Source organism: Acinonyx jubatus, chromosome D3, assembly GCF_027475565.1.
Source record: "Acinonyx jubatus isolate Ajub_Pintada_27869175 chromosome D3, VMU_Ajub_asm_v1.0, whole genome shotgun sequence".
Classification (NCBI taxonomy): domain Eukaryota; kingdom Metazoa; phylum Chordata; class Mammalia; order Carnivora; family Felidae; genus Acinonyx; species Acinonyx jubatus.
In genome coordinates, this window is record NC_069392.1 from 85984962 (window position 1) to 86129140 (window position 144179).

A 144179-nucleotide genomic window follows, 5' to 3' on the forward strand; every position below is an offset into this window, starting at 1 on the left:
CTTTGATAACTGTTGTGATGAAAAGAAAGAGTGCTCTCTCATCTGTTTTAAAGGATGTGCCTTCTGTTTGGTTCCTGTCCTGTCATAGATGGCATCTTCTCCCTAGGAGTGTATCATTACCTTTAAAAGGAAAATTTTGGGGCCACCTGGGTGGCTCTTTCGGTTGGGCGTCTGACTTCGACTCAGGTCATGATCTCGTGGTTTGGGAGTTCAAGCCCCATGTCAGGCTCTGTGCTGACAGCTCAAAGCCTGGAGCCTGATTCAGAGTCTGTGTTTCTCTCTCTCTGACCGTCCTCCACTCCTGTTCTCTCACTGTCTCTCAAAAAAATGAATAAACGTTAAAAAAAATTTTAAAAAAAGCAAAGTTTTGTTTCAGATCTTTTGTTATTAATGTATGTCCCTCAGGGTCCCATTTTTGTGCTATTTGTTTGTTTTTATATTTTTGGTTTCTAAGTATATGTATTTATAATTTATATATAAATTTATACATATAATCTTATACAAAGCACAATATGATCTGGTGCATCTGAAAATTCCTAGACTAACTTTGTGCCCTTCCTCCACATGTTCCATCCACTCTGAACTTACTCCCACAACCACACCAAAACTTGCTTTCGCTTGAGGGCACTTGCCCTTGCTTTCTCTCTACCAGAAATCATCTGTCCTGGATCTCGTAAGCTTTCCGGTGGAGGCTTTTCCTCATCCTTCCATGGGTAAGGCTATCTTTCCAACACATCCCCCTATTCTAACATTCTGCACGTCATTTCCCTGTTGCTTTCTACTCCTGTATTTAGTGTCTGTGACTCTACACCCAAAAGCAGGCTCCTTGAGAGAAGGACGAGTCACGTCTGTTTCTTCCAGAGCCACATCCTATGACCCCAGAACAGAGGGAGCATTTTTATCTGGATACAGCAAACATTCCCTCAGAAAATGGAAAACCGAATGGATACAAGTATGGGGAAATAAACACATATTAGCCTAGGGGACCTTACGACTCAACCCCCAGACAAGGACACTGTAGAAAATGAGATGGATGCATTATTTAATAATTACACCGTGTGAAGAGACAGACACCAGGGACTGTCATACACTAACCCTACAGTTCTGGAAAATGTAAATATGATCGTCCCACTTGTCAGCTCTAGAATCCTGAGTAGTGTATAAGACATTAAGTTCAGTCTTAAGCATATGATAAAAAATGGATGATTGTTTAAAGGGTTCGTCGTTTGTATTCAGAGATAGTTTTTTTTTTATTTTTTTACCTGAATTAATGCAAAACAAAACAAAACAAAACAAAAACATTTCAAGATGTCCAACCCAACAGGGCTATCAGTTCAGGAATGACACACAGAGATTTAACAAACTAGATGTCATACATACGCATGGACAATTTTGTGGTTAAACTTTGTACTCATTCAGATGCCTTTATGTCAGATAATTTTATAGCTCAGACAGTATCGCACAGTTCTAAATTCAGACTTTTAAAAGGAGCCTGGAGTTAATTTCACTGATATTATGACCTGAGAGGAAGATTGGAGACAAGTAATGAATACTCTCTTTGGACGTTCTTCAACACCATCTTCAATACAAAGCCTCAACTGGAATTGAGATTTAGTTTAAAAAAAAAAAAAAAGAAAAAGAAATGATAGCAGGTAATTTACTGCCAGGGTACTCTGATATCAAAAGAAAAAAAAAAGAGGGAAAAAAGGAAAGAAACCTGAAGATATTTGTATCTATAGAAGCTGGATTGACAGCATATGCTTCTGGTATTTGCTCATCACAGACGTACAGGCCAAAATTGGAAACACAATTGGTATTGATAGGTGCTGGTAGTGGAAGGCAATTGTGTTGCTTGCAATAAATGAGGAAGAAATTAAGGGCTCTGCCCTAAAAGTGTTACCGCATCACCCTGTATAGTGCTATACAGTTTTACAGGAGTTACCCTTGGACTTCACGCAGTTCAGGACCTTTCACATCTGCTGAATGGAAGGAACGGATGTCATATTTTCCACTGAAGAGTCTCATGGTGTGCACAAATTTCAGAGAAAAAATATCCAGAAATATGACTCAGCTGATAGACTACTTCTAAGCTACAAGGAATTTTAATGATGCCAACGAGACAAATGAAGTCATAGTGAGTGATAAGGGAGTGGTTTCAAGACTTCCATCTTTGAAGGACTTAAGACCAGAGGCATGAGCTTACCCACCGCGGCAGAGCAAGTGAGGTCCCCCCATTCTCACAGGCAAACAGGGTCTCTCCAGGGCCCGGGCTAGAGAGGTTTACTGGGGGTCAGGAACCAGATGTTGATTGGGCCCTGAAAAGAGATATACATACTGGTAAATAAACAAAACCTGCAAACAACGCCCTGTGTGCAAATAGGGGAAGCAGAAAATAAGCAAATCGTTAAAATAGAAAGTGTGCCCCAGATTGTGAGTGTTGTGGAGGCAGATAAAACAAGGAATGGAAATAAGATGTTATGTTGAGGGGAAATGTGTAGGCTCAGGCAGTACACATATTAAAAATAGTGGTCAGGAATGTCCTCACTCAAAAGAGACAATGAAAGCAAAATCCTCAACCAAAGGGGTAGAGAAATCAGCCAAACAGAGAGCTAAGGAAGTGCTTTCCAGGAAAAGGGAACATGTAGAAAGATCCAGATGACTGGATGTAACAGGTGGGGTCAACATGTTTTTCCTCAGCTGGAGAGGAAGGGAAGAACAAACACAGATTAAGCTTCCTTCTAGAATTTTTGACCTTAGCTAACACTGGTGAGTGAAGAAATACAATTTCCTTGGTTAAAGAGAGATAAGTCATGAAAAGCACCACATCATATAAGTTGAAAGGCTATAATGTCTAATAGACTTTCAAACATCTTTATTGAGATATAATTTTCATACAACAAACTGTATGTATATAAAGTGTACTGTGTGATAAGTTTTGAAACACGTACAAATCCCTAAAGCTCTTACCACATCAAAAATGAACACATCCATCATCCCCATAAATTTTCCTTGTTTCTTTAAAAAATAATCCATGCTCCCAACCACCACCTCTCCCACAACATCCCAGGAACCACTGGTTAAGTGTTGGACTCCTGGTTTTGGCTCAAGTCATGATCTCATGATTTGTGGGTCCGAGCCTCACATCAGGCTCCACAGTGACAGCACGGAGTCTCCTTGGGATTCTTTCTCACCCTCTCTCTGACCCTCCTCTGCTCACACAGGCGCGCTCTCTCTCTCTCTCTCTCTCTCAAAATAAATAAAGTTAAAAAAATAGAATCCTGCAGTATACACTATTTGGTGAAGGGGGTCTGGCCTCTTCATTTCATAGTATAATTATTTTGGAGTTTACGAGTATTTTATTATTTATCAATTATTTATTCTTATGGCTGAGTAGTATTCCATTGTGTAAATACAGCACAGGTTGATTTGCCATTCATCTGGACAGGAATATGGGTTGTTTCAAGGTTTTGGGCTACTATAAATACATCAGCAATCAGTTTTATGTGTAAGTCTTTATATAGACACATGTCTTTTCTCTTTGGTAAATATCTCGAAGTGGAAAGGCTAGGTGATAGGTTAGGTGTATGATTAACTTTTCAAGCAATCGGTAAGCTGTTTTCCAAACTAAATTTACAGTTTTGGTTTCTGTGAAGTTTGCTACTTCTTTTTCTCTACCAACACTCCTATGGTTGGTATTTTTACTTTTAGCCATTTTGCTAGGGTTGTATTTGTATTATATTGTGTCTATTTGAATTTCTCTTATAATGAATAATGTCAAACAGCAAATTATGTGCTTCTCTGCCACCCCTTTATCTTTGTTAAAGCATCTGTCCAAATATTTTGCCTATATTAGATTGGATTTTGTTATCTTGTTGATTTTTGAGGGGTATACATATATGTATTTTTTCATATATATTTTTCTTTATGTCTTTTAACTCACAGGGTCTTTCATGAGGCAGAAGTTTTCAGTTCTGGAAAAATCCAGCGCATTAGTGTGTTAATTATTGCCATATCAAATAAGTATTTGGCTAATCCAAATACTTAGGAACTTCCCCTATGTTATCTACTAGAAGTTCTATAGTTGTAGGTGTTTCATTTAAGTCTATGATCCATTTCAACTTAATTTTTGTATATAGTCTGCCATGGTTTGAATGTGCTCACCCCTGCACCCAAATTCATATGTTGAAATCCCAGTGTCCAAGGTGATAGCATTAAAAGCTGAAGTATTTGGGAGGTGACTGGGTCGTAAGGGTGGACTTCTAATGAAAGGGGTTATGCTGTGATGAAAGGGACCTCACAGAGTTCCCTAGCCCCTTTGCTCTTTGAGGATACATGGAGAAAATGACAGTCTGCAAACCTGAAGAGGCCCCTCAGAACAGAAGTGTGGGAAATACATTTCTGCTGTTTAAAAGCCATCTGTTTTATGCTATTTTGTTATAGCAGCCCAAATGTGCTAAGACGTGGGCCCAGGTATAAAGTGAAGATCATTTTTAATGTACCTGAACACTCCGTTGTCCTAGCAACATCCTTAAAAAGAGAGCCTTACTCCACGGCACTTTTGTCAAAATCAGTTATCCATATTAAGTGTTAGCCTATTCCTGAATTTCCTGTTCTGTTCCATTGAACTAAACGTGTATTTTGATATCAGTTTCTTACTGTCATGATTAATACAGGATTATACATCTTGAAGTCAGGTAGTATTCTTCTTCAATTATTATTTTTTAATTTTTGAACTCCTTAAAAAACTTATTTTTGCCAATCTTGATCCTTTGCATTCTCATACAGATCTTTAGAATCAGTTAGTCAATACCTACTAAGACAAAAAACAAACAAACAAAAAACACCCTGCTGATTTTTATTGCATTGAAGTGCAGGTTAATGTGGAAAAGATTGACATCTTTATAATAGTGAAAATTATAAACCATATAATATCAGTTCTTCTTTAATTTCAGCAATCATACAGGCCTCCAAATCGAGGGGGGATTTACCTTTATTTCCATATTTTTTATGCTATGCTGAATGCTAACTTTATTTTAATCTTCGGTTGAGTGTTGCTAATACATGGAAATATAATCACTCTCCTATATTCACCGAATCTTGTCAAACACATTTATCACTTACAGTAGTTTTTTTTGTAAATGCCATCATATTTTTGATATCTATGAACTGGTTATCAGTGAACCAAAACTTTCTTCTCACTCAGCTCCTTACTTATTGTTTGGCAACACAATGTTGAATAGCAGTGATCGCTGTGGACATCTGGACCTTGTTCTTGACTTCAAGTGAATAGCACTATGTCCTTAAGCATTAGGTGTGATTTACCTGTAGGGTTTTTACAGATACCCTTTATCAGTTGGAGGAAGACTCCATCTATACCTACTTTTCTTAAAGCTTTTAGTAAGGATTAATATTGGAGTTATTCATTTTTTTGTTTTTTCTAAGTTGACATCAGATGGAATATGTGTAAGGTGATGAGGGTTTGGAATTGTCTATTATAGCAGAATAATCCAGCCTATATGGACTAATGTAGCAGATATTTTATGTATTTATCATTTCAAAAATATTGCTCATAAATGTTTTGCTCTACCAGGTTCAGTGTATATCCCCTTTCTTGCCCTGTGGATTAAAACTCAGTTAATACTGGTCTGTGTATGCCATTACAGTGTTTTCTCTCTTAAGCCAAGTTGTTTTTTTAAAGTATGTTTCTTCTACTCTGCCTGTTAATTATGTTTAAACACGAAGCCATACTGTAATAGACACTATTTATTTTTCTTTATATCCTTAGTATTATAGTTTTCAGGTTTGAAGAAGCTGAGGAAAATATCCAAATAATGTTAGTAATCAATATAATACTAGCAGTTATAACAAACCTGAAATGTACCAAGTCAAAATGTACCGTCTGTTTACTTTGGCTGAATCTGCTAATAATTCCTAGACAATGAGGGACATATAGTTAAGTTTTTCCCTGCTAGTAAGAAGGATAATTCAGTACAGTATTATTCTATAGACTTTAAATAAAGCTATAAAAGTTGAATTTAAATGCACAAAAGTCACCAAATCTATTGATGACATAAGGTAGTAAAAATGAATTGTATTGATGCTATCAGTTTTCAAGATTATGGATCATGAACCCTTAGAAAGAAAGAAACATTGACTTTTTAAAAGATACCCCCAGTCTGATTGAAAAAGAAATAGCAGCTTTTTGTGTGATGCTGTATTGGTACCAACTTATCATTCCCTAAGGCTCCTGCTTCTCCAGGAAAAGAAAATGATAAGAAAAGATTGTTACTTTGGGGCCTTCTGAAAATTGCAGATAAAGGTCAGAGAGTTCATTGTACTGTCCAATCAGACCCATCGGATATACGTGCAGAGACTATGCTTTCCCCCCCATCTGTCCCCTTTATCAGAAGCAAACAGACCTGGAGATAAGAACCCACCACCACCTATTAGGTGTCTATGAACAACCAATCACATCTTGTTAACATAATGTAAAATATTTGGTCTTTTAGTCAGAAGTGACACTGTTTTAATAGCATCACTATTTGCTCCAGACGCTTTGGTCTTTCAGTAATAAGACATTGTAAAAGACGATAGTGAGTTAACTCTCTGTCTTTGGGAAATTGAGTGAAAAGCAGTTCACAGCTGCACTCTTCTGCATAAAGACTCAGAGAAAGCAAAAGAGTTCACATACAACCTCATTAAATAAGACAGCAAGTCTAAGTGGCATCCAAAGCTATTAAACAAACTAGATTGGTACATAATAATAAGAAACATATTTCACATCTGTTGCACAGCACAGGGCTTTTAACAAGTAATAGGCATAACATGCTGGAAAATAGTTGCTATTCCCCATCAGTATATCATTGTCAATGGTAGTGCTGTCTCAAAAGGAGCACTTATCTCCTACACGTTATTGCTTGATAGCTTGCTGATTGCTTCTACAAAGCAATAAATTGATGGCCTGATTCAGTACTGACATTAGGTTATGTTCATTTTCAGTGATTGATGTCTTGAATTAGAACTCTCGTATTCTTCTCTGTTTAGGAATATGAAATTCTAAACGGGCTTGTCTGATGTCACAAATAAAGCAGTATAACTGATGCCAAATGAGCTATGTTTATTCATTTAAATAACTAAATGGTTTCTCCCTTTAATAAAATTTTCATAATTTATGTTTTAATGTCCCTATTTCCAATTAAATTGTCTAGCCAAATTAAAAAAAAAAGATACTTGAAAAAATAAGGTGTTTTTTTTTTTAAATTTGCAGTTTCAAAGCAGATGCAGGAAAGCATACAGAATCAGACTATATGAGTTATTAGTATAAGTACCTCAGGCTAACTGATCGTGCCACTAGAGGTCCAATTATTAGTAAATCAATTAGAAAAAATTAGTAATCTACTTTTCTACAAATTTTTAAAAAACCTATTATTTTCTATTAACTGGGGTTATTTGATTTTGTAGCTTTAAAATAACAATGAAACTAGAAAATTAAAAAATAAGTAATACCGTGGAAAAGCAAAGTTATTGTTTCTGTTTTATATAATTTCTACTTTTTTGGAAAATTCAGTATGGCAACCTTGATTAAAATGATGTTAATATTAATCATATTCCTATAGATACTAGCAAATTTAGCAAATTCAGTGTTAAGACTTGTAATAGTTTAAGAAAATCAAATAAGTGTATTTTCAACCCACTATATCAAATGGCAAGCAATCTGATACATAATTAAGTAATCTCTCTAAGCCAGTGCTTCTCAATTTGACATGATCTTATTACCCCCAGGGAACATTTAGAAACATTTGGAGACATATTTGATTGTCACAACTGGGTCATTACTACCGACATTTAGTGGGTATTGACTAGGGATGCTACCACAATGCAGAGGACATTCCCTACAACAAAGAATTGTCAGGTTGTTCTAGATTCTTTAAGGGAGCAAGGATATATATTGTGGGACTCCTTGTTCATCAGTTCCTTATCCTGTTAAAATAAAATACCTCAACATGATAGATATACATTGTCTGTCTAGCTGTGCTCTAGCCTGTATATCTCAACGCTTCGTGCCTTTAATGGAATAGAACTATGGCCTCTGACCATGGATATATAACAGGTAGGGGGAATAGGAAATGCATCAAAGGGAATGGTCTCAGTCATGTTAAATCTGGCAAATTAATATTGCTTAGCTGCAAAATGGAATCAGATAAGTAAAAAAAAAAAAGATGGTTACTGGGAGTAAATGAAGAGTTCTAACAATGCCAATTTGATGATGAGGACTGGGCTATGTGGACAAGAGGAACTATCTTATTCTCTAGACAAAGCTTTTAAGTCCATAATAAATGTATGTTTCCCTGGAACTAATTGCAAAAGCGCTAACTATAATGCCATCTTCAAAAATTGTTATTGTATTATTTTTATTTCTTTATGCTAGTATGGGTATAAAGCAAGTTCCGTATATGAGTGTGTGTGAGAGAGGGAGAGAAAGAGAGAGAATGTGGCCAGACATATAGCATTATTTGTGCTGGATTTATGTCTATTTTATTATTTATGGAGGTAGAACGTAGAAGAGAACTAAAAATTGAACTAACATGGGGTTGCTAATAAGGCAAAGTCAAATAACATTTTCTTTTAAATAAGGACTGAAATAACAACTCAGTGGACACACAGTGGAGATGATGAGGTCTTTATTACATATATGTGGCAGGGGATTTAGATCACATAACAAGACGCAGCAAAATTCTGAAAGAAAAACATGCTCAGCCATGGCAAATTTAACAATGAAAGCTACCTTTGACATGTCTAATATTTTTGCTTAGATTCTCTTTATTTGCATGGTTCTTAATTCTAACCACATAGGTATTTTATGTGCATATGCACACATTTTTGCAGAATAAATTCTGAGGAACTGAGCTGAGAAAAAAATAGGACACTTAAATTATTAATAAAAAACCACTAAAATACCTTCTCCAAATCCATTTTCATTCTTACTCCTTGCAACTACATTTATATTGATAATATTTCAGGGTAGGTGATGAGCTGATTAGTTAATAAAAAGTCATTGATTGTTTAACAATTATTCACTTTTATTCCTTTCAATTTGCTAAGTTATATAGTTTTTCACATTAAGATGTTAAAAGGCCAGATAATGAAGTGGTTTTTTTCTTCTTGCTTATCTTATCTCATTCTTCCAACATCTGGAAAAAGTGGGTGTTCCATGAAATATACCGTAGTTAAGGGTTAAGGAGGATATGTGTTTGTATGACTACATTGTGATAGTGTAGAATACTGAGCAGAGAATGTTTTGTAGAGAAAATAAAACCAGAGGGGCATTATCAATGGTTTGACGTTTGTAGTTTTTATGAAAATGTTATGTATATTTTCTGAATCAAAGTGCGTAAATATTAATACTAAAACATTTTACATGCAGGGATTCTGAACAAAACAAAATTCTGAACGCATATTCTTGGGGGTCAGGTTTACCTTACAGGAAGCTACCCCGTAGTGATTGAACATCCAGCCTCCAGCTAAGTTTCCTTTGAAACAAGTAGTTTAACTTAGACACAGACCGGTGGCAACATCATTTTGAAACTGGCGCTTAGGCAGCTCTGTTCCCAGGGGTAGCAGAATCACTCCATTGAGGCATTCTCTGTGGCATGCACCACAAAACAAACGCCATATAAATTATGCAAATAAACGAGAGAAAACTCCACCGAGTGGGCATGAAAAGAGGCCGTGGAGTTACAGGCACACCGACCTGGGCAGAGAAGAAAGTGAGAGCCCCAGGTGGCAGGGAACCCACCGCCTTTGCGCCTGCGCGCACCCCATCTGCAGGCTGTGAGCCTCGTGCCTGCCCCACACAGCCCATCAATACTGCACCTGACCTTCAACATCGGCCCTCACACAGCTGCCTCCGAGGATGTGCAAGACGGGGGCTGACTGTTCAGGTCTCTAAATGCTCTTATCACTTCCATCTCTCTTGTGTCACATACCACATCAGTCTCACGGTTGCTTTGTACGTTTGGCTATCATCTTGCTTAGATTGCTGTCTCTAGGAGGGTGGCCTTTGGATTTTTCATCCTTTTCTTATTCCCTCAGTCCTTGGCGGGGCACTTTGGCCACCGTGGGTTCTGAAACGGCACTGGTTGAATAAGCGAATGATAAGGAAGAATTGAGTAGATAGGATTTGCTCATGAACCATTTTCAATGCGAGAAGAAGCTGGGATGTTTGCTTTAAAGTCTTTGACATTATACGTGATGTGATAGGCCGCTTCCATTCCTCATCCCTCCTAGAGCTATTGCTTAACTCCACGTGGTGAGGAGATTACGAATTAGGTTTCCAAACGCTTTTAAAAAATTAATGTCAATAACAGGGAAATACTGTATCTTGACTTGTGGGCACGGTATACATTTGAACCCAGTTTTTTATAGGCGGATAAATAAGAAACACAATCGGGTGAAGGAAGTTGACAGGTCGACTGGTAGTCTTTGAACCTCTCTATTCGGTCAGATTTATGACGCTATTAGCATGATGTTAATGCATCTTAAAAATATTTCATTGCTGTTCCATAATCCCACATCTATTTAAGTTTTAAATAAAGATCTGTAACAGTCAAGAAAAATACTGTAACATCGTTGTGTTGTATTATTATGTGTAATATATGGAATGCACCAGGTTTATAAAAGTTTGATGGGTATGCTACAAATGTATGGAGAACATGCTGCAAACATTCTGATATTAAAAAAGCCAGTGTCAAGTGTGCATGAGAGCAAAACGGAACTGATTCTAGAAAGATCAGAGGTGGCGTGTAAAATGCAAAGATGTATCTCTTTATGAAATCTTAACATGGTCACTTGAACTTATTTTAGTCAGCAGATATTTGGAAAACATTACAAGTTACTCTGTGTAATCACATTTGTCAAATTATTAGTAAATACAATGAAACATGAAGGAATGGGCTTCCGCGTTTTTCTTAGGGAATGACAACTGTTTAGTCTATTTTTTAGGAATAACACTTTGTAACTCATGAGTGGATATTTATTACTAGCTCAAAGCTAGCATAAAGAGGAAATACATTTTTTTCCACAAAGAAAGAGCACTTTCTTTGTCTGAGTTCACCCCTATATATGCACATTTTATGTTAATAATATGAGATTTAGTCTTAAAATCATTAGTAAGTCACATATCAAATTAAGTCAACAGAATAAATCCAAAAAGGTACAAGTTTTTTGGCATAAATTGTTAGAAAATGCTTACATCAAATGAAAAGCACGTGCTACTTAGATAGCTCTTTAATGAAGTTTCTATTTCAGTGTCCTCAATGAACAAAATTTTAAAAGGGAAGAGAAATCAGAGAAAATGTGACAAAAATTGAAATTTCCAGAGAATGTGACACAAAAATATGGAAATGGCCCCATATTTTATAAGATTGGTAGTGTTTCTCATTATGGAACCCACAATAAGAACAATATCCAATAAATTCACTCAGCTCTTCATAAATATTTGTGCTCCTGTTATTCTGTTAGTTTTGAAAGTTTATTCAGGTGTCCATTAATTATTGTAAAAGTTTTATTCATTTATTTTGAGAGAGGGAGTGGGGGAGGGGCAGAGAGAGACTCCCAAGCAGATTTCACACTGCCAGCACAGAGCCGGATGTGGGGCTCAAGCTCACAAACCATCATATCATGACCTGAGCTGAAACCAAGAGTCCGATGCTTAACCAACTGAGCTACCCAGGCGGCCCCAAGTTTCTATTAATTTTTGACACCCAATCTTCCTCCTTCAAACTCAGGTCCTGTCCCTTTGAGTTTTAACCTCTTAGTTCGCTTCTGACCATTCATTTGTTCTCTTAAGGATAAAAGACAAGCTATCTTTGAGTTTATTTTTCATATTTTGGGTTCAGTGCTTTTGTTTCAGTATATGTTTGACTACACACATATAAATAAATGCTTTCCATTTTATAACTCATTTAGAAGTGGGTTTTGGGATACATCTACTCTGTCTATTTTTTACTGTTTAATAAATTATTGAATAAGTAAAGGACATTTTGAGTTATTTCCATAATTAGGAAGAATGCTAATCTTATTTCTTAAGTCCCTTTATGTTCCTCTGTCTTAACTTGTCTCTTTCTACAAAACATACATGTGTGTGCGTGCACGTGCACACGTGCACGCACACACACACACACACAACATAAAAAAAGTTAGCATTTAAGGGCTTATGTAAACAGTCCTCTATGTCAGACTGAAGGGTGAGAGACTGAATCATGCATTTGTCCCTGAAGCCACAGTAAAAATAATTAAAGAAGTAGAAAGCATGCAAAGATTTAGGGAAGATATTGTGACTCAGTTAGGAAGTGGCTTTTCCCAGTTTAGAAGAAACTTTTTCCAAATTTAAAAGAAATGTTCATTTCCATTGGGCTTTGGGCTGAGCAGCAAGAGATTTTTTCTTACACCTGTTATTCAATATTTTTCAGAAAGTCAATAAGACAAAAGTAAATTATATGTTTTTATTTTCCTTTTTTCAGAATTGCCTCTGAGCTTAAAGGAAAATCATCATCAGATGTCTAAAATGATTTACATAAAATCACTGAACAAAAATCTATAGTAAGCTCTGGCAATAATAAGACAGAATGTATCGTCGCGCAAAAAAAGTTCTCAAACTATCACCAAAATTATTTTTATATTTTTAATACTGAATTATAATAATTTTTTTGAACTTCTGGAAAAAGTGTGAATACATTTAACATGTACAACTCTAAAACCCATCTTATCTTTGTAAATGTTAAATAATGAAATATCTATTGCAGATATGAGTGACTAAATTACTTTCTCTTTTGGACTTAAAATAATGGTATATATGCTGGATTCATCTAAAAAGGAAATAATGTATACCAAACAAAATAAACTTCAAAATCAAGAAATTTTTCTTTTTAATTTTTTTAATGTTTGTTATTTTTGAGAGCGAGAGAGAGACAGAACATGAGCAGGCGAGGGGCAGAGAGAGTGAGGGAGACACAGAATCCGAAGCAGGATCCAGGCTCCGAGCTGTCAGCACAGAGTCTGACGTGGGGCTCGAACTCACGGACTGTGAGATCATGACCTGAGCCGAAGTCTGATGCTTAACTGCTTGAGCCACCCAGGCGCCCCGAGAAATTTTGGTCTTTTTAAAATAAATTTTGTCCAATAATTTTCTGAGACCTAATATGGCAAGCTCTTTGATGTTTAAGGCTCCAGTCATTGAGTTGGTTTTAAAGGGATAACAGCCAAGAGAGCCCCCTAATATCCGAGGTGGGAACACGAGGTACTGAAAAAGTTAGTTGTCCTTCCTCCATTTTCCCTTTTAGGGCCGACTTCATCACAAGTAGCCTAAGAGAACCAGGCATGAGAGGGGTGGGTCGTTTCTGTTGTTCAGTAGACTTGTCCAAACCAAAGATAGGGCTTTTCCTATATTCTCACAAATGTATGGGTTCACAGTAATTATTTCCATGAGGTAAAGGTAGTAAAAAGCATCAGAAATGAATACGTTTTTTAAGTATGTACTTGTGGAACTTCTTTATCTTTTCTCATTTCCCTTTTATTTCGGATACTTTGCAAAATTCATCGGCAGAAAGAGTGGGGAAGGGTTCGAGGTTATTTATAACACTCATGTTGCAATTAGAAAAAAATGAGGTTCAAAGTTCATAAGCTTCTCCAGGGATAAGAAATGATTTTAATACATTCCTTAAGAACTGAAAATGTCTCCAAGGTGTACAATGTGTCCTACTTCTTCCAAATCCATTATTTTCTCTCTGATCAGCATACATAACAATTAATTACTCCTCTCACATCTAACACAAAATGCCCTGTTTCTGCATTTTACCAGAATGAAATACCAGACAAAATGAGATTCTGGACTGAAGCGGTAGGAACAACCAAGCAAATTCAATGCAATTATGCCTCTGCTTTCCATCTCCTAAATAACCGCAAGTAAATAAATAAATAAAACACTCACCTCTGCCCTCTGAGAATGGGTAAGGAAATAATATGCCTATCAGTCTCCTTGAAAGCATTGCCACTATAAAACGCATGGATCGATCCATTCTGAGCTTTCCCTTTGGGACAGGGATCTGTTCATAAGAGTGCGTTTAAATACTCCCTTCTGTATATAATTCTTCAAATTTTGTCTCCCTTTACCCCCCACCCCCCGCATGCATACCCACACACATTCAATGAGCTTGAGTCTCAATAGGCAAGCAAGAAATGGAAACTTGAATACAATCTAACAACATGCCTTCATGCAAAGGTTAAAAGAAGAAGTTTCCTTCTCTTACAAATGTTTTGCATTTCCTCACAATGCATTTATCAAAATGCATGCATTTAAAACTACCCTGGGACATCTGTTAAAAGATGATTGAGGAATTGTCTTGCAGTTGCATAGGCTCAAAGCATTTCCTTTTATATAACTAAGACATTACCCAAAGGGCACTAGGTTTAGTAAAAGGAAAAACAAATTTTGAGTCTCTCGCCAAGTAGTGGCAAATAATGACTTCCTAGCTTATGGGCTTTACTACACCAGTGATAGTGACTGTTTCACCCATTGGTTCTTTCCTCAACCCCAGCCTCCACACACTCACCTCAAGGCTTCTGATGAAAAGCTGTACTAAGTAAACCTGAAAATCCCCCCTAAGCTGGCCCAAAACTCAAAGCAACTGAAAGATGATTCATTGCTCAGAACATCATTTTTTATTTGCAAGAGACTGGAGAGCCATGGCTGAAACCACAGCTGTGTAAGAGAAAGAAAGGAAAGAAGAGGAAGAACAGATTATATGATTATATTCTCTCCTCCCTTCCTTCCTTAACAATTTTCCTAGGGGTAAAGTTTTGATTATATCTTAGTGGAACGGAAGTCTTACTTCATTGCTGGATGTCTGATTGCTGAAGGATTCTACTAAGCCTCACCTCATTCTCTGCCCTTTGTGTCCCACTTCTGGGCAGCACAAGACATAGCCTGAGTGCTCTCTCTTTTGGCTTCACTGGGAGATTCAAACTGCAAGCTCCTTCCCATGGGAAAGACCTCTCATCCCCCAGAACCATCTGTAACCACCAGAAAATTTCCAAACCATGTCTTCTCTACCACCATTTTCAGGCAAGCTTGAGAGGCCTGCCTTACTTTCCCCAAATTATCTTAACCAAATTTTGAGTGGGAGCCCATCCTGTTTCCTGTTCAGATTGTTTAAAATTTAGTAAATTAATTTTATCTGCATTGTAGAGGATACAAATTTAAGGATATCAATCAAATTTTAAATCAGTAACATCCTATCTGAAGCATTCTCTGGAGCCTAAAACCTAATTTTAAAATATTGCACAGGTACTATATAAGTTTATGCATAAACTGAAGTAAATGCTCTTCCAAGAGTACAGGTGTGGCCTTATAAAATAGAAGCTACTCAGTTACATATAAGCAGTGATTTTGAAAAAGAAAGTTAGAAATAGACCAGACTTCACGAAGTTTGCAAAATAGCCATAAATCAGCCCAATCCTTGATTGAGCCAAACCCCTGAGAGAAAAAAAAAATCTGTTCTGTAAGAAGACAGTCTTTTCCAGAGCCTAAATTGTGTATACATTCTTTCATATACATAGTCTAACATATAATCAAAAAATTACCCACAACATGAGATGATGAAATGAGATAACTAAAGATTAAGTTAAAAAAATCAGTCATAAAGTCACTGGATATTCCAGCTACATGTTATTAGATACAGATATTAGATATAGATAAATTGAGGTAAATATATTCAGGAAAATAGAGAACAGTGTCTAAAATTTAGGTAGATTTTTGAATAAAATTCAAATGGAAATATTCCAAATAGAAAGTTCAATAAGTTAAATGAAAAAAATAAATGGAATTAACTAAATATTAGGTCTAGCTGAAGAGAAAGTTAGTGAACTCAAAAGCAGATCTATAGAAATTATTCAGACTGAGGAATAGAGAAAGAGAGGAAAAACTAGAACAATGTTGAAAGAATCAAGGTGTAATGAATATGTCCTTCTAGTCTTAAAAGGAAAAGAGAAAGAGAATGGGGAAGAAGCAGTATTTGGAAAGTTAGTTGCTAAATTTTTCTGAAAACTAATGAAAGACTTTAATCTCCAGATACAAAGTGCCATAGGCTTCGTTAGGATAATTGTGAAGAAATGAATATACACAGACACTTTCTGGTAAATGTTCTCGAAACTAGTGACAAGAAGAAAACTGAAGAGGATTCGAGGAAAAGGAATGCATTGTGTTCAGATGTGTGATGATGGAATAAATGCTTAAAATTCCGCCAAGAACTATAGAAAATAGAAGACAATGGAATGTCAGCTTCAGGGTGCTGAAAGTAATCTGTGCCAATATAAAATGGGGCAACCCCGTCTTTCAAAAATGAATGCATAATAAATTAATTTTCAGAAAATAGAACAAAGGTTTCTCTCCAACAAAACCATAGCAAGAGGAATGTAAAAGGGGATTGTCAAGACACAATGAAAATCATCCATATGGCAATAAAGAAATGCGTAAGATGGACATCATAAGGATAAAAATGTGAGGAAATCAAAATAAATATAAGGAATGAGGATTCATTGGTAAATTTTACAGAATAAGAGAATGAAAATACATTAAAATGGTAGAAGGGAAATTTAGAAGGTGATAAATGGATTTGACATTCCTTAAAGTCCATGCATTGTCAATAAAGTAAACAATACCAAGTTGTAACAATTTTTAGTACGTCAAAAATGACTTCCATTATGGGGGGGAAAAGTGCAAACTTATTCCAGTTTATTCTGTAAATTACACCTAAAAATCAAGACAAAACACATAAAACAACTATCAAAACATTCTGAAAAATAAAGGGGAAAAAAAGCAGACTGATTAAAAACCTCAGTATTTGAGGTATGAATCACTGGTGAACTGTTTTGTTTTGTTTCACCACTTAGAGATATTCCCCTGAGTGATAGAGCTTTCCATAACCTATTAAATGATAGCAGGGAGAAGTTGTGACCTCCCCATCAGTCCTGCAGTCAACAAAAATGAGAAGTGGATCTCTATTGAGTATCGCCAGTCCAGACTAAGAGCAAATGCTCTTTACCACTCCCCCACCCCTGCCCTTTCCCAACTAGACAGTTGGTGAAGGATCACAGAGAGGAAGGAGCTGGATAAATTGAAATACTGGGCTCACTCCAATTTTGCTTATAGGTGAAACTAACCAGAGTGAACAGAGCCAAATCTCTGAGAATGGAACTTTATTGTGGAATGCGGCCAAAACTTCAGATTGGCCTCTGTGTATAATATAAGCTATATACTCCAGAATACCACTGCAAAGACTTAGGGCTGTATCAACTTTCAAATCACAGCCCAAAGTGGTGTGGACTCTGACCATAAATGGGCTGATGGCCTGCTGAAGTAGAAAATTTAAAGCATGGATGGAGCTAGTGTGTATTATGCTAAGTGAAACATGTCAGTCAGAGAAAGACAAATATGACATGAGATGACTCATATGTGGAATTTAAGAAACAAAACAGATGAACATAGGAGGAGGGAAGGAAAAATAAGATCAAAACAGGGAGACAGACCATAAGGGACTCTTAAATACAGAGAAGAAACTGAGGGTTGATGGGAGGAGGTGAGTGGGGGATGGGCTAAATGGGTGATGGAAATTAAGGAGGGCACTTGTTGGGATGAGCACTGGGTGTTACAAGTAAGTGATGAATCACTAAATTCGACTCCTGAAGCCATATTACAATATATGTTATGTATGTTAAATAACTACAAGTTAAATAAAAATTCAAACAAAAATGAAAACAAGACAATTTAGATAAGAACTATTGTCTCCTAACACTATTTTGAAAATGTCCAGGATTCAAAACAAAACAAAACAAAACAAAAACAAAAAACAAAACAAAAAACACATTGGTATAATAAGAACCAGGGAAACCGAAAGTCCAGTGATAAAAGACAACCAACAGGAATCAACACCAGTAAGACAAAGATGTCACAAGTATTTGACAAGGTTCATAAAAAATGCGATGATAAGCAATTATCAAACTCTTGAAACAAATGAAAAATTATATATATATATATATATATATATATATATATATATATATATATTTGCAAAGCAAGAAAATCTAAAGAAGAGCTACATGGAAACTCCAGATCTCACAAATACAGGCTTCACTGTATGGGCTCAATAAGAAGCCACATATGACAGAGGAAAGAAGCAGTGAATTTAGAGTGGATCCATAGATTTTGTCAATTTCAAACAACAGAGAAGTTAAGAAAAACAGTCTTCAGGAGTCTATTGGACTGTATATATACATCGTCATCAGAGTCCCAGAAGGACTGGAAAGTTACTTGTGGAGTTGGAAAATTACCTAAAAAAATAATGACTGTACACTTCCCAAATTTATCAACAGACATAAATGTAGAGATTTGAGAAGCTCAGTGATCCTCAACAGTGATAAACCTAAAAATGTCTACAGGCAAATATGTCACACATTTGGATTTCTGAGAAGTAAATACAAGATCTTTAGAACAGTGTGAGGGAAGCGATGAATTACCTTCAGGGGAACAGTGATTCAAGTAGGAGAACGAAGATTCCAATATTCATGTAAGAAGGTGGCGCAACCTTTTCTAGAAGTCAGAAGAAAGTGGCACAACATATTTAAAATAGGGAAAGAAAAGAACGGTCAATCCCAGATTCTATATACAGTGAAAATAAGGACATTCCACAAAGACCTTTACAATTGCAGGATAACTCAGATGTTTCAACACTAGCAGACCTGACCCAAAAGAATCAGTAACATAATTCTTCATACATAAAGAAATGGTAACATAGGATAACTTGGAATATCAAGGATGAAATAAATAGCAAAGATAGATAATTCTTCTCCTTTTGTGATTTTAAATTCCCTTTGATGGTTGAAGGCCAAAATTATAATATTCACTGATAGGATTTATGTCGTAGGTAGAGGTACAGTGCACCACTGTATTTATTAGCTGGAAACAGGATTATGAAAACTGAAATCGTAAAATATTAATATTAGTAGACTGATATATATTCTGTAAGTATGTATGCTGTAAATCATTCAACTACTAAAAAATTATACAAAAATATACTTAAAACCATAATAGATGAAGCAAAAGGAATACAAAAATATTCAAACAAAACAAATAAAACAGAGAGAGGAAACATTTAATCTGGTCTTTTAGATAAAAAGATTGCTCTGTGGCGTCTGGGTGGTTCAGTCAGTTAAGCATCTGATTTCGGCTTAGGTCATGATCTCATGGTTCGTGGGGTTGAGCCCCGCATCGGGCTCTGTGCTGACAGCTCAGAGCCTGGAGCCTGCTTCAGATTCAGTGTCTCCCTCTCTGCTCCTCCCTCACTCACACTTTGTCTCTCTCTCTCTCTCTCTCTCTCTCAAAAAATAAATAAACATTAAAAAATAATAAATAAGTAAAGAAATAAAAAGATTGTTCTACCTTATTCTGGGCATGGGCCCACATCCGGAACACATGGATAGGTGCTCCCACTCAGTCACTTATCTGCTCTATGACTTGGGGCAAATTACTTGAGCTTTCTTTACCTAGGTTTTCTTATCAGTCATTGGAGATTATGGAACATCTTAATTGTAAATTAAAACAGTGCTTAGAATAGTGCCTGGCACACATTAAGTGCTATAAAATGACAATAATTGTAACTGTACTACAGTTGGAAACAGGAACATCCACAAAGGGCAGCACCACTCTCTCATCAGTGACCACCTTTTTTTGATCCCTTACTATATATAATGGCTATCATTACACCATGGCTGTCATTTCAGCAAAGCATATCACTCACTGCAGCCTGGAGTAAGATCTCCTTTTCAATTGTTTTTCTTCCCATTAGAAAAAACATTGGCAGAACTTCTCAGAATTTGGGATTGTATTTTCACCATCCCTCTTGTAATATTGCTTTTAGTTTTTGCCATGTTGACTTTATAATATCCATACATTTCTTTATTAAATTCATAGGAAAAAAAAACCCAATGATATTGATCAATAATATTTTTCTGAATATTTATAATATTAATTCACATGTAAGTATTGCTATAGGAAAATTAATCTCAAGTAAGGACCTATGGAAAACTTTTCTTGTATATATACTCTTTCTGAAGCATCAAATGTTTTATTTTTTATTTTATTTATTTTTAGAGAGAGTGTGTTTGTGTGTGAGAGGAAGAGAGAATTCCAAGCAGGCTCCACACTGTCAATGCAGAGCCTGTTGTGGGTCTCAAACTCACAAACTGTGAGATCATGAGCTGAGCCAAAATCAAGACTTGGAGCCTTAACCAACTGAGCCACCCAAGTGCCCCCAAAACATCATATATTTTAAAAGAAATATTTTTGTGGACAAATTTTAAAAAGGCAGTGAAAAAGTAAATTTAGAATCATACATGATAAAATTCCGAATGAAGGAAATGGATTACATTAAACTACAAAACAACTAGTAGAAAGCTAGAGACCATTTTAATGGCCTTGACATAAGACAGGCATTTCTGACTGTAAAATACTTAATGGGCATAGATTAATAAACCATATGGTTAATACTGAAATAATAGAATAAGCTTATTAACTGGTGAAATAGTACTTGTAATTCTGTTATGGATCTAGATTGGTATCTATCATGTTCCCAACCCTTTACTGTTTGTGGTATTTTCTTTATGTTACTTCACCCCATTTTTTCCTCTCCTGTCTGAGTTAGTTGAGCATCATATAGGATCCCATTTTATTTTCTTAGTGTAATAATTATGTTTTATTTTAAAACAAGAGTTGGGTTCCCTAGATTTTGTGATGTATATTTAAATTGTTTTTTTTTTTAACCTCATGACTCGAGATTAAGATGTGAAGTGAGATCTAGAGTCAGATGCTTAACCGACTGAGTGACCAAGGCACCCCTATTTTTTGCTTTTGAGGAATAGTTTTGTAGGGTATAAAAATTTAGGTTTTTGGAGAGAAAGAAAGAAAGGGAAAGGGACAGAGAAAGAGATTTAATAGGGATTGGCTCACACAGTTATGGAGGTTGAGAAGCCTTACAATCTGCCATCTTCAAACTGGAGAAACAGGAGAGATGATGGTGTAGTTCAGTCTGACTCTAAAGGCTTGAGGACCCGGTGACTGGTGGTGTAAGACCTGATCTGATTCTGAAAGTCCAGTAACCCAGAGTACCTGTGTCTGAGTGCAGGAGAAGACGAATGTCTCAGTTCAAGCAGACAGTGTGAATTCACCCTTCCTCTACCTTCTTATTCGATTTTAGTGCTCAACAGATTGGATGATGCCCACCCACATTGGGGAGGACCATGGGTTTTAATTTACTCAGATCACTGATTCAAATGTTAATCTCTTTTAGAAACATCCTCATAGACACAAGTAGAAATCATGTTTTGCCAGTCATCTGGGTATCCATTAGCCCAGTGAAGTTGGCATGTAGAATTAACCATCACAATATCCAAATATTTTTTAAATAACCCAAACAGCTGGATTTTTTAGCCATTTAGACTCTGCTTGCTCTGCATACTCCATTAAACCTCAGCCAGCATCTGTTGACCATTGATAAAATAAAGTGTAAGATGCCAAGCTGATAGGCCCTTTGGTCATGGAGACTCCACACCACGTTGCTGTGCAACATCACCTTGACATGTAAGCCCTCTCTTCTCTCCCCTTCTTTTCTAGGATTTCCCTTGTTCTCCTCCCTTCTGAAGGAGGACTCCCTTTCCATAAGTCTTTCATACTGTGAGAGGCTTCTTCTCTCATGCAACTGTGTCAGGTGAGGCCCAAATAAAACCTGTTGTGTGTTATGATGTTGCCCCTGTGGTCATATCTTTTTTTATTGATCATGTCCAAAATGTCTTTAGCTCCCAAGAAGGAGTTACACTGTTTTCAGTGTTTGCTGTAGTTATAAGTTTCAGAACCTTTGCATTCATTCATAGTCCTTGTTTTTGTCTTCTTTCTTGACTTTGGCCTTCTCTAAATAATCCACCTCAGAGAGAGACTTACAACTATTTCAACTTGAATCCACTGAAGAACTTTGGTGTAGACCTAAGGTGTGGATAAGTGGGGTCATTCTATAATCTCCTAAAGAAATCCTAGCCTTTTAGTGAGCCTGTATCTTGGGAATGTGACTTTTACCTGTTTCTCTATTGGTGAAACTATGTTTTCTGCTCCTATCTCCTTCTCTGCCTGTAGCATCCCTACCCTGTAACTTGAATCCCTTCTCTTACATCCCCCACACATAGGAGAAATAGGGAAATTTAGAGGACTTCAGTAAAAGGAATATTCCTCATCATTTATAATCACACTTCAATGATGCGTTTTCCCCTGTGAAAACAGGCTCTTGTTATGAGGAGGGCTATGCATATTTCAAAATGATTATTTCATTATTCCACCTGTCATAGCCAGGAGGGGATCTATCTTTGGTCTTCATTATGAGGGCATGTTGGAGTCATGGAGGTGGAGTCCAGACATCTGTGCAGCTCTTGAAGACTTGGCCAAGGAGTTTCCCCCTCTTATGCCAGTCCAATCAGACTTTAGCTACTCATCAGACTTTACTACCAGAGTATTCCTTTTATTTCCCGCTCCTAAACCTTCTGTCCCGGGTAAGCAGATCTCGGCTGTGACTCTGGGTATGCCTTTCTTTACAACATTGTATGTAAATTGGAGAATAGAATGATGACTACAGATTTTATACAGAGATCAGGTAATATAATAATATATTTCCACTGTATAATGTTACTACTCTCAGGAATTACCTGATTAATAAGAGATATGTAAGAATAAATATACTCAGGCAGTACCATTTTCTATTGATGGTTATGGTTCCACAAATCATTCTGAGAAGAAGTCAGGAAAGACTGTCTTAAGAATTTTAAGGATTTCAAAATTTTCAATTAAATTTTAAGAATTTATAATTGAAATAAAAATTTTAATAAGAGAGAGAGAATGAGAGAGAAAATCACATATCCCCTCACATTTAGATAATATCATCAGAGAGGTGATCACTTTAAGTCCTGGGTACATAAAATTATTCCACGGGCAGAAAATCTTTTCTATCAAATAATCCATTTTGGTGTAAGAGAATGAGAGGACATCTCATCAAAATACCTCTAGCAAACTTGCTTGGTAGAGTTAGCAATGTCTTCCAAATAAAGAAAAATCAAACAGCCAGAATGTATAAAGAACACATATCTCCCAAGTATTCAGCCATAAATTGCTAAAAACCTCTTGCGGGGTCCAAAATTGCTTTGTAACAACTCTTTGTTAATGTCAACCGTCTGTAAAGCAAGTATATTGTACATAAAATCCAGGTGAGGAAATCTGGGTATGGTTTACACTAGATTATTAAGACAAAATCTGTATCTCAAGGAATGTTAATTCTACTTGGAGACACAGCCAAGAAAACATGCGCACATAACACTCAAGATTAATAACCTTTGTATGAGTTAATTTAAAGTTGTTTTACTTAAAGACTTGAAAAGTAACTTCTGGGAAGCCTAGGTGGCTCAGTCAGTTAAGCATCTGACTCTTAATTTCAGCTCAGGTCATGATCTCATGGTTTGTGAGACTGAGCCCCATGCTGGGCTCTGTGTTGACAGTGTAGATCCTGCTTGGGATTCTCTCTCTCCCTCCCTCTGCCTCTCCCCCATTTTCTCTTTCTCACTCATAAGTAAATACACTTAGTTTAAAGGAAAGAATTTAAAAGTAACTCCTTTATGGAAAATATAAATGTGTACAAAAGTTTCTGAAGAAAGTTTTTAAAAAATGGCTACTTTGGGGATGATTTAAGTATTAAGTGTTCGGATTCTTATTTTTATTTCTTGAGAGTTTATTAAGTGCTTGGTATGGAATCGTGATCTCATGAGTTTTCTAATGACCATCCTGTGCCATTGTATCCAATGATAATGGCATCTTCTAACTTATTTGTTAGTGATCCATTCTAGAAATAGTCAGTGAAATTGCTTTATACTCTACAGCCACTATCTAGTTAAAAATACAATTTAGAAGTTCAGAGGCAGACACACACCCTCTAAATGTCTTTAAAACTCTTAATACAGAAGAGACACTCATAATAGCAATTTCAGTCATTCATTATATACTGACTACATGGAAGACATTGTGCTTTCAATTCAGTGTCTCACGTAGACGTCATGACAGACTGACAAACTTCACATTCTCATGTCAGAGTCGGTATGTCTGAAAACAGGTGAGTCATCCAAAGTCAGTTAGCTGAGGAATATAAGACATGAAGTTGAACATCTAAATATATCAAACTCCAGATTCATGTCTTAACCAAAATGTTATGCTGCCCTTTGGAGGGAATGAAAGGAAATGCTGGCAGTTTTTCTTTAATTTTTTTATTAAAATTTTTTGTAATGTTTATTTATTTTTTAGAGACAGAGACAGAGCACGAACGGGAGAGGCGCAGAAAGAGAGAGGGGGAGACAGAGAAGAATTGGAAGCAGGCTCCAGGCTCTGAACTGTCAGCACAGAGCCTGATGCAGGGCTTGAACTCACAAACTGTGACATAATGACCTGAGCCAAAGTCAGATACTTAACCTGAGCCACGTCGGATACGTAACCTACAGAGCCACCCAGGCGCCCCAGGCTGGCAGTTCGACTTGTAATAACTGTGGAGAGCACCACAAGTCAGTTCTGGATTGTGGTCCCTTTTTCTTCCCTTTTGCCTGATAGTTTTTTTCTTTTGTACCACTTACTTAAACTTGATATTAATTCCTAAGTACTAAAGGAACCCTGTTTTTCTCCTGTTCCCTTTTGCTGCCTCATGCAGATGACATCCATTCACGTATCTTTTATCTTACGGAAGATCCTTTTTCTGAGGTTTCACAAGAGCACGCAAATAACATTTTTAAACCAATGAACCTTTATCAGAGGAATTTCATATATTGTGTGGTGAACTTTTTTGTTACAGAAAAGCAGATATTTTGCAATAAAAACTTAGGCTATAAGCATAAATCCATAACTTGTTTGAAAACAATATGTACTGGAGTGCCTGGGTGGCTCAGTTGGTTGAGTGTCTGATGTTCGCTCAGGTCATGATCTCATGGGTAGTGAGATCGAGCCCCACGTCAGGCTCTGTGCTTACAGCTCAGAGCCTGGAGCCTGCTTTGGATTCTGTGTCTCCCTCTCTCTCTGCCCCTCCCCTGTTCACACTTTGTCTCTGAAAAATGAATTAACATTAAAAAAAAAACCACAAATACATACTAGGAATTGTCTGTTAATCCAATATACTTAATTTGAGAGAAGAACAAATGACATATGACAGTAACAGAAGTATCCCAGGATTTTTCTAGAGAATTTCCCCAAGATATATATTTTTTGAACCTCTTAATGTTTTGAAACTTCCCAGCCTTCAATGAAGACAGTATGTGGGGCAGTCACATATTTAGTCAAAGATGGGCAGTGAAAGCACGTTTTTTGTGCAAGAGTCGCTAATTTCCTCAGGTTGAGTGCTTTTTCCTCTTCCACTTAGTGTCAGCAGCCAGGGTATAACTCTCTCCAGACCAAGATGGTGCACCTTCTGTTCCTAGCAGGAGACAAACACTTGCTGGTTGATGCCTGTTTCAAACTGGTAGATGGTACGCAGGCTTTTCAAGATCAGTTTTCTGATCTACTTGTAGACCTTGACCCTGGGTCACTTTCTTCCCTGGCATCCACCATGTCTGGCCCTAAACTCTCCCGTGTCTTTGCCCTGTGTGTGTTGTTGAGTTGTGGTTTTCTTCTTCAAGCTAACCCTGTGTTGCCTCCATCTTTCAGCGATTCCTCCTAGCTTTGGTGTACCAGAGACTTTCCATTTTTGCAACACAGCCCATGCATCATTCCATATGTGTGCGACCATTCCTGGGTTTGGAACAGATGCTGGAGATGACCCCACCTTAACTTAACTATCAGCTCTTTTCTGCCTGATTAATTCCCATGCCTCCTTTCAAGATTCACGGTAGCTGCGATGTATTTTGAAATCTGCTTAATTAATTTCTGGTACTCAGTGCTCTTCCTGCACTCTGTTTATCTCTATTAACTGTACTTATCACTTTATAATAAAACCACTTCTCCCTGTCTGCTTTGAGCTTCTGGTTCAGAGAACGTAGTTGTTTATTTTCTTATCTAAAGCCCAGTCTTGAATAAAAAATTGTTATTAATAAATACCTTTTGAACTCCTAATACCAAAAAGATTGAACATGAAATATTGAAACAATTAACATTTATGCAGTTAAAAGATTAATTAAAGTAAAATAATGGGCATCCATAATACTTTAATATTCATATTTTAAGTGCTTTTCAGTTGAATATTTTAATTATAAAATAAGTAGTGATGGGTAAATAAAATTTGACTCTTGGCCCTGGAACTAATTGAAGTCAATGCCTTGAGTCCTTTAACGTTATAAAGCTTTCAGCAACAGCTATTTCATCTTGTGATTTAGACTTACTCTTACAAGTAAAGAAAAAACAAACAAACTTACCAATCTCTCCCTTCCCAAAGGGGCAATTAAAGAGCAGTATATTCACCAATACTGATAGAAAATATCTTCTCTACATGGATGTAGGGCAGGAAACACTGGTAATTACCAGTCTGGAGGTGAGTTAGACAATCACTGATATAATAAGATACAATTGAACTCTACCTTTGGGACAGAAATTACTTCAGAACACAAAATCAAAAGCTCTCTGGGCAGAAATAAACAATCAAGTCACAGATCCTAAGTTGGAATGTCACGCTATCAGAATAAAAGCCTGTGCATTGAGCACACCCTGAAGGTAACATACTATTTCTTGCTTTGTTGGCGAGTTTTTCCTTATCGGAACTGTTACTTACTTTTAGGACTCCAATAACCAGATTTTTTTAAACCTCCAAGTTACATTAGAGTTCTTCTAGTCCTGTGATTTCACGAGTCAGAAAGCTGAGAGGAAAGGCCAGCAATAGCAGTAAAGTCCAATTCCAGTCCGACGTCTTTTCTTCTAGCCCCATCTAGGAGTTTCTCTGCGATCATCTTTAAAGGGAACCTTTAACAGCATCAGCATCATCCTTATATCTTTATGTTTACTTCTAAAAATACACTTAGAAAATACACTTTAACAAATACTGATCCAACCACTTGAAATACTACTTTTCCAAGGTGACCAAAGAAAGAGGAATAGAATCCAGAATATACCCCAAAGAGCCAGAGTACTTCTTGTATGAAGACAAAAGATGATGTGCATTACTGGCCCAGAAAAGGAAGAGGTCAGGGTACTTTTCAACATGGTAGAGGGTGCTTCAACTTTAAAAACTCAGGTAGCTGCCCAAAATGGACTCGTGACAAATGCCAGGAAGATGGGGTTATTGAAGACGAATAAAAGGACATGAGAGTAAAATGAAGAAGGGAAGGACAGACACAAAGAAGAAAAAGAATAGGGAAATACAAGTAAGATTACAGCGGAGGGCAGGGGTTTATACTCACAATTATTTTTCTACCACATTTTTGTTCTCACGGGAGAATGTAAGCATTTTACTTACATTTGCTGCTTGCAAGGAGACCGTAGAAAGTTGGTTTTACATCGTTAAATATCTTGAAAAATGGTGAGTTTTTTGTTGGGAATTGTACTGAGATAAAATAGAAAAATGTTACATAGCAAAAATAAATGAATAAAAATATAAATCATTTTAGGGTCTCTAACTACATGAAACTAATAAACACTAGAGAACATGCTGTGTACTACTTACTACTATGTGTTACCTGGAATGAAATCATGGTAACACAGATATGTAATATCTAGATTTGCATTGTTCTATAAGGGACTTGTAAAAATGCATAGATACTACTCTGCAAGTGACTTTGACTTCCATTGCTCTGAATCTAAGAGGATAGTCTTTGTTTTTGTTTTTGTTTTTGTTTTTTTTGTTAACGTTTTTTTCTTTATTTTGAGAGAGAGAGAGAGAGACCAGGGGAGGGGCAGAGAGAGAGAGAGAGAGAGAGAGAGGGAATCCCAAGCAGTCTCCCAAGTCATCAGCACAGAGCCTGCCACGGGGTTTGGTCCTATGAACCCTGAAATCATGACCTGAGCCGAAATCAAGTCAGAAACTCAATCAACTGAGCCACCCAAGCGTCCTGAAGAGGATAATCTTAGAATTAAGTGGATACGTTGCCTGAGAAACATCAGCGGAAGCAGAAAATATCAATGTCGCCTTAGGCATTGAATTGGATTTGTCTTGAAAGTTTTACAAAAGGGGGAAGGAAAATCCACTGGGGATTAATGGACAGCTGAAACCAATATTTACTTCTACTGTGTGAGCCGGGCACGGAGCAAGAAGATCGTCCATATGTGTAGAAACACACACGTGTGCAGTAAGGAACAGGGAGGAGAGACGAAGGACAAAGTGTGATAAGTGGCCTGATGCAAAGTGTCGTGACATTTCACACTTCACACTCCACCCGGAGATGGCTTAGCAGAGAGTTTCAAGTGGCCAGTATTTTCCAGCTGTGATGAAGGTAACTGAAACTAACCACTGAGTCTAAGATACGAGTAACTCTATTTCACTCCAGCTCCTATCAAAACCTTATAACTAAAGGAAGCGCCTAAAGATTCATTCACAAACAATATTCAGTTGCTACAACTGCATGGTTTTCCTTGCTAACAATATTCCTAAAGCTGTAAGTCTACTTTACGTTGTCTAGAAGCCATGAGGAAAATCAGAGTTCATGTAGGGAAGCCCAGCATTTCCAAAACCTTTATATTAAAATAACTTTAAATACGTTCAAATATTGGAATGTTGGTTTCCCAGAACTTTCCTCTATGCCACAGACTAAACTTCAAATAAAAAAGTGTTATTGACATATTTGACTATGTTTAATTTTTTAGAAAAATCTCAAAAACTTTGGCAAGTTTAACAAATATTACCTGCAGTGTTTCCTTAAACTGACAACAGCTGACAATTCAAAAATGTGGTTAAAGCCTAAGTCTTGTGTATTTAGAAATTATGCCCCTACACTTTTATCTCTTCTGATACTTCATTTGTATTATGGAAGGAATTTTATTAATATTTCACATTGTTTGAATAGAAATGTTCTGTGACTGTCAGGTATATTTGACAGGAAAATTCATTAGAGTTTAAAATTTTTGTTTATTTAACTGTGAGTGTTGTCAGGCAAAGTGTAATTCATCTGTGAAATTTCAATCTCTACTGTTTTGAGGGATGAATGTATGTATCTGTTGTTCTAGTTCTTAGTCCTGGTTTCCAACAAATATAGTGGTTCTGACTCCACAGATCTCAATGCTCTATACTTATTAGATTACTTAAATGACAGCTTTCACTTAAAAGATCGGCTTAAAAGATCGAGTTAAAAGATCTCGGCTTAAAAGATCAAGGCTGAAAACACTATACTCTTATTTTTCTTAACAAAATAAATGGACATTTCTTCCAATACAAAGATTGAACATTTTTATATTAGTTTGATAATATGTTTACTGATAAACAAGGCACTACATCTGTAAGTCTTATAAACCTTGCTGAAAGACATTCTTTAACCCTGTTTTTAAAAGTCTTTTAAATTAGTAGATGTAAACCTTTTCTGGATGTACTAATTTATTCAATTAACTCTTCTAGCAGATCATTAAAAATCATAGAATTAGATCCTGCGATATTCATATACTAGGTATATCCTAGGCTATTAGAATCCCACCATTATAATAACTGAGCCTATTTACATGAATTATTCATTCGAATAGTGAAGTTCTCAATGCAGGAAAAAAACAGTTTTCCGCTTACATTGTCTTCTGCCTTCGGACAAGTGACCTTTGAAAAACAAATCATTTATCTCAAAAGTTATTTTCCTGAGCTAAAACATAACCTTTGGGTTGGAACGATGTTATAATTAATGGAATATTTTAAATTTATTTTTTAGCCTCAAAATGATGTTGACAAATCAGCGAGTATGTGTGTGCATATGTGTGTGTGTTTCCATGCACACGTGTATGTGCATGTGGGTCTACGAATGGCTCTGTGACAATTTTCTACAGATTTTTTTTCTAAACATGGAGATCTTTCCTGATTTCAATGGCTCAATATTTTCTAAATTTGGACAAACTTACCAATAAAAATTTGTTTCTTTATCCTAGGTATCTACATAATTAATTCTTATATTTAACATTTATAAATTGCAGGGCTACAGCAATACTTACATAGCATAAAATTAAATGAATGTTAAAGTATAAATCTCTATTTAAATGTAAATTGAATTAAAAGCTAACCTTCTTGAGGCACTTGATAAGCTTTGAATTATGCGTTTAAAAGTCTATAGTGAGGTATGAAGTATTATGATATACTCAGAAGGATGACCATATTTTATAATAATAATAAATAAAGTCAATTATACAGTTAAGCCTGGAAAAGTGAATTCTGTATTTGGAAATGAATCATATTCAAAATATTGAACAGAATATCCAATGCTGTGCTTATATGCTATAAGCCATATTAAAAAAAGTTAGGTGACAAGTTTGACTTCTGTGTTAAGAACCAGAAGTGTAAGAAAATTGTAGAACTTTTTCAAACCACACATTCAAGAATGACAGCTGTATAGACCAGCTATCTTGACAACCATTACAAGTATCTGTCCATTATGCTGCACCCTGTCATTACCTAAATGGTATATGTAACTGAGATATGTATATATATATATATATATATATATATATATATATATATATACACACACACACACACACACACACACACACAAACATGATGTATGGATATATATACATAATATACACATGCATCCATATGTACATATATATTGTTAAAAGAAGAATTTTGTCAAAGAATAATTGCACTGGATGGAGTTAAATAGACAAGGAAGATTTTATTCAGTACTATCATAATGAAGAGATAGATTGAATTTAACTTCACTGAAACAAAAGGCAGGAGGTTTCTTGTGCAATGGAATAAGCTAGTGCCAGAATACTGGAGGGAGGTAGGGGGAAGGTGGTCAATGTGATTAGGTCATCTGTGTTTGCGAATTGGCCTTCACCAAGGCTAGGCTTCTACCCTCCCATAGATTTGGAGGTATGGGCCTTATCTTTCTTGGTGATGAGTCTGCAAAGGGATAGCTCTGAGGTCCTGAGAAAGCCATTCCTGGATTATAAAACTGGTAAGAGGCTGAGAGATTTATATCAAAAAAGCAAAGAAAGAATGTGTAATTGCAGATTTTCTAATGTAAATGATCGAAGAACAGAAAAGTCAGGGGAATAAAGATAGGAAGAAACCTATCTAAACTTCATTCAAACTGAGGGGAACACTAAGGCCGTCTTGGTCAATATCTGTATATATTAATTATATCTGGAAATGCTTATTTCATCACATGAAAGGCAGGAGTATTCATAAATACAATGATACCATAGCTGAGTATTTTTAACATTCAAAGTATTATTTGCTGCCAAAATGTAAATTGTTTTTGAAGTATATGACTTGCACTGCCACGCCTCTGCTAATTTCCAAAATCATCTAAATTTCAAAATGTCTTCTGGACATGTCTGGTCAATCGTTCTCTGGTACTTCCCAGCCAATATAGCCAGAACTGAACTTGTTTTTACTAGTATTGTTTTGCTACTGTGGCTACGACATTGTTTACTATTTTGATTAATATCATCACCATCATTACATTGATAAGAATGAAATTGTTCATGTTCATTACAGCATGTACATGTCTGCGTTCCTTCTTCCTTCAGTGCTCAGTTACCACATTCTATCAATTCTCTTTCCGCAATATTGCTGATATATAGCGTACGACTTCTTGGAATCCATCTTTTCTCTCTTTGTCAAGGGACATAGCCTTGTCCATGATCTCTTCTGCATTGTTAATTTTTCTTGTGTCTTATATTTTGCAGCTATTTTTTAAATAAATAAATTTTATACATAGATGTCCTTTCTTTTAGAAATATTCCCTATACTACACATTTTACTTCAGTTATAGCTCCATTTTTAGGCTCATATTTATAGCAAAAGTTCATAAAAAGGTGTATTTGTCACCAATATAGAATCCTTTTTTTTTTTTTTTTTTTACATTTTATTTACTTTTGATAGGGAGAGAGAGACAGAGCACAGGTGGGGGAGGGGCAGAGAGAGAGGGAGACACAGAATCCAAAGCAGGCTCCCGGCTCTGAGCTGTCAGCCCAGAGCCCCACGTGGGGCTCGAACTCACAAACCATGAGATCATGACCTGAGCCAAAGTTGGATGCTTAACCGACTCAGACACCCAGGCGCCCTCCATTTTCTTAATTGTACTTTACTTCTCAGTATAGTCCAATTTGTCCTTTACTCTTCATATCAATGTTCAGTTGAGACTGATCCTCACATAAAAATGAATCTTTCTTCCTGATTTACATATCTGCCTTAATGACAGAATAGCACTTTTTCAATTCTACTCAGATTTCAAAAATATCATACATTTCGATAATTTTTTTCCTAAAAACACAAATTTAAAATACCCTCTCCACTTCAATTTTTTGTCTCTGGGCAAAATTTAACATTGTATGTCCATTGAATACTTGTCTCCTATCTCTACATAAACTCCATAGGTGGACTCATAATGATGAGGTTCATCATAGCAGCCCTAGTGCCTAGAAGATGGTGAGAAAATAATCTCTCTACAAGTAGCCATTAGGTGAATAATGGATGAAGGATGGAATGATGTCTGTTTTCATCTATTATCAGTAGTAAACAAACTGCAGCTGTATTTCATGTCTATTACACATACTGGCATGTCACAAATTAAGAGACTATCACATATCAAGTATTATTGAACGTTTACTCATACATGCGTTTCCTGGGGCTGGGGGAAGGAGAAGTCAAAGAAGAAAGTCCTGATATCTTCAACAGTTTATTTCATAAACTTTTAGAAAGAGCTATAATGATCCAAATTAAATTGGTACATTTTAGATCTTCTGGATGTATAGAAAAATAAGGGAAGCCATTTTTGACAATAAATTTCATATTAAAAAAAAAAGAAAAATAAGGGAAGCTCAATAGGTTTCCTGTTTCAGATCTAGATACTTCCCTCTGATGGAACTCTTTGAATTGAGTTTCCTGTCACCTGCCACCTTTTGCCTGATATGTTCTTTCTTCTCTTATAGATTTATACGGATGATGTCTTCAGAGTCAGAGGCTTCATTTTGTTTTCTTCACTATCACTCTTAGACATCCTCTTGTAATCTCTTTGATAATATCAAGAGAGAGAACCTGCTCCTTGCTAACTTTGCTTTCATTTTTGGTATGATCTCTTAGAGATAAAGGGAAACAAAGGAAACAACAGGAGAAAGCAAAAAGCTGTCATTTGTCTGAGCCCAGAGAATCAAATCCAATTATCATTGACTTCTTTCTTATGAGAACATCTTTTTTCTTAAGTCAAAAATGTCTGCTGTGAAACCTTAAGAGTCTGTAGAATTTCATGTGTCTTAAGTTATTCTCTACGTTTTGTTCAGCCAAATATGTGGTGAGCATGACCACATCTCCTAAACTTTACCAGAGGGCCATTATTCCAGTTCAAGAATAACACTATGAAAAATGGACTTTCCAACAACATCTCTGGTTTCAGCTAATTTATATAATACTTTTAATGGTAATTAATCATTTCCAGTGTTCTTCCACGTGTTTTTATACTCTCTGCTAGCAAGAATGTTACTATTGCTCATTTTATCCTATGCCAAAGAAGGAAGTTTTGTGTACCGAATGCCACTTCTGAAAGAATTACTTATATATTCTTTGAACATAAAAGTAAATTATTATTTTTTGGAAAATAAGATAATTTGGGTCGTCAAGATTAGGAATTCAAATTTCCTTTTCCTTATGCAACACTGGTCTACATAGTTGATAGCACAGAATTCTTTGACTGTAAAAAATAAAAGATCCTTGCCAAAAATATTCCTTACTAATAACCTTACTAATGATCACAGATAAACCATGATAGATTTTCATAATTAGTGTCTTTATTATAATATTTGTTTTTCTAATGTAATTACTCCTAAAAAATTGTTCTGCTTGCTCATGCTTCATAATTTCCACCCTTAGTTTCAATATAGAATTTTTTATTGTGGCCACATAGCCAAAAAAAAAATACTAGACATATTTAATTTATCCAGAAACACAGAAAACATACTGTCAAAGAACTTGAATTTTGAGTTAGAATTCATGGATTTACATCCTATTTCTTAGCTTATGTGACCTTGTATGAATGATTTAATCTTTGTATACCAGATTTCTTATTAATAAAATGTGAATGATTATAATCTTCCGTTGTAGGGTTGTGTGGATAAACATGGATTTTAACTTATGTAAAATACACTTACAGAATGGTTGGAGCAAAGTTAGCACTCAATGAATACTACCAATTATTAATATAGGACTCTCCTTAAGCTCTGTTATATTTTGACAAATTTCTAAAATAATTTCAAAGTTTGAAAAAATCTGAGTATTGACATTTAAATAAAATCCATAAAATTAATAGATCCTAAGTTAGAGTGACCCAAATATTTATAAATACTTTAATTTTGCTGCTAATTCAGGTTTAATTCACCCTAGTATTTTTCCAGGCTTTAATGTGAATTTTTTATTTAAAACTAGTCAAAATCCTAGAAAATTTTTCAAGAAGGGGACAGAACTATTTAGCCAAGACAAAAGAAAAAATTGTGTTTGCAGTTTTCACTGGATCTAATCAGAAGACTTTCTGATGTGAAGTTTAAAACTCAGATTTATTGCTTGATATGGTGAAACAAAATGGCCAAGATGTAAAATAAGTTATACTCCTTATTATGGTCTAAACCATTTTAAGCATATAGCTTATGTGCAAGGTGCACTGGAATATAGAGATGCCATTTATTTTAATTCAATCTGAAAGCTAAGTATGCAATATTCTTGAAGACATTTAGTGAAATGAGTCTTAAACTCAAGTACCTTCCCATTCTAGAATGGAAGGCCTTAAAAGCCTACATTTATCTCTTACACCCACCCTTTTTACAGACCTACCTCCTATATTTATTATAATATCATCTGAGGATGGAGAGGTCTCCACAAGCTCTCAGATGCCCATGATGAAACCTGATCCCTCTTACCCTCATGGACAGCGGAAGTGCTACATTTCCATAGCTTTCCATGCGGGGATGTATTTAAAGATTGATCCAGAATGACATTGCCATTAAAATTGGTGATGGCTTCATTTCCCAAATACTGTATCTGTAATATGTTGGACTAGCCCATGGTGGTCACTTGCCTTAGGGCCCCAATCTGCCCTCTCCTGTCCTATGTTTGGTTAGAAGAACAGGGCTTGCAAATGTGTCTCCAGTCTCCTTTGTCAACTAGTCTCCTTCTGTCAACTAGGTCTTCCACCAGGAGTACTGGCAGGTGATTAAAGGTCAGAGGAGACAGGACTGGAAAGCAACACTGCTCTTTCTGCCTTCTGGAAGCATCCCTCCAGCAACAGTTCAGGACCCATGGCTCAGAGCTTGATTTCAGTCCCAGGACGAACTTTACTGCCCCTACATCCCCCACGCTTTTCTTTGCCATATTGTGTGTCAGGTCTCCGAGTCCCTGTGGTGATACCCCTATTCTCAGCAGGGAACACAGGCTTCCGTTCTGGGCTGGAGACCATTTCCTTGTTTCGGAGGAACAGCTTACTGCTTCTTTTCCTTCTCTAGGACACTTTGCCTGTTTTCATCTCCAGCACATCTGACATCTTTAAAAGAAAATAAACTCCTTAAATTAAATCTCCCTCTGTTTGATATCCTAGAATAGCCTCTGTTTTCATAGATATATTACTGATATATTCTTATATCATATATGATGATATATGATATATTCTGATATACTGATATATTCTGATATATCTTACTGATACATTCCCCTAGATGATAGAATGACAGTTACTTTTGAACATAATCGAAACAATGCTTAAATAATTCATTGTCATTGAAATTCTATGAGAAAAATCACAATTTCTGTCATTCTGGTGGGAATAAATTTACAAAAAATTTTTGATAAAATAAGTTAAGAATTCAGTCTCAGAGGAATCATGGCATAAACTATATACCAAAAAGCAAACTAAAATTTATAAGAAATATAATATATTTTATATTTTTATCATAGAAAGTATTTTGTAAGTAGCTTTTCTCGATGTAACAAAATAATCTGTACACGTTCATTTTATTTTTAAATTAATTAATTATTTATTTGAGAGAGACAGAATAAGAGGGGGAGGGGCAGAGAGAGGTGGCGAGAGTGAGAATCCCAAGTAGGCTCCACACTATCAGTGAAGAGCCCAATGCGGGGCTTGAGCTCACAAACCCGTGAGATCATTACCTGAGCTGAAACCAAGAGCCAGAGGCTTACCCGACTGAGCCACTCAGGCGCCCTTGTACACATCCATTTTCATTCTTTCTTGTGCTTAGGCAGTAAATCAGCAAATAAATAATTATTTAACATTAATAATATGTCAAACACTGTTCTAGATATTGTAAACAAGACAATTGCTGGCCGTTAATAGCTTGCCATTTAGCTGTGAAGACAGGTTATAAACCATTAAGACAATAACAATGATAATTTCAAATAATGATGAGTGTTATAGAATAAATAAACATGGGATATACATAAACAATGTAGCAAATGAAATATGAAGTAAATTAGGATAGCTATATAAAAATGGCTATCGCCAGCATGTAATCGTCGTGGTCATAAAAGGCTTTTTGCAGTGGCTAACATTTGAGCTGAAGCTTGAATGTCAAAGAGGAAAGAAGATATTGGTTTCCAGGAGACGTGCAAAGGAGCTAGAAACAGGAGGGTTTGGAAGACGTCTTGTAAGTAGCAAACACAGTCTTGGAGAACTAAGATGTAAGCGTGAGGGTAACAGGCATTGTGAGCATTTCGACCTGAGCAATTCTATGAATAAAATCGTCATTTTCCTAGTGTCTGCATAAATCGGTAAATATTTTTAAAAAAGTAAATGATAGATTACAGAATAGAAACCATGCACATGAATTCCTTACTTCTGTATGATATTGTGGAGAAAACTTTACATGTCTAAGGGAAAGCAATAGGCAGACTGCAAGGACAAGGGGTAACATTATAATATGCTGTCAAATGACACTTTTTGGAATGATGCTCATTTCCGAAGTGTCTAAGAAACACGGTTAGCCGCTCTTGTAACTATACCCTCTGCTTCTTTTCCACATTAGTAGTGACACGATCTGCGTGACTTTAACTGACACCATCTTTATATTACAAAGCATCCTGTCAGGGACAATTCAGGTGTCATTGTTCCAGTCTGTAGGAAATTTGCCTTCAGGCCTTTGGGGGTAGACAATAACTCTGACAAATATACTATTTTTTAAAATCCAAGATGATGCAAACATTTAATAGTTGAAAGTATTCATTGTGCAGTTGGACTAACTTACATAGATAGAGCTAATGAAAGGCGCTTCATGTATCTATAATCATCCATCACTGCATTTCTAGCTTTGGTGTATTATGTGTGTATATATAATACAGCATCACTAATAACTATACACATGATCTGTTATATGCTAATCATAGTCTTGCCGCAATTTTGGTATCAATATTTTATTAATAAAATAGCAGATCTATTCTTCCACCAGTAGTAGAACTGACCTGAGGAATTAAACATAAGCTAAGAGATCAGTCTAACTCATAAATAATTTGCCATTTATTTCTTACTAATTGCAAAACGAATATATCTAAGTAAAAATGTACATAGCATTAAAATAATTCTTACCCTCTGGTCTTCTTATTGCTTTAGCTTTTTTTATTCTTGAGATTTTTCCTAAGTTAGCTCTTTGTGGAGATTTGCTTGCAATTCATTTTGATGTTTATGTAACATAATAAAAGAAAGTAGAATTTTTGAATGATAGTTTTATCCACATCTCTTATACATATTCTTGATATTCCTAGACCCTTCTATATATATTGAATACTGAGATATGACAGTTTGTATTGCAAACTGGTTAATACCAGTTAATAGCAATTAATAAGTATTAATTCTCTTTTTCTCTCTGGAAAGTATAAGATGGTTAATAGTCCCATTATGGCTTCTTTTAAGAAATTTTAATAGTTAGGCAATTCAGATAACCTTTGATATACAATTAAAATTTTTATGAATGTGATTGAATCAGAGCTCTTTGATTATTATTATTTTTTAATTTGAATCTGACTGACCCACAATGTTACATTAGTTTCAGGTGTACAACATAGTTATTCAACATCCCTATGCATGATACCATACTTACCACAAGTGTAGCTACCTACGGTCACCATACAACACTATTAAAATATTATTGAAAATAGGCTGTTTCTCATGACTTATTCAGGCCATAACCGGAAGCCTGTATCTCCCATTCTCTTTCACTCATTTTGCTCATCTCCCCATCCCCATTTCCTTCTGGCAATCATCAGTTTGTTCTCTGTATTTATAAGTCCAATTCCACTTTTGCTCATTTATTCATTTTTTTTTATTCCACATGAGTGAAATCATATGGTATTTCTCTTTCAGTCTGACTTATTTCATTTACCATAATGCCATCTAGGTCCATACATGTCATCGCAAATAGCAAGATCTCATTCTTTTCTATGGCTGTGTAATATTCTGTGAGATAGATATAGATGTAGATAGATATACATATACATATACATATGGATATAGATAGATATACATATACATGTATCAATCTTTTTTATCCATTCATCTCTTGATGCATACTTGGGTTGCTTCCATATCTGGGCTACTGCAAATAATGCTGCAATAAATATAGGAGTACATATATCTTTTCAAATTAGTGCTTCTGTTTTCTTTGGGTAAATATCTAGTAGTGGAATTATTGTATTATACGGTATTTTTATTTTTAATTTTTTGAGAGACTCCATTCTGTTTTCCATAATGGCTACACCAACTTAATTTCCCAGCAACACTGCACAAGGATTTTTTTCCACATCCTCACCAACACTTGTTATTTCTTTTCATTTTTTAATTTTTAAAAATTTTTAATGTGAGCAATTCTGACAAGTGTAAGGTGATATCTCATTGTGGTTTTGAAGTGTATTTCCCTGATGCTGAAAATATGATTGAACATCTTTTCTTGTACCTGTTGGCCAGCAGATCTTTGGTTATAAATTCACACATTTTGGTGCACCTACAATGTATCATACACTTACAATGTGTCAAAATTTGAAAATATCAGTGTTAAGAAAAAAAAAGTCACTATCCTTATAGAGCATATGGCCTATGTAGAAAGGAGACAGAAAATCATCTGGTTAACTGCACCAGGCAATTTTAGAAAGGATAGGATAGGGAGAATCTTTACAAGGAATGAAAGGGAAAAGGCTTTATGAGGAGATATTTGAGTTGAGGAAATAAACATTAATGTAGACTCAATGCAATTCCAATCAAAATCACAGCAGGTTACTTTATGGATATCAATATATGATATTATGTGTGGAGAGGCAAAAGATCCATAGTAGCCAATCCAATATGGAAGGGGAAATTGTTGGACTGACACTTACCTGACTTTAAGACATACTGTGAGGTTATAGTAATTGAGACAGTGTGAAACTCTTGAAGAACAAAGAGATCAATGGAACAGAGTCCAGAAATAGACTCTCATAAATATAATCAAACGATATTTGACAAAGGAGCAAAGGCAGTGTCTTCAACAAATGGTGTTGAGACAGCTGGATGCCATGTGTTGATAATGGGGGAGGCTGTGCACATGTGGGGAAGGGTTATATGAAAAGTCTTTGTGCCTGCATCTCAATTTTATTATACACTTAAACTGCTCTAAAACATAATGTGTGTGTGTGTGTGTATGTGTGTGTGTTTTAAGCATTGATGCAGCAATCTGAAAATACTTTGCACAGTGAGAAAAGCAAGAACAATCATGAGAAGCAAATGGGCATTGCCACTGAAAGACAGAAAGAAAGTCACTGTGGCTGGAGCATATTAAGTGATGAGAAAGTGGAAAGTGTTAAGGTCATCAAGGATTTTGTAGGTCATACTAACACTTTGCATTTTTTCAAAGTTTATGAAAAATCCATTGGTGTGTTCGAAACAGTGAAACTGTATTATCTGTTTTACATTTGGATAGCACAAGCTTAGTACACATGTAGAGGGAAGACTTCAGGAGACCAAGAATGAAACGAGGAAAAATGGTTTAAAGTTTATTGTAGTAGTTTAGATAGACAGTGAACATAAGAGACACATAGTATTTAAGAAATAAACTCTCAAAGAACCATTTAGGAGTGCAAAATACATTAGGGTGTCCAAGGCACAAAATAATTATGTACTTATGGATATGAGCATGATTTCTCTCTCTCTCTCTCTCTCTCTCTCTCTTCCCATCCTGATGGCATTTCCTTTTTGCTACTTATCTCCTTCATTATTTACTTTTCCCTGAAAACTCCCTTCTGTAAAAAGGCTTAGTTCTCGTCCTCACCAAAACTGACAATCTCATGTCTTTGTGATAACAGATTTTTCCAAAATCTGGCTTTATAGTTGGCAAATACACTCTAATTCAATCTTTAGGTGTTATGCGTCAACACTTGAGATGGAACATATAATTGTATTGTAAGGGTTTGGACTCTCTCTTGATCTAATTATATTCGGTCCAAAAAAGAAAAACCCTATACTCTAAACACAAAAGTATATGATGGAGAAGAGATGATGGGGCCCATCTATATCATAAGTTCCAGAACATGCTAGAAAATATCTCATACAAATATTGCAGAGTGAAATGATTGCCAGAGTTTCTGCTGAGGCGTTTCTGATCATAGTTTTGACTTTGGATAGGTAGGTGTGTTCGTTTTTTGTATTGGTAACAAATCATCAGAGATGTAGTGGATTAAAACAACACCTATTTATTATCTCACTGTTGTGTAAGCCAGAAGTACAGGCACAATGTGGCTGGTTCTCTTCTTTGGGGTTATAACAAGAGCAAACTCAAGGGGTTTGCAGGATTGTATTGCTTTCTGGGAGCTTGAGGGATAAATCTGTTTTCAAGCTCATTCAGGTTTTTGAAAAATTTAGTTCCATACTATAAACACGAAAGTGTCTTTCCCTCCTTTCTTCCTTCATCCCTTCTTTTGATTCATGATCTCAAGGAAAGGACATTTTTAGCTCAAATATTGATTGATACACACTTTGAATAAATTCGTGTCAGGTTCCTACTTGTAATAGACTCTTGCTTCTTAACATTTGAAGAATGAATCTTGATGTAAAGTAAACTAAGATCTGGGAAAGCACGATTTCTATTATTCACTTGAAGGCATATATTTGCCTTTGTCATTTTAAGCCAAGCCACTTTAAATCTTATACCCATTTTCTATACACATGTTTTAAAGTGTATATTTGTATGCAAATTTCCACACATGTTAATGGCTGGTACCACCAGATAACAGCAGCCAGATGCAGAGCACAATTATGGCTGAATGTAGAAAGTTGTATAGAATTCAATAATGTATATGAAACTAATTCCTTAGTTTGGCCAGATGCTGTAACTGGGGGGTATTAATCCAGAAGTATCCCACACTTTTGCTGAAAAAAAAATCTCATGAGATCTTCTACATTCATGCAAATTCAACGATTGCCTGTCTGTCTGGAGATTCTTACTTCATTTCTAGAATTCAGTAACCTCATATCTTCCTAATACCCATTTTCATTATGATAGTCCCCTTGATTGAACCTTAGATATGGGTATCGTTAGGCATTTAAAATGTCTTTTTTTAAAAATCCGTTACTAGTTTGGGGCGCCTGGGTGGCTCAGTTGATTAGAGCCAGACTCTTGATCTCAGTTCAGATCTTGATCTCTGTCGTGTGTTCAAACCCTGCACTGGGCTCCATTCAGGGTGTGAGCCTATTAAAAATACTAGTTCAACTAGAATCATTATCAATTTTGTATTCTATTAGCCAAATTATGTGTGTGTGAATGATTCGTTCCAATCCTATTTTTACTGTCTGCCCTTTATTTTATTATGAAATTTTGTAAAATAGATTATTTTAAATAAAATGCTACAGTATGTCAGAAATATAAAATCTATTTATAATTTTGTTCTGAGTTCCTTATGAACTTAGCACTAACCCTTCCATATTCATACCACCACTCTTGTAGTGGCTCTTTGGGGTTAAAAAAAATGACAGAGAAAGTTACAAAAAATACTGACATATAATATAAATGAATGAGATAGGTAGATATATATCTACATATATATATATATATTATATGTATCTCCAACATATATCCTTATGATATATATATATATGATATGATATATATATGATATATATGATGTATATGTATGATATATATATATGATGGAAACAAACATTGCAAACATTGAAGTTTTATATAAAGGCGATACAAAATATTTAATAACAGCTTAATTCAGCAACATCAACATAAGTAAATAAATAAATAAATGCCACTGACTTGGGTTGATTTTGACTGTCTCAACTTGTTGCCATCTGTACATCAGTAGCTTTCAGTGGAGATAACGGAGATATATCTTGTAGAGAAAACATTTGTATCAACTATTAAGGAAGGATCTACAAATATATAACTAATGAAGTTTACAGTCCAAAACAATAATCATAAATTTAGGGAGGTAAGCTATATGAATGAAAAAAAAATACTACAAGTGACTGCTATTTAGAAATAAAATGTGTTTCAAAGAGAGCGGTATACATTGAAGATTTCAGGAAGGAGGGAAAATTTGATCAAAGTTAAATATTTCCATCAATGTGAAAAAGTATCCTCATGAATAAGTAAAAATAATGTTATTTATAGATTTAGTACATACTTAAATATTTACATCCTCCTTGGAATGGAATAATATTTGCAAATCTCATTAACTGAACGTCTGCTATCAAGAGAGAGACAGCGTGTGCATGCGGGAGGGGCAGAGAGAGAGGGAGAGAGGATCCCAAGCAGGCTCCACACTGTCAGCATAGAGCCCAGTGTGGGGCTTGAACTCATGAACCATGAGATCATGACCTGAGATAGACCAAGAGTCATATGCTTTACAGACTGAGCCACCCAGGCGCCCCACTGAGTAATGTTTTCAAACAAAATTGCAAGATTATGTCATCAGCACAAAAAAAAACGTTGACCCTCTTCTTTGTTTTTGGCTAAAAATTACCTTTCCCTTTCACTTGAATGATGCAATATATTTCTTTCCATCATAGCTTGAAGGAGGATCAGTGAAAAACCATGTGGGAGTTGGAATCTGTGTTCCTTTAATCATTTAATGAATATCGTGCTCCTTATACAATCAAAGACCTTCCCAGAAGTACAGATGCTGTTTCATTGATTTGATCATTGTGTATAATCTGAAATGATACCTCAACCTCTTCTGGTTTGTATGGAGTATATAAATATAAAAGATGCTTTTTTGCAATTTGATTAGGAAAAATAAAATGCCGGATTTTGAGGAAACATGTCAGTTTCTAGTGCTTATCATCCTCTGCTCTATGGTCTTTTTCTTGATGCAATCCTTGCACAGCGTCAGACCCTGTAGAAGGGAGTGTTAGAATAGAACTCTGAATCCTGGAGTTTATTAAACTATTCAGTGACCTTACAGCCCAGCACTTTTTCGCAGTGTTTCTATTAGTGTTATCTTATTTCTGTTGCTGTTATGTCATACTCAAAAGTGATGACTGGTGGAATCTTGGGGGGCTCAGTCAGTTAACCAACTGACTACTTTGGCTCAGGTCATGAACTCAGGGTGAAGGGATTGAGCGCCACAACAGGTTCTGTGCTTACAGCATGGAGCTTGCTTGGGATTCTCTCTCTCCCTCCCTTTCTGCCCCTCCCCCAGTCTCTCTCTCTCTCTCTCTCTCTCTCTCTCTCTCTCTCTCTCTCTGTCTCTCACTGTCCCTCTCAAGAATAAATAAATAAACATTAAAAAGTGATCATTGGCACAGAGTTGTGCTCAAACAGATTTACTACATTTTATTTTGAAGCTTTAGAAGATACCCATTGTTTTATAAGTGATGCTAAATCTTTGTTAGTATTTTAGGAATTTCTTTGCAAGCATTAGATCTGTCACTGGAGAAGAACTTTACGCTTTCTGATAGCACAACATTTCATAAAGATGATTTCCCTGATTCCAACTTAAGAAGGGGTTTATGTTTGCTAAAAACAGTTCCTGTATAAATGTTAGTGGAATTTATTTCTATGGGACGATGGATAGAATGAGATGAATTAGCCGATAGTGGAAACTGAGGATGACACACGGGAAACAGTAAGAAAGGTGTGGGACAGAAGTCAGATAGAAGACTTCTGCGGCAGAGTTGGAAAGTGTGACTTTATTTCTTGCACCACCTTTTGTCTGAAAACCTTAGTGTGGTGTTAGCATAACCACCGCAGCGCCCTCCTGGGTATGTTCACATCGTGCATCTTCTTCTCCCCGTCATTTAACTTGCCAACGATTTTTGTCTTTGAATTTAAAGATTCTGGTTGCTTCAGTGATATGGCTGGACTAGTTCAGGGCTGGTTCTGATGTCCCTGTTTAAAATACTCCCTTGGGGTAGGACCATTCAGGAGACAGTCACTGACTGTGCTTAAGGAGCCCAAACCACATTAGATCTATGTGTGCTCCAGAGACTCCCTTCCCAGTTCCGGGAGTTGAGGCACCTGCTCCTTATTCAGTCAGGATGAGAGAACCAGAGGCCCTTTCCTCAGAGGACACAGCTCTGGGAATGTGCACGGTCTTCGTGACTTTCGAAGGCAGTAGTCTTAGCCGCACTCCCTGAATATTTCCTCTGAGTTCAGAAGCAGGAGCTTCTGAGCTGCCTGAGTCTATTGGCCTCACACACAGCTGTTAGCCTCCACTGTCAGCTGACATATTGTTTCCACAACATCCAGGACGTACATTGTCCCTGAGCCTGACCCAAACAGAGGTTGGCTCGCCTAGCAGGGACAGACTGTTGTCAGGCTTTGTAGCTTGCTTTAACTCTCCTGTTTCCCTTGTCAAATCCTTGGATTCACTTTGCCCTAGTCCTGTGGCTTGTTTTTGTCGTTTTGTTTGGTCATTTAAATATGTGTTGAGTTACTTGGCTGTGAAATCTATTTTTCTTACAGTTTGTACTTTCTGATGCCTCGGCTCAGATTTTTTGCCTCATTTTTATCTTTTATCCTGGCTTCTTAAACATCATCAACATAAGCCACTTCTGGGTCAAGGGTGATAATTAAGCCCCCTTAGCCAGCTTCATTTCTCCCATTGGACATTGGGCATTCGTGTGTTTGGGGATTGCTTTCACAGTTCAGCATTTAACCCTGCATTCAGCCAGGGTCTGGTAGCTTGGAGTTTCTGTCTCTGGTCCCTTCTCCCAGGATGCAGCCTAAGGCATACGCAGACTTCCAGACCACCAGGAATGAGTGTGATTTATTCACACACCCAGTTTTCCAGGCATTGCATTTGGCTCGGAGCAGCTTACTGTTCAGCCAACGTTCTGTCGGTTCTCTTTCTCTGGAGAACACCGACTGATACAAGGGCTATGAGCCAAGGACTGAAGGAAGCTTTCGAGCCTGGAAAAGTCAAGGGAACGAGTGGTCTAGAGTTTCCAGGGAGGGGCATATCCCTGCCAACACCGTACGTGCAGCCTAGTGTAATTTGATTCAGTCTGATTATCCACAGAACGGTGAGATAATACATGGGTACCGCTGTCAGGTACTAAATTTATGTTAATTTATCATGGCAGCAAAAGTACACTGATACATGAAACTAGACAAATCTTTGCTGTCAGTGGTTCAGATTCCTATTACCTCCGATGTGAATGAATGAATAGTGATTGGAAGGTGTAGAACTGGACATTTTCTTGTCATTGTCATTTTTTATCTATTTATGACGTTAAGGTTACACAGGTTTGTCCAATTTATGATGCACCATGAGGCTATATGCTTATGATTTGGGCAGTTTTCAGATAATTGAATTAATGATGTGGAAGACAGCTTTAAGATAGTCATAAGTATTGGGGTGCCTGGGTGGCTCAGTCAGTTAAGCCTGCGACTTTGGCTCAGGTCATGAACTCACGGTCTTTGAGTTCGAGCCCGGCGTCGGGCTCTGTGCTGACAACCTGGAGCCCGCTTCGGATTCTGTGTCTCCCTCTCTCTCTGCCCCTCCCCTGCTCATGCTCTGTCTCTCTCTGTCTCTCAAAAATAAATAAAAACGTTAATTATTTTTTTAAAAAAAGATAACCACAAATATTAAAATCACGCTTCTAAATGGATGGGAAATTACATGAAAGATCTAAACTTGGAATCTACTAGAGGAAAAAAGAAACTAAATAAAGGAACTGAACAAAAGAGAATAAAAATAGAAATCTAAGGTATGATGGAAAAAAAATTTAACTCAAACAATGTTGAAAAAAAACACGGTAAATTTTTATATTCAGTGTTTTTGAACAATTCCAGTAAATATTCACATACTTGTGAATAATTTCCAATACATATTTCTAATAAATAGTTATGCAAAACAAATTCTATTTCTAATGGAAGAAAAATAAAAATGGCTTCAGATATCCCTTTTTTGCAATTAAATATTAGGAGCCATTGAGAGAGCATACCCAGAGCTTAAAATGAAGTTTGAAATGCAGAATATCAATACTAATTTATGGTCATATTGTAATATACATGTAATGATGTTCGTTTTTAGGTATACAAACCAGCAGGATATATACCCCCTACTTATTCATCTTGGGAGAAAATACAAAGACCTCCCAAATATTGATTTTTTATAAATAAAAAAATTTTTATTTATAAAAAATCAATGTAAATAAATACGATGTTTGAAAAATTCCAGTTCTTAATAACTGATTTTAAGCAATGGCATCAAAGTGTCTAATGAAATAAATTTTGGCACACAAAGTATAACACATCTGTAAGATAATATAACATGTATCAATTTTGAATTATTATATTATTCAATTAATATGCATGATGTATTCTTTGGTATAAGGCATAATTCAAAACTGTAAAATGGTTTAATTTCAATTATGATGGTGTAGATATGTTTTCTGGCAGACTTAGGTATTTTCTTTATTTGTCACGTTGTCTCTAATGTATAGATATTGGTTTTGTTAAGTATGGTGAGATAAATATTCATTTAAAAGAGAATATACAAAGAGGTGAATCAACTATGCTCCGTTAAATACATTAGACATAGGGACACTTTCAGAAAAGAAACTAAACAAGCTATTTAGTTTTCAAATATTTAAAGTGCTTTGTAATATGAAGATGTTCCAAGATTTGCATATTTTAATTTCCTATCTACTGCAATTCATCAACTCACTTGCCCGGATATACAGATGCCCTTACGTTACTTTGCGTTCCTTTAAATTTCGTTTTCTAAAATTTGTATTGAATCACAAATCAAGAAGTTTGCAGCATAGTTTTGATTAATTTAAGACTCCATAGAAGCTGTTTCCTGTTTTATGTTTGACAATAATTTAGCATCATATAAAGTGATGTGACATAAAGCAACCCTCCTGGAAGAATTCACTTCCGTTAACAAGCTCCATTACAGAGACACAGCTACCCACAAATCAACCATTTTGTGTCAGTTTCATTAATTACTCCCTGGACATAATTGGTGCAATACCATACCTGGTCTTACGGTGTTTGAATTGTTTAGTTAGACAAGGCAAGACAGAATGCTGAGTAAAGCCTAACCTAAATGCAATTTTAAATTACTTGTATCGGAGTCCGCCACTCTAAGAAGGAAGCACTTTCATTTGCTTTATGAAATTCATGACTTTTTTTACAAATTTCGAGGGAATATCTATTAATAGGTAATATTTATTACCACATTAATTTAAGGTAAATTCATAATTTCAAAAATACATAATATTAAGAAAGATTTACTCTTTCAAAAATATGATTGTTTTCAGTGTTATATGTACACAGAGATGACCTATATACTAGCTTTTAAGAGTGTGTACTTTCTGAAAATTAATTTAATACCGAAAGTAATACAAACTAATATTGAGGATTATTTACATTACAGAGAATGGTCATCTACTGATAAATGTATTATTTATAAAATAAGGTTTCTCAGTGGATATAAAGCACAAAAAAACCTTCCTTTAATAATTTGACAGTATAATTTCTTATCATGAATTTAATTAAACAGAAGCAAGATTGCCAATAAAATATTGAAAACCTGATCCTTAAATATAAAAATAATAATAAAAATAATTAATCAATTCTTCACGTACTTTCGTATGAAGGTATTCTTATCCTCCCTGTTCCTTTTTTTTGGCTAATTTCAACTAAAAAAAAAAAACCTATGGTATGATTTATTTATGGCTTTTGTCTTGGAAAAAAGTCAAAAAGTCACACATTGAGGAGAGCAATAACTTCTCCACCTAAATTCAAATGTATCGTCTTTCCCCTCTAAGTTTTACTATTTGAATAGCTATATAATCACGTTCTTGCCAAAACTATTATGAATAAATTTTTCCAGCATCATTTAAAAAATACATAGTTTTTGTGTAAGCAATTGAGTGCAAAATAGAATTAACATCACTATGCTAAGTACTCTATTTCATAAAACTTAAGTTGCCATTAATTGAAGATGCATAATATTGTGCATCTAAACAAAAAAGGCTACTAATTAAAGTATGATGTATCAGTAGGGTTCTGGGGAAAGACAGAAACCACAGCAGTTATTTGAACAGAGAGAATTTAAGGTGTCATAGAAGTGTTAAAAAGTACAACTTGTATTATCATTGGAAAGGTAGATAGATACATAGATAAATAGATAGATAGATGGTAGATAGGTAGATAGATGATAGATACATAGAGTGATAGAGATAGATAGACAGACAGATAGATAGATGATAGATAGGTAGAGATAGATGAAAAAATAGCTGAGAAACAATAGGGAGAAATTGAAATTACTAAAATCTAGAAGACGGTACTCACAGGAATGAGACACACGTCTGAGAAGACACACTGTTTTCTCTGAGGTAAGGCCTTTGATCAGAAGAAAATGTTGCACAAGACTGTACATTAGACATCCGCCATGTCTGTGGATGATGGATGCTGGCAGAAAGAATCATGGAAAGGGAAGCAATTCCATATACAGAATACCTGTCTATCTCAGTGAAGACAAATTCCTACCTCCACCAACATGGAAGTGACCCAGTGTAATTAACTGCCATATGTTGGTTGCTGTCCTCCAAAACGTGATGTCACCTTGGAACTCTATGGGTGTTAGCTATTGATAGATTAAGGACTCAGTGCTGGAAATACCCAGATAATCCTCAATGGGGAGAGTTGTTGCTGTTGACCCCATGCATGGTTTTCTTTCCACCACCACAGCCACTTAGTAGTACATGGACTCTTTAAGCAAAAGCAATGAAGTGGCTGATGATAGAGGCTTCCACATCTATAGAACATGCATCTTGCCAACCTGGTTGTTGAGAGCCTCCTCTGTAATGGATGCCTTTGCTGACCTTTCAGCAAACGTGGCTCACACGGCTGGCTCTCATTGGGCATGCCGATGTACCATGCTCTCTGCTCTCTGTTGTGCTGATACCACGCTAAGGCGACGCCAGATTTCTTGGTTGCCATTCAATTCTGATTATTTTCAAGTCGCAGAACACGGAGCCTGAAAATTAACAACCTAAGAGACATCCATGTAGATTATCGCTTCCGCTCATTTCTAAGTCCAGAACAACCAGACAAGAAAATATACCACCCCGAATCCTTCCTACCTGGAGAATGTACGTTAACCACTGTCTTTCAATACCACTGTTCAATCATGCTGTAAAGGTCCAGCTTTTCTTTTTTTAATGTCAGTATATTTTGCTCAGCTCTCTCTTAATTACACCACAGTTTTTTGTTTGTTTGTTTGTTTCCCTCCTATATCAACTGTGTGTAAGGAATGGCTCTTCAGTCAACAGGTGAATATTTAGAGGAGACAAAGCATCAAGAATCATTGAGCAACCTGGTCACATGACTTACTTGTACCTCTAGATGTTCTTGAGGCCAATGTATTATATACTATTTCCGTTAATAATAGAATCCTTCTTATACTATGTAATATGATTTTGTGGGTCAGGTAAACATAATTCATGATATAAATTTAAGTCAATTAATGTCCAGAGGTGTCCATCAATGTTTTTCAGAAAAACATATTGATCTTTTGTAGAGAGCATACATTTGCTCCAAAACCCCGGAGTCCCTCTCCGGGGCCGTATTGGCAAAGTCCAGCCAGACGCAAGCTGTGTAGCCACAGTGTAGTTGAGAAAGTCCCAGCTCTAATGCTGTCAGCCAGGTAGAGAAGACCGGGTTTGGAGCTGACAGCCACTGACTTAACGACCGGCCACCTGCCATGACATCTGTTGTAAGCCCACCCTGATTTCAGATATGTTAAATACGAAATAATTTATTATTATAAACAATAATTTATTAAGTATGCATTCACTTATTTATTTGCTTACCTGTTTATTCAGCTACTTATTTTAATACTTCTCTGAATAGCCTAAAATAACCTGAAAGCACAATATTTCAAGTTTGACATATCTATACGTTTGCAACGCCATCACGAAATGAAAACAAGGAACATTCCCCCCACCCTCAAAAGTATTCCACCCTCCCCCTATCCCCAGGCCCCAGGTGACCACTGATCTACTTCCTGTCTAATACAATATATTTTATTTCCTAGAATTTTATAAAACTCACAGCATGTGGTATGGAAACTCTTTGCTTGGCTTCTTTCTCTAACCATATTTACTTTCATCCATGTTGTATCTTGTATAAATACTTAATTCTTTTTATTGTTATGTAGTATTGAATGTATAACTGTAAAGCCGTGTACATCGATGGATTTTTGAGTGGCATCCAGGTTTGACTAGTCCGTGACTTGCTTCTATCATCTTGGGAAAATACCTAGGAGCGTAATCCCTGAATGTTATACTTCATTTTCATCCAGGCCAAATATTTTAATAACTTTGCTTTAAACTTCTTCTTTGATCCGTAGTTTATTTAAAAGTGTCTGGTTTAATTTCCATATTTTTGGAGCTTTCCCAGCTATCTTACCAGCATTCATTTTTCGTTAAATGCCTTTATGCTTTGAGCATATAACTAGCATTATTTCTGTTCTTTTAAATTTGTCTTTTTCTTATGGCCAAAATATGTTTTATCTTGCATGTTCCCAACGTACTTGAGAGAATGTGTGTTTTCTGTTATTGACTGACTCATTTAAATGACCCTTTTGGCAAGTTTGCTGATGCTGTTTATAGGTCATTACATACTTACACATTTTTGGCCTAATTGCTCTATCGGTTATCGAGACCCACATATTGGAAATTAGAATTGGAGCTGTGGATTTCTTATTTCTCCTTTCAGGTCAGTTATCCTAGTATTTGGTTTAAGTGCTTCAAATCTCTGTTGTTCGATGCATAGCTGGGCTTCTTATGTCTTCTTTGAGAGTCGCTAGCTTTCTCATTATAAAATATCTGCCTTTATTACTAATAACATTGTTTGTTCTGAAGTCTGTTTTGTCAAATAGTAATGCAACGACTCCAACTTTCTTAAAGTCAGTGTTGGTGTGTTCGCTTTGCCCTCCACGGACTGTAATCTATCTCTGTATTTGCAGCATGTTTCTCATAGACACCATATTCAATCTTCCACCTTACTTATTGTGTATTTTACCACTTGTGCCTTGTTTCCACTTTCTTCTTTTGCTGGTTTCTCTTGGTTAATTGAGCATCTTGCTGTTAAGAGAAAACTCTGTGTCTCTTACATTTGTGCGTATTTTCTGAACAGAGCCTTTGACGCTTTTGTTCCGTGCCATCCTTTCAAATATGTCTGTGCAACAAATCGTCCTGGAAGATAGATGTAGTATCCTTTCCTGTGGGACACTTTATCCAAGATAGTAAAAATATTGTCTCCTTCTGGGCACATGGGGGGCTCAGGTGGTTGTGCATCTGACTCTTGATTTCAGCTCAGTTCATGATCTCGGGATTGTGGGATCAAGCACTGTATTTTGCTCCAGGCTGAGTGTGGAGCCTGCTTAAGATTCTCTCTTTCTCCCTCTGCCCCTCTCCTCTGCTCACACCCACTTTCTTTCAAATATATATATATATATATATATATATATATATATATATATACACACACACATATATATACACATACACACACACACACACACACACACACAGACACATATTGTCTCCTTCCAACACAGTTTGGGCAGTTTTGAGGGCATCCCTCTTCTAACAGATTGGGGTTTCTTACATTCATATTTCTTCTCCTTACCACAGCCCACCATGTGAGCGCATGTTCAGTGACATTTGACACATTGCCCTGTGGGAATTGGGGATTGAAGGACATGCATTGTGGGCTGAATGTTTGTGTCTCCCTAAAATCCATGTGTTGAAATCCTATCCCCAATGTGATAATACTTGGAGATGGGGTTTTGGGAAGGTAATTAGGGTGGAGACCTTATGATGAGATTAATGTCCTTATAAAAAGAGACCTCAGAAAATTAAAGAAAAAAGATTTGCTTGAGTTCTCCTTAAGGTAAAATACTAAGGAGATCGTTCCTTGGGAGACAGTTATTACAGTTACTGATCATAATTATTTTAAATAATGATGTCTTAGAGAGTATCATGAAAAATGATTCAATATAAAGACAGGTACAGGTTGGGCCAGTGGCTAACAGTTTGGTTGTTAGCACTCATTTTCCTCACAGACATTTTTCACCCGCAAGATGAATGGCGTTCACTGAAATCTGGCTCCTGGAAATGGATACGTGAGGTCCAGCACAGTGGGCCGTGTAGGGTTTGAGATCCTGTTCCCAAAAGGGGCGCATTCTGGCTAGTGCTACTGGAAGGGTCTCAAAGATTACAGCTGCTGCCAGGAGACTCTTGACTCCCAATGCCCAGAGATTACCAGGCTGGCTGGGGTAACTCACCATGACCAGCAGCTGGAGGTAGGGTTTCTTACAAATAATAGGAGCAATGAGAGATAAACAGAGCCTGAGTCTTCAATCTGGGTAATATTGTGTGCTCCCATGCCCTCATGCTGGTAATGAACCTTCCCATATAGCCACACGAGGCTGAAAATAGCAAGGTCATCGAGAACTCAGATGCCTCATGAATGGAGGGTTTGAACATCCCACCAGGCAAGCCACCAGGCCTGCTGAGCTGACAGTTGTAGGAAAGGGGAATTTAGAAGGGAGAATGCAGAAGGAGGAGATGATAGAAACCAACCCCATGATCACTGGAAGCAAAGGTTCTGTAGTTTGAACTAAGTTCTCTCTGCTCAGGGTTCCCTCACCAACCAAGGGCCAGGGACTATGGAGGAGGTGTTTCCTGAACCTGTGTGGTGAGGGCACTCTGCGTGTAATAACGCGTCATCTGTGGTGGCCATGAGAATGTGCCTCAAAGACCTCCAAATATTGAGACTGTGGCTCTGCTACTGCCCTCTGAAATCTACCGTTGCATTTTCACTGAGGCCGTTCTTCCACAGGGCTGCTTCCAGTCAATAACTGAGTGTCATTACGGAATGGACTAAAGGAGACCCATCCTTGTAAAGTAGGTCTGTTCTTTTAATGGGTGGCCTTGGCTCAGAGATACCTCCTGCGTGTACTAAATTTTCCTTAGGCGACACTGATCCGTGTTTCCATAAAAAATTCCTCCCTCTTTGGAGCATTTGAGGTAGGACTTGAATCACAGTATGACAGCCCTGGACCCCAAATAAAATCTCTTTACTTCTAATTTAACCTGAACATCTGATTTTCAGATTTTGCTGCCAATCAATAAATTCTTCACTTCTCTCTCCTACTATGCCATGGGTCACTCCTCTTTATTTATGATCATTTGAATCTAATGAATAACACTCTTAATATCACAGTTCCTTATGGTATCAATGTCCTTATTGATGATCTTTGAAATAATCTAGCTTCTTAGATCTTTGAATTTCTCTTCTAATTACCTTATTGTGTGTCTTATTATCAGCCGCTAATTCTCATTGTCATGTACTAGAGCTCTTTGTCACCTGTAACTTCAATGCCTCCATAATTTCAGTTTCAGATTCCCTGCTCTCTCTCTCTCTCCTTCTGCTGTATTTCCATCTGTTACAACACTTGAACCTAACTAAGACCCACCACCATTGGGGCTATCTCATTTTGCATGACGGCATGCATTTGATATCTTCACTTTTTTTTTTTTTTTTTTTGGTATCTTTACTTTTCAACACAAATTCCATGAGCCTTTATTGTATCCACTCCCATGCTGAGAACTTCTCATCTTTGCTTGGTTAACTCTAACTCCTAACCCTAACCTGAACTTTCTATGTTGTTTGCTAATTGAACTTTGCCAGAAAGAACTAAAACATCTCTGGCGATTAAACTCACTTTAAATTATAGGTAATGTGGATCTCTCAAGGATCAACCTAAAGGACTACATCTAAGAAAATCTAGCAAAAATCAAAGTGATAAAGTTTGTATTGTAACCAGAGAAAGGTTAAGAGTGGGAGAATGACAAGTATGTTAAGAAGCTGCCGTGCTCACTCTCAGGTGGAGCTTTAGGAGATGATGTGAGTGAAACTGGAAAGTGAACTAGATCTGCAGAAGGTAGTTGCATGAACAGGGGGAGGTTATTAGAAGCCTGGACATCCTGAGGGTATATTAAGTAATGGATCAGATCAAGTCAGAAACTAAAACAAATTAGCAAGCAAAACAAGGGTAGGGCTTATAAGGAGAGGCAGGAACTAAAGTTACAGATGGCCAGGTGTTAAATTCTTTTAAGGGAGGTCATCACAAGCTGTGAGGTCGTCTGATGACCTGCCAGCTGAACCCCAGCAATGAGGCTCTCCACCCCTTCCCTGTCCTTGGAACATACTGTCTGCTTGCCTTCCCAGCTCCCAGATACTGTCCCAGGGATGCAGCCTTGAGATCAAATGTGGTGTTGAGACCATCTGGGTAGTATACATGACTGAATCTGCAAAGGTTCTCCATACACTTTTAAGATTGTGGCTGGTGGGTACAAGAATCTATTGGTCTTGTGTCCACCCAAGACCAGCTTCATACTTACCTTCCCTTGCCCATTACACCGGCCACTTACCAACCTGGAGAGTCCTCCTTCTCTCCTCCTTCTGTTCCTCCCCTCCATGCACGAAGACTGTTTCAGATTACTCCAAGAAAGCTCCAGAGGAGCTTGCTAACAATTCCCCTTCTGAATTCACTGTACAGTTTGAACCATAGACTCCTTTTCTACTGGGAAAGAAATTCCCCACACATTGACATTCAGTGCTCTATTGACAAGTCTGTCGTTAGCCCAAGCAAAAATTTGAATGTCTGAACATTGGCAGCAAGATCATGCTTGGATCCTGCCCTTAAGATAAGGAATTAATCATTATTCATTCATTCACTCACTCGTTCATTCATTCATTCATTCATTCATATGTTCCCTGTATAGTTATTGAATCTCTGCCACATTTGTGGTGCTATGTTACCCTTTTGGATATGAAGGGTAAGAGAGATTCCTGCTCTATTTCTGAGGAGAGCAGAAGCATACAAGCATAAATTATGTTTCTTATTTAAAACTTTGTGACAACACAGCTATCTGTTCGTCTTTCCCAAAAGCTAATTTTGCATAAGAGCGACACAAAAATGGGCTTTGATACACATGCATATGCCATTTATCAACCTATAAACAAAGCCTTTAACATAAAACAAAAACCCTTTATTTGGACGCACACATTGCCAAAAATCTCATAGACTATTGTAAGATTTATGACAGCTTTCACCGTCTTCTTTTTTCAGGCATCCACTTGAGTGCATTAACTTTGAAAAGAAACTGTTTGGCTTGAATTGTGAATATGAGTTCAAACAATGAAAGCAGAGGAACCTATAGTGCAGCTCCTTCCTTGTATATCAATACACAAATTTATACATATTGAACCCTGTGTTGGTGCTTTTAGGTAGCTACAGGTTCCCTTTACGTTCGAGGAAAACACGAAGAGGGTTGCCCGTCAAATGCAGGTGTTAGTAAATTGTGAAATATTGGTTGACACGGTGTCAGGAACGGGAACAAGGGCCCACTGTTGCATCTTTATGGCTTTAAAAACAAAAGATAATGTGAGTTCTAAATCTGGTGAGAACGATTTTGCAGAGTGCGGACAATTATATAGTGATGACCAGAAAGCTCAGTATACGATTTTCAAAGAGACAGTTAACGCAGGTATTCCAAAAACAATTAAAGCAGGCATTCAGGTGTAGCTGAAAGAAATACTTGTGAGGGAACGTGGACACCTGAACTCTAGGTTGGATCCTGCAATAGCATCGTACCACACGTGTCGTTTTCATGCTATGGTCAAGTGTAAGCCTCTAAAAATAGACAATTTTCCATCGTCTCTGACTGTTCCATAGTGTTACTTTCTCATTCTTTCAACAAATGTAGGAGGAGGAAAAAAAGAAAAAAAAATGGACTTATTTATGCATGACTTCCTATAAATGGGTCCATTGTTAGAGCTTGATGTTTAATCCTAAAATAATTAGGAAGTTTAGAATAAGTCATTTGGCCTAATTACTGTTCAGTGGTATAGTTGACTCTAACCCTAAAATATAATTATTTATCTTTATAATAATTCCATCAGGTAGGTCCTGTGTTCTCTCCATTTTTCAGATGTGAAAGACAAGTGTAGGGTTAAGTATGTTAATCAGGGTCGTACTAACATAGGACCTTAGCTTATATTAGTTTATATTCCCAGCATTAGGTACAAAAGGTGAATCTGTTTGATATCTGGAAACATGAGCTTAAACAACATGATATGTAATTGTTCTTAAATTACAATTTTAAGGCGGTAAAAGAATTGGGTGGATTAGAAGAAAGAAGAGGTTTTCATCCTGTATAGGCAGATCGTTAAAATGTATCGAGGGTATTTTACTGGAGCACATTAACCAAGAGCTTTGGAGGAAGAAGATTTTAAAAATAACATAGTCTCTGGCTTGGTATTAAGAATATTTAGCTAATCTTGCTGAGAAAATTAAATCACTTAATTAAACCTAATTTAACAAAATACACTCCTGTTTCAGTTTTGCCACACTGAACGCACACTTCATAAAACAGCATTGTCTTACCTTCTAACATTATAAGCTTAGTGGAGAAGGTGCCGTATCACATTTACCTCCTTATGTCCATGGTCTTGTACAATTTCTGCAGTATAGTAATTGCTCAACAAATGTTAAAATCAACCAAGCTGACTCCATACTTGGAGAATGTTCCTGTACATAAAGCTAAATTATTCCTGTTTTGGTTTACCTTTTGTTTGGTGGCCGTAATTTTAACATTTACTACCCCCTCTTTAAGATGTAATTCATTGAGAGGTAGTCAAACGTAAATATCCTCTAGATAACAATCTACCACTACTTTGATGCTATGTAGTTAATGTTTGCTAATGAATATCATTTTTATTTTGAGTTTTCCTATCAAATACATTTGACTCTATTAGAGCTGGGACTTTAGTAAGTTATGATTAAAGGGAAATGTGAAAATGCTCTGCAATTGTATATGCATATTATGTGAAAATTGAAGTCTGGGAAATTCAGACTAACATCTGTCAATAAAGGAATTCTAAAAAAGTACTTTCTAGAACCCTAACCTTACTTCTGTGATTCAATTAAATTAAATCATACGGAATTGAAGGTTTTCAATAAAAATGGATCACTACCATGAGAAAAACTTTTTGAGGGGACAAAAATGCTCCGAAGTAACACTAAGCAGTAATTCATCTTCCAAAATCTGCACTAATACAAAATTATAAATTTGGTGTTGTTCTATTCTTGGAGGTGTTTTTACATGTACCTCTGAACCGAATAAAAAAAAGTCAATAATGAAGGTCAACTATTCCTCACCATCACTGCAGGATGGGTATCATGGTTTTATTACAGAAATCAAATGTGTCCGGGTGAGATGGAAAGACTCATATTTTTTATGAGGTATATGAATTTTGAGTCATTTCCTTGGAAGTGCCTAAAATCAATAGTTTTAAATTTAAGATTTAAAAAAAGCAGAGTGCTTAATTTCCGTAAAATAATGTATTTTTCTTTTTTTTTTAATTTATTTTAGAGAGAGAGAGAGAGAGAGAGAGCACGAGCAAGGGAGAGGATCAGAGGGGGAGAGAGAGAATCCCAAGTAGGCTCCATGCTCAGTGCAGGGCTTGATTCCACCACCCTGGGATCATGGGATCATGACCGGAGCTGAAGTCAAGAGTTGGACTCGCAAGTGACTGAGCCACTCAGGAGCCCCATCATGTATTTTTCTGATGCACTTTTTCTGCTCTCCGACCCTTGTTGCCTCCTCCCTAACTGCTTTGGCCTGCTGAGCGACAACTATTGTCCTGAATTTTGAAAGGAAATGATTAGTAGTGTTTTACTAACTACAAACACTAATCCATTTTCTAAATACCATTATTTGATGAAAAAGAAGCCAGGCTCCAAAGTCCTTGGAGAAATGGAACAGGAGAAAAGCTGCAAATATGAAAGATGAACCTGGAATATATTTTAAGCAGCAGAACGTAAGAAGTATTCAAAACAGAAAAAAACCAGAATTTGTTTATTCAAACGAATAAAAACATGGATGAGGATATATCAAAGGACACAGGACCCACATGAAAGAGCTCTTGATGACCAAAGCTAGAATGATTCGAGAAACAAAATAAATACAGTTGTTTTGGATTACAGCTTAAAGTATGACATAAATTTATCCATGGGTGCAGCTGGCGTAGATGTTTGAATAATTAAATGGGGGAGTGAGAGGAATCTGTGCAGAAGGATTTCAAGTAACTTATGTAGATACTCCATCCCTAAGAAGACAGAGCATAAGTCAAATTACCCCATTGCTTAACTCTGAGCGGCACATCCTGATTTCCTTGAAAAAGGCGCTATATGGGAAGGGAAGACAGAGACCAACTCTGCAGTAGGGAACGCCGACCAACCCCAGGTGAGTGACACTATGGTGAGGGTAACAGGTGAGTGAGGGTAACAGCAGCCGTGATAACTCATGTCGACACTATGCTCTTCTGATTGGTAGTGATGCAAATGACACTTAGCTCTGTGGTCTTTCCCCCCAGAACCCATATCCACTGTCTAATCATGAGAAAATCAGCAGGCTAATCCCAACTGGGGACATCCTACAGAATACTGCACCAGCTCTTCTCAAAATGGTCAAGTTCATCAAAAACAAGGAAAATGTATAAAATCCTCAAAGCAAGAGGGGCCTAAGGAAACATGACAGCTAAATGTAATGTGGTATCCTAGATGAGATCTTGGCACAGAAAAAGGCCAACGGGTAAAAATCAGAGGAAATCTGATTAGAACCTGGATCTACCTTAGGAGATAATAAGATATCGATAGATCTTCATCACTGGTGATAAATGTACCATACTCTTGTAAGATGTTTTAATTTTTTTCCTTAAAGTCTATTTATTATTGAGAGACAGAGAGACACAGAGCATGGGAGGGGCAGAGAGAGTGGGAGACACAGAATCCGAAGCAGGTCCCAGGCTCCCAGCTGTCAGCACAGAGCCCGATGCGGGGCTCGAACCCACAAACCACGAAATCATGATCTGAGCCAAAGTCAGAGGTTTAACCGTCTAAGCCACCCAGGCGTCCCCATACTATTGTAAGAGGTTACTGATGGAAATTGGATGTGGGGTATATGGGAATTTTATGGTCTCTTGGCAATTTTTCTGTAAACCTAAGAATATTTTTTAAGAGTTTGTTAAAAAACCTAGTCATCCTAGATTTTTATCCTAAATTTTTAAAGAGATGCACAAGATTGTGCTGAAACTTCTATGTAGTGGCAAAGTATCTAGAACAACTAAAATAATTTTGAAGAAAAAAATAATTAAGTGGAGGAATGAGTCTACCTGATTTCAAGCCTTAATATACAGCCAGAGCAATAAAAAGAATTTCCACAGGGGACAGACACATAGATCAATGCAGCAGAATGGAGACCTCAGAAATAGAACCACAAAAATATGCCCAATTGATTTTGGGCAGAATTGCAAAAGCACTTTAATGGAGGAAATACAGCCTCTTCGAGAAATGGTACTGGAGCAGTTAGATATCCATAGCCAAAATAATACATTTCAACCTGTGTGCAGTACACTTCGTACAAAAATTAACACAAAGGTGTCATGGATTTAAATATAAAGTAATAAAGTATAAAACATTTAGGGGAAAAAATGGAAGAAAATCTCAAACTCTTGGGCTAGATGAAGCGTTATTAGATTTGACACCAAAAGCACAATTCATAACGCAGTTGATATACTGGACATTATTAAACATTTTTTAATTGCTCAGCAAAGACCTTCAGAAGATGAAAATACAAGCTGCAGAAAAGGAGAATATAGTTGAATCCACATAGCCAACAGAGGATTAGTATCTAGGAAAAAAACAAAAAGAAGTCTCAAAATTCAACAGTAAAAAAGCAAACAATCAAATTGGAAAGTGAGCAAAAAACATGAGACATGTTACTAAAGAGGATGTGCAGATGACAAATAAACACATGAAAAGATGTTCAACGCCATTAACCACTATTCCTGTTTTCACTATACGTCATTTTGTGTGAAAGATACACTTAATTCAAGTGATGGAAACATGTGTTTCTAAAATAATGGTGAGCAATATTGTCATATACTCATCAAACTGAAATCTTTAAGATATTTAATAAAGTTAGCAATATTTTAATGTATTGACTTGCATATTTAGAACATGATATAGGAAGATCACGTATGAATTGATATCAATATTCTCCCTGGGAAAAACCAAGAAGATAAACATGTTTCGGAGTGAATGTATAGGATCAGATTGTCCAATGTGATGATACACATCAGAGAACTTAGTATCAGGCTTTACTAAATAGGTTCAAAGACATAGGCAATAACAGACCATCCTTCTGAAGTCCAAGGTCAATTAGAGAAAACTAATAAGACTATAGATGCAATTATTTCCATGTCTTAGTTTTGGGTTAGCATATATTGTCACTTCTGTGTCTCCTCTCCATAAACCGCCTCTCTATCTGGAAAATGAATGACAGATTTCTCTCTTCCTCACCATAGCTGTTTTACTTAAGATGAGAAACTCAGTCTCAACAATTTGTTTATTTCTAGGGAACTGGCGTTCAAAATAGAGCTTCATTCAGTACTAAAAGTTTTAAAGTAGGATTTTAAAAGATACACTAGGTAAAATTTGTGCCATGTTGTTAGTAGAATGGGCACAGTTATGTCCATAGAAACTATCTTGACATTTATAACTTGGACCTCATTTTACCCTCTTCCCTGGTGCATAGCACCGTAATAATTGATTATTGGTGGTCAGTAACTCATGATGGAATGAACATTTGTTTCCCACATGTCTCAATTGTGGTGCTATAATGGACATGAAAATAGTTATTTATCATGGAATTAAAATGCAATTATTAACATAACGATGAACATATTTGCTTTAACTACCAGGCTTGTTCTTAGTTCAAGATTGCTAAAACTTTATAGTAAATACCAGAACTCCCCCTGAATCAGTTGGAAGAACCAAGAAATTGACTCATATCAGAGGATTTCAGTGACTTATCACCAAAACTTTAAAGGTGTTATGTTTCTTCAGAATGAAGCACTGGGAGATGATAACGGTTTAATTTCAATACTTCTTAGTTTGCATAACCATAACCTTGACCTATATTTGTGTTATACACGTGAGATGGAACCTGCAGTTATAGAAGGGAGAAAGGAGAGAGAGAGCAGAGGGAGGAGGTAGAGGACATGAGAAGTTCCCAAGTTGATTGCATTTAAAACAAAGATAAATGCTGTTTCAGCAATTAGAATCTTGGGGAAGAGTTTATAAAATTTTTTAAGATCTGGAAATCACTCTTGCCTGTGCTGACATGATTTTGGACTTAAAGGGAACACCGACTCACAAGGAAGGTGTTTCAAAACATACAGGCTGGTGATGGAATATAAAAAGAGCCAAGGAAAATCACACATCATGGACATTTATTTGGGTAAGCAGGTGTGAACACTACCCCAGGGAGGTGAGTGCTAGTATGTAGAAATATCTCACACTCTGAGCACTTGTAATTATGCAGTCTTTCCCTGGGGGCTTACTCGTTTATTTGTCTGTTGGTGGTTGCCTGAACTTTCTAAATTAAAATTTTGATGAAAAGAAAGTTCCTGCCTTAAAACCGTACTTTACCATCCTACAAAGGACTCCAGAGAGCAATTTTAAGGTTTTATGAAGATGTTTTTAAAAATCAGCTTTATTTTTATTGTACATTTCATTTTTCTCTTTGCTCTGGTTAGGAGAAAATTAATTTAGAAAATAAAAGTAAGTGGCCCCCATCGTCTTCCAAATTATTTTCCTTGTACTTTATACAAATTAAATCTGGTAAACTTGACTGTGGTAGAAATTTAGTGGTGCTTAAAGACCACTTAGGACTGGAAGGATATATTAAATTTTTCTCCTTATATAAGAGTAGTATATCAATTGTTTTAAGAATACCTTTTATTCATTAAGAGAGTTTTTTTGCTATAAGTGCAGTTTTTATGAACAGGGAATTTGTAAGGAAAAAAGAAAAATAAGATTCTTTGTGTGCTAAAGTAACAGTAAAAAGTGATATTTTTTTAGTTTGTATATATTTGAATATATAAAAAACAGTATAGAAAAATGTATGGAAAAGGAAAACACAACTTACATAAAAAATGGAAGGAAACTCCATAAAAATGGGAGATACAGATGACGGAAAGAAAGCATTGCTAATATGGTATTTTCATTTCCAATCTTGTCTGACAAGATCCAATCTCCTTTGCTGCAAATACCAAATATTTCCAAATATCCACTTATTAATTTTCATGGACAGTTTTTAATGCATCAGTGAATAGATAGCTATAATTTTATCAGCAGAATTGGAGAGATAATTATGCCTTTTAATTCACCACCCTGAAACAAATGAAAGGATATTTTCCATAAGATCTTTAAGCTCTAGAACAACATGGACTCATGAAATTGAGAAAGAAAAAAGTCAACTTTTAAGAATACATGATGACATTAAGAGGGAGGTTACAAACCTAAAGAAATGAAGCAAGTTAAAAAATGATCTTATTTAATTAATAATGTAAAATACAGAAAAGTGTAAGAAGACAGGAAAAGCTTAAATCTGTCCCAGAGGACACAAAGGAAGAAGACAAAGCAGGGAAAGCAATATGGAGGAAGTTATCAGACAAGGTGCAGATACAAATTATCTGAGGTAAAGATAACTATTTCATCATAATTTAAAAAACATGTCAGCAGGGGTGCCTTTGTGGCTCAGTAGGTTAAGCATCCAACTTCGGCTTAAGTCATGATCTCACAGTTCATGAGTTTGAGCCCTGCGTCGGTCTCTGTGCTGATAGCTCAGAGCCTGGAGCCTGTTCTGATTCTGTGTCTCCCTCTCTCTCTGCCCCTCCCCTGCTCACACTGTCACTATCTGTCTCTGTCTCAAAAACAAATAAACACTAAAAAAATTTTTAAACATAAAAAAAATAAAAAACATGTCAGCAAAACTAAAGACAGTTTCTCTGTTAAAACATATCCACACAAAAGGACTTGCAGCTAACATTATATTAAATGGTGAAAGCTTCAATATTTTCCTCTTAAAGTGAATAACAATCCAAAGTTATCAGTTCTCATCACTGCCATCAACACCATACTGGAGGAAAGAGCCACGTAAACAAGTAGGGGAATTAAAACATAAATAAATAATACATATTGCAAAAGAAAAAAAAAACAATGACTCGCTTCACTTGCAAAAGACATGTTGGTATAGCCAGTCATCTACAATAAAGCTAATGTAGCTGCTACATGACTTTAGGCACATTTCAGGACATAACATCCGTATAAAACATTTGTATTTCTTTTTTTTTTTAATAATTTTTAAATGTTTATTTATCTTTGACAGAGAGAGAGACAGAGCATGAGTGTGGGAGGGGCAGAGAGAGAGGGAGACACAGAATCTGAAGCAGGCTCCAGGCTCCAAGCTCTCCACACAGCGCTCGATGCGGGGCTCGAACTCACAGACCGTGAGATCATGACCTGAGCCAAAGTCAGACGCTCAACCGACTGAGTCACCCAGGCACCCCAAAACATTTGTATTTCTATATATTAGTAATGAACAATTGACAGTTGAAATATACGAAAGATAATACCATTTCAAATCAAATCAAAGGCATGACATACTAAGGGATAAACCTATAAAATATATATCCTTTAAAAATTTTTAAATAATAAAATAAATTCACTAAGACCTGAAGTAATGGAGAAATATACTATGTTCAAGAATTTAAGGCTAAATATTCTCAAGACATCAATTATCCTGAAGTGATCTATAGATTCAAAGTGATCTAAGTCAAAAAGTATTTAGAAGTTTTCAAGCAAGTTTTACAATTTTTGTGAAAATACAAAGGACCTAAATAACAAAAATAATTCTGGGAAGAAATATGGATGGGCGTCTGGCTGGCTCAGCTCATTAAGTGTCCAACTTTGACTCAGCTCATGATCTCATGGTTCATGAATTGGAGCCCCACATCAGGCTGTGTGCTGTCAGCCCAGAGCCCACTTTGGATCTCTGTCTCATCTCTCTCTGCCCTTCCTCCACTCCCTCCTTCCTTTCTCTCTGTCTCTCTGTCTCTAAAAGCATTAAAAAAATATGGAGGCCTTGCCCCAGTTAGTTTCGAGACCAGAAGCCACAGCAATCACTGTAGTTATATAGTGTGGTATTTGAGTAAGAATGATCATATAAACGAATAAAAATAAACCGAACACAGAAATAAACCCACATAAATGGGATTAACTGATTTTCAAGAAATGTATTTCAATATTGAATACAGTATTTTTTTAATTAAAAAAATTTTTTTAATGTTTACTTATTTTTGAGGCAGAGGGAGACAGAGCACGAGTGGGGGAGGGGCAGAGAGAGAGGGGGACACAGAATCCGAATCAGCGTCCAGGCTCTGAGCTGTCAGCACAGAGCCCGATGCGGGCTCGAACCCACAAACTGTGAGATCATGACCTGAGCCAAAGTTGGACGCTTAACCGACTGAGACACCCAAGTGCCCCTGAAGACAGTATTTTCAACAAAATTGACTTTCACATGCAAATGACTATAGCTCCATCCATACCTCATATTATACAAAAATCAACTTGAAATCGATCATAGACCAAAATCAAATCCTGATGTGCTATATATTCTGTAAGAACACATAGAATACAGTGTGATCTTAGGATATGCAAAGATTGTCTCCAGCATGTATAAAAAGCAGAGTCCCTAAAAATCAGGTAATGGGACTTCATGAGAAGACACTGAAATTTCAGAAGATAAAAACACAAACCAGAGACTGGGAGACAATGTTTGTAAATGCATCATAAAAGATTTGTACCAATAATATACAAAGAACTAAAAAATTCATTAAAATATTTGGACAGGTACATTATCAAATAAATTATTTGGATATCAAACAAGCTATACCACATAGAAAGAGGTTTTCCATCACTATTCATTAGGAAACTTCATCTTAAAGTCACCATCCGAAATCACGACACAGCTACTAAGGTTGCTAATGTCAAACAAGCAAACAAAAATGGACGAAAGCAAATGCTTAACAGTAGGCAGAGCAACTGGAAGAATACATCGCTGAAGGAAATGCAATGCAACAATCTCTTTGAATATTCTTAGATATTCACCCAAGAGAAATATAAAATATGTCCATACAGAGATCTGTAAATGGATGTTTAGAACAGCTTTATTCATAATGGCCCAAACTAGAAACAACCCAAATATTTGCCAGTGTATGAAGGGATAGACAAACTGGGGCATGTTGGATTAGAGGTATATGTACCAGTAATGCAATGGAATGGACTCCTGTCATATGAAACAAATGGATTAATCTCAAAAATGTTTTGGTATGTGAAAAAACCATGCCACTTATAAGATGTTCTAGAAAGCAGAACTGTGGCTACAGAAAGGAAATCAGCAGTTGCCAGGGCCTGGTCAGGAAGGCGGGATCTACTGGAAAGGGCAAGAGGGAAGTTTTCGGAGTTGCACAAATGTCTGTATCTCAGCTGTGGTGGCAAACATCCTTCAAATTTGTCACTACTCATCAAGCGTCATGTTCAAAATGGGTGAATTGTACTGTTTGTAAATGTCATCTCATCCCATACTTTGTAGAGACATTCAGAAAATTAAACACATTTTCCCCTGCTTGGGAAAGTGCTTTGAATTGTTTCGTTAACTTTCTCTTCATTCTTATAAATGTCCTATTTCCTTGACGCTCGCCTTACATGTAATTTAAGTTTGGCTCTTTCCATTTGCCGTAAAATAAAACTCGTCTGTTCGATGCCGGGCTTGTGCCTGAAAGTGAAGCTACTGGGTCTCCGTATCTGCAAGAACACAGCCAGCGTCTCCAACCTTCTTACCACCGGAGGCCACGTTTGATGCCTCTTCCTCTCCACAGCAGGTGTGAGCTGGAGAGGCTGACAGTGGAGTACCGCCAAGTTCTAACAGCTGGACTTTCCACAGAGGTAGCCTTTGAGGTCTGTGGTTGCCATGGTTACTGGCATGACCAAATTTGAGTACACCGCTGCTTTACAACAGTCGAAGAATTTTAAAATAAGGTTGTTCTTATTCGAGCAGAACGTGGATTATAAGCAGTCTTGACATAAGAGAAGGAGACATTTTCTCTGTGCCATGGATTTTATGTAGATAGAACAAATGTGTTTAAGTCTATGACAGTTTTTAAATTGTCTTTCATTGACCTGAGATTGAGATGAAGAAAAGTGACCCTAATAATGAAGTATTGACATTGGCTCACAGAGACCCAAAGGGTCAACACGGTTACCCCATTAAAGAGAGGACTAAGGGAACCGGGAGAAGTCGTGGCTGGAATGTGGCTCGCTGTAGCTCCACATGTCCACGGAGCTGCTCACTGGTTATTCATCTAGTACTGTACATTGGGGACTGACATATTTAGCAGTTGCAGTAACCTCATTTTGGTTTCCAGTCCTGTGGGTAAGACCCATCAGTGTAAGAAAGCCCTGAAACTGCACCCAAGTCAACCTAGTAAATGAAAACCAATGATTACATCTGAGATGGGAGAGTGGGAATTAGAGTCGCCATTAAAACTTAAGGGATGTAGAGTTGGTGGTCACCGTCATCTCTCTGTTCGATTTTTCCAGTCTGATCTCTGCAGAAACAGATGAAGCCCAGAGAATGACTATAGAAGACTGTCCAGTCCAGAAGAGTTGGGGTCCCTGAATGCAGGGGTGGACTTCTAAAGGCATACCCAAGTGGTCAGTCCAGGGGCAATACTCTGAGTAGATGGGATTCTGTCCTTTAGGGTGTCATATTTGTAATATATCAGAGACTTCTATACGGTGTTTGATGCTTCGCAAGAGGAAACATGGGTTTGAGAACCAAGATGCGGACACACAAGTGGCTCTATTCACCATTGCTCCTGATGAACCACTGAGGGAATTTGTGCTCCCCATCCTCAAAAGGCTGGGCTTTGCAGAATTGAAATTTCCATGTCCCAAGGAAATGCATACTAAGGACTTCACCGAAGTTCAGGTTATAGCTGCTGCCAGAGAACTTTGGACTTCCCGTGCATGGGGACCAGGAGGTGAGTAAGAAGACACCATATTGGCAGTGGTTCTTGACCCTGATCAGAAGGAGCAGGTGGGGCTGACTTTACCCCATACACGTAGGAAGAAGTGCACTTAGAACTGAGATGATCTACTTAGGTGCTCCTGGTACCTCCTTTTCCTATCATAACTGTGAAAGTGGTAACACCAGGCAGAGGTAAATTATCCAAAGTTCAGATAGTAAGTCCCTTTAATAGCTGAGGTCAAGGGACAATTATGAATAAATAGTGGAGGAGGGAGAGAATGGGTACCAGCTGTGGCCCCAAGGTCAGCTTCAAAGTGATGACTGTAGTCCTTTCCTCTACCCTCCCTCTTCTTAGTAGTCCTTTCCTCTACCCTCCCTCTTCTTAGTTCCCTGCCGTATAGGAGCTGCTCCCTGATCCTGTTTGGAGAAGCAGATACATGTGGTGCTGGAGGACATGGTGACTGAGAAAGCACTGCTCAGATCTCCTGCTTGATGAAGCATAACTGAGAGACGCTTTGCTCTGAGCCCACCACCATGTTAACACCAAAGGTCTGCTTCCTACAGGCTATTCTCAGCCACTGGCTCAGGGAGGCAGAAATTCTAAGGCCAGCTCCCTCCTGCAGTACAAAGTACTCCTTCGACGAGCTTGTTAACCTTGGACACACTGCATCGGATTGGTAGACCCTATTGTTGTTGAGCCCCTGAGGTTCTAACTCCACAGATCTCTTTCCTGCCTGCCTGCCTTCTCGGGCTTCAGACACCACTGTCGTCTGAAGATGCCTCAGTACCTCTCATCGTCTTCTCTTTTTCCTTCCTTACATGTTCACCGCAAAAATCTCTCTTGCACATCTTGTCACATCTTGGTGTCTGCATCTTGAAGGACCTGAAACAGAGCAATCGTTTTGAGCATCAAATGCGTATTCCTTATTTTGATGTGTTATTTACAAATGATCATAGTGTTATTCCTACATGGGAACATATTATCAGTCACCATATAAATTGTCCCATCACCAAAGAGCCTAAAAGCCAAGGGGGAACAGAGGCTACAGAGAATTTAAGTTAGAGGAAGGAACAAAAGCATTTCCCAGCTAGAGTAAATATCTGATGAACATATTTAAGGGCACATTTTAATTTATTTTCCCAATTTAATATAACCCTTTCCCCATTCAGACCCCAGTGGAGTTTGGAGAAGAGCAGATCAGCATTCTCCCAGAGCAAACTTCCAAGAAAGTTTATATAAGAATATTTAACATTTGTTGAAACTCATAAAACCCTCAAGTGAGGATCCTGTTTGGGGGACTTCCTTTGAAATTCAAATTTAAAGAATATTGTAAACAAACCTATATGTCATGTCTTCCTTTGAGTCCCTTTAATTATATGCTATTATCACATTTTTGACAGAGGTTTTGAAAGAATATGTTTAATGTAGTCAATAACACACATTAATTATCCTTCAAAAACCAGGGGATTCCGTGGTATTTATGGATACTTAACACAAGCATGATGTCGTTCATGTTTTTCTTTTTTTAACTACATCACTTGTATAGGAAATATCTACCCCCGTTGGAATATTACGTTCAAATCATAAACATCCTTTCTGCATTTTTCTCTTTAAACCTCAAGTCATATAAATACACCAGAAAGGAAATATGTAACCCCCCAGTTTATTGCGACATAATATTAATAACGCTTTATGTGTATTGAGTCGATGTGCACATAAACACGCGTGGCTCTTATTTTCAGAAGCTCAAGGATGCCCACATTCAGGATTTTCCTAACTGCATTTTCACGGCGTGAAGCCCCCGACTTTAATGTGACCATCATAACATTCGTGTTTGTGGGACTGTGACATAGCACTCCTCTCTCAACCCCCACCAGAGAAGAAGCTTCATTACCTGCACAAAATGATAATTATTGAAAGAGCAGAGGAGACTCATTATGATGTGTGTGATGCGGTTACCCTGCGTGGAGAATCTGCACATTTATAGATGAAATTTGCGGTAGAAAAAAACCAATTAGGCCATCATCATCTATCCTATAACATCGCTAATTATAATGACTAAGTTTAGAATTGTAGCTCATCATTTTAGTTTTAAAGTAAATCCCATGTAATTGACAAAAAATAGATAAGCAACAATTTTCAGTGGCTCCGCTGGCCACAGCCAGCTAGGTTATATTGCATTTTCCAGCCTCGTTCAGTGTCTTGAAATAGATGCTGGGTGTTAATTAAAACCGCACATACCAAAGGATGGAAGAAAAGACTAGACCGATTTAATAAGGATAAAGTTCGGGGATTACATTTCAGCCTAATGATGTCACATACTCCAAATCTCTTTTAAGGACTGTTTGACGCCCCAAATTAACTGGTCATTAGTGACATCAATCCCCTGCCGGCTTTAATCAAGACTGAAACTTGCAGCACATAGAACACTAACTACTCTCCAAGGCACATAAATTACTTCAAAATTTCCCTCTTCAGGTAGAGACTGTGAGAGCCACTTAACAGTCCATTTTCTTGCTACGCCCAAGAGAACAAACGGAGAGGTGTTCTGATGTCCAGGATTGCACTTCAGTACCTGGTACTTACCGAGGGATTTTTGTATCAGCTAAATTAAGTCAATTAAATTTAATGCAGATAATTCATTTTTATGTATTGAGAAATTAAACTGTGGCCAGAGTGGGTAAATACAGGTGAAAAAAATCACTGATCAGGTCACAGAGAGAAAAACAATACTGGTTCATTTTACCTTTCAGTACCTCTCAATAGGTGACAAGGAAAATAATAGATGTATCATCAGCGATGGGGGTTGTTCAGCTAGAGTAACCAAAACAGTAAAGGGGCTCTCATCACACACTTCTCATCCCAGAATTTTATATAGTTTGCACAATTTTGAGCCTCTTCCTACTTATTTATATTCACCAAAACAGAGTTTTCATAACAGGAGATGAATGAAATGATAAATCTTTAAATTCCAAAGCAATAGCTACGTGTACATCTAAAAGTGTTGTTTTTTCAGTCAGTCTCCGTCCTGGCATAAAAGCTTCCATTGTGCATGGTTTTCCAGGCTTAAACATCAGCAGATCCCCTCTTATTCACCGTCTCACTAATTGATCATTGTTGCAAAATTCATCGAAGTGATAGGTATTGTCTTACAGCCACTTCTAGCTGTCAAGAACTATGAAGGCTCCAAGATTTTACCTTTATCGTACGCTAACAAATGGGACTGCCATCGTTTTCTGGATGCTGGGAGAAGACACCACGACGCCCCGTTTAGAGGTCGGAGACTTGGTTACACACAGCAAAAGAAAAAGTTGCTGAAGTATCAGGGTGGCCACATCAGTTCCTTGTATTCCACTCGCCAGGTGGGCAATGCAGGTGGGTCAGGATGGATGCAGCGGCCACATCGCCTGAAACGTAGTCCAACCGGCTCTTGGTCTGGGCGGGGGGAAGGTCACCTCATCCTTCGGGGCTGCTCATTGAAAACTGAGCTTTGGCCTCAACCACAGAGAGGTCACACTCTTGCCTCCTTGGCGCGTCTAGCAACACGTGGAGGAGTACGTGGCATCCGTGCAAAGGCGTCCCCGACACTCGCTTCCCGTGACCTCCTGGCCCCAGCCCGAATGGAGGGATCCTCTCCAGACTCCTTTGACAATCAGCGTCTGTGTGGCACACAAGCTGTGGGACTGCCTTCTAAAGAGGGATGGCCAGCAGATGCCCATCCGCCTTGAGATCACGGAAACGCATGAGAATTTCTGTGGCCGATTTCATACAGGATGGTTTAACCACACTTTCTCATCTTATATCAGCATTTCATAAACGTTGAGTCTTTGTCTTCTGGACCTCCAAGCTAGAGAGCAGTATTTTTCCGTAAAAATAAGACATTGCACGTCATTTATAACACTATTTATTTAAAGCATATTTTCTGTATTTGTCAAGCAATACCGAAAAATGAAGATTTAGGACCCGATTTAAGGCAGACTTCTAAAGCTTCTGGGGCCCACTGTAATACGGAGAGCCAGCAGCAGTCAGCCTGCACAGCACTTACCAGAAACTCCTGGGCTCATAGGACTGGGGGGGAGGGTGGGGTAGATACTGTTCAGGTGGTGCTGAGAAGGGAACTTCTCAAATACATCATTGCCCTGCATCTTCAGAGTTCATAAGCGGACTCGGCATAGTTAAAAACAAAGTACATTATTTTATTAACCAAAATACTCATTTATTAACAAAATAGTTTAAAATTTTTATTGTATAACCAATGTTGCACTATTATTATTAAAACAATTACTATTAAAATATCTTAAATAGAATAAAGGATCACATAGATCTGTATTAAATAATATAATAAAACAATTATTGAAATGATAAATATCATTAATGTTTTATATGATTATTAAATTTTATTTTATTAAGAAAATAGTAGTGTTACTGAATCAAAACTTTCTACTCTACTGATTTTTTTTTAAGTTTATTTATTTTGAGAGAGAGAGAGGAGGAGAGAGTGCTAGCAGGGAATGGACAGAGAGAGCAGGAGAGAGAGAATCCCAAGCTCAGCCCGGAGCCCGACATGGGGCTCAGTCCCACCAACTGTGAGGTCAAGACCTGAGCTCAAATCAGGAGTCAGATGCTTAACTGACTGAGCCACCCAGGCACCTCTACTGAGTTTTAAATATGTTCCTTCTTGTTTAACACTCAAACAATCCTATGGACTTGATATTTTAATTGGTCCCATTTCAGCAGTAATTATATTTATCCATAACATGTGGTCACACTGGTGGATATCGTGACACTTCCTGCTGATTGATACTCCAGTACCCATTCTCTCCTGCACTGTCCCAGATTTTATGGGGGTACCTTATTCCCAGTTAGAAGCTGTAATATCTAGCCTCCATTGAGGTTAGATGTGGCCATATCACTAACTTTGTCCACTGGGGTGTGAGCAGAAATGTAGCCTTGGACTCGATCTTTTCTGTTTTCTACTGCTTGGAATGTGGACAGCTGCAGCCAACCCTGCAACCCGAAGAAGGGAGTCGAGCCTGGGTAGTGGCCCAGCCAGCCATCAACTTGGGAAACCGAATGTCCTGAGAAGCAACATCTGAACCATTGCTGTGGTGGGAAAAATTCTGTTTTGTTTGAGCCACTGCATTTTGAGATCCTTTTACTGAAACAATTAATTCTAGGGGTGCCTGGGTGGCTCACTCAGTTAAGCATCCGACTCCGGCTCAGGTCACGATCTCACCATTTGTGAGTTTGAGCCCCACATCGGGCTCTGTGCTGACAGCTCAGAACCTGGAGCCTGCCTTGGATTCTGTGTCTCCCTCTCTCTCTCTGCCTCTTCCCCACTTGTGCTCTGTCTGCCTTTCTGTCTCTCAGAAATAAATAAACATTAAAAAAAAAGAAACAACTAATTCTGTATCATAATTAATACAGCCGATATTATAATTAGTTGTGATTGGTATTGTCATACCGTATGATAACTCGATCATACTCTTTCTCACCCGCGGCGGGCTGAGCTAGTAGATGCTACGTTGTCGATAACTGGTACTGTCTACCTGTGAGAAGCTGGACAGGCACCATCCACGTTGTTTCCAAGTTTGCACAGAGCTGAGTAGCCCCACACCCAGCCTGTGGTCCCCATAGTTTCCTTGTCCTGTGACTGATGTCCCCATGCCTTCTCCTTGACTTCTTTATCCCTCGTATCCAAAGTGTGCCCCAAGTTACAAAGCCCCCTAGACTCTCTCTAAATGCCCTTTTTTAATTGAATGTTGTCCTTATTATTGGTGATATGATCCTAAATAGTCAACTGCCATCATGCAATTTTATTCTATTTTCCATTAACATCCTTACATATTTACCATTTTCCCTAATAGTGTTACTAACATGTTGCCTTAAAAAAAAAATGGCAACCCTCTGATGTCATGCAGCCTCTTAGAAATCCATTAGATGATAAGGGTCATTTTGCTAATAAAATAATGTTTTGAGATGTTCTCTTTCTGAGTAGAAGACAAATTTGGAGGCAAAACAACTAAGAACCGAATCATTAACACCTGCAATCAGCCACAACTATGCCGTTGGGAAAAACACACATCCTAGGTTATGATGTATGTTAATGGAACAAGTTTGTACAAATTACTTCTTGATTCAAAATGCTTATTACTGGACAGACCCAACTCTTTTTATTGAAACAAACTTATAATTTAAAAAAAAGTTACATTTGTGGGTGCCTGGGTGGCTCAGTCGGTTAAGCCTCTGACTCTTGACTTCGGCTCAGGTCATGGTCTCAAGGTCATGAGATGGAACCCCACGTGGGGCTCTGAGCTGAGCGTGGAGCCTCCTTAGGATTCTCTCTCTTCCTCTCTCTGCCCCTCCCTTGCTCACACTCTCTCTCTCCAAAATAAATAAATAAATTTAAAAACGATGTTACATTTAGCTAAAACATAAGCTGGCTAAAACAGGCAGGTGGGTTTACCTCAAAGCCATTTTGACCAGACTCCATGTTTGTCACCATTTAACCCCAGGAGCATGTGTATTCTTAGCTCATAGAGTTCTACATTTGTTTTTGTTTTTGTTTTTGTTTTTAGTGGAATATGCTCTTCTTTTCTTTAAGATCTTTATGTTTTTAAGTAATCTCTCTACCCAACAGGGGCTTGAACTTACAACCCCAAGATCAAGAGTCACACATTCCCTGACTAAGCCAGCCACGTGCCCCCCTCTTCTCTCCTAATATGGCCTGGTGTCACCCATTATAATCTTAAATTATGAGAGCATATCATCATGCCTCCACGTGTTATCCACCAACTTCCCTTGTCCTAAATGTTGTGACATGTAAGCCTAGGTTGTCTTGGAGTAAGTGTTAGACGGTAATACGTCAGAAGTATACAGTCAGGAAAGAAAGTAGGAGTGAATAAAAGAATAAAAGCTAGGTGCAAGTCAGTAAAGACAGCCATTGATTTGGATTGATGCCATATTAAATGTAGGGTAAAGTTAGGGTGTTATCTTAATCAGTCATTGACAAAAACCTAGTAATGGTGGAAGGCCAGAGAAGAGAAGGAGAATATGATTGATTTCAAGATAGTGTACATGTGAAGAAGAGTTTAGCTGAAGAGGGGCTTTTTTTTTTGGCTGCTATCTCTTTGATTATGTTACCTATCTTGTCCAGTGTCTTTCCAATAGTCAATGACATTGATACTTACCACTGTTCTAGGGTAAAGAGGTACTTTATTCCTTGTGGTATGATCTCTCCTAGCATTAAACTTTCTTAAGAGTTCTCAGCATCTCCCCTCCCGGCTCCCTACTCCACCATCACCCAATATGCCAAGTTACTCTTCCCATGAGAAGCATAGTGTATTACTCTGATGGCGAAATTTGGGTACCCCAAAATGAGGATGCTCTCCTGCACCTTTCTCTTTCAGGCATTTAGGAATGAATTGTACAGACACTTGGTTCTTTTGAAAGCCCTTCACTTAAGAGTCACCTTAACGGTAGTATTCCTGCCTCAACGTCCAATGTCAATTTTCTCACTTAATAACGGCGATATTATGCTATCCATTTGCTCACACTTTAATATATTCTTCATTGGTAAAGAATTTACCTGGGTGAGTGACATAATCTTTAGTGGGTTAAAATCTGGATTACTTTAAAAGTCTCTAGCTGGGGCACCTGGGTGGCTCAGTCGGTTAAGCGTCTGACTTCAGCTCAGGTGGTGATCTCACCCTTATGGTTTCGAGCCCCACGTTGGGCTCTGTGCTTGACAGTTCGGAGCCTGGAGCCTGCTGTGGATTGTGTCTCCCTCTCTCTCTGCTCCTCCCCTGCTCTCACTCTGTCTCTCTCTCTCAAAAATAAATATAAAAAAAATTTTAAGTCTCTAGCTTCTAAATTACTTTCCACTTTCTAAATTGTGAATATTTACTCTAATTTTTCTTGTCGGTCACAGGCAGAGCGCTAGGATTGTGTTGATATAGTGTTTACTTAACACACAAAGTATGTCAGTATTTGTTCTAAGTGCACAACGTACATTCACTCTCAAATGGGGACTTGGAAGAGGAGAGACACTCTGCTTGGTTCCCAACATCATCCTGTCCCTAAGCAATAAAGCTGGAAACAGAAACCAGGTGGCCTGTTGCAAAGGGTTCGGTATTTTATCAACTACTCTCCCCACAGTGTATCCAAGGGCTTCAGTTCTACCACTTTGCTTTCCAACTGCCGCGATTTTATTTTTCATTCTCTCTTGCGACTGATACAATCGTCCTTTTCTTGCATCGATACCTCCGCATGTCTATTCTCTCGAAATATAACTTCCAATTACTGGGGATCTTAGCTCCAAAGCGAGACTGAAAAATTCACTTTATTTCTTCGCATTCACATTTCCAACCTCTGCTCTCAAGGCCACCTAACGAAATTTCAAGAAGAAAGAAAAGATAACAAATGCCAGTCGTGGGCATTCAGTTTTGCTTTCTCCTCAGGGGATGTGTGTACTTTGTATGCACAAGGAGGAAGCGCTGTATACACAGACATACCCAGGGTCTCTGGCTTTTTGGAAGACAGAAGTGATGAGATTATTTAATGAGCTAACTCACAGTTGTGGCCATACGGAGCAGTACAAACAAGTTCAAGAGTGGTTTAGCTGCAATCAGACCATGTTTCCATATGAGAATTCATGCATGTGCTATATTTTTCTGAAAATGCTTGAAGATAAAGCACCAATGCACGCACACCCTAATCCTGTATAGAAGTAAAAGTCACTTGGGACATGTCTGCAAAATTGCTTATGTGTGACCTCTCATAGGTGAGGGTGACTATATCATTCATCCTGCAGATTGGGACCCTCCAGAGAATGAAAGGAGTTAGAATAAATATGACCCCAGGACAACTGTGTGCTTGGTATTGACCCAAGCAAACCACAACACATGGCGTCCATTTATGTGAAGACTTAGAATTTTCATGTATTTCTAAAGTTTATTTTTTCCTTTACATGTAATATTTAGAAACTGAACTAATGTATGAATCAGAACTTATCTGTCATTGGCTTTTGTGGGGTGTAATATAATTTCACTTTTTTTTCAGTTTATTTCTTTTGAAAGAGAGAGAGAGAGTGAGCACATGAGCGGGGGAGGGGTTGAGAGGGAGGGAGAAAGAGAATCCCAAGCAGTCTCCCCGCTGTCAGTGCCGTTCTCAGGAACCTTGAGATGATGACCTTAGTTGAAATCAAGAGCTGGACACTCAACCGACTGAGCCACCTGGGTGCCCATGATATAACCTCACTTAGTGGTTTTAAGTATTATTTTACATCTGGACAGTTTCATTCAATTTTTTAAAAATTCTGCAATATTTGGCCCTATAATTCAATAATATATAAACTCATTATATTATTAAACATTTGTTCATTTAATTTTAATTGGCTCACTTTCAGATTATCCTCTTGATACCTTTTAGTCTATATTGGTCCGTTTTTAAAATTTTACTCGCGTATCTTTCGTTTTTTAAAACAAATTTCTTGTTACAAGGTACAACGTAAAGTTGCATGAATTCTAAATGTATATGTCAGTGGATTTTTCATAGTAAACACAGCCATTAAATCACCAGGAGGATCAATAAATAGATGCTTAGTAACACCCCAGAAATTCTCCACATTCGTCCCAGGGTTTGCCACACAATTGCCATGGTTTGACTTCTACTGATGTTGACTATTTTTCTTAATGTTTATTTATTTTTAAGAGAGAGAGTGCAATTGGGGGAGGGACAGAGTGAAAGGGAGACAGAGGATCCAAAGCAGGCTCTGATTTGATGTGGGGCTTGAACCCCTGAGCCACGAGATCATGACCTGAGCTGAAGTCGGACCCTCAACCAACTGAGCCACCCAGGCACCCCTGATATTGACTATTTTTGTCTACTGTGAACTGTACATATGTAGAGTCTCATCATACACCAAATGTTTGTGTCTAGCTTCTTTTGCTCAACATGATGTTTGCATGACTATTTCATGTCAAAGCATGTAACTGTAGTCCATGTTTCTTTCCATTTTCAAAACCATATGCATTTCTGTGTATATGAAAAAAGTCACAATTTATTTTCCATTCCCTTGTTCACGGCAATGTAGGATGTTTCTACTTTTTGTGATATATATCTTCCAATTTTTTCAAAGATACATTTGCAGTGATGTTTCTTGAGCTGTTCACTTCAAGATAACTTTTAAGAAGTGAATGAGTAAAATGCTTTTTATTATATCATAAAACAAGCAAATTTACAATTTTTAAAATCCTATTGCATTCCTTACTAGAGCACACAGTGCAGTATTCCATTTATATAAGTTTCAAAATTGACAAACTAAGTTTTTCTGCATAAAATTACAATACAGTTTTTCTTCGAAGTGTAGAGAATAGAAGGGAATTTCTGGAATACTAATAGTTCTCTGTATCTTGAAACACGTTTTGACTATACTGTTTGTGAAAATCCATTATGATTTGTGTATTTTTCTGAGTGCATATCATACTTAACATATGATAAAAATTGGTTATATTGAGTGGATCGATTATAATTCACATGTATAAATCATAGGGCAGTTACATTTTTATTTTATTTTACATAGGGCAGATGCTTTTCTTAGTGGACACATCAAAATGATCTTTTTATACGTCACTGGAAAATAATTCAGAAGGGCGGTTGGAAATAAGGTAACACGTGAACTCAAGATTCGGCACACTCATGTACACTCAAAACTCATGAACACATATATGATAATTCTCCAATTGATTCCCATACAATTTAATTTGTTGATTTACCTAATGTGTTTTTTTTTGTTTTGTTTTTTGTTGTAGTAAGCACCTTAATATTTGCAATCAAATGAAATGGTCCTATGAAGAAAGCTATCAGAATTGGATTAGCTACAGATCATGATGCATAAGTAGATAAGCAACTTCTGACTTGTAAACAGCTTCTGAATTGCTGAGAATAACACAGAGAGAATTATAGAACCGAAGACAGTTAAAGCATTTATCATGTTGCTAATAAAGCCGTTGGTTGGAGCACTATTTGTAACAGCATTTAGAGAGTGCAATTTATATGCATTCATTGTTCATCAATATAAATAATTTATAGACCAAATTTTATTAGTTGGTTACGTATTTTAGTTCTTGATTCTCTTGAGGCGTATAATGTTATGTAATTTTGCTCATTAGAGTTTGCTCTTCCTGTGTCCTGAGGCCACTCACAGCAGCCAATTTACTCTTTCAGTTAAAGCCGGTACACTAGGTTCTTTAAACAGTCAACTTAAATGCGGATAAACATATACAGGAATTCATCTGTTATGGATTAAATGTTTCTGTTTCCCCAGAATTCATATATTGAAGACGTAAGCTCCCCCCATGGCTGTGATATTAGGAGATGGGGCATTTGGGAGAAAATTATGTTGAGAGGAGTTCTGGAAGGGTGGGATCCCATGATGGGATTCATGTCCTTACAAGAAGAGGAAGAGACCAGAGCAGTGTCTCCTTTTCTCTCTCTTTCCATATGCTCACAAACAGGAGGTCCTGAGAGGACATAATGAGCTGGTGGTGATCCACAAGCCAGAAGAGAGCCCGTGGCCCAGAACTGGATCTTTGGCCCCTTGGTTTTGGACTTCCCAGCCTCAGAACTGTGAGCAATAAATGTCCCTTGTTTAAGCCACACCGCCGATGGCCTTTTCTATAGCAGCCTGAACGGGCTATTGCCGCACTTGTCTTTCAAAAGCCAAAAGAAGTACCTCGGTCAACGAGACCTGTTTTTAATTGAAAGACCAAACGATTGATAAAGATTCTTTTATTTCCATTGAAAGCTACTTTCTTTTTATGAGTGAGAATTTTATTCCTGTAGTAAAATACAATATGTCTTATTTATTACAATTATTTCTTCAAGCATGTATTTTAACAAATGATTGATGGATAACATGAATGAAAATCACTTACGTAGTTTCAACGTGTAGTAAAAGTCAAAGTGGGAGATGAAAGAATGCTTGGCTTTTCAGCTCCATCCCAGAAATGTAGAAAGCTAGAAAGAGTTTTGCCTGCACCCACACAAAAAGAGAAGATTTGGACAAAGGACAAATTATTATTATTTTTTCCTTAACTCATCAGAGAATTAAGAAAGCAGGCCAACCAGGGAACCTGAAATCCCGGGGGGACGCGGTCAGCACCTGTTTGCACTACAGGGACCCAGATGTTTGATGCCAGACAGAGCAAAACAAAAATGCAGGGATCATGGTCTGTAAAGCATTCGTAACATCAGGACGGCCACCGGAGAGGTGAAGTCACGCCTGAGTCTGTCTGAACAAGGGGGTACGGTAGCTGCAAGGTCACAAGACCATGAAGCTCGTCCAGCTGCCCGATACCATATAAACCAGTAAAAAGCTGACGGCAACCATTCTGGATGAATTGTCAATGGCTGTTTGTGGGACAGCCGAAGGGAGTATCCGGGGGTCGCGGATACAGGAGGCTGGTGTTCTTGTGTGTTTTCTCCCACACAGATCATCACAAGGAGATGGAGAAGAATTCTCGAAAAACGAATTTTTTAATGATGCTGTGGAAGGAGAAGAAAGTTACAGGCGCTGGGGCAACTCCACCTCAACCTAGCTTCCTCTATTTCCCCTACAGAAGAAAATATTTATCTCGGGGTGGGGAATAGGGACAGAGTCTGTCATCTGACGACACTGGTTCCCTGAACTTCGTCCACCCTTTCGCTGGATCTTGCATTTGCTCACGATGTTCTGGGTGGGCTTAGGGAGGACACTAAACCCTGGAAATTGTTGAGATGATGTCTCTTTTCATTCATGCTCACGTCTCATGTCTCATTCCTGCCCCCACATGATTTAAGATTGTATTTTCTTTATTTGAAGCCAATCATAGAAAAGCTTTTCAGCCCCTCTATGGGATTGCCCACAGATGACACTGAATCACTACTTTAACTAAACAAACTACCTTTTCAACCTGATTCTTATCTTGATCTTTATAATCAGGTAACTCACTTTTCTCCACCCTTTTGGTAATCTATCTTGACTTGTCTACCTTCTAGTCACCATCATTATGTTAGTTAACAGGATTTAAGAAATGGCATGCAAGTCTTAACATTTTCCAATAAATAAAGTCTGAGTAGACCTTTTGGAATGAGTTATTTCGGTCTTCAGATAAATTAGGCCTCTTGAAAGATAATATTTCCGCCAAAAATGGATATTTTTCTGTCAGCAAAATAAAAAAAGAAAAGATGAGTACATCTAATGGCAGGCTTATTATGAATTCTCTAATATCTGTCAACTCTGAGGAATGAGGTAGCTGGAGTCTGTTTCAAACCCACAAGTCTCTTGAGTCTAAAAGTATTCAATAACTTACTCAGCTTGAACAATTTATTATTTTGCAACCCACTCTATAAGATGACAAGATTAAATTATTCAGTCAATATTGCAGTGTTGGCTTTTGTCATGAGTATATTTAATTTAATAAAAAACTTCGAATGACCCATTTATCATATAGTTACCATTTTATACATTGCTTTTGTTGACACCATCTTTTTTTTTTTTCTTCTTGGCATTAAGAACACTAATTAATTCATGACTGTGATGTATCATTCACAATAAATGCCCCTAGAGCTCTGGCAGGTTAAAAAACTGGTCAAATATACATCTATTAATAACATTTATCTTTGTACTTAAGGATATTACATGTGATAATCGAGAGATTCTCCAGTCGGAAGGGTCTATAGAACAATTTGTCATGATTTATTCTTTAGTAGGCAGGTACTATTTGCCAGGTGTTTTACACACACCTCAAGTTCAAGTACATGCACAACACTGTGTCCAGGGAAAAATTCCTTCCAAATGTTAAGTTATAATATCTGATACAGAAATATGTGCATTAAGATTATTTTTCAAGACTTCTCTGCTTTTTAAAAAATATAAAAATTGGCTGTTTCGATATATCTTTTATTATTTAAATTGGTATATAATTCCTTCAGTTTTTTTTCTTGCATTCCAGTTACTGTTTCAGTACTCTTAAAACAGACTCTTCTAGAATTTTCCAGATTCTTTTAAGTCTTTTTAAATTTTTAATGTTTATTTATTTGTGTGTGTGTGTGTGAGAGAGAGAGAGAGAGAGAGAGAGAGAGAGACCGAGTGGGGGAGGGGCAGAGAGAGAGGGAGACAGAATCCAAAGCAAGTTCCAGGCTCCGAGCTGTCAGCACAGAGCCGATGCAGGGCTCGAACTTATGGACCGTGAGATCATGACCTGAGCCGAAGTCAGACACTTAACCAACTGAGCCACCCAGGCGTCCCCTAGATTCTTTCAAGTTTTATATGGAAATAACCATTTCATTTTCAAATGGTAACTGAATAGTCAAGTATTCAGTTAGGAAAAAAAAAATGGTTTGATGTTTTTCAAACCTATTTTCTCTGATATTCTGAAGAGAGACAAATATTCTACTAACCACAGTCTCCCACTATACATATCTTTGTAGAAGTAGCTGTTAATTAAGTGCCTAGAGCCAGTATTCAAATTAAATTTAGGTAAAAATATAACACAATTGAAGTGATTTGGCCATTCCAAACTGCTTATCGCAGGATGTCTAACCACTCGGAATGGGGTCAAGGTTTTGAGTATAAGTGAATGTTTTTCATATTCTATCTTTCAGAACAGTTTTTATTTCACTCGTTCACGAATAGTGAATAATGCCTTTGTCCCTGTTGTTTTACGTATAGACTCAGAACCCTCCCCCAAGATGCACAGATGCAGAAGGTCCGTGGACACAGACACCTGCATTTTCACGATGTAGCCTAGGCGATTCCCATGTAAGTGGTTTGCAGACACTGGGAGAAACACGTCTCTACACCAACATACCGCCTCTGCAGTGTGTGTATTTTCATCATATTCTAAAACAATAGTCATTAAAAAATTTAACTACTCTTTCTGCTTCATAAATATTTTTTAAAGAAATTGGGGTGCCTGAGTGGCTCAGCTGGTTGAGCGTCCAACTTCGGCTCAGGTCATGGACTCTCAGTTAGTGAGTTCGAGTCCCTGCATCCGGCTGTGTGCTGACAGCTCGGAGCCTGGAGCCTGCTTTGGATTCTGTGTCTCCGTCTCTCTCTGCCCCTCCCCTGTTCACACTCTGTCTGTCTCTCTCTCTCTCTCTCTCTCTCTCTTTCTCTCTCTCAAAAGTAAATAAAGATTAAAAAAATTAAAATAAAGAAAAGAAATATAAAGCTAAGTTTGTTATATCCTACACAAGCCAGTTTGTCTCCTTGTATTGGCACTCTAGATTCCTTAGAAATATATTCCCAAGTGAATCTGCTGTGATTCCAGTGGTGAGAAAAGTAAAGTAGTTCCAGATGTTTGCCTCGTATTCATATTGTCAAGTTTATTGCAGCATCCTGACATTTTTTGTTTGTTTGTTTTTAATGTTTATTTATTTTTGAAGGAGAGAGAGAAAGAGAGAGAGAGACAGAGAGACAGAGACAGAGCATGAGTGAGGGAGGGGCAGAGAGAAGGAGACACAGACTGTGAATCAGGCTCCAGGCTCTGAGTTGTCAGCACAGAGCCTGACGCAGGGCTGGAACCCACAAACCATAAGGTCATGACCTGAGCTGAAGTCAGACGCTTAACCGAATGAGCCACCCAGGCATCCCAGCATCCTGAAGTTGGATACAAAAATATAAAACAGGCGAAGGAAGTATAAAGAGATGAAAACAATAAGATACAAAGGTATAAATAAATAGGGGCTCCTGGGTGGCTGAATCAGTTAAGCATCAGACTTCTGCTCAGGTCATGATCTCATGATTCATGAGTTTGAGCTCCGCAGAGGGCTTTCTGAGCCTGCTTAGGATTCTCTGCCTCCCTCTCTCTCTCTGCCCCTCCCCCATGATCTCTCTTTCTCTCTCAAAAATAAGCAGACATAAAAAAAAAGACAAAAAAAGTATAAATAAATACGAGGAATGTTTATTTTGTTAGAGAACAAGAGACAGCAAAAATCATAGCTAACCGTGTATTCTTAGTGAGGACACAGGGCAGGACACTAAGGCAATGGTCAGGTGTTGGAGGCCTGGGTCCAGGTATGGAACACACCAGATGCTATCAAATAATACCAACTGAGCTTTGGAAAAAGCTGAATGACAGGCACTAATGGCCCACTGCACTGGAGCCTAGGAAAAGTCATTTATTTTTTAACTCAGTTGATCATATTTTACTTTTAGTTTTTCATGTTAAATATAATCTTCTGGTTGAGGCAATGGGCTGTTCAGCGTAATAAAATGGAATGATTTGGGGACTATAGATTTGAAATTATTTTCTAAAGTGGATTTTCTACTTTAAACACCCATTCCTATGACTTCTCATCGAATACACAAAAGCCAGAATGTGTTTCTCTTGTTATCAAATGCATACAAACATCTTCACCTCATTCTTTTTTGGACTTTGTAGAAGGAAATCAATAGAAAGATAGATAAAAAGTCCAACTCTCCTGCCATCGAGATGAAGCATTGCCCTCTGTGAGTGAATATTTAAGTTGTGGCATAAAATGGATCATAAAAGTTTTGGTGTATTATTTATATGGAGACAGCTTTCCTGTCTCATAAACTCTTACTCTGCTTTGAGTGCATTGGCAAACAAAGAAGCAGGGAAGAAGCACTAAGAGGTAGTGAGTAAGAATGCATATCGATTACACAGACTTTCTAGAGCCCATCCCCATCACACACTGCGTTGGCCTCTCTGATTGGATTGGCTTGGAAATGACTCTCAGGCCTGGGACCAAGTCTCCCAGTCCTTGCCTGGTCAGTGAGGCTCAGGATTACTTAACAAAGCTGTGTGTATTGATTAATATTGTCACATAGAAACACAGCTCCAGCGAGGTTGTTGAGGGGCACTGGGGTTTAGCCCTCCCGTGCCTGCTCGGTGCGCTGACTTTTCAGTTGAATGCTTATAGCAACTATTAAGTCATTTCAAAACCGCTCCTGGTAAGCTAGCACGTCAGAAACTAAGACCACCACCTGCTAGTAAAGTGGGAAACAGCGGTAAAGTCTGTAAATGTCTGATCTTTACCTGGCATCTCATATTCCAGAGTCTCTGTCACGTCTGAGCTGGTAAAACCACTCACTCCTTCTTTGTGTGTCTTTCACAACAGAGATTGTAGATTTCGAAAATACGTGCTTGGCTGGAAAGTTTGGGCATAAACAGTATAATCTGTCTCCATAAGGAGCTCATTCCATTTTCTTTCTTGAATCAGATACTCTTGATAAAACAATAGTATTTTAGAAATGAAATATTACTCAAAATCTTCAATACGATTTTTGAGAGAGAGAGAGAGGCGGGGGTCGGGGGGGAGATGAGCGAGGGAGGGGTAGAGAGAGAGGGAGACAGAAAATCCCAAGCAGGCTCCACACTGTTAGCACAGGGCCCAGCACAGGGCTCAAATCCAGGGACAGTGAGATCATGACCTAAGCCGAAATCAAGAGTCTGACGCTTAACCAGTTGAGAGCCCCGGGGCCCCAAACCTCTTTTAACATTGATAGCTAGCTGGATAGATAGAGTGGGATATTATAAGATCCCTTGGAATTATGAAAAGAATTATTAAGTACATGGTCAATTTAATTTTTATTTCACAATTTAACTGTATTCTCAAAAGGGGAAGAAAACAAAGTATGAAAAATGAAACAACAAAAACATTTCCTATTGATTTGAATCAAAGGCAAGTATGTTAGTACCTCTAAAAGTACTTTTACATTCCAGTCATGTAAGTTTAGAGCTTTTATGTGAGGATGAAACTAAACTGTGGAGTTGCTGCTAACTGTTAACTCCCGAATAATTTATTGTCAAATTGAATTCCAGGAATACTTACTAAGTATTGTCAACTAGTCAAGTTTAACCTTTTAGGGGACACAGTGAGAGGCCATGTAACATTCATAATATTCCTTTCTTTTTTTAAAAATTTTTAATGTTTATTTATTTTTGAGAGACAGAGAGAGAGACAGAGCAGAGGAGGGGCAGAGAGAGACAGAGACACAGAATCTGAAGCAGGCTCCAGGCTCTTCAGCTGTCAGCACAGAGCCTGATAGGGGGTTTGAACCCATGAAGGCAAGATCATGACCTGAGCCGAAGTCAGACGCTTAACCAACTGAGCCACCCAGGCGCCCCCATAATATTCCTTTCTATCCGCCATATGTAGGAGCAGAGCCAGGCAGCAGAGGTTGTGAAGGAGATCTGTTCTACTTGAACCTTTCCTCATTTATCTGTTTCATATTTATGGCTGAATATGCTAGAAAACTCAGCCATTTGCCCAAATTTTCCAACAAGGACGCTTTAGTGTTGATACAAACTTCAGTAAACCACTCGGAGAGGAAGAATCTTTTTCCCATTTAAAGCAGGATTTATAAGGGGCACCTGCATGGCCCATTCAGTTGAGTCAGCTCAGGTCATGATCTTAGGGCTCGTGAGTTCAAGTCCCACATTGGGCTTACTGCTGTCAGCATGGAACCTGCCTTGGATCCTCTGCCCGCCCCCCCCCCCCCGCCCCTCCCCAGCACGCACACACTCTCTCTCAAAAACAAATAAACATCAAGAAAGAAAATTTATTAAATCAATCAATCAATAAAACTCAGGATTTATCAAAATAAATTCACAGATAAAAAACAGATAAAGTCCAATGTAGTTCACAATTTAAAAATTCATTTAAAGGAGATGAAGGAGAAGTTTAGTTTTCATAACTTTTTCAAGACAAAACTTTTCAACAAAAATGTTTTGTTAAACAAAAATTGATGATCCAGTTAATGCTAGATTCCTCCCTTTAACTTTTCCTTTTTCTATTTAATCTTTTCTCCTCTGGAACAGTTTTGGTTATTGTCTTATTTGAGAGAATAGGAGACATGTTTAAAATATCATAAAAAGGGGGGCACCTGAGTGGATCAGTCAGTTAAGTGACTGAACTTGATTTGGGGGTTCAGATCATGATCTCACAATTTGCAGGTTCAAGTCCTGTGCTGGGCTGTGCACTGGCAGTGCAGAGCCCCCTTGGGATTCTCTCTTTTCCTCTTTCTCTCTCTCTCTCTCTCTCTCTCTCTCTGAGCCTCTCCAGCTCATGTGTGTGTCCTCTCTCTCAAAATAAATAATCTTAAAAAAAATAAAAACGAAAATACCACAAAAAGGAATCCATTTTGTTGCTGAAAAGGATCAATGACAAGAAGGTTTGAACAAGAAAGAATAAAGCTATATTTAAAATTAGGATTAGTGATTATTTTGGAGAGTGTATGAAAAGAAAAATAAAAACTAAGTCCTAAAGAAAAGAATTTCCTGTTGTTCTCACTTATACATCTTTTCAGTTATTCAATAAACATTTATTGGCCACTACTCTATGGCCTACTTTGAGCTAGCTGCCAAACAGAGAAATGAAGAGATTGTGGAATTATCCAGTGAAAATGACAAGGCAGTTAATGGTTACCTAGAATTAATTGGCGATTGAAAGTTTATACAGAAGATAGTGGGAGAACGAAGGAGAAATCAGTTCTCTATGGTCATTACCATCAATACCTTAATATGGAAAATATTTCTTCAAGATTGGTTTTTTAATTTGCTTTTCATCCAGATGAAATACATTTAAACTTCAATATTTGCTTTTGAAAATCATTTTCCTCCTTCTTCTTTTATAAATATAATCACTAGAATCGTGCTTGAACAATTTAAAGGAGTAAAAATTTGGGCCGCAATTTTTAATTTCAAAAGATGTTCTTGCCTTCTATTTCTTTAATCAACGTTTTTTCTGATAGGGGGGTCAAAATCAAAGAAGCATCTCACCGTCCTGAAATATAGTTGTCAATGGTTCACTTTTGGATATTTTGAGAAGACTGCTGAAACTTTTTAAAGCCATACTTCCTTGAAATGATAATATCCTGTCTTGAGAAAGTGTGGGAAAATGGATAGTAATTTAATAGGTAGCTTATGAGAGAGTAAATGGAAAACTTATTTAGGTTGCAAAAGTTATAGGGATTCAAAATGTCTAAACAGGAAAATGATTGCACACATTTTAGTACAGACATCCAAAAGTGTCTCATGAAGATTTTATGAAAGATAGCTCATAGTAACTTAGAGGATTTTGAAAGAAATTCCTATGCTATTAGGAAAAAAGTTTATAAAAGTACATATACTTTCCCCCCCCATTTTTGTTAAAGTGTAGTCCGTACATGGTATCATTATAAAATGTAATCTGAGAGAATAAGTATACGATACATAGATGAACTGCCACTTTGTTCGTAGAACAAAGAAAGCTATTGCAGGAGATTCCATTTGCTTGGGCTCAACCGTAGCATAAAAGAAACAGAAAGTTTCCACAAAAATTACAATTTTGCCGAAGGACAGCCCATTAATTAGGGCCTGTCCTATAGAACAAGGGGGAAATATTCTCTCCTTGACGAGTAAAGATTATCCAAATGTACTCTAGACATCTTACAAAGTGATAATTGAGATGATTTCCTGGTTTAACTAGATATTATAGACAGTGAGTGCCAAACTACTCCCAGATCACACTACCTCTTTATGAGCTAAGTCCTTGGTAAGAGACCCTCTGGAGTGGGACCCCAAACATGAAGGCCTCTGTAACCTGCAGAGGGCATCCCAACAACCTTCTGGAGACATCCCTAAACACACAAAGCCTTTTTGTCTATTTGTACACAACCAACCTGGAAAAGCTTTGGGGTTTTGACCTACCTTTATGGGAATTTTCAAAAAAAACCAGTTACTTGCTAGAGCCTCCTTTTTAACTGGATTCAAAGCCTTAAACCTCTTGTCCGAGGGCAGTAGTTCCTACCAGCAAACCTGTTGGTCCTTCTGCTGAACTAATTCTGGCTCCCAGGTTGATCTCCTGGCTCCTCATCCAGTAAGGACATTACTACTGGCTGAGAACGTGTGACACCTTCCAGTCAGACCATCCACCTCTTTGGAGATGCTGTTAATCTCTCCCTCTCAACATCCCCTTTATCCCTGAAAAACCCTGAGTCCTGCTACTCTTCTGTCTCTCCTAGAAGGGAAACCCAAAATTGTCTCCCCTCAGTGATGGAACTGCTTTATACCTCCTTCACCCTTATTGGCGACTACCACTGAGAATCCTACCTAGTATTATTGGTTGATGGATCATATCTCAAAACTAAAAGAGAAGATTTTTAAGCAGGTTATGGTACCACTAACTTAAGCTCTTCTTGAGACTGTAGACCACTTCTTGAGGTAAAATCCTACAAATAGAAAAGCCATCAGGGAAATATCACACTCAATGATACCATGCCCTGCCATTGTTAATGATAGGTACATTAAAGAATTCTGCCCCAGGTGGACTACAGATCAATCTCAATATGGCATGATTAGTGATGGGCAAGGCATTGCTCTAGATTTTTATTGGCTAGTCTTGGTGACATCTGTGCCACGGCCAACATTTCTTAGCAAGTAGTATTGATATGACCTGAACCAATAAAACTGATTCAGTAGAAGTGACTCCACATTGCCTTAGGTGGGCAAGAAAAACACTTGGCTCTCTAGAGTTGATCCTTATGGTTTATGGGATTTGTCTTGTAGTCTAAGTTGGGCAGTTGGGTTCCTGATTCTGAAGCATCTTACTTGGATCGTGAATTATTCTTGTTTCTGTTAGAGTGGTCATCATGCCGGTCCATTGCATTCTATCAAAAGCCTTAAGTGCCTCTCTGCAGCCACGTTCTTCTCATCTGATACATGATGCAAGAAGAAAAAAAATAAGGTCACACGATACGTTTAATTGCATAATTGTATATACCATTAGATAACTGCACAGAACACTGGGAGATGAAGCTCTGCATCTCTCGTCTTTCCTGAATTGTTCAATGTCTTGCAAGGGAGGAAGGGCCCCACAGGAGGATTGAGAGACAAAACACAAATGGGCAATGGTCAGACCCTCTATGACAATAGAATCCTGACTCATGATCCCTGCAGCCAGCAGCCTGGGAAGGCAAACAACACCCTCTGCATCAAAAAACCTAAAAGCATCCAAACTTGATCAAGGAACACCAGCTTCCCTAGGTTTTGCACCCCCTTTCAACTCAGGACCAATCAGAGAAAGGCAAATCTTCTCCCTAAACCAATCCCATAAGTAGCCCAACTTCTCGTTTATCTTCCTCATGGCAAGGACTTTCACTTGGAGCATAGTTTAAACCTTCCCTTTATTTTCACTTTCAGTTTTTCCAGTTTCCTGCCCATCTTCAGGTCTTCGTAAATGCAACTGAGGCCGATGTCCTCATCATTTTGCCTTGCTGTCGCAAAGTACCATATACTGGGTGGCTTATAAGTGACAGGTATTTATTTCTCAGTTCTGGAATGTATAAGTCCAAGATCTGGGTGCCAGTATGATCAGATTGGGGTGAGGACCCTCTTCCTAGATGCAGACTGCCGATTGCTGGCTGTACCCTCACATGGTGGAAGAAGGGGGAGCTAGCTCTCTGGACCTCTTTTATAAGGGCACTGATTCCATTCATGAGAACTAGCTTTATAACCTAAACATGTCCTTCCCAAAGGACCCACCTCCAAATACCTTCAAACTGGGATTAGGTTTCAACATATGAGTCCGGGGAGAGGGGACAGCAACAAATATTCAATCCATAACAGGTGGCCATGGCAAGTTGTGAATAAATGGCCTCTGTTCTCATTTGGGTGATCTCTCTTTATTTCCAGAAAACTGAAAACTCACTGTTACCTACTAAATTGAATGAGAATGATGGCATATTGTCTTTCTGTATTTTAAAATGGTGTGCATGACGCCTATGGGCACATTGATAAAATATCAGAATTATTTTAATTGAAGAATACACATACACAATATGCAATTTGAGGGGGGCATATTTCAGTGAGAATAAACCACGATCAAGTTCATCATGCCCTTGCAGCTAGGATGAGAACAACGTTGCTATGAGTTCAGCTCCAATGATAGTTTTTTGAAACACATTTCAAGCACAACGAGGAAACCACACTACACAGGAGTCAAGAGAAAAGACTCAAGTTAAGAAACAATGTCCAGTTAAAAGCAGAATGAGAGAAATGAGAAACAGAGATTTATTTCAGTGGCCAAATGATAAGCAATTGTCACAGTGCAGGAAAGAGGGCACTTCGAATGCACATTCTTACATTCAGCTCCAACATTATCTTTGATAACCTAGAATATGACTTGATTTGTTTTTCTAAGTCGATTGTTGAAACATGGTTTTAGTGACTAAGGTCTAAATTAACAATTCAACCAGATTCCAATACATCAGTCTGACCTAATAAAAGTGCTATCATTGCGTTCTAGATATTTGATTTCAGGGGACTTTTCTCTGAAAGCAAGTAGTATATGCATACTGTACATATATGACCCATATTGTGAAGTCACTTAATATTCATTTTATTCATATATCCTAACATATATTCCTATATGTTTACACACATATACTTGGATATATGAAATGTATTTCTACTGAATATGTTTTCTTTCTAAAGTTCTAAATGGTTGGCTATTTTTTGTATATTGCATGTTAATAAACATTCAAAAAAATCTTTCCTCACAAAATGTATAATTTGGAGATAGTTTGTGTGTCTTTTTAAATGTTTGTTTATTTTTGGGAGTGACAAAAGAGAGAGCACAAGTGGGAGCGGGGGAGGAGCAGAGAGGGAGAGGCAGGAGGATCCAAGGGGGGCCCTGAGGTGACAGCCCAGAGCCCGACGCGGGGCTCGAACCCACAAACTGTGAGATCATGACCCGAGCCGAAGTCGGACGCTCAACCGACTGAGCCACCCAGGTGCCCCAGCTTGTGTGTTTTGTAAACAATGTTATCTATCTTTAACCATGATGAGCAAACACATGAAACTTATGTAGAGTTGCACTGACATCTAGAAGTAAAACAGGTACAGTTACCAGAATGTTTTCGTTTTAGGCAAGAGCTAGATGTTGTACATGGAGGAATCCCGTTTATTAAGAACGACTATTCTCTTACTCACAAAAGAAACAGGAGAAATTAAGGAAATAGATTAAAAATAGCGTAAAAAACTCCGTAAGCTAATCATCTGCCTTTTCTGATTTCATTTCATAGCACATGACCTGAAATGTCCAGTCTCCAGACAGCAGTTGAGAATTATTATCTGCGAGTAAAATTTTCCTTTCCCAACCTTATTGGTAAGTGAGAATTAGTATTTTACATCCAGGTGGATGCCTAAAGATATGACCTTCAATACCTTTTCTCAAATCATGGGTATGTAAATCTTTATTATGAAAAAGAAAACCCACAGGTATTTAGTACTAATTCTTTTGAGGTGCTTTACATAAAACAGAAATACTTTCTATGATTCTTCACATACAACCCACTTACTTGTCTGGTTAGAAAAATAGATAAATGGAGTAGAAACTGGTATTAAGTGGAATTTAAATGACTGTCAGTATTTTGCAGGGAATGAAGAATAATTTTCCCTCTGTCCTTCTAGGTTCTTGGATGAGAGTTCCTTGTAATAAAGGACAGATTCTCAGGAGAAAAAAACAAGCAGAAGTTTCATAACATGCATACCTCCTGTACACATGGGATGTACCCAAGAAAACTGAATAACTCCCCCAAATTGCCCAAGCCATCACCTTAAATACCATCTCCAGCTAAAGACAAGAAAAGACATTGGGGATGGGACGGGGGGTAGGGAGAGGCCAGTGATGGGAAGTTACCAAGAAAAACACAGTAAACAAAAGTAAATTGTTACACAATTTTATTTTTTTATTTAAAAAAATTAATCCTTATTTATTTTTGATGACAAAGTGTGAGCAGGGGAGGAGCAGAGAGAGTGGGAGACACAGAATCCGAAGTAGGCTCCAGGCCCTGAGCTGTCAGCACAGAGCCCGACGCGGGGCTGGAACTCACGAATCATGAGATCATGACCCAAGCAGAAGTCAGACGCTCAATGGACTGAGCCACCCAAGCGCTCCCAATTGTTATGCAATTTTAAGTGTGCCTTCTCCACGGATAGAGTTTCTAGATCAGGTCACCCTCCTTTTCCAGGTACAGAGATGGGAGACACGTGAGGAATGGGGCATTCCTTTTGAATACAAATGTCTGTTACAGAGGGGCAACTTCTCACTTTTCAGAGCATCTCTAGCATTGTCTGTTGTTTCTTTAAAATAATCAGCTCAAAATAATCCTTATGCTGAAGGGGCATATTTTGGGGTGAAATATTCTCCTCTCCTTCAATATGGAGAATGAAGGAAAATTGCCATATAATTCAGTTATTCTGATATTTGTTAGATAAACTCCACGAATTCCAGAATTCATGAATTTATTATATGAATAGCTTAGTAACATGAAGACATGGGCTTATTAATTTTATTCAACATTATAGATCTAACAATGACCATTGTGCGATTTGATGATAGGGCTTAGCTCCTACTGTGTAAATCTGACTACAATAAGAACATGGTCTCTGGCAGCTTGCCTCACATAAGATCGCACGAGTGAAAATAAGGTATTATGCCTTTCCACTTATAAGTCAGTAGGCCAATATTTTTTAATAGCAGATTGATACTCTAACGCTCGGCTCTCTCCAAAATATCCTTTTGGTGAACAAAGGAATATTTGTTGAAGAAGTAGCTTGTTAAAACCATATGAAAATTGTAGGATATCAATACGAAAAAAAAAAAAATGAGATCAGTGTTATTGATGGCAGATTCTCACAAGCACTTCCAAAAACAAGCATATCCTTTCCTGGGCAGTGGAGGCCAATTAGTGTGCATAGTATGGGAGGCTGCCATTTCTTCAGGGAGTCCCAAAATTACCACCTTCCTTGGAATGTCACTTGACTCAGATATCAGGTTGCTTTATAGCACCCCTGTGACTGGCTCTTCATTTGTCTGAATGTAAAGCAAGGTTAATGCGGCCCGGGGGACCCGTAGAGAATAGCGCAATATCTGTCACACTTCAGTGTGCGTACAAATCCACCCGAGAGCTTGTTACAATGCAGATGCTGATCCACTGGGTCTGGAGCGTGACATGAAACCCCTAGGTGATTCCCACCCTGTTGGTACTCCGGCCACCCTTTCAGTAGCAAAATAGTCAAACTTCCAAGAAGCAATGCTCCATTTTCATCACCTGGCACTTTATTGCGCCTCCAGGTGGCGCTGTGTCCCAGTGCCCTGCCACGTGGTGGTGCTGTGTCCCAGTGCCCTGCCATTTCTCCTGGGGCCCCACGAGCTCTCTGGGTGCTGTTGTGGGGATGTTAAAGTTGCCTTTTGAAGCCACAGAGAGAACTCTTCCTGATCCAGGCCTCTTCTTCTTCCGGGCGGGATGCAGGGACAGGGAGGAGTGTATCTACTGAGGACCCGTTCCACTCTTGCCTGCTCCTTTTTTTTTTTTTTAAGTTTATTTATTTATCCTTGAGAGAGAAAGAGAGAGAGAGAGAGAGAGAGAGAGAGAGAGAGAGCACGAGTGAGGGAGGGGCAGAGAGAGACAGACAGACAGACAGACAGAAGCAGGCTCCAGGCTCCGAGCTGTTAGCACAGACCCAACAGGCAGCGTGAACCCAGGAACTATGACATCATGACTTGAGCTGAAGTCAGATGCTTAACTGACTGAACCACCCAGGTGCCCCCACTCTTGCCTGCTCTTGCTCCCAGCTGCCCCTGCCATTGTCGCCCACCTCCTCCCACTCCTCTAACCTCCTGTTTCCTCTCTGGCCTTCCTCTCAGGTCCTCCCTGTCCTCCCCTCTATGCACCCCTCCAATCACATCTTTCGCCTTTGTCTTCCCCCATGTCTCCGATTTTCTCCTCTTTCCCCTTCCCTCCTTTGTCATGTCTCCCTGTCTAGACAGAGGCCCCTCCAGGAACTTGTGTGATTCACAATATTCCCCAGGTTTAAAACATGCCCCAACATTCACACCCACCCACCCATACCTAATTACACACTCACTCACACACACACTCACAGACTCACACACATACACTCTCACACATATACTCACACCCATACACACATTCTCGCACATCACTCAGACTCATACATACACTCACACACACGTACGCATTCAATCACACACACTCACACTCATGTATATGATCATACATTCACAATGCACCCACTCACACTCACTCACACGCACATGCACACACTCACACGCACACACAGCTCTTCAGCTCTGCCTCTCCACTTGAGCCGATTGTGCGTCATCTACACAGGACCATCTGTAATGTAGTCCATCGGACAGAGACAACTGCTGATGGACGGTATTCCGGATGGCCTACTTTTCTTTATACCTTAATCTAAGATTTGCTTTCTGTCGTGTCTTTTGCTCCTGGGTCTAGGGGACTGTTTAAATTTAGTCCACTCCATGAACAAAATTTTCATTGCAGAGTGAACCCAATCAGTTGCCAGTGGTTTTAAAAATATATATTATGCATTTAAGTGATGTGTGTTTACGAGGACCATGTGAGTGGCTTGCCCAAGTCCTGGGTCAGCTCCATTCATTCTTCAACTCTCCTGGCTTTCTCGCATCCGAGGGGGCTGCCCCAGAGGCTTTCATTACGCACCTTTCCGTGCTTTTCTGGGGTTCCTGTTCCGCTTAACTTTCTGTTAGTCTACACCTTTCTCTCCTTGCCCCTCATCTTCCATCTGTAGCTGTTACCTGAAGTAAACCCTGAAAGCTGTTCATGCTGAAGCTGGCTTAAACTCTGACCCGCAATATGGTGCCGTGGTAACAGTGGGAGCTTTGGCCTTCTGATGCAAGCAGATGTGAAGGCCACAGGGCGGCTGATCCTGCTCATTTGCATTTTATTCATGTTTACACACAGTGCTGTTCTCCTTTGTTTCTGATGGCCTCTTCACCAATGCTAGCCTCCTGTAATCTCGGTGACTTAATTTACAAAGAAGGTTGGAGGCCCCAGTTCTTAAACAAATTCTTGAGTATCAATGTTGAACTCAGTTATGTCTAAAATTTATACTGCCATGCAGTTTAAATTTGACTTACATTAAATCGGTTTCAGAACTGGTAATTATAACACATTATTTTGACTGTGACATCATGAGAATAGTACAATTATTCTGATCATGTTCTCAGCTGGTGAATGGGCATTTGAATAAAATAATTTTATAGAAATAAAGTCATCAAGTAAAAATAGTGGTCCTAATTCATGATAATCAGTGGAAGAGTAAAGTTTACTGGATGTTAAATTAAAATGACATAAATATCTGAACTGATTATCCCTGTAAATAATGATCTAACTTCTAATGACTAACAAAGGCAAGTAGAAAATGTTGTACTTTGCTTCCTTGCCATAAAATCAAGTGAGACCCTTTTGCTTCTTAAAGTATGTCTGAAATAAGCTTTGAACAATAAAACTTCAATGAAGAAGACTGTTCTCTCTCATTTATACTAAGTGAAAATACATTTCCCATATCCTAAGTCATTGAAGGTCTCTAAGTAAAATCTAGATTTCATGTCTTTATTTTGTAACATGGTGTTGAGAGGAATATTTTCTATAGCTGTGGAATCTTTACCCAGACCCACAGATAAAAACAATGCATTTTTGTGGTTCTTCATCTTTAAGCTTGATGGATTTCTGGAAAGTTGTTTATGTAACAACAGTGAAAAATCTATGTTTATCCATAAAATGGAGTTCAGTTTTAGGTCCATGTAATTATATGTTTTCAACAAAACTGAATGCTGAGAGGCACAATGAATGCTATGTAAGACAACAGTACATTTTTTTGTGATGTGGGACAGATCGGGCATCTTTGCCATTAACACCAATAGCAATTCCCAAATATTATGCAATTATAAGCTCCTCCCACAAATTTCCAGAATTCCCCTAGGATTCAGTTTATGCCATATGAAAAATGCCTCTAGTAGATGATTCCTCCTCCTTAAAACAGTTTCATTTCTTGGCCTTGTAGGCACCAAACTTTCGTAATTTTCTTCCTACCTCTTCGGCTGACGTTTTCCTCCTCTTTCCTGGTTCTGTTTCCAAACCTTTCCATGTTGAAATGCTCCACGTCTCAGGTGTAGCACTATTCTCTTTATTTATATCTGTTTATATGCTGATGTTTTCCATACGTGCATCTCCAGCTTCTTTCTCTTCTCTGCACTTCTGGTTCCCATGATCCTTTGCATATTTCACATCTCAGCTAAAATGTTAAAGAGCACCTTCAGCTTAACATATGCGAACAGATTGGAAAAAAAAGTTCCGAAACCTGCCGGATCCTTAAGTCTTCTCCATGTTACCAGATGCTGTTACCATTTGTATGGTGAGACATTTGTCTCATTTCATGCTCATCACTCAATATTTCAGTAATTTCTTCCGGGTCTAGCGTCAAAGCATACTCTAAATATCAGTTCTAACTTCCTTTCAATGGAAACTTCTCTGTTTCAAACTACAATCATAGATTCCCTCGTTTTCTCATACAGCTTCCTATTTAGTCCCTATGTTACCACTCTTGTTCTTGAAGACTAAAATTGTCTTATACAAACAACAATAATATTTTAACCACACAAACTGTGCCATTTTTCTCCTTTTCTTGAGAATTTCTAAAGGTTTCTATTCACAATAAATATATTTAATTTCCTAACCATAGTCAGTAAAGTTTGACAGCATCAGGCTTGTACCTGTCACCATGCATCATTGCTACCTCCCTTAGTCAACTCCATCCATGGAAGCCATCTTGAGGCTTCTTGACAGACGGCAGAATATTTTCTGCCTCAGGATCTTCGCAATTGAAGTTTTCTAATCTGAGGACACTTTTCCAATAAGTTATAGTTCAGTTGTATCATTCTGATCTACACTCCCATCACACCTGTTCAAGGAGCCTTTTCTTCCCTATCTTATCTAAAATACTGTATATCCTCACTCAGTATCCATATTTATCAACAGACTTCCTACAACCTAATATTCGAACATATATTTATTTAAATATATTTAATATCCATATCCCCCACTGGAATATAACCCGTTTAAATGACTCCAAATATCCTGATCACCATTCTCTCTCAAGCTTCTAGAATATTTTCTTGTACATAATAGGCACATACCAATAAAATTTTCTGAACAAATAAATGCAAACATGCAAAAATGACATCTTACTTGTAAAGTTAAATTTCATAAATAATGAATAAACGTAAAAAGAAGACAGAAGACATCAGGGGAAATGGGTTTGGAGCATGAATTACCCAAAGAAAGAAAATCTGATACTATGACCCCTTTTATTATTTATCTTTATTCCTGGTTTCAGTAAAACAGTAAATAAGTAAAACTGTGGATGATGCCTTACAATTTCAGCAGATAAATAGTAACCCATCTATAATGTGCACAAACTATGCTGACCCCCATTAAGTGACCTCACCTCTGTGGTTTTAACCACTGGGTTATGGCAAAGATGAGAAGATAGTCAATCCCTTGATTAGTTTATCACACAAGAGATGGGATAACACTTGCTCTATTAGATTACATTATATGACTTAGGTAATGGTATACCACTATCACAATTATCAACCTTGAGAGACCCACTTGGCAAGGACCTGAGGGTGGCCTGTAGGAGCCATAGAAAGCACCCAGCTCACTGCCAGCAAGAAAAAGACAACCTCAACGATGCAAGGAACTGATTGCTGCTAATATCCTGGAGAGTTTGGAGGGAACCTGAAGCTATAGAAAAGTATTCTGATGGGCCTACAGCTTGCTTAAAGCCTTGTGAGATCCTGACCACAAGGCACAGCTAGATCATGCCCAGACTTCTGACCTACCGAATCTCTGACATAATAAGTGTGTGTTGTTTCAAGTTACAGTGTTTGTGAGTGTTACATAGCAAAATAAATCTAGTACACTGATGCTGATAACTATTTTGTAACGTAAATATTTTTGAAGTCCTTAAGCACAGGAAAAAAAAAAAAAAAGAAAAACTCTCCAACAATAAAATCTTGATTTTAAAGTTACTGGTGAGAAATGTCAAAGTCTTTGTAGAACTCCTTGAGAGACACCTAGAGAAGAAAAAAGATTTTTCTCTCCTCTGTTGGATTAAAAATTAGAGCATAGTGTAGCTAGAGGCATTTGTGCAAATTCATGACAATTATATATTTGAACTAGTTTTGTATTCCTCTATGGTTATATGTATGTTTCTTTGGGATCAGATTAGGTCGAAGGATATGTATGGTGTTTATTTGCCCAAAAAAATTTATTTATTTATTTATTTTTACAAGAATGAAAATAAGAGCTGACTGAACTTTCCAAACAGTCATACTGAAATTTTAGACATCTGAATTTCCCTTCTGCTTCAGGCAGTGACAATCAAATTAAATTCTGGAGTTTGAAGAGTATTTGAGAGAGCGCTTTGCATTTCATTCTGTTATTATTTTTTTTAATTGATCTCGCAAACTATCGATGACAACAATGCAACCACAATATTCGTAAGCACTTATGCATTGTGACAATGGTGACTTGGTCCTAGACTGCGGTAACATTCTGCCATTGTGTGATCTTTAGATTTATTGGAATATTTCCTTAGAAACCTTTTGTAAATCAAAACCTAAGTCTTCTGACCTATTAGGTATTAAGTATATAATAGCATAGCTATGACAGGAATATTGTTAAAGATATGCCATACTTAAAAAGACACTACGGGAAGCTTTTTAATTAAAAATTTCAATTCCATAGTGTTATTAAAACACTGAAAGAAGATAAGAACTCTACAATCATTTTCAAAACCCAAGCTAAAGATAATTATTGCAAATGAGAATATGTAACTTGAACTCCATGACAGTCAAGGCAATAAAATGGAAATAATGAGTTGCATAGCGTCCATTTTTTAATAAAAGGAGGGATATCATGTATTTTATCAGGTGTAAAGCTCACAGTTTTTTTTTAAAGAAAAAATGCTATTAAATTTAAGAACTTTTAATAGTAAAGCCGGTTTTAGCATTTTCATGATTAGTCATATCCCATTTTATTCCTGAATCGGTACAGCAACAATAGAGAATCATTGGAAAATACTCATTTCCATATATCTTGCAATCAATTTTTCAGGCATGTTTATGAAACCCCTTCTATGTTTGCTGTGCGTCTGGCGATATTGCCGAAGATAACCGACATTGTTTAGGAGGGGTTGTGTGTCTTACCTGACAATGAGAGCTGAAATCAACACATAAACAGTGGGAAAATACTACGAGTTTAAATGATGATAATGCCATTGAAGGATGCCTATCAGGGTATATGATAAAGTGTGGCTGGGGTGAGTGTAACAGAGGCAGAAACCTGCAAAAGTTGGTGGATCAAATATTCAAATCACAGGAAATCTTACCTGTGGTCGCCCTGATAAATTTTTTAAGTGGTTTGTTTAAGAGCATGGCAAGGTTTGGAGAGTTTGAACAGTGAAAGCAAGTGGTAGAGTGGTAGGGTATGAAGATTACAGAGGCAACCCGAATCCAGACCACAGGGACCTCAGGAGGCATTTGGAGAGTTAGAGCAGAAACGTAAAATTGTATATCTTTCGGATCACTTTGCCTGCTGTTTTGTGAATAGTCTACGGTAAGGAATCAAGGTTGCCAGCCAAGGGCTCATTGCCTCAATCAAGGCAAGAGGCCAAGTTAGTGGTAACAGAAGAGTGGGTGTGCTGCTGGATTTGGGGTGTGTTTTGAAAGTAGAGCAGGCAGTGTTTGCTGACTGGTTGATTGTAGAATACATGTGAGAAGAAGTAATGAAGTATAATCCCCAGGGTTTTGGCCCTGATTAAGTAGGTCGCAGCGTTGTAGAAACTGGGAAGATGATAGAAGGAGCACAATTTTGTTTTGTGCTCAGTCATTTTGAAATACCCGTAGATCAAGTTGGTTGATAGTGTTAGCGATTTTCTATCCATTTTCTATCCAATAGCGATTTTTTGTTCTATTATTTCCTGAAGGAGAAAGGCTGAAGCCACCAATTAGCTGTCTATAAGATTTTCTCCTTTTCCTTGGTTTCTGTCATTTAATTATGATATGTCCTGGTGTGTTTTTAGTTAATATATTTTTTGCTTGCAGTTATCTGAGTTTCTTGATATTTCTTGATATTCTGTAATTTGATATTATTCACCGTTCTTGAAAAAAATTACTTTTCGTGTATTTCTTCTATACTTTTTCTTCCTTTTTTTGTTTTTGTCCAATTACATATATTGTTTCTTATTATCCCAGAATTCCTGGCTGCTTCGTCTGTTCGTTTGGGCCTGTCTTTCTTTAATGTATTCAACTGGTAGGTTCCATTGCAATCTCAGTGTTCTAATGGGTTCTAGAGAAGTTATTATTTTGTAATTTGTCTGTCTTTTCCGTAGTCAAGGTAGGTGCTCTTAATATCCTGGGTGAAGGATTCCACCAACATATCTCTGAAACACCAGCAAAGACAGGGAGTAGAGTGGTGGTCTCTAGTGGGTGGAAGGAGTAGGAATGGGAAGCTCTGTGTGACAGGTATAATGCTTCCGTTATGCCGAGTAAGTTCTAGCGATGTACTGGACCACAAGGTGCCTATGATTAATAACATTGGATTGTGTGCTCAAAATTTGTTCAGAAGGTTAGATCTCATGTTAAGTGTTCTTACCACAATTAAAAATAAAGGAGAAAAGTATAGGCCTCTGAAGTTATAATCACCTGTTTTCATAGAATTCTTCTTGGACTCCATTCTAAATATTTCTTGCCACTGGATTAGCTTTTTGCCAGAAACCCACTGTGCTTTGGAAACAAATATTCTTCACATACGCCAAAAAACCTTGTCTAATAAGCACTGGAAGATCTAATCCAGAGATCAAGAAAGGTTTAATGTTTGAGAAGCAACGGTATGTATCTTCCACAACCCTTTCATTTACTCTGCAACATAATGCCTTGAGTTAAGTTTTCTTGAACCGCAATTTTCCAGTGAAAACCCTGGGGCAAGAAGTTTAGTATCTTACCTCTGCTCACAGCACTAGACAGAGTCAAAGCTGGGACTCCGAGGTGGAATTTGCACATGTAGCCATTGCATTATATATTATCTGTGTCCTCACAGTGACTTCAAGAAAATCTAAGTAAGCTAAGAAGCATAATACGCCCACCATTTTTGTCATTTACTTTCCCTGGGAAAATGAAATGAGCTAAAATGATTTCCCCAGCTGATGCTGCCAATGAACTACTAAGAAGAGAGGATCCGAAGAGCCTAGGATAAGTCTTCAAACTCAAAGGCTGATGTCTTCTGAAGTATGCATAAGTTTTAGGTAATCTTAAAGTCTAAATTTAGAAGCTGAGCACTGAGAATCTCAGCCAGGCTTCATAATTAAATGATAATAAGTGATAATAGGAATATATATATATATATATATATATATATATTAATCATGTCATGGGACTTAGGAGATCTTATACTTACTAGAAGTAATTGCTTCCAGCATAAGATTCGGCATCAGTTGCATAGCGGCAAGAAAGCAAAATATTTTCTAAGCAGTAGTTTTTCACTGTAAAAGTCTGAGAATAAAATATCTCTTTCAGGAGAGACTGGTTAGTGTAAAGAAAAAGAATGAGTTATAACTGACTGAAAGAATTAAGAAGTATATCAGCTAATTCCTAGAGAAAATGTACAGATTGATACCAAAGCAGCATTGGAAAGTTTGAAATAAGTATCTCATTTAGAAGTTTGATTTAAATTGTTCCATCATGAAAATGAGATGGAAAGCATTCAATATAAAGATATACATAATATATAATCCATAATACAAATGTCTATATTTCATAGAAAAAGTAAGCAAATAATTTATGTGTCTTAGAAGGTCTCCAACAATTAGGTCAGCGTATTTTACCGGTATACGAGTAGCCACAAAAAGTCAAGCGAGCAGGCTTATGAGGGATATGTTCGAAAGGGCACATGAATCTTGTGGTTTATGAAAATGTTAGAAGAGAAAGAGATAATTACAAAATCTGCAAATATTATCAGATCCAAGCTCTGCTCATCAAATTTGAATAAATGGACTATTGAGAAAAGTTGAAGACCAGGAGTATTAATGTGGGGAACACAAGACAAAACTCTCTTAAACCCACTGGGATGGAGTTTCCTGAAAAACGTATGAGTGGAGATGTCCAGTGATCAACTAGAAATATTGTAGGACACAGGAGTATAACTATATATGAATGTTTTCAATATATGAGTGGTTCCAAATCTATATATTTGAATGACTCATGTCATGTTTTAGAATAATATCAAGTAGAGAGAGCATTGAGTAGTCAAGGAAAAAGAATAAGAATAGAAGCCAGAAGAATGTAAAGTATTTAAGATTAAGAACAAAAGGCCCAGCAAATTTCACAGATAAAATGTGGTCCATGTACTCGAGTAACAGTAGTAAACAAAATTTCACAGAAACTTCTGAAGACACAGAAGAAGGCAGAAGTCATAGTCAGTGTTAATGCCTATGAATACATGGAGAATTTGAAACGTGTCTGGATTCAGCAATCATTGATAACCTTTCCTATGACTATTTTAAAGTGCGGTGAAGACACAGGGTGAGAAACTGTAGCAGGTAAAATGTGGAGGCGGAAGATGAATATCGAACATAACATAGGCTGCAAGACACAACGTATTTAAGAATAATTTTCATTCGACTAGAAAATAAATTTAAAGGAAAAAAGAAAAATTGGGACGCCCAGATGTCAATCAGTTGAGCATCCAACTCTTGATTTTGGCTCAGGTCATGATCTCCTGGTTTTACGTGTTCTCGCCCCATGTCAGACTCTGTGCCCTGACTGGACGGAGCCTGCTGGAGTTCTCCTTCTCCTCTCTCTCTGCCCCTCCCTCGCTCACACTCCGTCTCTTCCACAATAAATAAATAAACTTAAAAAGACTTAAAATAAGAAATTGTGACAGGTTAAAGTTTTAGGCATTTTGTTGGCTTTCACAAAGGGTTCTCAAGGTTTAGTAATTAAAACATTGATTTTAGCAGTCTCACAGACCTGTGGAACGGAATAAAAAGTTCGTAAATAGAAGCAAGCCCTCAATCCGATCTATGATTAACGTGTCATGTCAAACCAATGGAGAAAAGATATGCCTTCAATATATGATGGCAACACAGCTGGCGAAGCGTCTTGGTAAAGATAAATATGGATCCATGCTTCATACCACAAACAAGCACAATTATAAATGAATCAGACATTTCAATGGAAAACGAGAAAGTGAAAGAACAAGAAGAAAATATGGCCTTTTTTTTTATGCGTGAAGGCTTTTCTAACTGTCATAGAATCACTAGTTTAAAACCTGGGCAAATATTTACAAAGAGTATCAAATTATAGTTTTTCTTCATAAGAAGTTCTTTGAAAGAAATACCCCAAAGGGACCTAAAACAAAATGGAAAGAGAGACTAATTCCTTACAGCTGGAAAACAAAACAAAACAAAACAAAAAGCCCAAAACCCACAAGTGAACAACAAAAAATCCACACACAAATTTGACTTCAACGTACGAAAAAATGTACACTCATTTAAATGAATAAACTAGTTTAAATAGCATAGGTTAAAGCTCCATGAAATTACTATCCAAAAGTTTTGTGTTGGGAGGGGCTGACCGACGCCAGGGGTTACCTGAGTTAGCGATGCAGTGTAAAATAATCTCACTGAAAAGATAACTTAGAATATCTACTAAAATTACAAATTCAGATTTTTTTCTTCTCATTAAGATGTCAACAGTTGCTAGAGGACATCGCTAGAATTCAAATCATAAAAACAAGACAGATTATTCTCCTTCCTGTCCCTCTAGTTCAGCAACATTGGCCCCCTTTCTGTCACACCTACACTCAGGTAACTCCTGCCAGAGCTGTTATTTAGGCTGTTCCTATCTCATCAAGTGTTCTCCCAAATATTCCCAGCTAACTTCCTACCTTTCCTCAGGGTTTGGATCACATATCACTGAGGCAGGCTCTCACCACTTTAGTATATTTATACGGTAAATTGGTCCCTGGTTGAATCTCTTTACTTCTAGAATAAAGAGAGAAATTAATTCCATCAGTGAAAATTTAAGGAAAAATAAAGTATTTGAGTCTTCTAGAATAAAGAGAGAAATTAATTCCATCAGTGAAAATTTAAGGAAAAATAAAGTATTTGAGTATATGTCTTTTTAAATTGAATAAGAGAAGCTTTTTCAGAGAAGCTTTTGGTATTCTTCAAGAAGGTCTTCAGTCAACTTAATGAAGCATTGCAAATTTCCCTGAATTCATGACAAAGTCAACTTCTACACATAGTTGAAGTTGCTTTCCATTTCTTAATGAAGACAGTGCTCTGTAAAACTCTTTTTTCTCACTGTACTTGTCTTTTCTACATTATTGACTTTTCATTATGTCTAAACAGCAAGACATGACAGAACGGGATTTCTGGGTGATGACACTATATATGTATTTGGCATAAAGAATAAATGTCTTTTGACACCCCCCAAAATACAATATTTTTACAAATGTCCAAGTACCTTATTGCTTTAAAAAACAGAAATCTTGTGTTACAAAAAGAATGAAACTAGTTTAATGTCTGAAATATTTCTCACCAAATACGCCACAATGCACCTAACATTTGAAGTGCCTTTTTTCTTTTGTGCTGCAGAATCACTGGCAAATAGCCTGCTCTGAGGCCATTTAAACTCTACCAGAAAAGCTTTCAATGATAGTTACAACTTCTGAAGACTGTAACTAAAATGACTTTCCTTTGACCAGCAAATGATCCTCAGAACCTAAACACTGTTCCCAGGAAGAAGACAAAGCCAGAAAATTCTCTTTGCGGCGGCCGTGGTAGAAACGAAAGACCAACACCACCAGCACCACAACAAAAAGAAAACATTTGGGGATGCTTTGCAGTAAACAGGAATTTTCTGAGTACGTTTTGGTAATGAAGGAAAACACCTTACCTTTCCTCTTAATTTACTTTAATTGTAAAGTTACATTGACATAGAGACAGAAATATCTCAGAGAAATCAAGAATACAGGAAAACCTTGGATGGTGAGGAACCTGTCCTGTGAGTGTTCCTCAAGATGAGCAAACATTTCTAATAAATTTTAACTTGATAAACGAACTGTCTTGCAATATGAGTCATAAGTGATACAAAATGTCATCTGATCACAACTGACCCAATGGTTTCTTTCTCTTTCTCTCTCTCTCTCTCTGCAAGATTGTGGGTGATCATCTCCCATGTTCAGATGCCCGGTCTCAGGCTGTGGTGTTTGGCAGAAATCAGTGATTTTTCAGAACGTTGGAAGGTGCCCACAACTGGTGCTGGTGTATTTTGTCACTTGAAAGCACCGATGGACGGTCCTTTGCTTTTCCAGACAAGAGTGAGCTTAGGAATGCTTTGCTTCATTCTACATCAGGCTGCCTGCAGATAGAGACCCTTTCCTCTGTTGTGTTATTGTCAGTTCCATTAAATACAGTACATGACAAGAGTTTATTAATACTGTCCTGTAGTCAACATCTGTTTGTGATAGTGAACATTGTCCTACACAATAACCTCCTCTCTCTTGTCTCCCTCACGCCAGCCACAAAGGTTTTCAAAAGTAAGTGCACGTTAATTTGCTTATTTTTTATATTTTGTATTTTCTTTAGTATTTTGTACAATATTACAGCATTATAATAATTTTTGCATCGTGGAACATATCGTCTGGTTTCCATTATTTCGTATGGGGAAATTCATTTTGATATACAAGTGCTTTGGATTACAAGCATGTTTCCGGAACGAATTGTGCTCACAAACCAAGGTTTTACTGTACTTAAAACATTTTGTTAAATTTCACTCTTAGAGGAGGCAGGCCAAAAGAATATTTTATTGTGTTTTCCCACAAAAGGAATATAACATTTTTTCCTCGGTGGGAAAAAAACACCCATAATCAAATTTGTATCAGTTAGAAGCCTATCTCATCTGAAAGAACACCTTTCTGAAACCGGAATATTGCCTAAGGAAAATCTATTATCTGCTATGAAGACATGTCTAGGAGAAAATAAGAGACCAGGTATATTACTGCACAATTCTCTTTCTGCTTCTTTGTGATCCCTTAGTCCCTCACTTTAGCTTGCCTGGCTTTTTGTGTGTCCTTGTCCTCAGATAAATGGTGGCTACATGTTTCCAGGTGTTAATTCCTAGGCCTAAATTCCATAGAAACTGTCGTGAACTTCATTAAAATTAAAAAATACATATATCTGCTCGGCAAGACAGTGTCAAGAGAAGAAACAGACAGGTTGGGAGAAAATATGTGCCAAAGATGTATTCAGTAAAAAAACTGTTATCTGCAATATACAAGAAGCCTTAAAATTCGACTATAATATAGCAAACAACCCAATTAAAACATGGGCCAGAGGCCATAACAAGTACCTCACCGAAGAAGACACACAGATGGCAAAATGAGCACGCGAAGAGATGTTCCACATCATATGTCATCAGGGAAACGCAAATTAAAACGACCAGAAGCCAGGACATACCTTTTAGAGTGCCCCAAATTTGGAACACTGTCAACACCAAATGCTGGCAAGAGTGTGCAGCAAGGACTCTCATTCATCGCTGGTGGGGATGGTAAAGGGACAAACCACTTTGGAAGACAATTTGGCAGTTTCTTAACAAAAGTAAACACACTCTGACCATGCAGTCCAGCAATGATGTTCCTTGGTATTTACCCAAAGGAATCAAAAACAGAAAACAGAGAAGAGCCTGTGTGTGGTTCTCTACGGCAGCTTTGTTTATAATTGCCAAAACGTGCAAGCAGCCAAAATATCCTTTGGGAGGTGAATGGATAAATAAACTGGGGCATCATCAGACAAGTGGAGTATCATTCAGAACTGGAAGAAAGAAACTATCAAGCCATGAAAAGACACGGAGGAACCTTAAATCCCTATTACTAGTTGAAAGGAGCTAATCTGGAAAAGCAATAGAGTATGTTTTCAGCTATAGGACACTCTGGAAAAGGCAAAAGTGTGAAGACACTAAAAAGATCGGCGATGGGGGGTCGTGGTGGGGAGAGGGCTGTGGTGGAGGATGAGGCAGGGCACAGACTTTCGGGGCAGTGAAACCAGCCTGGATGTGACCATACGGTCGATATGTGTCATCGTACGTTTGCCCGGACCCATGGAATGCTCACCCAGAGTGAACTGTAACGTCAACTACAGTCTGGGGATGACGGTGCGTCCGTGTAAGTCCATCAGCTGTAACAACTGCACACTCAGGAGGGGGATCTGATGTTGACAATGACAGTGTGAAGCCAGGAACCATGTACAAAATCTCTGCACCTTCCTCTCACTTTCGCTGGGAGCATAAAGCTGCTAAAAATCAGGGAAGATCTAATATAGAAGAAAAAAATGCGAACAGCCAGATTTGGGAAAAAAATCACTAGAATTTAAAATTTAATTCTGAATGGAGAGATTGAAAAGCAGGTCAGAAAAAGCTGAATATGAAATTAATGAAGCAGAAAATAGAGCCAAGCGATTTACTTAAAGTAACTAATAAAGACAAACAATATAAACAAAAACAAGCAAACAAATAAAGCCCTTAGAGACAAGGAGAGGTTTTGAGACATGTCTAATCAGAAGCCAAGAAGAACAAAAGAAAGCAGATAGAGGGAAACAATATTTGACTGATAAAGGCTAAGAATTTTCTTAAAGAAGGCTGTGGATTCGCTAAACAAGAAGAAATTATACCAAGCACGTTCATGTAAAGATGTCCATCATTTATATATCTCCTCATATATATGTATATAGCACATTTTTCAAAATAATATCACATACATTAAATAGATAACTTATTATATATATTATTAATATATGCATACAAATGAATACATAAATTGATAATAAAAATGAAAAAAATGTAGGGGCGCCTGGATGTCTCAGTCAGTTAAGCCTATGGCTCTCGACTTCAGCTCAGGTCATGATTTCATTGTTCGGGAGTTCGGGTCCCACATGGAGCCTGCTTGGGATTCTGTTTTCCTCTGTCTCTGCCCCAGCCCCTGTTGCTCTCTCTCTCTCTCAAAATAAATAAAAATAAATTTTAGAAACCGAAAAAGTGTCTAAAACATGTTTATTTTTGATAAGCATATAATTAATTAAAATAATTCTATTGATTTTATAATATTATATAAGCATGTTGAGTAAGACTTAAAAAATGCAATGATAGTGATGACAGGTAATATTTAGGAGCATAGTGCCCGCTAGACATACTGTGTGTTGAAACAACCTGACGGTTGTTTCTTTATTTTAATTCAGTGAGAAATCTAGAACAACGAATAATCCCGATGACCCATGTCATCCCTCCTTTAGCCGTTTCTTATTGATGTTATGTGTTGTGTAAATGGACTTCAGATGTGTTTGCTGCTTTCCTTGGGCTCCCTATATACCCTGCTGTCTCCTGTGGTGATGCATCATCAGTTGGGTTCCTCAGAAGCATTTGGTCTCCCTCTTCTGACCGTGCATGGTGCCGGATACCCAGAGAGAGGTGTTCCCACAGCCAGAATCCTCCCTCAAACCAACCCAAATTTCACTGCAATGTATTTGGCAAGTGATCTTCTTGATATGTGGTTGGGATCTATAGTCTCTTTGAACCAAATGTGGATTTCTTTTAATAGTTTATTATCTCTTCCTGGTTTCGAAAGAAGAGTAACCTATTTTTTATTTGAATTTGTGCAGATTTTGTAAGAACTGAATGATATGTAGATCGGTGCAATGGATGGCCTAATAAAAGAGCAAATCTTGAAAAAAAACAAACAACAAAAACCAAAAAAAACAAAAAACAAAACAACAAACTATTGCATTCATTTGCCACCCCTAAAAAGAAAGGTAAGCATTTCAGGAGAAGGCTCATTTTCTTTGCAACCCTTCTCCCACCCTATGCCTGTGTATGTTTTAGTGTAACCATCTGTTTTAGAATCCATTTGAGTCCACATGACACCTATTACTTAGATTTATAAGACAGGTAATATTTAGCCAAATTAGCAATCAGAATGCCTGAATGTTTTAACATCATTTATAATTAACTGCTGGGTGTAATAACAAATAGAAGCAGCAGCTGCAACAAAACTCCGATTAGGCAGTCAAAATGGGCATAATTCAAATTTACGGAAGGCCCCAAACTCATCTTCAAGCACGGAACAACAGCCCAATAATAACTCACCCAGGCCACCGCGCACCAACCTCCTGGAATCTGAGCACAGTGAGAAAATACTTCCAAACAACGAGGCCTCTTTCCACATCAACCTCAATCATCCTTGGACCCTCGGGAGAAGACCTCACTCTGAAGTTGTATTTATCCCTACGCCGAATCCAGAAACAACACCAACTTGATTCAACCAATGGGTTCTGAACCTTTTCTAATCTTCTCATGTCCCCTCCGCCGCGCCCCCCACCTTAGTATTTTTCGATGATTGAAGGATAACGAAAATCCAGTTCTCACAAAATCAACCCAACCAGAAAGTCACATCGACTCTTGACAACACTCGCAAGCAAGCTAAAGGAAAAGTCTCTTTTCCGCGACGAGAAAACTGAAATCTGGAAATGAAGAGATTTCCTTGTGAAGCTACTTAGAGCCAGTAGTAGAGCTAGGAATCAACCATCCACCATGAAGCTTTTTATTCGACTTCCCTGGCTTTTCAAGCATAACTTCCTATCGTCCAGAAACAGTAAATCATGGAGTGCAAAATTTAAATTATGTTTATAAAAACTGGGAAGTTCTTTCAATACTGCAAATAATGAAAAAAACGCTAGCAATAATGCCACTGTTAGTAGTAGGAATGAACACTTATTTTTAATTTATTGTTGACAAGCATGTAATGCCTCATGGGTTCCTGACGACACCCTCGCGTTGCTAGCCCCACCCCACGTTCACACACAGGTAACACAATACTCCCGCTATTTAAAAACGTGTCTATAGTCACTGTCTGAAACGGGGAGGACAAATCCAGGTCCTGTGGAGGGACACAAACCATGCACTCGAATGTTCTTTCTTATTGGTTGCTTTTGATCACTGGCTGGGCAAATCCTGTGGTTGGAAGACTGCGGGAGGAACAGCCTTGGGGGCTACAGTGTGTGTGCCTGAGGCCTCCTCTCCTCCTGTACCCTTCTCGTTCACTCGGGACAATTCCTCTCTGATACTGCTTCGTTCTGATAGGACTGTTGATCACAGTGGTAGATGTTACAGTTCTGACTCTTTTGAATAAAAGAGACAGAGACCCACCTGCACTCAGTAAGCACAAGAATTATTTATTAATTTTCATGAAAGGAAAATCTCAAGGGTAGGAAGGCTTCTAGGCACAGGTGCTCTGGGCCTCAAAATGTAGAATGAAGAAAAGTAATCTCCGCGTCTTGTCTCTTCACTTCCTCACGTATGTGCTGATTTTATTCTTCATCTCATTCTTAATCTGTATTTTGTGGCTACATGGCTGCAACAGACATATTTTGTAAGATAAGCCCAGGCACATGTCCAGTGGGAAAAACCCTTGTTTTGCTCTCAGAAGTTGCATAAACAGATGTCTCACCTGCCCTAGCCCAAACTGTTTACATTGGCTAAGAATCTGGACTCCAGAAAGTAATTTAGATTAATCAGGAAAAACCCCTGAAACTTCATTTGGGCACATCACATCCAGTCCACACTGCCTATGAGTAGATTGATGTCTCTAAGTGGGAAGAGGTATTAATTTTCTCAGAGAATTTCACATGCCCTGGAGAGATCATTTTTACAATAGCAATACCAGTAGCTTATGCCCACAGAGTACTTTTTATGTACTAGGTACTGATATAAAAATGTTACATATAATGACTTCTGTACTACAACTGTATTAGCTGTTTTATTATTTCTCTCCTTTCACAAATGAAGACATTGAGGCATAGGAAACATGAGAAACTTACTTGAGATGGAACATCTAATATAAACTAGGGCTGTGTTTCAAAATCGGATTGTCCATTTCATGACCTTATGATATCCTGCCTTTCTACAATGGGCACACATTCTCCGTAAATGAAAGATGCAACTAACTAAACAAATTTTAAAAACCCACAAGAAATCACTAAACACCTAAAATATTTTAACAAGATAAGTAATTTCCATATGAATAATCTATATCAAATTTGAAAAGAAATAATACCCAGAATAGAAATGTCAGGAATAAAAACAGAAACATCAATACAGATCCTACAGATGTTAAAAATCATAGCCATGTGGCAACTTTATGTCAATAAGGAAGAAGAAGAGATTCTGAAGATTGCTACTTCTAGCCATATCATAGAAGATACCCTCACTAGTACAGTAAGAAAAAAATATAAATAAGTAAAGAGTTTTAAGAGCACATAGAATTGGCATTTTACCAGGTAGCATAGTTTTGTAACTACTAGATAAAATTACATTAATAATTACACTTACTATGTATGTTTACCCATACTCACAAATATCGATTATTATGAAAATATATACCTACGTAAAAAAAAAACTAGAAGAAGAACTGATTGTAAAACATATGTAGACATATGAAAAGCTAACAATTGTAAAACCGGACAACTTTGAAAAAGAAAATGACATAGCACTGCCTCCATCAGATAATAATTTATTATAAAGCTATACATTTTAACATAATGTGATAATGACACAGTTTAGGAAAATAGCCCAATGAAACAGAATAGTGAGTGTAGAACTGGCTCTTATAAGGACGACAGTACAGTGGAGAATGTGCAGCCAGTTTTTACAAATGGTACTAATTCAATTAGTCATACATAGGGATAAATAAATAAATCTTGATTTCTACAAACCAGCTGTGGGAATATTGTAAATCCACATGGGAAAAGGAAAAGAATTAATATTTTAGAAGAAAACTAGGAAAATATCGTCTTGCTTTATACCTTACTTAATTTATTTCAATAATATTTTAACTTGTTATTCCTCCTCTCTGCTACTCACTGGACAATTATGATTGTGCTACCTTTAATTTCACTGATTTTTTTTTCTTCCCCATGCTCCAATTTTTATCAAGTCTCTCAAATGGGATTTTATTTCACTTATAGTTTATAGCTCCAGAATACCTGTCTGGTTCTTTTAATAATTTTTGTAGTGTCAAAAAATATTTTTTATAATATCAGCCATGCATCGAGAAGGGTTCCAAGGAAAACTCAGCGACAGTCAAATGCGGTGAACGGCTTAAGTGAAGGACAAGAATTGAGTGAGAGCCACGAGTGAACAAATGCATCGCTGCATAATTGATTTAAAGAATTAGGACTACAGTACACTCTCCACTATTCAACCTCTGGTCAGCACTTTATAATTCCAAGAAGCAGGTGTAGAGAACGGTGGTTTTTTTCATTTTGTGTTTCAAGCCCGGAGTGATCTAATCACACAAAAGGCACATGGGATTTTTATTCAAAAGGGAGAACAGCAGAAGACCCAAAAATGGAGAGTCAGGCATGATTCTCAAGTGAAGTCAAAGGCTGCTACGTGCACCTTAGTCACATCCATCACCTGCACGGCCAGCTCGTCTCCCAGGACATCCTGGAGGGAATCCTTCCGCCTGAATTCAAGGGGCCGGAGGGTCACTTAAAGAGTACCAGTGCAGCAGCTGCAGAGGTATTATGAAAAACAATATAAATGTATTCTTATTTGTAACTTTACGTTCTATTTTCTATTTATTATTAATTACAAAACTGTGTTAACAGACTTCTAACATATACAAGTGTAATTTGTGTAACAATAATACCAAGGAGGGGATGGGATGTATATCAGACAAAACTTCTGTAGTGCATTAAAATTATGTTAATATCGGGGCGCCTGGGTGGCACAGTCGGTTAAGCATCCGACTTCAGCCAGGTCACGATCTCGCGGTCCGTGAGTTCGAGCCCCGCATTGGGCTCTGGGCTGATGGCTCAGAGCCTGGAGCCTGCTTCCGATTCTGTGTCTCCCTCTCTCTCTGCGCCTCCCCCGTTTATGCTCTGTCTCTCTCTGTCTCAAAAATAAATAAACGTTGAAAAAAAATTTAAAATTATGTTAATATTGATTTAAACTAGATTGTTTTAAATTGGGGTTCATTTTTAGTTTTGTAATCATTGCTAAGTGACAGGCAGCATTATGTATTATATATTACATATATAGATTATATATATATATATATATATATATACACACACAGAGACACACACACACACACACTGTCCTTAGGGAAGAGTGGAAAGAGCATTTAATTACAATACAATGTAAATGCAAAGACAGATGTATAACTGGGGTTCTCTGTGAGTTCTGAATCTGGGGTGAATGGAGATCAATGTTGAGAAGATGATGGCTGACCAGAGTTCTAGCCAGATGGGAGCAGAGCACTACCGGATTATGTGGATGGTAACATCCATAACACAGAAGAAAAAATCAGAGTAAAGCAGTTGGGAGCTCATTAAATGTACACAGTAAAGCTAGGAGGGCTTGTTAATGAGGCTGAAGGAAAAACAAAGATTATAAAATTATTTTAAAGAAGAGAATAACTATCTTACTTTGATAGAAATTGAAAATTTTCAAATGATCCCATTGCTATGTAACAAGCCACCCTAGACGCCAGTGGCTTAAACGATGTGTAGTTATCTTTCCCAGCTCCGGGACTGGAGGGGCTCAGGTGGGCAGTTCTGATTCCATGTGTCCCATGAAAGTGCCATCAGATGGTATCTGGAACTGCAGTCACCTGAAGGCTTGACTGGACTGGACATGAGTCACATCATGTAACACCTGTCATATCCTATGAAGCAGAGCCACACCAGAACTAGCGTTGGAAAGATCTACACCAGACGGTGGCTTCCATGGTGGGGCTATAACTGAAGATGAGCTACTTGACGTGAAAATCATGTGCAGAAAAGATTGTACAGGTGCCATAGTGAAGGTGGGGGATTGGACAGATTGGAATATTCCAGAAAATAGACATGGTGGCACAAGCAAAGGCCATTTCCTGTAGGAAATAGAAGGTAATAGATACAGAGAAATAGACAATAAAAGGAAAAGGAAATTGTTGAGAATAAAGACAGAGGGAAAAAAAAAATCAAGGAAGAGTGAAAGCTTTCACCCTGAAGATCTAATCAAATAGTCAGTAACCACCTGTGTAGAGACTTACCTAAGGATTCCAGTCCTTTTTTTAAAAAAAAAATTTATAGGGGCGCCTGGGTGGCTCAGTCGGTTAAGCGGCTGACTTCCGCTTGGGTCACGATCTCGCGGTCCGTGAGTTCGAGCCCCGCGTGGGGCTCTGGGCTGATGGCTCAGAGCCTGGAGCCTGCTTCCGATTCTGTGTCTCCCTCTCTCTGCCCCTCCCCCGTTCGTGCTCTGTCTCTCTCTGTCTCAAAAATAAATAAAACGTTAAAAAAATTTATATGTTTTTGAGACAGAGATAGTGAATGAGTGGGGGAGGGGCAGAGAGTGGGGGAGGGGCAGAGGGAGACACAAAATCGGAAGCGGGCTCCAGGTTCTGAGCTGTCATCACAGAGCCCAACGTGGGGCTCGAACCCACGAACCATGAGATCAACACCTGAGCTGAAGTCAGACGCTTAATGGACTGAGCCACCCAGACGCCCCTCCCTTTTGTTTTTTTGGATAGTCATGCATTAAGGGCCCTCAAGCAGAATTGATAGATGCTAGAAGTTGGATGAGTCCTACCCTCTCTCTTCCTGGTTTCACAGGATGGCACCTAGTAGAGCACACTTTTATTCTATTGCTTTAAATGCACCAGTGCTGGGAGTAAGCCTCATGGCATCAGGGCAAGGAACTCAGAGAGAACTCCAAAGCAAATGCTTGGTGTCTCACATTTGGATAATTTTACTTTGAATTCAAAATTGTTTAAAAATGTTATTTCTAAGTGTCTTTGTATTTAAAGGTCTACTTTCTTGTTCTGCTTGAAATATGCATAGTTCTTTCACTTTTAGAAAGACAAAATAATAAGATGATAGTTTATTTAGCAGACCACATTTTATGATTAATATAATTGAGCTTAAAATAGAATAAAAATGGCTCCTACTACTAAAATGAAATTCATTTAAATGGCCATGACATTCTCCAGAGGTACCACTGCTCACTCTCTTCTTCATTAAAAAATTACACATCTGTGTGTGTGCGTGTGTATATAACATATATATTACATGTATACATATATGTATGCATATATATATACACAATATATATTACATATATATACACCCAAGATAAACATATTAACATATGTTATAAAAGATATAAACATAAATATAACATATATATACATATATATATACATGTATATACATGTATATATACATGTACATATATATACATATATACACATGCATATATGTATAATATATATAACATATGTTATAAAATATATAAACAATATATGTTTATATACAATATAAACATCATATATTTATAAATAACATACACACACCTCATAAATACACATATAAATTTATATGTGAATATATAGAATACATTTTCACTTATATATTTTTTCCAAGTGAAATAAAATAAAAATAAAAAGAAGGGACGAAAGCAACAGCTTTTACACATTTTAGACAAAGAAATAATCAACTTGTGAAGAACTGAGGGGACAAAAGTTGGGCTTGGTGTAGGTAAATTAGTGAAGCAACAAGGGTCTGCTTTTAGAGCCTTCTAGCTCTGAATTCCCCATCTCCAGTGGGGATATCGGGAGGATATCTACCTCCTGGTACAGAGAGGGTACTTTCACGTGGGAGATTTCTTTCCTGCTTTTAGGGGGACAAAGAGATCTTCTTGCACCCGCTGTTTCTTAAGTAGCTCAAATCTAAAATAATCAATATGCCAAGCTGGCATATCTGGGGGCACTCCGCCCTGAACCCCAAGAGTAACGAGGAGCTTCATGCACCTACTCGTTTAAGTTGCTCTCTGAGCTACGAAGGTATCTGAAGTCTTATTCAGCACTATTACACATGTGTATTCTAAGAGAAAGGACAAGATTCAGGAAACAAGAAATCAGAGGCGGAAATGATGAGGAAATGCATCGGAGCCACACCAGGCTCGGTCTTCCTCCCACTTATCCCCAGAGATACTGTGACAGATACTAATGAGCTTACGAAGGAAAGAAAAATGTTCTTCAGTCGGTCTTTTGTATTATCAGGCAGGGTGATGCCAGCTGAGACACTTGAAGAACGCTGAAGGGTTGAGTTCTGGATACAAAAAAAGGCGGCGGGGGGGGGGGTGGTGGTGGAAATAACAACAACACACTATTTGTACACCAGTTGGATTTTACTTTTCTAAACGCCAAATTCATCATGTTAGTGAATGGTAGATTAAGATCATTCCACGCATTTTTCTTTAGGAACTCAGTTTGGTAGTAATGCTATGCCACCTATATGTATAATAGTTATACAGTCCATATAATAATGCATATACATATATACGCACATATATATGTATATGTATGTTTGAAGCTTACGTGGTTTTTGGATTTAGGTGAATCTGTGATTTCCCCCCAGGATCCTTACAGACAGTGTCTGACATGGTCTGTAAGTCTTGCCGCACACTTTGGAAATGGAGTTTCCTGGGGTATTTCAGGTGGCATATCTGGGACAGTGAAGTTAGTCCCTCGGGGATTATTGGAGGTTCTGTTCCCTAAAGGCAGAGCGTACCAAATCTTTTCCTCTTCCTCATCCTGAAGCATTTCAAGTAAAACAGCCATGAGACTGTATCCACATTTAGCAGGTGGGTGCGCTCGGTTTACAATATCAAAAATCCTGTAGCTGCAACCCTCAGCCTAAATAAATGGTGGTATTATGTCATCTAGATGTTCTACAAAGGCTGAAACCAGCTGGGACTCCTCACAGAGCCAGGCACCTGCAACCTCCACTTTTTGTGTCTTCTCATAATTTGCTAGCACGCGTTCGGCAAGTATAATGCGCAGTGTCACATGAGGCAGAGCTGGCCCAAAAAACCCTCGTTAACTAACACTTGAATTCATAACTAGAGTGTCTGTGGCATTGCACAGCCTACATTTGTGATTATGCTTTTGATTTCACTGAAATTAAATGGAGAGTATGTAGTTTTTCCCAAAGAGAATCATTGAAAAAAAGACGGATTGCTTCTGCTGTAACAATACGGAAACGGAGTGAGGGGCTAAATATTTTGATTTCCTAGAGCATCCGTTGAGTGTTTCTTTTCTTTCTTTCTTTCTCTCTTTCTTTCTTTCTTTTTTTATTAAGCATTCACCTTCCTAGTAAAAGGACAAGGTAACTCGATTTGAAGGCCTAAGTGCTTTCACGCATTCTCATCTGGAAAGTCCATCAGGATGCTTGGGATTGGCTTCAGGAAGGGTGACTAGTGGGGTGGAGAGTGCAATCCCAAGTTACACGAAAGGGAATGCTTGCACTTGGAGCGATGGGAAGTCAGAATATGGCAGCCGTGTCGTCCGTAGGCTATTATTGTTGATGACGCTTTGCTATGAGAAGTGTTATTCTATAACAAATTGGATGCAAAAATGGATATGAAAGTTTGGCCGCAATTGTTTTGACAACTTGCCTACCAAAAGTGCATTACTTGACATGAGGATGAGAGTATATTCACTTTTTGTGCAGAAGTGCTTGACAGTTTGTCAACACTAACACCCAATTATTTTATTGGGCTTTCGTCATAACACATTCTCAGCATATGTGTTCAATTTGTGGAAAAACGATATCAAAAAGTATTCAAAGGTCAAAAACTACCATGTTATTACTCTAATGATCGTGCGTTTAGAGTCGATGCGATAATTGTGCATTTTTTAAAAATGTTAGATGCATTTACTTCAACCGTAAGATTGATACTGAGGAGCTCACTGACACCGTCACTAAGGTTTATAACAACACTTTTGTAGAAATGTCTAGATCTTATTCCAAGCTATTTTAATATGCATGGTTTAATACCTTCAAAAATATCAGGATTATGATCTTCATTTTTATAACATTCATTAAATATAGATATTTTATTATAGTGTATGTATTGTAAAATAAAATAAAACCAAGTAATCCATAGTCATTAGCTGAATATTTCATGTTTTCTAATTGTTTTATTTGTTAGGTTTTTATTTTAATTCCAGTATCATCAACATACAGTGCTACGTTCATTTCAGGTGTAGAGTGATTCAACACTTCCATACATCTCTGGGTGCGCATCACAAGTGCCCTCCTTAATCCCCATCACCCAATTCTCCCCTCCCCCCACCTCCCCTTCTGAATTTTTAACACTCAATATGAAATTTTTTGAAATGAGATGAGTTTATCAAAATATCAAGGAGTCAGGTCTTAAAAACTAAGCTGCTAGTATTACGTGGAAATGGCTTTACCATTTCCTTAAACATTGACGTAATAATAGAAATTCAGTAACATCATTCCCCTCTGGAAGATCAGAAATCATTTAAAATATTCCATAAGAACTGATACCATTTGGAATTACAGAATTGTATTTTATGCTTAGGAAACCTTAAGGATTTCTTTCCTGTATATAGAGCCTTAAGCGGCATAAGAAATAGAGAGAGGAGAAAACAGAAACAGATGAAGCATCCTCGAGTAGCATCCTCTCATCAAATTATGGAATTTTTATTGCAGTGTGGCATCTCTATCATATCTGCTATGGATTTGTGGTTGCTCCTTTCTACAAAATAAGAACCCATGTTCTCAGTTCTCTGCACCTATATAAGCAGTAGGTCTTTAAAAGAACAATGGAATGCTCTACATCAGTCAGCTTCAGAAAGCCTCCAATGGTTTTAGAGTACCAACTTTATTTTGTGCATCAACACATCATAATGGCTATGTAAAGAATATCAAATGGCAATGTGTGGTAAATACTATAGAATCGTGTAGATATATATAGGAAGGAGATTCTATGGGAAATGCTATGAATTGCTCTGCAGTTGGTAGAACAGACACAAAGAGAGATAATAATAGAACATTCAAGCAAATGCCATATGGGCATTGGAAGACGGACAAGCACAAATGCTGTGGGATTAAGCAAGATCACGCATTTCGAAAGAACAAACTGAAATAGTGTGGAACATTCAGGAATTACTCCAGTTAGGCCTATTATCTAAATGAATCTTTAAATATGGTAGCTTAGCAGATTTGAAATGGTGTACAGGATAATTACAATATCCTTGTTAAAATATCATCGACACCAATTTTTACTTGCACACTTGCAAAAATACAAACATCATTCACGATATTTTAAATTGCAATCTAAAAATACAGTAGCCATTAAGGCAATTATTGAAATGATAATATAGGCTGTATATGGTTTCCAACAGTCATGAAACAAGATTTTTTTCCTTAACTAGGGCAGAGTAATCACATATGAGAAATTTTCCAAAAGCCGATCACAAAACCAAACAAAATGTATAAATCAAATTGCTGTCACATGTTCACATTCCTTGTTCGTCCAAATGAATATCTCTCGCTATTAGAATAGTTTTCTAGAATTTAGGAAAAAAATACACTGATATTCAAGGACATTAAGGGCACCTCAGAGGAAAATAAATACATAAGTGCATAATTAAGGTCATAGGAAATTTTCTCTGAATTCAAACGTGTCTTTTCCCTTTGTCAGATTTCAGCCTTGATTTACAATTGATGAAGAATTTTATATTTCCTCAGAATTTTCATCACAATTCAGCTTAGAAACTTAATATTTCCTACTGACTGGTTCTGATGTTTTGCTTTCCTTCTTCCAAGGCTGTTTTTTTTTTTTTTTTTTAATATTTGTTTACTTATTTATTTTGAAAGAGAGAGCCAGCACACAAGTGGGGGACGGGCAGAGACAGAGGGATAGAGAGAATCCCAAGCAGGTTCCAAGCTGTCCTCGCAGAGCCCAACGTGGGGGAATCCCACAGACTGTGAGATCATGACCTGAGTTAAAACCAAGAGTCTGATGCTCAACGACTGAGCCACCCAGAGGCCCTTAGACTAATGACATTTCTTCTACTTTTTTCACTCCGTGGCATCACTGTAATGTGTCCTGCCTGGCATATTGGCATCATTCTATTTTTAAAAGTCTGTTAATTTCGGCATATTTGTGGATTTCCCTGTGGTGGCAAGAAAGCATACGGGGAGATCCCCCTTAACACTGACCCAGGTCCCCCGCTGTAGCATCCTGCTCACTCCAGCACAGAGCCGCTCCAGGATCAAACACTGATGCAGTCTGCCATACTCAAATTCCACCTGTTTCACTGGCACTCATCATACAGAAACAACTCCCCACCTCCACTTTCCTGTCTGGAAAGCACTAATATGATCTCCATCTCTCTGATTTTGTCATGTCAGGAATGTTATATAAATAGAATTTTACAGAATTTAACTTTCTGAGGTCAGCTTTTTTCACTTAGCATAATATCCTTGAGATCAGTAAGTTGTTGAGTCCATTGGAAGTCCCTTCCTTTGTTGGCTGAAGAGTCATACGTGGTATCGGCATCAGTTAATTCAGGCATTCTTCAGTTTCAAGGCATCGGAGTTGTTTCCCATTTGTGCTATTGCAAATAAAACTCTTACATATCTTTGATTTCCTTGGCCTTTGGACTGTTCAGGAGTATGCTGTTGAATGCTCTAGTATTTAGAGTTATTTTTGTTGTTTTCCTGTTATTGATCTACAGCTCGACTAAATGTGATAAGAAAATATTTTGTATGATCTCAATTATTTCAAATTTGCTAAGTTTGTTTATTGGTCTGGGTTATAGTCTATAATACCGAATGATCAATGGGTTCCTGAAAAAAAAATGTGTATTATGCTATCGTTAGGTAAGGGATTCTATACCCATATCAGTTGGATCTGGTTGGTCAATTGTGTCATTCAGGTGTTCAATATTCTTTTTGATTTTGAGAAAAGGCTGTAGAAGTCCTCAAATCTATCATCGTGGGTACGTCTATTTCTCCTTTTAGCTCTATCAGTGCTTTCCTTATCTATTATGAAGCTCTACAGTTTGATATATACACATTTAGGATCCTGGTATCTGTTGGGTTGATCCTTTTATTCTTAGTAAATGTCCGTCTTTGTCTCTGGTAATTTTCCTTGCTCTAAGTCCACATTATCTGACATTAATATAGCCACTTCAGCTTTATTGCTTTGTTTTCCCTTTCTTTTTTTTTTATGTTTACTTATTTTGAGAGAGAAAGAGCAAGAGAGCAAGCAAGCATGAGGGAGAGGGAGGAGAGGGAGAGAGTGAATCCCAAGCAGGTCCCATACTGTAAGCACAGAACCTGATGCGGGGGATCGAACTCACAAGCCATGAGATCATGACCTTAGCTGAAACCAAGACTCAGATGCTCAACTGACTGAGCCACCCAGGCATTCCCGATTGCTTTTGTCATTGATGTTTGCGTGGTGTATTTCCCCCAATCTTTTACTTTTAGTTTACATATGTTATTGTATTTGGAGTGAATTTCTTTTAGATAGCGTGCATTTCTCTCTGCTACTCTCTGACATAGAGATAGAGGCTGGTGTCCAAGACCAGCTGCATCAGTCCCCAGCTATTTGACTCTTTCAATCTCAGGCATCAAACGTGTGATTTAGTAACTTTTCAGAGGATTCCAGCTCTCAGCCTTCAAGACAAATAGGCAGACGCTGACTGGAGCAGGGAGGAGACCCTTTGCCCATCCACCTGCACAGAAACTATGAGACAGTGAGAGTGGTTGATTTCAGCGGCTATGTATGTGGGATAACCTTTTTTGTCAACAACAGATCATTTATTTTCCTACATGAAATAACATGGAAGAGTTCCATTAGCAAATTTTGAAGGAAAGAAGACAGACACAAAGTATATGCATTATGTGATGTCATTTATATAAATGTTAGAGAAGGTAAAATGGACTTATAATGATAGATATTAGAATAGCAGGGAAGGGCTCTGACGAAGAGAAGCCCATGATGGATATTATTGAATATTTTCTCTTTTTCTATACTTACATAGTACTTAAATAGTTGTGCTTGTTTCTTTAAAAAATAATTAAAAACTATCTGGGGCGCCTGGGTGGCTCATTCCATGAAGCATCCAACTTCGGCTCAGGTCATGATCTCCCTGCTCGTGAGTTCGAGCCCCGCATTGGCCTCTGTGCTGACAGCTCAGAGCCTGGAGCCTGTTTTGGATTCTTTGTTTCCCTCTCTCTCTGCCCCTACCCCACTCATGCTCTGTCTCTGTCTCTCTCTCAAAAATAAATCAACACTAAAACAATTTTCAATAAAAATAAAAGAAAGTATCCTTGGCATTCTGTATGTATTTATAATAATCAAAAAATTAAAATTTACCAATAATATACAGGTAAAAGCAAAAATAAAAGTAAACTACCTCTTGGTGCAAAGGTAAAATTTATTTGATATTTTACCATTTTATTTTATATCTTTATTACCATTTAAAAATGTAATAGAACATTTACTGCACGGGAACTTCTCTAGTTATGTCAACATCTGGCCTACTCTTCTTTAAATGAGGTCACATTTCAGCTCTCAACCTCACATCCCATGTGAAGGCTGTTCCTGACTCTAATCAGGAGAGATGAGCCCTGGGCCAAATTTCGAACCTAAGGAAAACATTTCCTTTTTGTTTACCTGATTTGAACTCTGTGCCTCTAAAAGTATCAGCCTTCCTCCCAATCAGCTGACTCCACATTGCCATCAGTTATCACCAGTTGACTTCCGTGTGTGTGAATGCTACGTGCCCCATGTCTGAGTCTCCATCTTTGTAATTTCCTCCCAGAGATCATGAAGAAAAGTGCAAACTATAACGCCGTGCCAGTAAACAGCTTCCTGTGAGCAACGTTGGTTTAAGCATAATTTATGGTCTCACAGTACGCACCAGGCAGCAAGCAGATAAAATAATCTCACAACAAAAGGGAAATATATTATTTTGGTTTCGTCTCTTATTAACAGAGTTCTGGGAAATGCTCACCACATCCCTTCTTTCCCCAAAGAATTCCACCCATGAATTCAATAAATCCCCATTTGTTAGCTCATGTTGTGTGGAAATAAGCCACCGTATCAATCTCCCTCAAATATATCCATGTGAACCGAGGCTTCTACCTACGTGTCATGGCCCCCGTTTCTTAATACCTCTCTTATTTAACCTCACTGTGAAATTCTGACCTAGACTGGCTTCCATTAAATTTTCCTGCTTCATTTGAAGACATGTTTGGCTAATGGCTTGAGTCCTAGTGGCTTGACTATGTACTGTCTTTTGTCTCCATTTCATGTTCCAACGTAGTTCAAGAGAATCCACAGGTGTCAAAGGATCGTTTATGTGCTTCTGTCGTACACACGGTGGCCAGGGCAACACATCAGTAACTCCTTGTGCTCTCAATGTCATATATGCGTAAGTGAGTATGGTTGTGAGTACGGTTTCTATACATAAATTGGAACAACTCAGTGTGTCTCCATTTTCTCTTCTGAGAGCTCTAATTCCCTTGCAGAGCACAGTGGAGGACGAGCCCTAGGCTAATATCATACGCGCATTCTACTCTGATCAAAACCAGTGGTTCTCTTTGCTACTGACCCATTGGTTCCACACATCTTTCTTGCCATAAAAAATCGCTTCTTGAACCTTTCATGCAAATCCATGCAGGTAGGCCTGCTCCAAAATCCCCGCAGCTCTTTAGAAAAGAGTGTTCATGCTGGGTGTTGAAAGGCCAAGGAACGTTCCAAAGAGGCTATGACCTGACGTTGGGGGTGCCAGCTGCTGTTCCCTGGGCCTTTCCAGTGAAGCTTGTACTTTATGCTGTTATCCACCAATTTTGGCTGTCGCTTCCCCGTGTCCTTTCTTTGCCTCTAAAAAGCACTTCCTTCTAGTGTCTTATCTTGCTGCACCAGCAGCAGGGTCCTAGAACGTGCTGCGTCACAGGACTTAACCGCAGGCCCTGTCCTCACGTGAGATAAAGCCCTTTGTGTCTTCTAAGCGCCCTCTTTTTAATAATGCATCCGGGGACACGATGCTAATTACAATCCTACAACTGATTATCGTAGAAATAAATGCACAGAGTCAGGAACACACATGTATAAAAATACTTGGAACTATATAAAAAGAATATGACTGAATGGAAATTATAGGCGTTTTAAACATTTGAAATTGGTATCAGAATTTAGGCTAGTTTGTGAAATACCACCAGATATTAGAAACCTCACGGATCCGCGAGTTACAAAATCTACTTTTGTAGAAAGGCAAGTGTTAAGAATGCCCTCTTAACTTTTCCCCTTCCCTTTCCTTGGCCCGTTTTAATTATAAGCATTTCCTTCGGAAATGTATTTTTGGATTAGGTTACTCTAACCTGTTTAAAATTAGTTCAGCACAGTTCTTACTGAATGAGCTCTGACTGCAGGTTATGACCAAAGTACTTTTTTGGGCCTCATTCGTACCATAGAAGTACTGAAATCCTGCTTCCCCTTAATCGACCCCCTTCGCTGTCGTTCAAAGGAAGCTGCTGCCTCAACGTCATCTCTCCTCTGCCCCGTATCGTGCCTGATGCCCCATCTGGAAACTCAAATGACTAGATGTCGCTTCACCTCAATTAACTGCCCCGGCTTTCCTCTGCGAAAGGAGAAAGCAAAAAGGATGCCTGATCAAACGCTTACACCTCGGATACAAAGGGAGAGATGTGGCCTCAGTGTCACCACGGAACTGCCGGTGGCAAATCACACGCACACACACGGCAGACACGGAGCTCGTGGGGTTGTATTTGAACTCTCTGCTCCCAAGTGTCAAGACGCGTCCTCAGAGCCTTAATGAATGCCCGGAAAGTTAAGTCTCCTGTTCCTCTGAAGGTGAAAGACTTGAGGAACACGTCCGAGTGACACCTCCTTCGTGCCTTCCGTTAATATGGGATGATAATCAGCACAGCTGGGGACGAGATGCCATTGGGGCCCGATGGGTCTGATACAATAATCGGGCATCTCCGTGGGGTCTTGGCCATCCAGCCCATTTCACAGATGGGTGAGACTCTGCCAGTGATGCCATTTGAATTACGACCTGTGAATCCAATGGCCTGCCTATTATAAAATGGGCATTTTCTTTTTTTAATGTGTATTTATTTATATATTTATTTTGAGAGAGAGAGAGAGAGAGAGAGAGAACGAGAGTGAGCGCGTGCACGTTCACACAGGTGAGCCGGGGAGAGGCAGAGAGAGAGGGTGATAATCCCAAGCAGACTCCACGCTGGGCACAGAGCTTGACCCAGGGCTCGATCCCATGACCCTGAGATCATGACCTGAGCTGAAGTCAAGAGTCTCGGTGCTAAACAAACGGAGCCACCCAGGCGCCCCTACGATGGGCATTTTCATATCGCTTACCACTTCCCTAAAAAGGTTGAGAATTTTAGATTTGAGGAGAATCACCATTACTTTAGAATTTCATTGCCACTGTTCATAATGAGTTTATAACTTTGACACATATCCTAGGATGAATTTCTAGCTTATATTGAAGAGCCAGCCCTTAAATATCAATGGGATTTGTGTGTCATAACAGGGCAAAAGAAACAAAGCACTTCCCTTTCCTCCAGTGGCGTAAATGATCTCTCTAATGATCTCAGGAATTTATTTCCAAGTCATTTTCAAGACAAACACGCTCAGGATAATAAAAGAAAAGGGGATCACACTAAATAAGAATATAATACTTGTAAAATTTATCATAACCTCAGGTCCCCAGATCTTAGAAGAAGCTATAAATTTGATGAGAATGTTTCGAGGAAAGCCAAGACTCTTAAGAAGACATCAAACTCTTGTCTTTTAACGCTACAGCTAACTGTGCTAAGCTAAACAGAATATTAGAATAGATTCCATTGGCACCAAATGTACTTTGTGCAAGATCATGAAGCAAATCCAATTTCCAACCTTCTGAAAGAAAAGAGTGGGAAAGCTCGTATGCTACATTTCCATCCCTTGCTGTTTTTAAACATGACACAAATTTTGATATCAGCATTTTGAACCCGGTATTTATTACAGCTTCAAGAATGTGCCCTACTGTCTGCCTGCTGTCTGGGACCACGTCAGTTGATGATGAGGAGTTATGCAATTTAAAATAGCCTGAGGAAGCCTCGCGGCAAAGCTTGCACTTCATTCTGTGCATATATATAATTTTTTTCTGGTTATATTTTATTTTTGAAAGTCTCCATTAAAATATAGTTAGGTAGAGTCATATTTTGTAGCGAGGCAAAACATCACGATAGCTGCACATGCTATTTAGGATTGAACACTTTCCAGGGTAAAGGTAGTTATTTTCCTGTCAACTGCCATTCTGCAGGCAAATATTAATCTGAACACTGGCTGCAGTCACGGTCTTGAGGTGGGTACGGTTTACAAAAGTCCGTAACAATTATGGCACCTCGGGAGAAATACCTTCAACGTGTGCCTGATGAGTAAAGAACAGGGAAAGAGCCTGCATGTATGGGGTGCCTCTTATGTGAAAGCCACTTTTCCAGGCACTGTCTTAGGATAGCAAGTATGCCAGCAGGAAAGGCCATACACGATTTTGTTAAATTGGCCTGGTCCCTTTAGTCAAATCCAACTGGAAAACCTTTGGTCCGATTTTTAAAATATCCTGATTGGTCTTTTTCGGTGTCATTCGAGCAAATGTAATGGAGGAACGCCCCAGAAAGAAAATGAAAATGAACACAGATAAGACTACAGAAAGTTAATATTTCTGAATGAAGTATGGCCTTATAAATGCAACTAGGCTTAAACTCTACACAGGTATTTTTCGTTAACAGGAATGAAGAGACAAAGCCCTCTTTCCCACTCACTCTCTCCAAATTTACTATTTGAATAGAGGTAACAGTAACCTGGTTTATAAATTTGCTTATGTTACTACTTTTAAAGCTTAGAAGAACATTTGATGGATATAAAAAAAAGTTAACTGGCAGAGTAATGCACCATCATTTTCACAGGGTAAAATATTTCATGAGAAAATGGGTATTTGGGTGATGTAAATTGAGTAGACATTAAGAATGATAAATATTAATTTACAAATGCATTTCATGCACAGCCTGACACAACTCTGTTGCTAAGACAAGCTTGCAGGTAATTACAGGAACCCAGGTAATGCCTTCAATACATCTTGATGAAATAGCTAGACAGTTTCTCTGAAGTACTAATATTGTATGGAAAATAGAAACCTTATTTTTGTTCTATAATCAACCTTATTAAATAGAATGTTAGATCTTTGTCAAGGTAAGTCACTCAGTAGAATACACCCCGAGATAAAAGCAAACAAAAAATTATACAATAATTATCCCAGGAAAACATGTCCTTCCGTCTACCTACCACAGTGATTCAATTTGTTGTTAATTTCTACAATGTATTTAGCAAATTACTCTAATAGGAATATTTGCTTTATTTTACACATCACGCCAATTATTACTTGAACTGACTGTTGGTTAAGAAATTCAATATTTTATTATTGTTGTTCATTTTGAATGTAAATATAAAAATAACTTCCTAATATTTAATAAAGAGGCTGTTTGTATTTGATAGCATTTCAATCTGTCATTCAATGGCATATATAACTAGAGACAAGCTTTTATTTATTTTTTAATAATTTCACCAGACATAGAAAGGACAAATGGTATAAGACCGCATATCCAGTTATCAGAGAGTCATCAGATTTCTCTGGAACATCGTGGAAGCTGAAACACAATGGAAGAATGTCTTTATGAACATCAAGGGGATCCTTTTCCAATCTAAAATTCTATCCACAGGCAAAGGGTTGTTATAATCAAATCAATATAATTTATTGGAACCACAGTCCTGGCATTAGAATACAATGGCAGAAAAGGACTTAAGGATTATTGTTAATGATTCCTTCAATTATAGGAAACTTTATAATTAACTCAAGTGCACATTTGATACAATTCTCAGGTACAATCAGGTAATATGTCAGACTCTCTCAGCTCAAATCATCACGTGTAACAGTTAGGATCAGACAAATGGACAGGATGACTATTCTCTTAAGTGTCAGTGGGGTAAACTCTAAACACATGCATCCTAAAGATTGCCTGAGATGAGCCATGCTTAGCCACTGCTGAGCGAAGAGCTGAAATTGGCCACATTAGCCATAATTTACTGTGCAAGCCTTCTGCTGGAAGGTCCATCCTACAACAGACCCCAGAGTTCCAAACCAGTTAACATGAGACAGATTCTGCCTGTGCAGTTGTGTAGGTGGGAGACAGATTCCTGGTGCACTCTGCTCTCTCATCTTCCTGGAATCCTCTTTCAAAATGTGTATGGACTTTTGAGGTTCTCGGAATTTTTGTAGTTGTGTATAATTATCCACTTGCGCAAATATTTTCTCTAATTTTAGATCTCTTCTTTTCCCTCAACTCCCAGTAGGATATTACCAAAAAAAAAAAAAAAAAAAAAAAAAGACTTTTTTCTGTCTTTGACCAGCAAAGATTGAGCTCTTTGGAAATTCCTTTGACTTTCATTAAGACCATTTTTATTAAAAACTCTCTGTCAGGTATTCTGTAGATAAAAGAGAAGTGACTATAAATCTGTACTACCTAGGAAGTCTTGAAATGGAAGACAGAAGCTGTCTCTTGCTACCCTTGGTCAAAATCATTATCTTTCTACATGACCCAATTCTTACTGGACATCTCTCAGAAACTGTGAGTTTTTGCAAGTAGGCATTTATTTAGCTAAGGGATATTAAAGGTCATGGCGTTCAACGTTTTTACTAAGTACTCCTTGGACTTGACCACTGCAAATAATTTTTTTTTATTAGAGGATTAAATTGTAATATCTAGACTCACCACTGTTTGGAAGAAGAGAAAAAAAAGCAAGTTATTATTTATTGTGTTTATTGATTTAACCTGAACTCCTTTTATTTGCCTTTGTTGAGGAACCAAGCATGGGTCTCAGAGGTTTTGGAGCCAATAGTAAAAGGAGCAAAGGCTAAAATCTAGTTTCTAAACTAAAGTAGGTTAAGTCTTAAGCTTAAATCTCATGTGTGTGAAATGCCCTTTAATCCTTTTCCCCTAACTTTGCCCTCTCACTCTGTCATTGCCTCCTCTGCTGAGGCATGACCAAACTTCCTTCCCCAACTCTTCACCTCCGATGTGAGGTCGATGTAGTTAACGACGACATTCAACAAGGTCTCATTTTTATTGTTCATTTCGACACGTTGTATATATTTTATCAGTTTACTCTCTCATTTCATACTAACATTTCCCAAAGTGATTAAAAACAGATGCATTTCATTTATTTGAATACTAACAATGTGTCACAAACTATATAGTGGTGCAAATGGTTTAAAGAAATAACTTGGACACTGACCGGTAGGATCTGACCCTTTAGTGCATGAAATGGATAACTTTGTAACTATATACTTAGGAAAGTTTTATAACCCAAAACAAAATATGTATTCTGGATCTCAGAAGAGGGAGTGCCTCGTTTCAGGGTGCCATGTGTGGGTAAATACTGGCAGGAGAGAAGGAACATGGTGGGGATGATAACATGAATACTAATATAGCTAATCCCTGAATAATGCTTCCAATGTGTTTGACTTTGTAATCTCTTTATAAATGCACAGTAGGGGTGCCTCAGTTGGTTTAGCATCTGAACTCTTAATTTGGGCTCAGGTCATGATCTCATGGTTCATGGGGTCAAGCTCTGCATTGAGCTCCGCCCTGTCAGTGCTTAGGATCCTCTCTCTCTCCCTCTGCTCCTCCCGCATTTGTGCGTGCAATCTCTCTCTCTCTCTCTCTCTCTCTCTCTCTCTCTGTCTTAAAATAAATATGACATGATACTTACTTGCTCTTATCTTGTACCTCGACACCACCACCACTGCACACCCCAAGCCAACCTCTCCTCCTCCAGCTCCATCAAAAGTGACAGACTGGAGTTTGTACCTTCCAGAGTATGTAGGTGAGACAGAGTTGAGGGGATGGTGAAGGGTGTACTGGGTGGGAATTAGAGTGGCCAGAATTCCCAAGTTGTCTTCAGACCCAGAGTTCCCCCAAAGATATATTAGCCCACAGTTGACCATGGCCACCAGAATGTAGCAAGTATTCCCGAGATAGTGACAGATGCAGAAGAACTCAGCTCCACCCCTAGGTCCCGCGGGCCGCTGTCTACACAGATCCTCTCTGGTCATTTCACAGATCTGCCAATAATGCCACCCCACATCCTGCATTATAGCGGGCCTATGTTGTATTGTCTCATTTAGTCCTCATGGCAACCGTCGGAGGTAAGTACTCATATTACCACTTGTACTTGCGCATAGGAGGAAATAAAGACACGGAAAGTTGAATCAGTTGCTCAAGGTCAGTGATTCGACGAAACAGCAGGTCTCAGAATCCACACTTCCCAGTTCTGTCTTCTAGTGACTTCTGATGAGGATGATCCCCTAAATTAAAACATGAAGGAAAAAGTAGGGCAGGTTACACATAAGATAAAATATGGACATAAGAAAAAATATCATTGAATCCTCCTTTTAATATGAGTCCAGAGTGATAATTTAATATGAATCCAACTCAAAATCCATCTGGTGACTTGGGCATTAAAGTGGAGGCATCAGGGAAGTTAAATCCTATACTGTGAAAACAAGGCACTATTTCATCACACCTCAGGATCTATGGGCATCATAGAGCTCACGACACAGGGGTAATCATATTTGTGTAATTTAAAGACAACATCAAGGATGTACCTATTAGACTTAAGCAATTAGGGATATCTAAAAAAAATAGCTGAGCTTTTCCTCTTACACAGCAACTGGCAATTCCGGACCCTCGTGACCATCCGGCCTCTCAAAGTGCTAACCACTGTGCCAGGGAGAGCCTGAACACTGGCCCGAGAGCCATATGAGAAACAGTTCATCCAGCTCAAGATTAATAATTGACTCACCTGAAAAACTTCCTAGCACCAACACCTGGTTCAGTCTCACTGCTGTATGTCCTTCTTGACTCCTCTCCTGAATCAGCACTCCAAAGGGGGCCATAAAAGCGGGAGGCTGGCAGAAGGAGGCTGGGTTGGGACCAAGCTGGCAATCCACTTTGGAGAATTGAAAGCCCTGGCACGATTGGAGACATTCATAATTTATCAGGGAAACAGTCCAAGGAAGTGATTAAACTTGGAGGACTTACCTATTTCTCCTGCTGCCCCCCAGCCCTGAAGATAAAAGGGCTACACCTCAAAAGAGAGCTCTATAAAATGTGGAGTAGGGAAAACACATGAAATCAAGAGAAAGAGGAAGCAAAAATCTGGGTCTCTTTGCTCAGCATTTTCTTTGCCACCGGGAAGTAGAACAGCAGCCTGCTGATTCTCATACTGAAATGATTATGAGGGCTCTCTTTCATTATGAGTTTTAAGGGTCTAGGGAAATTCTTTTTTTTTTCCCTAGGAGGAAAAAAAATTGTTTTACACAAGTGGCTTTGAAAATCATGCCCTTTCTAATACCAAAAAAAATCATTTTTCAGATTCCAAGATTCTTCTGGTTGATTTCTAAAATACCACAGGCCCATTTACCTTGCACACACACACACACACACACAAAAGGAAATTTAATTTTTTTTTCTTTCACAAAGCATATTTATCCTCTGGAATGGTCTGTGGCCAAATGCTGGATGGCTCACAGTAATGGAGTTACTTCATTTAAAAAAATTTTTAATGTTTATTTGTTTTTGAGAGACAGAGAGAGCACAAGCAGAGGAGGGGCAGAGAGAAGGACACACAGTATCGGAAGCAGGCTCCAGGCTCCCAGCTATCAGCATAGAGCCCAACGGGGGGCTGGAACTCATGAACCGTGAGATCATGACCTGAGCTGAAGTTGGACGTTCAACCAACTGAGCCATCCAGGCGCCCCAGCAGTAACTTCATTTTAATGAAGCCTCTTTACTGGCCACTTCTGTCGCTGTCTTGAAGAGCATAGACTATTATGCTGTCTCGCTTTTTGAAGGTCACTTTGTCCACGCTCTGCATTTATCCTCAAGAAATGGAGATGTGATTTACCCAAAAGCACGTAGCTAGTGAGTACAGAGCTGTTAATTCTGCCCTTCTGACTTCAAGCACCATTTACCATTTCCAAACATTCTCTTCCTATGAATGTGAAAGCAGGTAGAATCCGATGTGGAGCCAAGTTTCATTCAATTATGATATATGTACATCAGCTGTTTTCTCGGTAGTCAAGGAAGTCATTTATAATTTCCAAATCATGTCAACAAGTGGATAAACTGGTTGTATGAAGAATCGGATATATCTCATTAAGTGAGTGAAGCCCATAACTCAATAGTAATAGGTTAGTTATTTGAAATAATACTCTATAGTACATCATTGCATTTGAAATAAAGTGCTTCTAAAATGTTCAGCTTTGACAACACTGTGCAAAATAGCATTATGATGTCTCCTAAAGAATATCATTGCATGTTGATAACATTTAAAGTTACCAGCTAAATTCAAAGACAAGAATTTCTGAAAGAATTTTTATCTGAAAAGACAAACATGAATGAAATGGCACGTACAAGCTGCCCAGCTCCGAGACACTTTGGGCCGTTAATAATTTTCCCTTCCAGGGAAAACCTTCTAATATCACAGAGAATATAAAATCTATCACTAAACAAAATGATTTCAGGTACATCAAAGAATCACATGCCCAAAACCTGTCTTTCCTTCTACTTGAAAAGTATAATTGTTGTATTTACCAATAACTGAACAATATTTACTCGTTCTAAAACCTTTTGGTGTCGAAGGGCATCTAGGGGGCTCACTTGGGTAAACATCTGACTCTTGGTTTCAGCTCAGGTATGATCTCATGGTTCATGGGATCAAGCCCTTGGTCGGGCTCTGTGCTGATAGCACGGAGCCTGCTTGGGATTCTCTCTCTCTCCCTCTGTCTCTGCCCCTCCCCAGCTGACTTACACACGCATTCTGTCTCTCTCTCTCAAAATAAATAAATAAGCTTAAAAAATAAAACATCTTGGTATTCAATGTTATGCTTAAATTGGAAGGTTTAAGACTCAATATATTTTAGGGGGAGTGAATGGGGGGTGTGGGGTTTTGGAGAAAATAAAGGAGCGGGATTAGTTTCATTACTTTTTCAACACATCAGTGTTGAGTGCTGGTTTACATATCATAAAGTTCACGCATTGTAAATATACAACCCAATGGTTTTCAGTACATAGAGTCGTATAACCAGACACATGTTTTTATTTAAAACATTCCCATCCTCCCCAAATGTCTTTCGTCCCCTGCTCCATCACGAGGTAGCTGCCAACCTGCTTTCTTCATTTATAAATTTGTAAGTTTGCCTTTTCTGGAGATTCCATTTAAATGGAATCATTTACTATGTGGTCTCTTGCATTCTTCTTCTATTATTTAATGTAATAATTTTTTAAGGGTCATCCACACTGACGTATCAGTCGTTTGTTCCTGTTTACAACTAGGTAGAATTCCATTATGGCTTCTATGCCGTATTTTGTATGTCCATTCACCTGTAGGCAGAATGTGGGTTTATTCCTACTTTGACTATTACAAGTAAAGCTGTTGTGAACCTCCATATGCAAATAGTTCTGTGGACAAATATAACAGCCCTAAGGTTGGTTCTTAAGAGTGTATTGCATAATCTTAAGGACGTCCAGTTTATCGCTTTTATTTTGTTCAATTTCTTCACTCACCACACGGCTGTTCAGACAATTTTTTTCTTCAGTCAGTTTCAACAACTTGCATGATCTACATTGTACTATTTTGTGACAAAACATTGTGCATGATTCTCCTTCCTAATTATTTTAATTTCTGTAGGTTTATTCATTTAGTTATTTTACTTTATATTTTACTTGAGTTGTCTGCTTTTGCTTCCCCTGTCTTTTTTATTTTTTGGAGAAAATAAAACCAAGTTTTGTTCATGCCTCTTTTCCCATAACTCATTTTTGGTGTCACTGAATTTTTTATTTGCTTTCCTGTTTTCTATTTCATTGTTGTCTCCACAAATATTTATTGTTTTAATTATTCTGCGTTTTGGTCTCTTTTTCCTTCTAATTTGCTACCATCAACAAACTGAACACTATTAATAGATTCATAAACTTTTTGCACAGAATATACATATACACAGAAGACAGCCTTTATAAAGAAATCAAAATAAAAATTTCATTGAAAACCCAAAATTAAGGCATATAACAAACATTTAATAAAATACACATTAAATCACTGAAGCATAAGAATGCAACCTTATGAGATTACTTTAAAAGCCACAAATTCATGCAATGGTCATGGATAGAAAGATTCTGCATAGGGGCGTTCTGTTCAGATTCACGGCCAAGTCAAATGTCATTTCGGCCTTAACCCCATAAAGATTTTCATTGATCTTGAGAAGCTGATTTAACATTCGTTTGGAAGGATAAATGGCAAGGAATAGCTGGGGGTGGGTGGGGGGGAAGCAAGGCAAGGCAAGGCAAGAGGTGATTAAAGGGTGAATCTGACCAAACGAAGAAATAATCAAGCTTTATAAAGCTATACTAAGCAAAACCATGTAATATCCATCCAACTATAGACAAGCAAGGAAGACAGCATAAAACTGGAAAAGAGTCCCTCATTTTTATTGAGTGATAATTGTAGGATAACACCACTGGGAAAATACTTAACCATTCTGTAGATAAAGCTGTTATAATTGGTAATCTATATGTTTAAAAAGTTGGAATTGATTCCCTGTCCTTCACTTTTGATCAGTATAAATTGTAAGGGGATTCAAATCACTAATATAAAAAGCAACATTTAATAGATTAAAGTATTAGTCAATACATTCCAGACCCTGGTCTAGGAAAGGCTTTCATTAACAGGACAAAAAACAATCCATAAAACAAAATTTAGCGGAAGTTAACAGTCGATACATTCGATGAAATTAAAATGCAACATTTCAGTATGACAAAAAAAAATTACCTAAAAATAAATAAATAAATAAAGCACCTGGGTGGCTCAGTTGGTTAAGCATTCAACTTGATTTCAGCTCTGGTTATGATCTCAAGGTTCTTGAGAGACCAAGTTCTGAGTTGGGCTGTGTGCTTGACCAGCAGGGGGCCTTCTTGGAATTCTCTCTCCCCCTCACTCTCTTGCCCCTACCACCCTCCCCCCACCCCAGTCTCTCTCTCTCTCTCTCTCTCTCTCCCTCAAAATAAATAAAATAAACTGAAAAAAATAGAAATGACAAGTCACAGATTGAGGAAATTTGCCTGACATATATATGACTAAGAAAGTTTAATACTCCAAATTAAATACCGATTAAGATGAGTGAACCAAACGTTCCAACAAAAGTTGAGGGAACAAATCAAGGAAATTTCCAGGAATGGAAACTGGAATGCACCACACCTATACCAAAATGTGTTTAAAACCTCAGGTAAGCAGACATTTTCAAAACAAAATATTGAAACACCAGTTCAAACCCATCATAATGAGAAGAAATGGACTCATTACAGTATATTTTCACTTGGATTGTGGGAAATACCAGACACTAAAGGGTAACACCAATTTGTCATAACCACACAGAAGAGCAAACTTTGTTACTTCTTCATTAATTTGCTGCCCTAAGCAAAAGTCCCTTTGTTTTATCAAATCTTCAGAAGTAATTTTCTTTGTCTTACATGTATAAAAGCTGCCTTCTTTGATCACTTTTTTGAGTCTTATATCTTTGGGGCTCCTGTGCGTACAAAATTAGTATTTTCTCCTGTTATTTGGTTTTCTGTCAATTCAGTTATTAGATGAGCTTCAGAATGAGGATGGGAAGAAAGAAAAAGGTTTTCTTTCCCTACACAGCCATATTCTATGGTATTTGCTTGTAGAAAATTATTAAACCAAGTCAAGAATATTTGGAAGCTGGCAATTCTATAATTAGAATGGGCAAGTTTATTTCTTTTGTTTGATTTTTTTAATGTTTTTTAATTTATTTTTGAGAGAGAGAGAGAGAGAGAGAGACAGAGAGACAGAGTGCAAACAGGGGAGGAGCAGAGAGAGAGGGAGACACAGATTCCAAAGCAGGCTCCAGGCTCTGAGCTATCAGCACAGAGCCCAACATGGGGCTTGAACTCATGAACAGTTAGATCATGATCTGAACTGGTCTTACCACTAAAACGTCTCTTGAATTTATCTTCTTTTCTTTCTTCCCATGCATACTGCTTGAGTTGAGGCCAACTAAACTACTTCTGTAGTGGGTTGCTTCTCTTTTCTTCCTGCTTCTTGAGACTTGTACTTCCCTTTCACTCTTAAGCCCAAAGTTGTGAAGATTTCTGTTTCCTTCTTAAGAAAACTTTTTATTACTATTGATTTATTTTTGAGAGAGAGAGAGATAGAGCATGAGCAGGGGAGTGGAAGAGAGAGAGGGAGACACAGAATCTGAAGCAGGCTCTAGGCCCCGAGCTGTCAGTGCAGAGCCGGTCACAGGGCTGGAATCCACAAATGGTGAGATCACGACCTGAGCCAAAGTTGGACGCCCAGGCGCCCCTGGGCAAGTTTATTTCTATAGACGCTTTAATATGTGTGCTAGGAGGAAGAGTATATTTGAATTCCAAAACTGACCACACACTGCACTGAGGCATGATCACATTAACTGTGCCCCCATAGACTCTTGGGGACAGTCTTGAATACATATCGATGCCACAATGATGAGAGTAACTTTGATGAGTTTTCCTTTAAGATATATTTCTGCACTACAGGAAGAAAAACTCAGCAAAAGACTCCATATCTGACATGTAGAAAAGGAGGGGAAAACAGAAGATCACTTGAATCTCTTCATTTTAAATAAATCAATATGTTATACATAGCATTGGAAGTTCATTGCTGGGAAGAGAAAGGCAAAGGGGCCCCACACTTTTACTTTTGTAAGATTTGGAGAATGTCATCCTCATTCAGTGAAATCTCAAGGAAAGCTTTGGTTGGCTTGTTTATTTATTTTCAATATGGAGTGAACATCTCCTTAAAGCAACTTTATCATAAGAACTAAGAACATCTTCACAAACATTGTGCTGCTTACACCTCCACATGCTGTGTTGTGTTTGTGAAGAACACTTCTAAATGGTGGTGCCCAAAATGTATGTCCACATCCTAATCCCCAGTAACTGTGAATATGACCTCACGGTCATGGCAAAATACGTGATTCAAGTAGGGATTTTGAGGGGAGGAGCTTATGCTTGATTATCCAGGTGGATCCTAAGTCTAACAAGTGTCCTAAAAGAGGGGAGCAGAGGAAGAGGCATGACAGAGGAGAAGCCATGTGGCAACAGATATGGATATTGAAGGGAGGTGGCCACAAGCCAAGGAAACCAGCGGCCACCAGAAGCTAGAAGAGGCAAGGAATAAATTCTACCCTGGAGCCTCTGTGACACCTTGATGTTGAACTTCCCTCCTCTAGAATTATGACAGCATTAGTTTCTGGGGTTTTAAGTGACCGAGTGTTTGCTAATTTGCTATGGCAGCGCTAGGGAACTAGTAAAGAAGCTGCAGGGAACTAATAGAATTCCCGCATTAGCAAAAATAGTTGTTAAAATGCCCTGAGAGATTAAATAACTTACAACTATTCAGCAATTCGGTCTCTAATATCAGCACAAACGCTATAATTCTTGAAGACACAATTATGTTCTCTCTCCACACGATGGAGGACAAGCAGATGAATCGTCTTTTTATACCTTAACAAAAATCCTACATCCGTGTTCGGAATTGGGATTTGTGACACGCAATCATTTACACTCCTTTCCATAGAACAAAATAATTCCTTCAGTCTCGAACAGCAAGTTTGGTGGAGTCAGCTGTCAGTATGTTTTCTCAGCTTGGAAAATAATTAATGTGACTGATAGAGAGCCCTCTTATAACAAACCATACGGGGATACCTTTCCTTGCTGACTTCTGTTCTTGTGGGAGTGAAAACCTTATGTTCAGATTCTTTTGTTATATTGTAAGAATTCCACCGGGCTGAGCCATCTTAATTTGTTATTCTATATAAGGATAGAAGGATTCTTTTTCCCTAAGAGAAGGATAGAATGTGTTAAGCAAAACTTGAAGGTAGCTTTGTAGGGGCAAAAATACATTTCTCAGAACATTTAAGATACTAAAAGAACACATAGATGGCTCATAATTCCCTCCCAGAATATAGTAGTTAGATACACATTTAGATTGTAGCTTCTACCAAAGGAATCTCATTGAAAAGAAAGGTAGCTGGATACGGCTGGAGGTAGAAAGTTGAACAGAGTGGCAGAGGAATGGAAAATATCTTTCACTTGGATGAATTTAGGACGCATGGATTTAAATGTCTCATAGAATTTGAACTGATACGGATGCTCAATATTTGTAAAGTCTTGTTAATACTGTATTGGTTCCACCAAGTTCTACTCTTTCCAGCAAATGGAAAGATAAAACATATTCACACGCGCGTTTATATCTGGGCTGTCTTTTCAGACCTACGTGCCTCTCAGGTGAATACAATGCATTTGTTTGCTAATAATCTGAAATAGATTTTCTTCTGAAACCAGCCCCTCAGCCCAGTGCTACGCCGAACAGATCGACGTATTCAGAGCAAATAAGACTCACAATTTGGGGGTCCTAGTAGATGGAATGTACTCCTGATAGCATTAAAGATAATTTTATAATAAACGCTATCATAAGAAAGTACAGTTGTGATGAGGGGTTAATTATCCAATTAGGCATATAATGATCCACACCTCTGATATGGGAAGAGATTCTAAGAGATTATAAAGACGGTACTTGCAACTGTAGGTCAAAAAAGAGGAATGGATAAACATGACATCCCAGAGAGATAGAACGTGAACTTTACTGACTTTGCTTTATACTGATTTCTTCCTGTAGTCTTTACACTACACTTATTTCATTGGAAATGTTACTTCGCAAGTAGCATTTTCCTGGAGATCAGCACTCACTAGGAAATTGCCATTGGAAAAGATTTGGGCCATTAACCACACTGCACTCGGGCCTAAGCCATGCAAATATAGATCTCTGCTAATCCATAAAAGACAGGCAGGTAGGAAGATCAGGAGAGGTTAGAATGTTATCTTGTGTTCTGTCATTAGTATTTTACTTTCTTACCCTTTTATGCAGACATGTCTAGGGAGGGAATAAAGTATTTCAATGGTATAAACATTTTAAAAAAATGAAAAGGAAAGAACATGAAGAATTAATCCAGTATTGGGCTCAGTGGGTTGAGCGGCCGACTTCGGTTCAGGCCATGATCTCACGGTTTGTGAGTTCAAGCCCCACATCAGGCTTGCTGCTCTCAGCACAGAGCACGCTTCAGACCTTCTGTTCCCCTCTCTCCCTGTCCCAGCCCTGCTTGTACTCTTTCTCTCTCTATCTCAAAAATAATAAAACATTAAAAAATTAAAAAAAAAGAATTAATCCAATATTAAGAGAAGTGCAATGATATGAATGTAAATATAAAGGACACAGTCTCCTCACGCCAACAGACAAGAATAACATACTAATTAGAGCAAGACTGAATTGGACAAGTTATTTCAATCCTTAAAGTTTATTTTAATTGTGGTTATCCTCACTGCTAATTGGTCAAAAAAGTGATACATGTATCAAAAAAATCTGTGAATTGAAAGTGACAACCAAATGCCATAGGGGCACCTAGGTGGCTCAGTTGGTTAAATGTCTGACTTTGGGTTTTCACAGTTCCTGAGTTCGAACCCCGAGTCTGGCTCTGTGCTCACATCTCAGAGCCTGGAGCCTGCTTCAGACTCTGTGTCTCCCTCTCTCTCTGTCCCTCCCCCACTCAAGCTTGATCTCTGTCTCTCAAAAATAAATAAACATTAAAGAAATTAAAACAAACAAACAAACAAAAAGAAATACAGAGCAAAAAACTAAAATCTTTTAAAAAATCACCAGTTTATTACCTTGGTAGGCTTTATGTTAGAAAAGCATATCGAGGATTACTTACTAGACATTGTAATGTCTATTGTATTTGAAAAATGAACAACAGTATTTAAAAAAGAGTAATAGTATTTTTTAAAAAGTGAGAGACCGTGCTGATGGTGTAAAAAGATATTTAAAATAAGGGCATTGTGCATGCAGACATGAAATAAGATGTAATTCTCAAGTAATGATAAGAATTAAAGGTATTTTCAGTGGGAGATACAACGTGACAATAAGCAGCTGTTATGACTTAGATCTTAGCCTCAACTATGTAATCTAAGTCGAACTAATATTGGCTTCACAAGATCAGCAAAGGGGTCAAATGAGACAGGGTCTCTGACGCCTTAATCCAGAGCCCAGCCCTCAGTCGACGTCTCTTTCAGCCACTGCTGTGATGGGCAGTCCCTGGGCTCCAGGACCCCAGCCGTTCTAAGCCCCAAATGCCATTCTCTGTGTGCCTGGGGGAAAGCCCCCTTCTCTGACCACTGCCTACCGGCAAGTCCGCATGAAACCCTGGGTGAGTTAATGGCATGGAACAGTGGTGTCGGGACGTGAAGGAAGAGTGAGCCATGCTGACTTGCACCATGCAGGTGGCTCTCAGAGGCATTCTTGTGCATTCCAGAAGCCAGGGCGGAGGAGAGCTTCTGTTGCAGGCTATAGCAAGCTGGGTAATGCACCATTATCCTGGCTTTTTTTCCTTCCCTGTCTTCATCTCTCACTGCCAAGCTCTCTCCTCCTGGGATCTCACCTCAGAGAAACTACCTGCCCACAGCCCAGGTCTCAGACTCCATTTCCAGGGAAACCCAAAGGAACATACTGACACGTAACAAGTACACAAATGACAGATTCCTTTTTGCTTGTTCTAACGCATTTGAACTCTCTCCATTGCCTACCAAAGTAAGTGCAATTTTCGCTTTCTGGCAATTAAGGTCATCCACGAAATGGCCACCAATTTTTTTGTATAAGACATTATGGCACACTATTTCTCTATGGGAACATTACTCAGCTACTGACTGTTTCTCTAATGTAGTTCATGTTTCATGGGTGTGCTTCTTTACATGATCTTTCAACTGCTTAGAATGCTCTTAATCCCATTTCGCACATCAAAATTTTATAGAGTCTTTAAGATTCTCATCAAATACTATCACCTCCATAAAACCCTTCCCAAATCTTCCCTACCGAACATTCCTTTCCCAATAGGGTTCAGTGGAACCCCAAGACTACTTTTTCTGAACCTCTTCTTTACCTTTAAATTCACTCATGCGCTAGGATGTCCTTGTTTTCAAAATTCGACTAAATTCTTAGCTGCATGGAAGCATGAGGATGAATCCTAATGTTTTCATATGTTTTACTGTGTGTGTATGTGTGCGTATGTGCTTATATGTGTGTGCCCTCTGTACCGTTATATATTATATGGATATAATTTATATGTAAAGTAGTTACTTTAACGTTACTTTTTGGTTATAAAGATTACATAAGCTACTTGCAGAAAATTAAACAAGCGAACATTTCCCCAAATCTCACTGGCCAGAGAGAACTATTAATATTTTACTGTTCAATATATTTAAGTTATTTAATTAATGATAATATTATTTTACCATCTGTTAGCAAAAATAATAATGACCACATTATACATAGTAATTCTTCAAAATGTACATAACATAAGCCACAGTAATTAACCTGTTAATATTTGATGCATTCCAGACAGGAAAATGCTGGTTTTTTCCTTTTTAATAGCTATGAAAAACAACATTCATCCTCATTAACTTGGGGTTGAGTATCTCTGCTTATGTATAAAATCCATATTTTATTAAAATTCACCTTGTTGTTTCTACGTCCTACTTCCTAACTATGGACATTTTTCCTTATTTTACGTTCGTGACTTTTTAGGCATTATGTAGATACAGCTTTACCTGGACCATGTTCATAGCTCCCAGACTTGTTTTCAGCTCTGTCTGATGTTGGATAAAATCGAGGATGGTAAACAACCTCCCTGCCGCCACCTTTCCATGAAGGAAAAGCATTCAATCTCCATCATCAGTCATACTATTAGTTTTAGGGTTTTATTCCTAGATACGCTTTGTCAGATTAGAAGTCCCTTTTTTATTCTTATCTGATGAGAATGTTTAGTAGAAATGGATGCCAAAGTTTCTCAAAGGCTTTTTCTACATCTATTAGAGGTGACCATATAACCTTTTCTTTTAGTTTGAAACATGGCGCATTACCTTGATTGATTCACAAGCAAGGAATAAATCCTGGCTGGCTCTGAAGGACGCTTCTTTTTACAAATTGGTAGGCTGGCTTTGCTAAAATGTCATTTAGAACGCCTACATTTACCATAGGGGTAATGTGTTAACTCTTTTACGGTATTGCGGGTCATTTTCTTCTCCTGTCATATCTTTGTTCCACGCGGGTGCGTGAATGAGTCTGTGCATGCGCGTGTGCGTGCGCGTATCCGTGCGTCCACGTGCGCGCGCGTGTGTGCGTGGGTGGAGTTGGTGCTGTTTCTTTCTTAACTATTACGGCTAGTCACATTAACCTTACCGAACTCTACAAAAAATTAAATATTTGCTACAATTCTCCAGTAAACTCATATGGTTGTGGAGCTTTCTTTGTGTCTAGGTATGTAACTAAAATTTTTCTTTTAAAATCGATAAAGGGTTTTTCAGGTTTTCATTTTCCTCATGACTGAGTTTTAGTTTCATTTGGAGTAATTTGCCCAATTTGAGCCGTTGAGTTCATTGCCATGAATTATTCATAACATACACTTTTTATCTTTTAAAAATGCAGCACCTGTGGTGATACACATTTCTCAGTTGATATTGTTATTTTCTTTCCTTCTTCATTTTCTTGATCTCTCCACCAAGAGATTTATCAATTTGTTCTTTCCAAATGACCTGTGGACATCAATGATTTGTAAAAATTATTTTTTCTGTATTTTAGTTCTTTGACTTTGCTCCTACATTTATGATGTCTTCTCTTAATTTGTCTTTCTTTGTTTCGAGTCTTTAGGTGAAAGCTGAGATAATTTAGGACATTTTTTTTTCTCAGATGTTTCTTACATAGCCATTTGTTTTAAATTTCTTCCCAAGTGTCTTCACTTCTGTTCTGCTTCAAAACAGTTTGCTATTGACCTTTTGATTTCTTTGATCTATGTGTTATTTAGATATATATTAAGTTTCTGAATATTTGAGAATTTTCCCAGTATATTTCTGTTCATTGATTTCTAATCTAATTCCACTGTGGTCAGAAATCACACTTGGTGTGGTTTGGATCCTGTCAAATGTATGTGACTTGTCTTACGATCCCGAAAACAGTCTATGTTGATAAATATCCCATGTGTTCTTACAGCAAATGCATGTACTGCTGTTACCGCGTGGAGTGTGGCATAAGTTTCAATTCGATCAAGTTGGCTGTGCGGTTCAAATTTTCTACATCCTTAGTGGTTTTATGTCTGTCTGTTCTATCAATCATTGAGAGACGAGTATTGCAATGTCTGACAGGAAATATCTGTTTCCTTATTTCTCCTTGCAGACCTAGTCATTTTTGACATCATGTGCACCAGGAAGCTCTGAAGCTTTGTTGTTAGATTAGGTGTGTGATTGTTTATGATCATTAAGTCCCCTTAATTAATAGCACTTTTATTATTGCGAAATGACATTGTTTATCTCTGGTG